Below are 144,179 nucleotides of genomic sequence, written 5' to 3'. Positions count from 1 at the left end.
TATTTGCACATGTTTTCTTAATGTTTGTTCGTTTTCCTTTTATACATTCAATGCAAACATTAAAGTCTGCAAAATCAAGAAATTCAAGAATTTCATTCGACATAAGCCTTTTGATCCTCTTTTCAAAGATATGTCCTAAGTACTTATGCCACAACATAGCAGAATTCTCATTTGCTAATTTTCTTTTAGTACCACTAGACGTAACATGCAAGGTTTCATGATATGAAGCAACAGTATCAAACAAATAGAAGTTATTGCTATTAGACAAAGAACCAGTGACAATCAAATTTGAGTGCAGAAACAACTTAAATTTACTACCTCCAAATGAACAATAATAACCAAATTTGTCCAATAAGAAAATAAAAATTAAGTTCTGTCTAAAAGACAGTACTACATAAGTTTCTGTCAAATTTAAATAACAATCAGTCTTTAACAATAACCGAAAATCTGCTATGGCTACAACTTTCGCCTTCTTGTCATCGCCCACATAGATGAATCTCTCAGCATTATTTGGCGTTCGACAATTTAGGCAGTCCTGCATAGATCACTTATGTGAGAAATGTATCTTTCCTTTCACGTCATGCGTGATACTTGGTACAATCCTTCTTCATATGACGTTCACTATTGCAAAAGAAGCAGCCTGATTTGCCCTCCTTATGCTTATTCTGTTTCTTAATGGATAAATGGTCAACTGCAACTTCTTTAATAGTCTTTCTTTTCTTACATGAGAATGTGAAACATTTTGAGGAAAACTAGAGTTGGGAAATCTTGTTAAATATCATTTGGAAAGCTTAGGAAATCAAGTCATTTTAGTGTTTTCTTAAAACTTTAAGTAGGTTTGAGGTTTTGCTCTAATTCGGTTACCACCTAATTATAGTTTCATCTCATATTGCTTAAGTTCTTTTAGCGATGTGATTGTGCTCATTTGTGATATTAAGTGGAGGTGAATGCAAGGATGCATTGATCCTATATGATTGGAAGAAAGCAAAACAATCCTATCACAATATATATCTAAAGACATTCCTACCACAACATACATCTAAGATTTTTGTTTTATAGTTAACATAATCATTTTTACAAAGAAAGAAAAGTTTTTGAAATTGGATTGAGATTGTAGACCATCAAGCGTGAATCCAATATTGGGTCATTACTTAAGTTGTGGTCTTAATGAAGTCAGTAAATGAAAATGATCTTGGAGAAAAAAAAATGCCCAAAAAAATGCAAAAGATGAGATACTTGATCATAAAAAATATGGAGAAGGAGAGAGAGAAAGATATCTTGAAAATCACAAAATCAAAGATTTAAAATATATATATATATATATATATATATATATATATAATAAAAATGATGTTTGAATTAAGGAGATAAAGAAAATGAAACTTTCAAAAGAAAGAGAGATAGAAAGAGATGCACATACATATGTATATACCATCACATATACACATATATGGAAGCTTGTAAAAATAACATTGACTTGAATAGAAAGAAAGATTTTAAAGAAAAAAAATGGAGAAATATATATATATATATATAAGAAATTTGTAGATGAAGGCATTTGACTTGAAAAGAGCAAAAGATTCTAGAGAGAGAAAGTAGGATATTCATATATATATATGCATTTATATTGATATGAAAATTTGTAAAATGAAATATGTAAACATAGAAAAAGAATGATAAAGAGAATCATCATGTGCACATATGCGTATATAATATGTATATACATGTATGTCTTTATGAGATTGAACATCCAAGAAATGACTTGAAAAAACTGACTTCAAATTTGATGCAGGCCGGAGGGGAGGGGAGCTTGGACTCATGTAAAAGCCTAAGCTAAGTCTCCAAAGCCACATTAGAAAGAGTTCTTTTGAAAATATTTTGGAAAACATGATTATAAACATAAAACATAGTTATTTCATTAGTTGTAAAGGAATATGTTTCTTCCACCTTTGGGTATGGAAGAGAACCAAACCACACGATAAGGCGCTCATTAGGGTTCCTAATCGGGTAATTAAAAGAAAACTAATACGAAATGACATGAAAATGCACTTTAACATGTACAAACTCGTGAAGGTTTTTCCCGGGTTAGACAAACCCCAACCTCAAAAATTAATCAACAGAATAATAAAGAGAGAATCTCAAACCACACTCTCATTCTCACCATGCATTCACATAGATGAAATATATAAAAATTAAGTCACTATGAACAATATTTCTAAAATAAAGTAACATTCAAGTATTAGAGAGAACATATTCAATCATAAAATGCAATATCATCTCATCTTCTCATGCTCTCGGTGTACTCGAGCATAGCTCTTTGAATTTGAAATAGAGGTTTGAGGGCTATCTCTTATGGCCATGGGGAGATAAGGAAGAGAGGAAATAAGGTAACAAGAATAAGACTATTCAAGAAAGAAAATAGCATCATTCAATCATGAAATTAAAGATAATATTATTTTCTCATGCTCTCGGTGCACTCAAGAATAGCCTCTTTACTCTAAAATAGAGATTTGAGAGCTATCTTTTATGGCCATAAGGAAATGAAGAAGAGAGAAAATAAAGGAGCAATAACAAGACTATATTCAAGAAAAGAATGAGCAACAACAAAAATATACTCAAGAAAAGAAAGAACATGATTTAATCATAAAATGAAATATCGTCTCATCTTCCCATGCTCCCAGTGCAGTCGAACATAGCTTCTCAACTCTAAAAGAGGTTGGATGACTATCTCGTACGGTCATGGGGAGATGAATAAGAGAGGAAATGAGGGAACCAAAACAAGTCTATATTTAAGAAAGGAAAGAGCAACAACAACAAGACTATATTTAAGAAAAGGAATAGTATGATTTAATCGTAAAATGAATGATTACTTCACCATCTCATGCTCCTGGTGCAGTCAAGGATAGCTTTTTAACTCCAAAATGAAGATTTTAAAGCAATCTTATATGGCCATGGGGAAATGAAGAAGGGAATAAACAAGAGAAAGAAAGGAGAGGGATGATGACTACATACCTCTAATGATAATAACTTTTCGAAAATAATGAACACCTTAACATAAATATCTCTTTGAGTAAAGCTCCAATATGATGCCTCCATGAGGGTTGTGACTTGATGAAGTTTGCTCCCAAGTATTGGAGAACGATAGAGTGAGGATTGAAGAGGAATAGGGAAATGGAAGAAGAGGACTAAAAATTCTAAGTCCTCAAGTGAAAATTTGCTAGAGCTTCTCCAAGGGTTAGCTCCTTGCTCAAGAGGGAGAAAATGGAAGGTATTTATAGAAGATTTTGGAGTCAAAACTTAAAGTAATGACCTAATATTGAATTCATGTTTGATGGTCTACAACCCCAATCCATTTTCAAAAATTTTTCCTTCTTATATATGATAATTATCAAAACAAGAATCTTAAATGTATGTTATGGTAGAAATGTATTTAGATGAATGTCATGGTAGGAATGTTTTATTATCTTTTAATCATATAGGATCAATGCATTCATACATTCACATTCACTTTATATCACTTATGATCACAAGCATCTTTCTAAAAGAATTTAAGCAAGATGAGATGGAGCTCTAAGTAGGTAGTAACCGAATTAGAGCAAAATCTCCAACCTACTTAAAATCTTAAGAGAACACTAAAGTGATTTTAAAATGATTTCTCAAACTTTCCAAATAGTCTTTACAAAGATTTTCCAATTCTAGTTTTTCCTAAAATGTTTCACATTCTCAAAATGATTCTTCAAGAACCTTTTCAAAAGTTTGAAACATCAAATTTTCAATATTTTTCTGCAGCGCATATAGAATGGAAAAGATGTTCAAGTCAAAGTGAAATGCATCAATAATAAACATAGCTTTTGGATTGATTACCCCCGGAAAAGGCGCCGGGAAGGGTCGATCATCATACTGACAGGTGAGTCCTTTTCTCTCTCATTTTCAAAACAAAACTCATAATGGGGATGCAAACAAGAGGTCTCTGCACTCGCGCGCAGTGCTTATATCACCCAATTTTGTCGTCTTGAACTCGATTTTGGATTTTATGTTTCAAATGCTCAATTCAGATCTAAATTTGAGTTTTGAATCTAATTTGGATCTAAAGTTGAATCTTGGATTTGAATGTTGCGTTTAAATTTGGGTTTCGCACTGGGATAAAAATAACAGTCTTTTAAAAAAATTTGGGGTGATTACATAGATCTAGTGTTGATTCTATTAGGAACTTTTTCCCTCCATATACTGGTGCATGTTGTCAGCGCCAAATTCGTGCTGTTATGACATCTAAAGATATGCTACTTCAGGCACAACTGATGATGGTTCTATGATGCATGTATTATCTTTAATGCAGTTAATTTTTTTCTGTGCCAAGCCATGGCAGATGCAATTGCTTCTATAGGCCCCGGATTCAAAATGTTATCATATCATTAGATGAGGGGCAAATTTTTTTATGCTACGGTGAAATAAGTATCAAAACATTGCGATCAGTTGCAATTATGCTGAATGGAAATAGGTTGCTCCCTTATGTCAGATGGATGGACTGATACACGGTCAAGAACACTTGTGAATTTTCTTGTTTATTGCCGTAAAGGTACAATGTTCTTGAAATCTCTTGATTTGTCTGATGTTCCTAAGACTGCTGAGATTTTGTTCAATGTTTTTTACATTGTCGTACAAGAAGTTAGACCTGAAAATATTGTACAGTTTATTACAGACAATGCTACAAATTATAGAGTTGCAGGTTTGATATGTTATTTCAAAAGTATAGAACATTTTATTGGAGTCCATGTGTCACTCATTGTGTTAGTCTAATGCTTCTAGTGACATGCATGATATGAAATCAGCTATTGACCAACGCTAAGAGAATATAAAACTTATCTAGATTTGCCACAAATGTATGGACTGTGCAAAGTATAGTGAAAAAAGAACTATGTTAAGGCAGATGTTCACTAGTGAAGAATGATCTGCATATCCATATGCTCATAAAAGAAATTCTTGTTTAGTTGTGGATATTATATTTAATAATGAATTTTGGAAATCATGTGTGAAGCTATTTTAGAACTATGTTCCATTAGTTAAAGTCCTCAGGTTAGCTGACAGCGAGAATAAGCCTTCCATAGGGTACTTACATGAGACTATGGATAAAGCAAAAGAGACAATTCGAGACAACTTGAAAGGGAAGAAAAAATTATGTATGCCTATATGGAAGATTATAGATAAAAGATGGACTGGACATCTTCATCAACCTCTTCACACAGAGGCTTACTATCTAAATCCTGCAATTAAATTTTCTACTACATTTAAGAAGGACAAAGAAGTTATGCATGGTTTGTTAAATTGTATTTCAGTGTTAATGATAGATTGTAGAGAAAAGATGTTGTGCACTCTGAGTTGGATCTATATGATAGTTGTTTTGGGGACATGGGACTACACAATGTCGTTCGAGCCAGGACAGCCATGTGTCCAAGTAAATATACATAGAAATTTTTATTTTACTTTGCATTTGTTACATTTCATTCTTTTATGTTCTTTTAAATTTTACCTGAGATTTGTTTCATTTTTGTTTTGACTTTTGGTAGAATAGGTTTGGGATTGATTGTCCAAACCTAACACGTTTTGCAATTAAAGTACTTAGCCAGACATGCAGTGCTAGTGGATGCGAAAGGAATTGGAGTGTTTTCCAATATATCCATAGCAAGAAAAGAAATAAGCTCGAACATAAAAGGTTGAATGACCTTGTATTTGTTCGATATAATATGAGGTCAAAACAAAGGTAATATAACTTAATATTTAAATTTGTTTTACAATATATTTATATGTAATTATATATTGACAAGCTTTCTTTTATTTAACATAGACAATTACAAACAGCATCAGTAAGAAAGCACAGATCTCAATTTGATCCTATCAGCTTAGGAAATTTTGAAAATCTAGAACCATGGAATGAGGAAGAACCAACTATAATATTTGATGATGAAGATCTTCAATGCTTCAACCTTGAAGCTAAAGAAACAGAAGAATTTGTTGATAAAGGAGAGCCTGTTGGATATGTTGGTGAGGATCTTCAAATTCATGAAGATGAAGATGAAGAAAAAGATGGAGATGAGAATGAAGATGATGAAGATTATGAATGAGAGTCAAGAGAGTACTTTCATTTTATATGTATTGGCATTGAACATTTTCACAATTTCATTATCAGCTTGTAAAGTAATGCATAACATTTAAAACTTGTTTTATAATGTGGAATCTCATAGACTTATGGATTTTATGTCTTATGAATCTATGGTTATGAAATTAAGTTGACTTTTTGTGCTTCCTAATTCCTACATTGATATTGTGATGAATTTTGACGTTTATGAATGATGAAGGTGTAATTTATAGCAATAATAAGTCTATCATTCTGTAAAAAATGTTTTTTATGAAGAACATATTATTCTTTATTTTACTGATTTTTTATGAATTTTTTGATTTTTTTATTTTTTCTAATTTAATTTTTTTTAATTACGTTACATTATGATACATTACAATACGACGTATCTTAAAGTTAAAACGATACAGCTTACGATACACTTTTTACAACATTGCTTGATGGTGAGTTAGGCGAGGCCGTGGGACCCAGCTAGCCTTTAGTCAACCATGATTACTGATGGATCTTGGTCTGCTACGATCCAACTTTGGTTAGACCACCTTGATTGTGCACAAGGTCGAGTTGGGCGGGCAATTGACCACATAGAATTTAGTTAAGATTCATTAATCATGATACATAATTAGATTATCACATGGTTTATAGATTGCTTAGACTAGTAAAGTTGAGATTTAACAACTTGAACTAATCCACGAATTTAAGCAAATGATTTAAGTTAATTGAGTTCAGTTTGATTCTTTGAATACATATTCATGCATATATGCATATTATTTAGTTGTATCTGATTTTAGAATTACGTGTCACACTCATATAGGAAACTCAAGTTGTGTTGATGATACAACTCGTAATTGAGTTTCAGAAGTGAGTTGTTTAATGATAAACATGTGCTTTAGCTCTGAGATGAGCGTAATTGAAAATGTAAGAAGAGTAGTGATGATAGATGTGAAAGTATGCTCATGCTTTGAATTGATTGAGCATGATGGTTGTTCATTTACTTTGTGTAAAGTTTGCTCATGGCCTAAGCTATCATCATATTGTGGGCAATGGCCTAGGGCCATTTTCATATTTTTGAGTTGACGGCATAAGGAAAAGTCCAACGGGAAATGAAAAGACCAAGATTAGCTCATGTTGTGACTATAAAGAGTCGAACCCAACTATAAAGCATAAAAGGGGCCAGGTTGGGTGGTGCAGGGGTTCAGGGACCCATGAGTGAAACCTTCCTTGAATGCAGAGACTGATAAAGTGGCTTATCCCCATCGTGAGGCTGTGAGTGTGGGATGCAGTTACGACAGTAATGCATTTGAGCTTAACAAATGTGGAGTCACGGCAATGTTTATCCCAAATTATGCCAATATTTCCAATGACTCAATGCTTGAAACCATAAGCTGCGCAACAATCCACCCTAAAAATACCGACCAAATGGGTGGCATCATATGATCTTACTCAAGTGGGTGTGTGTGTATGCATCATTAAAAATCATGCTATTGTAAATTGTTTGTCTATACTGTTATTACTAATATGATCAGTTAACTGTGTGACTCATATTGATTTTTTGGAATGCCAAATGAATCAGCAAACGAAACTTAGTGAACCTTTTAAAATACGATTCACCAAACAAGAATGAGCTTGCTTTCAGTAATGACTAATGATACTCACTCATTATCATTTTAACAATCAATACAATACATAAATTTTACACTCAAATGATATATTGAAGATCTTGTTGTGATTTTCATTGTACTTAGTGGTTATGCTGATGCAACGACTATCTACCGTCATTAGGTTCTTATTATGTAACGGATGATGCTTGTTGATCGGTTGGCTGAAAGGATGTGGGATTGTTGATAAGTAACACGACAATGTCATATACATTTCCCTTATGTCTTTTTGTTTGTACATACTTGTACAACTTTATGGTATTTGAAACTAAGGTTGAAGAGTCATGGCCTCCAACATATGTATAAAGTAATGTTTTTATTAATAGGTGTTTCTCATTAGCAACATTAAATGTTAGGATGGATCATGTTGTGCACTAATTACGCAGGCCAGTTATCTATATGCAATAGACAAATCAGGCGTATGCCAGCTACGTAGGTATGTGATTGTTTAGCTTCCGCGAACAAAAAAAAAAAAACTTTGTATCTATCTATTTCCTTTTCGTGTTTAGTTGTGTATGACATTGGTTGTTTTGAAAGGTTGTTTTGAAAGACCCAAACAGAAAAATGATGGGCCAAAGTTTAGTATTTTCTACGTACGGCTTAAACTGGAAGAGGAAAGGTCACCTAATGGAGGTGTTTGTTAAAAATATATTTTTCTGATGTTATGTACTTCACCCTAATTATACAGTACTCGAGACTTTTACTAGGGCCTGAGCAATCGCCAATAACATCATTGAAACGTCTCCTATAATACAATACACTAAAGAAAGGTGAGAAGCAAACGTTCCCAATAAAAACCCAAGAATGATATTTGTTGCTATGATACATACAACTTGATAAATAAAATTGTTCTAGCAGATATGAAAGAGTCAACTTGTTACAAGATCTATAGTGGCTAAATAATCTTAAACAATGGGAGCCCTGCACAGTTCTGCAATAGTGGTCCATGACCAAAGTCTTTATTTACAGCAGAATGAGTATATCAAATCCCTGAAGCTTCCCATGACTCCTTGCCATCATCAGATCAAAGTGCCCAATATGATATTGAAGCAAGGCATCATTGCACCAACAATCTAAATTAATGGGAAGAAATTATAAATCCTGATATTGAGAACTATTTGACATTCATATGACATGCAATATCCACCTATTGTATGTCTTAATTTCAATGCAAAAAATAAATCATAGAAAAGCAAATCGTACAAGTATATAGAACACAATAGAATATCAAAACAACAATTGACAGGTAATGCATATAAGTCAATTTGAGGACGAGGATTCTGGCTCTCATCCTCAAAGCCCATGGGTGTTTCAGGTGGTTTTCTTGATTCTCAAGATGAGAAAAATTCAGAGAAGAAGCCATAACAGAGATCCAGTTGGTTCATTGTTTATCCCAATGAGATCAGTGTTCAGCCAGCGATATGAGAATAAATTGCTAATCATATAATCAGCAAAAAATTTTGGGAAGCACAAGCAAGGCCTAATGACGCTCATGGAAGAAAAACGTCAACCCTGTCCTTTAGCATGAGACATGATCAAAAGATGGCGAAAAAAAAAACCTCCACCGGTAATCTCATGATATCATGAATTGAATTCCTAAGGTTTTGAAACAACAAAACCAAGATCTAAATTGATCAGTTAAGTCCAAGTTGATAACCAGATTTAGGATTCCAATTTTTTACCTCTATTGATATTACATAAGTTTCTCTAAAGGGGGGTAGACAACTTAGAGGTTCTATGTAGTTAGAAGGACTGCAACAACTGATATTATGAAGGTATCACATAACCAATTAACTTCCACCAGATACATTAGACAAATGAAATTGAATTTTGAGAACATAAAACAGTGAACAACATATTCAAATTGATGAGCTTCTGAATTATCATAACATCGATCTTACATGAGTCCATTATGGCAATTGCCAGTTAGGAAAAGAATTACCTTTGCTACATGTCCCAGACTGATTGCTTCAGGTATTATGGAAATTGTCAACTTGATCTCAACAAATCTACTGCTGCCAAATTAGGTTCAAACATCTCTTCTTCCCTTGGATGGATTCTACTGTTACCTTTAGACGCAAACCAATTCTTCAGCTTGACTGCATAATATGGGTTTCAATGACTAATAAGCATCCACCTCCAGAAGCCAATGCAAAATCCACTCTTCCAAGCCAATACGTAGCTCTTGGCCACCAATCTCCGAGTTTGCACTGTTTATATTACTGAGAACTTCAGTTTGTTTAAATTGAGAATTGTGCAACCTCATATTCAATCAAATGCAACCTAAACTTTACACATCTTTTGCGTTCATACAAGTCATAAAAATATGACTATTGATTCTTCATCTTTCCTACAAAATAAATAAATTTTATAAAGATAAATTCCATATTTTTAAAGCCGAACTAGTGGAGCTGTTTGATTGTTGAAAACATATCTTTATCTGATATTGTCTACTCAATTCATCCTAATAATACAGTAGTACTCACTTAACCTTTCATTATCATCACTAAAGTGTTTGATAATTATATGAACCAAGTGCTTATATAAACTATTTGAGATTCTTGGTTCTCTCCCCTAAAAAGCCAAATGTTTGATAAATCACAAGATTTTCGTTGAAAACAAAAATAAACTTTCACAAATCCGGATCTGTGCGTGCCACTCGGAGTTGAGAAAAAACACTAAGATCTTGTCGCTGCTCCCATGAAAGTTTATGCCTGAATGCATTTTTATGAGAAAAAATATTGATTTTCAAATTTAAATACAATGTACAAATTTATGATATTAATTTTACTCATAAATTGCAGTAAAGGAAATAGATAAGTAAAGATTTGGTCACACGGATTGGTCATCTACCAAATGGTTAGTTTGAACAAGTTTTATAAACAATCATAGTCTTTGGCGATTGAGTTTTCTGGTGATTGCCAAAAGAACTTATCTAAGAACAAACATGGTTGACTTATTTTTTTCTGTGCAATCAAGCACAAGATCGCATATAATATTAACATGTAAAACAGAATTTATATGTGTTTGGATCAATCTGGAACACAAAATAGGATACTGGTCAGTTCATTGATATAATGAAAAAAGAAATGCTAAAGAGCATGACTTCGTGACGAGATAATCTGATGCTTGGGTTTGTCTCATTTATAAATCAATTATAACCACATATATGTGCACGCGTATCCATAAGAAATTATGCATAGGAGACAACTTATAACAAAAGAGAAAGAACCCGGCAAACACAAGTTACTGTATGCTCCAATGCAATCCTGCAGGGGGTTAGGCCCCCGACAGTATTACTGATGAAATAATGTGTAATCTATTGCTAACCATGTAGGTTTCATATGAAAAATAATTTAGCAAGAGAGATATGCTAAATTTACCATTTTTCAGTACTAAATTTGGTTTTTGACAATAAAAAAATAACATAATTAATATTAGAAACGCTAGTAATAAAAATCAAGATTAAACAGACCCAGGCACACATGCATAGATATTTCCGAAACTTTCCCCAAATGCAATCATACAAATGAGTGTCAAATGTGCAAATTTATATGCTCAACACATCATTAATATCTATAAGTTAATGTCCAATCTTTATTTATTAATAAAATTATGATTGAGTGAACGATGACTCTGCTGAGTCACCTAAGCATCTAACCAAGGTCATCCATATAAGCTAGGCAGATAGATGATTGAAAGAAAAAGGAAAAAAAATATAAAATAATATTTGATGACAAAAAATGTCTGTTTTTTCTCTTAGCCGTATATCATGCTAAATCAAATGGTATAAATTAAACGACTAGGTGACTCTAAAAACTAGAGTTATAATTCAATTTTCTTATATATATATATATATATATATATATATATATATATATATATATATATATATATATATATATATATATATATATATATATATATATATATATATATATATATATATATAAAAGGTGGTGGGAGAAGAGAGTTGCATAGATTGATCTTAATCATCTGATAGATATGTAGATGGCAGACTCTTTAGGTAATTAGAAATGAATATTTCATTAAACCCTCCTCCTTTATCCAGGCTTGGGACTGGCAGTGGCCAAGTAAAACCTGAGCCAATGGCGGAGTTAAAAAAAAAAAAAATTCCTACTGTTGGGTGGCGTAGCGTATTGGATACCACCACTTACAAGAAGGATAGAAAAAGATCACCCCAAGTGTGGTTTATAAAGCCACCAACATGCATATAGAAAAGAGAACATGACATTGATCGACCAGCAACAACATTTTCTCATTTAAAAAGTATATCCATAACATACTGCTTTGTCAAAACAAAAGAAAAAAAATAGACGATGAAGTCATCCAGGATTTATTCTGGCCTTTCTTAGCAGGTTGATTGGCCACCTATGAGACAGTTCTGGGTATGAATTCGGATAAGCAGTTAAACACTTCAAATTATATGATGGTTTCAGGAACTGACCACATGCTACCAAGAACATCTTATGAAATGCACTTTTGAGTTTCATCCCAATATGAAGCAATAAAAGGATTTCACTTCACTGAGTCCAAAATTTGAAAAAGACTACTGCTGTAAGCCGACATAAGATAGAGAAGAAAGTGAATTTTCCATAGAAAAATCCAAGTAAAGCGGGCGATTTGATGCCTAATTTCGAATCCTAGATCTATATAATACGACTATGGATATGTATGAAACAAAAAATGGCATGAAAACCTCGTCAGCTCTCCGTAAAATTGGAACCAGACCACCGTCAGAACTGTTTTCACAGTTTTCAGGCGGAAAATGCTTGAAATCCAGTTGATTTCCAGCCAAAAAATCTGTCGAGAACTCATGCTAAACTGCTAAATCTATTCTATAAACGTTTAGGACAAGAAAACAAAGATAAAATTCTGATTTAAAATAATTAAACTTCACTTATTTCGAACAACCAAAACATGGAAAATATGAAGAAAAATTAGCAGGCAGGTCCTAAAATCTGATTTATCTGACGCCCTCTCTCGTTTTTCCTCACATGGTCATTTTACATCAGATTTTTCTCTTTGTTTTCTTATCCTAAACTTTTCTAGAATATATTTAGGAGTTTAACATCAGTTCTCGACGGTTTTTTGTACAGAAATCGATCAGATTTCCGGTAACTTCCTCCTGAAAACTGTGAAAACAGTTCGATGGTGGTCTTTTTTTTTTTAATTTCAGCAACTTAACAAGGTTTTCCTGCCATTGTTTGTTTGGAATGTGTCCATGGTTGTATTATAAGGATCAATGGGTCGAACTCGGGCATTAAATCAATCTCTTCTGTATTTTGTCAGTTCTTCAAATCACAACAAGAAGTTGTTTTCCGGTTCTTCGCACCCGGCGCATGGCCAGAAAGGAAAGATTCCTCCCTGCCGCACCGCTAGGTACATCGTACATGGCTACAATGCTACATCCAGCAAGAACCTAAGAAGCATAGCGCAAAATATACGGCAGTATACCTGCTACTCCGCCATTCTTGCTGCCTGCAAGAGAGGACCGATCCACCGGCGACAGATTCCGGTGGCCTCCTGTGATAGATAGCGCTTGACCCTTCACCCTCCTCTTTCTTCCTCTCTTTATGGTAAATGGCCCTGTACGCCGAAGCCAATAGGCGTCGTACTGAAAGAATGGCGGAATCCGGCCATTGTCGAAGACCCGTGCGCCATTGGAGCCTCTATGAACCTCGATCTGGAACCAACCATGGGTTTTCTACAGATGTCAAGATTCAGAACACATACCTTAGCTTTGCAGCGGAAGACAAGGTAAGGATCGATGCGGGCTCCATCGCGTTGTCTCTCTCACGGAAGGAGAGATTCAGCCTACCACAAACAATCCTAATCGCACCGTGAGACCAACATCTTTGAGAGGAGATATGGTAATCAATCTCCTTCTTAACCAAATGCCTCGATCAATTTCTCATCACCCAACCATCCGAAACATCTCCAATTTATAAGTCTGTTCATAAAAAGGATAAGCATGATCATTTGGATGATCATGAAGGAAGATAAGCATCCTCATTTGGATGTACTTAACCCCGCAACCGCCTGTTTCAGCTACCGCCCTTTCTCATTTGAAAGTTAACTCAGAAAATCAAATCAAGAATTGGATAACATCAACGTCTTCACAGAGGGAATGTGATCAGGATTTGGTTATAACAACAAGATAAGATGACAGTTAACCAGGATCTATTTGCTTGAAATAAATAGTCGATCAATGGCGCAACTGTTTCTCCAGTTGCTGACACACCTTCTCCATCTAGTGAAAAAAAATAAAAAATCCTCCTCAACATGGTATTCTACCCCTTGTGCAGTTACCCAAATTAAACCTGTGAACAAAGGAAACAACATAAAAACAATAAGATCTTAGACTTCTAAATTACTTGGATCTAACCCTATTCTAACTCAGCTGCATTTTGCATCCTTAGGAGTCGCTTCATCATAAAAAACTTATCTACCATTTGCGGTAGCAGATTCTTGGGGGTTTCGGCCCCAACCTTTATTAATCACAAAATATGTTCACAATATGTTGCGGCAGAGCGAGAAAATTTTGTTGAGAGGCACTAACCCGTCTCTAGTTTATTGTAATGAGTGTTTGTGGCTTAGATCGGGGTTGGACCTAGGTCGCTCAACAACAATAAAAGACTTCAAGAGCTGGTGTTGGAAGACACCCGCACCAATCAAACATAGGGCTGCACACGAGCCGAGTGGAGTCCGAGCTTGGCCAGCATGACTCGGCTCAAAAAAACTCGAGACTCGGCTACACAAAATCGAGCTCGAACTCGACTCATTTAACTCATTTAACTCGTTTAGACGTTAATTTGTTTAGCATTAACTCATGTAAGCATTTTTAACTCATGTAACCTATTGTCTTCACAGTATGGACCCGTCTTATATCCATAACTGCAGCTTATGCTCAAGGTCTCAATCTCTCAAGGTCTCAATCTCTCGCTATAGAAAAAATGTAACCTTTACTGACGTTGGTAAAAGAAAAACTAAACAGTCGGTTACAGTTTTGCTGACGGATGTGAACAGTCATCGTTATAGATGACGTCGATGAAGCTTTCACCGTCAGATGCATACCATCAGAAAGACGTAGCGATTTACCGATGGTCACAACTGTAAGTGAAAACCAAACCTTTACTGACAATACCATCCGTCAGTAAATATTAATATTTTCATTGACGGTCCTGCATATGTCGGTTTCGTCATGCATTATCATATATCTATGCCACCATAGTCTCCAAGACACCACTAGAAACTCCAATTTTCAGCATTTCCTTCTTCCTTTGCATCGGACCTTAACATCTATCCAACGTTTCAATTCAAAGGAGGTCTCTATACAAGGGATCCTTGAGATCCTAAACTTTGAGACAACCAAATGTCAGACTTTTTTTTTTTTAATTTTCTATAGCTTATAAAAATACGATCATTTGATTCTTCCACTTTCCTACAAAACAAACAAATGTTAGCAAGATAAATTCCATATTTTTGCTTTTCTATAGCTTATAAAAATATGATTATTTGATTCTTCCACTTTACTACAAAACAAACAAACGTTAGCAAGATAAAGTCCATATTTTTGAAGCCGCATCGAGAGTCAGCCAGCTGCCTGCCTTCGAACGCCATGTTGGTGCACCAATCTTCTTTAGTTTGTGCTTATCTTCCAATTGACTTTACCAGCTTGTTTGGATGGAGGGAAATGAATGAAAAAAAAAAAAAAGGCATTTCTTGTGTTTGGATGACTAATTAATATGGAGGAAAATAAAAGGGAAACTAATAACTATGTTTGGATGCAAGGAAACTGAAAGGAAATGGAGGAAAGGGAAATGAGTTTTTAATGTAATTTTAATCCCTCCGAAAATGGAGATATTAAAAGGAAAGGAATGGATGATCATTCCCATTCCTTTTTCCTCCCCATTCTCTTTGTTTCCTTTTCCCTTCCATCCATTTCTTTCCCTTTTTTTCCCTCCATCCATTTCTTTCCCTTTTTTTCCCTTCATCCAAACATAGCGTAGGGTTTCTCATGAAAAATGAAGACAGGTTATCGTCTCTACGTTCCAATAGTAAATGAGGAGGAGCTGTATACTTTCGCTGTTCTAAAAAGAAATGGAAGCAAAATATTTTATAAATCAAGTGACTTGACAAGGCCCTGAAGCCACTAAGTCTACCATTCATCGCTGGTGCTTTCTTGTGAGACCATCTTTCTTGCTGGTGGTCAATGTCACCTTGGGTAGCGAATCCTAACACATACGTCGTTGTTCTTATCCCAATTCAGGCAATGTCAATATTTCACGTCATATGGTTTTTTATGAACACAGTTTTCCGTATAAAGATCCTGCTGCTGTAGCTCTATCTACAGATTTGTCTATTTGAGATGATATTAATGGAAATCAGAAAGATCAAGGTAGGTTAAATCTGATCAAGCTCGGGTTAGTTCTCAAGATTTTGTTTTTGATGTCGAAGATCTTGGCGTCCACAACCCAGCTTTGGATCAGAATGTTGATCGTTCTATGATGAACATTACTCTTGAGTGTTGGAGACTTTCCTCTCAAAGTTTGGAGGCACCAAAATCGCGTCGTCCTCCGAACGAAGCTAGAAAGCAATGCTGCAAACTTTCAAGGACCACAAAACAATACCATGGAAAACCAAATAGAGATGTCAAAACAAGATGACATCAGGAACTAAAAATCTCCCAAGGATGAAGAAAGGAACACCTAAGATGAAACTAAACAACGGGCAACTATGAGTATTGTTACAACTTCTTGGAGAAAATCACCTCGTGAGTTGCCTTATTTTGTTATGGAAAGACAAATCCTAGAAGAACGTTAAAGAAAGGAACGTTGAAGAGATGAACGTTGCCTTCTTTCCTTCCTCTCATTGTTTCCGCTCTTAGTTTTTCAACCGTTGTAAACTCCAAATAAATTGTATCACTGCAACGAGCAAACTGATACAACAGAAATAAAAAAAATTGGTGACTTCTCCGTGGACGTAGGCGTTCAAGCCGAACCACGTAAATCCTACCCTTGTTTTTTTTTTTTTTTCTCTTGCTTGACACACCATTAGATTCATTTTCTTAACAAGTATGTGGAAGTACCGAAACTAATGATCTCCATCTTCTTGTTTGTGGCACTTTGACTAAATCTACACATGATTCATCCAAGTTAATAACCACCTTCCCTTCCCTTCGTTCATTCGAATTATCAATGCAGATGCCAACACCTGCAACAACTGCGTCTGACCTTTTACAATAGCTAAGGAAGCTAAAGAAAAGAAAAACAGACCTATAATTAGTTCAGACAACTAATTAGCCTACCATGGCTTTCAATATCCATAACTGAATCAAGCAAGTCCTCGTATACATTATGTCGTATTTACATTTTTGTTCAGTTCTTCAATCATAACCTTATAATTCCATAATATTTCATAATGAGAAGCAGTCTAATACCAAATGGTGTCCATTTGCAGATCTATACTGTTGGCAGGGGCACCCTTGAATGATTCACAAATTTCATCCGAAGTCCTGTAATTTACTAGATATTTTAAAAAGAAGGATCGTATTTTATCTAAGGGCATTTTGAGAGCCTATCTTTGCCAGGCCTGACTTCGACAATCAGGCAAACCGAGGCTGCTAAAGTTTTCAAACATAATAGTTTCTTTTCAGAGAAGGTTTGGGATTTAAATATTAAAATTTTAAGTTTCTAAATTCCGAAAACCCACAAAATTTTTAGGTTTTCAAACAATGGAGGCACTTACCTGCCTTCCCTTCCTGTATGGAGGAAAGAGAGTTGCATAGATTGATCTTAATCATCTGATAGATATGTAGATGGCAGACTCTTTAGGTAATTAGAAATGAATATTTCATTAAACCCTCCTCCTTTATCCAGGCTTGGGACTGGCAGTGGCCAAGTAAAACCTGAGCCAATGGCGGAGTTAAAAAAAAAAAAAATTCCTACTGTTGGGTGGCGTAGCGTATTGGATACCACCACTTACAAGAAGGATAGAAAAAGATCACCCCAAGTGTGGTTTATAAAGCCACCAACATGCATATAGAAAAGAGAACATGACATTGATCGACCAGCAACAACATTTTCTCATTTAAAAAGTATATCCATAACATACTGCTTTGTCAAAACAAAAGAAAAAAAATAGACGATGAAGTCATCCAGGATTTATTCTGGCCTTTCTTAGCAGGTTGATTGGCTACCTATGAGACAGTTCTGGGTATGAATGCGGATAAGCAGTTAAACACTTCAAATTATATGATGGTTTCTGGAACTGACCACATGCTACCAAGAACATCTTATGAAATGCACTTTTGAGTTTCATCCCAATATGAAGCAATAAAAGGATTTTCACTTCACTGAGTCCAAAATTTGAAAAAGACTACTGCTGTAAGCCGACATAAGATAGAGAAGAAAGTGAATTTTTCATAGAAAAATCCAAGTAAAGCGGGCGATTTGATGCCTAATTTCGAATCCTAGATCTATATAATACGACTATGGATATGTATGAAACAAAAAATGGCATGAAAACCTCGTCAGCTCTCCGTAAAATTGGAACCAGACCACCGTCAGAACTGTTTTCACAGTTTTCAGGCGGAAAATGCTTGAAATCCAGTTGATTTCCAGCCAAAAAATCTGTCGAGAACTCATGCTAAACTGCTAAATCTATTCTATAAACGTTTAGGACAAGAAAACAAAGATAAAATTCTGATTTAAAATAATTAAAACTTCACTTATTTCGAACAACCAAAACATGGAAAATATGAAGAAAAATTAGCAGGCAGGTCCTCAAATCTGATTTATCTGACGCCCTCTCTCGTTTTTCCTCACATGGTCATTTTACATCAGATTTTTCTCTTTGTTTTCTTATCCTAAACTTTTCTAGAATATATTTAGGAATTTAACATCAGTTCTCGACGGTTTTTTGTACAGAAATCGATCAGATTTCCGGTAACTTCCTCCTGAAAACTGTGAAAACAGTTCGATGGTGGTCTTTTTTTTTTTTTAATTTCAGCAACTTAACAAGGTTTTCCTGCCATTGTTTGTTTGGAATTTGTCCATGGTTGTATTATAAGGATCTATGGGTCGAACTCGGGCATTAAATCAATCTCTTCTGTATTTTGTCAGTTCTTCAAATCACAACAAGAAGTTGTTTTCCGGTTCTTCGCACCCGGCGCAAGGCCAGAAAGGAAAGATTCCTCCCTGCCGCACCGCTAGGTACGTCGTACATGGCTACAATGCTACATCCAGCAAGAACCTAAGAAGCATACCGCAAAATATACGGCAGTAAACCTGCTACTCCGCCATTCTTGCTGCCTGCAAGAGAGGACCGATCCACCGGCGACAGATTCCGGTGGCCTCCTGTGACAGATAGCGCTCACCCTCCTCTTTCTTTCTCTCTTTATGGTAAATGGCCCTGTACGCCGAAACCAATAGGCGTCGTACTGAAAGAATGGCGGAATCCGGCCATCGTCGCAGACCCATGCGCCATTGGAGCCTCTGTAAACCTCGATCTGGAACCAACCTTGGGTTTTCTATAGATGTCAAGATTCAGATCACATACCTTAGCTTTGCAGCGGAAGACAACTAGATGAGGATCGACGCGGCTTTGGACGGCTCCATCGCGTTGTCTCGCCCACGGAAGGAGAGATTCAGCCTACCACAAACAATCCTAATCGCACCGTGAGACAAACATCTTTGAGAGGAGATCTGGTAATTAATCTCCTTCTTAATCAAACGCCTCGATCAATTTCTCATCACCCAACCATCCGAAACATCTCAAATTTATAAGTTTGTTCCCAAAAGGATAAGCATGATCACTTGGATGATCATGAAGCTCATTTGGAAGATAAACATCCTCAATTGGATGTACTTAACCCCGCAACCGCCGCTTTCAACTACCGCCCTTTCTCATTTGAAAGTTAACTCAGAAAATGAAATCAACGTCTTCACAGAGGGAATGTGATCAGGATTTGGTTATAACAACAAGATAAGATGACAGTTAACCAGGATCTATTTGCTTGAAATAAATAGTCGATCAATGGCGCAACTGTTTCTCCAGTTGCTGACACATCTTCTCCATCTAGTGAAAAAAAATAAAAATTCCTCCTCAACGTGGTATTCTACCCCTTGTGCAGTTACCCAAATTAAACCTGTGCACAAAGGAAACAACACAAAACCAATAAGATGTTAGACTTCTAAATGCTAGTGATATACGTAACCCTATATGACTCTGATAAATTACTTGGATCTAACCGAGATAACCCTATTCTAACTCAGCTGCATTTTGCATGCTTAAAGAGTCGTTTCATCCTAAAAAAACTTATCTACCACTTGCGGTAGCAGCTTCTTGGGGGTTTAGGCCGGGACCTTTATTAATCACAAAATCTATATTCACAATATGTTGGGGGCAGACCGAGAGAAAATTTTGTTGAGGGGTCTCTAGTTTATTCGAATGAGTGCTTGTGGGGGACTAGTTTATTAGAATGGGTCATTAGATTGGTGTGGGCACCACATATGGCTGGAAGCTCAATAACAATAAAAGACTAGACACCCGCACCAATCAAACACAAGACTGCACACGAGCCGAGTGGTGCCCGAGCTTGGCCAGCATCACTCGGCTCAAAAAACTCGAGGCTCGACTACACAAAATCGAGCTCGAACTCAACTCGTTTAACCAATTTAACTCTTTTAAACGTTAATTCGTTTGGCATTAACTCATGTAAGCATTAACTCGTTTAACTCATGTAACCTATTGTCTTCATAGTATGGACCCGACTTAATCCATAACTGCAGCTTATGCTCAATCTCTCACTATAGAGAAAATGCAACCTTTACTGACGGTAGATAAACGTTGGTAAAAGGAAAACAAAAGAGCCAGACAGTTTGGTTAAGGGGCACTAACCGGTTTCTAGTTTATTGGAATGAGTGCTTGTGGGGCACAGACCAATCACACACACAGGAGCTCCGCTAGATAATATGGAGACACCAAGAATTGACTCAACCCTTCATAACCCAAAAAACCAAAAAGCTTGGGTACATGTTACCTCTTATCTTTTAAACCGCACAAAAGCATCATCAGAAACTGTTTGATGCTGTTCACCAGCCTTCAAGTTCACTAAGTTGAGAAAAAATCATCCCCCAGTACTGACGGTAGAGAAACGTCAGTAAATGTTTACAGTTTTACTGACGGATGTGAACATTCCTCCATATAGATGACATCGTTGAAGCTTTCACTGTCAGATGCATACCATCAGAAAGACTTACCTTTTTACTGATGGTCACAACCGTCAACTGGAAACCAAACCTTAACAGACAACACCATCCGTCAGTAAATGTTAGCATTTTCATTGACGGTGCAAAACATCAGTAAAATTTACAGCTAATGCCGCTAAAAACCTTTGAACAGGTCCTCCATATCTAGGTTTCGTCATGCATTATAAGTCCGTCAGTAAATGTTAACATTTTCATTGACGGTGCAAAACGTCAGTAAATTTTAAAGCTAATGCCACTAAAAACCTTTGAACAGGTCCTCCATATCTAGGTTTCGTCATGCATTATCTTGTCTCTATGCCGCCACCTAGTGTCCAACACACCACTAGAAACTCGAATTTTCAGTATTTCCTTTTTCATTTTGCATCGGACCTTAACATCTATCCAACGTTTCAATTCAAGGGATGTCTCTCTACCAGGGATCCTTGAGATCCCAAACTTTGAGACAACCAAAGGTCACATTTTTATTTTATTTTTTATATAGCTTATAAAAGTATGATTATTTGGTTCTTTCACTTTCCTACAAAACAAACAAACGTTGGCAAGATAAATTCCATATTTTTTGCTTTTGTATAGCTTATAAAAATGTGATTACTTGATTCTTCCACTTTCCTACAAAACAAACAAATGTTAGCAAGATAAATTCCATATTTTTGAAGCCGATCGAGAGTCAGCCAGCAGCCTGCCTTGCACGCCATGTTGGTGCACCTAAGTCTGTGCTTACGTACCAACTGACTTATGAGGAGAGGTTATCGACCACGACGTTTCATCTCTAAGTTCCAATAGGAAATGAGGAGGAGCTGTTGGAAAAGGAAATGGAAGCAAAATATTTTATAAAGCAAGTGACTTGACAAGGCCCTGGAACAACTAAGTCTACCATTCATTCGCTGGCGCTTTCTTGTGTGACCTTCTTTGTTGCTGGTGGTCAACGTCACCTTGGGTGGCGAAACTTATCAAATAGGTCAATTGACCATCACCGAACGGGTTAAAGCTAAGCCTGTGCATCAGGTCGGCCCGACACCCGAAACTTGACAGCTCCTCCAACACAAAATTTTTAGCTCTACCCCTGCTGTTTGAGTTTGAATGGAGACATCATCTAGCCTCTCATAACACACTATCTCATGAATTACATCAGGCGACGACGTGCTTAATCACATCCACTTGATGCATTGCATCTCATGCCTGTCATTGGTCCCCCACCTTTAACAACTTTATCCTTAGGTTCCAAATATGCTTTGACTTTGACAAACCCAATACCTAGTTGTTGGGTTTGCTTAGTTAGATGTACCTAGCCATCTTAGGTGTTATTATTCATTTGAATTGCACTTCTTTAGGTTAAGTACCGTAGAGTTCGAAGTTGGGTTGAGGTTCTTGGCATCATTTAGGTTGTTTACCGTTTGTTTGGAAAGCAGAGACAAGTTGTGAATGTCCCATGAATCTACCTTGAATATTGAGGTAGATTCATGAAATACTAGAGTTATTGTTTCTTGAACGTGCCTCAATCTCTTGTACAAATTCATGGTACACTGACAAAGTGTTCTTGCTGCCAAACAACCCATTAGGTTTTACTTTATTGTAGCCTAAAATCAACCTTTATCATGGGATTTTCTTTTGCGGCCTTTTTAAATTTTCGCTTTATTTTCAAATTGAGGTGTTCATAGGAGAGGTTTTCAAAGGAATTAAGCTTTGGTGAATGCATTATAACTGTCAAGTGCCTACGAATGAAAAATTATGTTTTAGAATTATTTTACGTGTTAGATTCGCTTCTTCTGCATTTTTTTTTTCATTGAAGTTCATTAGAGGCTAAGCTTCATTCTAGTAATAAAGCAACCTTTGTAGTTCCTTCTTAGTTTTTGTTCTCTCAAACTTACCACTTAGTGGAGACTGGCTTTGTAAAGTTTAGAAAATTACAAATGACTTACTAACGTTTGGATGACCAACAAATCACCTCCCAACTTATTTTATACTCTCCACAAATCACCCCATAGTCATTTGAATTTTCCGGTACAAGTAGGTGAAGGGGCTGCTTAAGAGTTTTAGTTAAAGGTTATGGGGTGGTTTGTAGAACGTGATAAGTTGGGTGGTGATTTGTTGATTGCCTAAAAGTTGGGTGTTGATTTGTAATTTTTTTAATTTTACTATTTGATGCATGGTTTATGCATAAAAGCACCAACCCTAAATTTTGGCTTGACATTTTTTTTTATTCGAGTTGGTTGGCACAATAGATGGGGTGGTGTTGGTAGATGGTCCATTTTCGTTTTGAATTCCCGAAGCGTCGATTTTCTATGCAACAAAAGGAAAGACAATAATATGCAAGTTAAAATATAGTGAGAGCATCATCTTAAGACACTGAATGCAAACTTGGTATCCTGCGAGGATGGAAAAGAAGGGTGGAGCTTCACCCCTTTCTTAGGTGATAATAGGTGAGAGATGGTTGATGGCAGGGGAGGAGTCAAGGGGAGCCTCATTGGCCACCTCAAATATGTTTTTTTTTTTTTAATTTATACGTAAATTTTAAAAAATTTTACTTGTTTTATATAAAAATTTAAAAAAATAATATTTTAGCTCTTGTCAAAATTTAGAAACTTTAATTCGACCCCTTCATGAAAAATTTCTAATTCTGCCCCTATTGAAAGGTGAAGTCTATTAAGAGGAACTAAAAAAGGGGAAACATATGGATCAGTTTAAGTTTAAGTTAGATGATGATAAATGTTCACTAGTGAAACTTATGTTGGATGATGATAAATGTTTCTATTGTTGACTCTTCATGACACCATGAGAATAAAATGATCGAGTTCCATAATGGCAAGATACATTTGCTTTCCTCATCCATTATCCCCAAGCCACCTTGCTCTACTGTTGACAATAAATTATGGACTTAGTTGTATGGTTAATGATAAAAAATACCATAGTGTTGATAGAGAAAGAAAATTTTTTATAAAGATAAAAACAGAAACAAAAACAGAAAAAAATTAAAAAAATTAAAAAAAAAATATTTTTTAAAATAATTACGAAAATGTCCCCCCCTTTCTTTTGGTGTATATGGGTTGCGTGCGCCATCAACTCACTATCAAATAAGTGTGAATCATGTACCGCAATTATACGAAGGAAAAGTATCAAAATCTTTGGCTTCACATGTAAGCCCCAGGATTTGCCCATTGAAGGGAGTAAAGTTCAATTCATCCACAACTTTATCCTGTGGTTGCAGCTTTCCAAGCCACTTTGTGACAAGTTTAGGACATGTGAGATCAGATCGGTGTCGGTGGGCCTATGACATTCATAATTCCATGAGATGGTGTTTAATAGTTTTCAAATTTGAAATCTATGAATCCGATGTGGATTTGATGTGATATGCTGACATGATAAAAAAATATATAATATAATCTATGGTTCACATAACTAAGGTTCTTCAATCGAGTTTCATAATACAATCTATGATTTGATTTGCTTGGAATCAATAGAATCTTAGAATCATTATTTTCAACCTCTTTAAGAAAGGGAATTGCATATTATATATATATATATGATCTCACCCAAAGGGGTGGAATTATGTATGGTACCAGAATTCTAAAACTTTTTTCTTCTCTCTTTGGGGCACATGGGAGAAAGGTTTAACTTATAAATCTAAAGTTTGAATTTATTTTTCGTCAAATAAGTTGTTTTTAATTTTAGAATGAAAATTCTATACTAGAAAACGGGAACCAAATTTTCAATCTATTTCAAGTCGAGGTGGAATTTTGATTAGGGATGTCAAAATATCCGATTTGAATCAAATATTTAACTGATCCATTTAAAAAATAATACTGATTAAGAAATCGGATCGCATTCGATTTAGAAAATGACATCCGATGATATTCGAATTTGGATACGTATAAATATATGATAGGATTCCAATCAGATTAATTTTGACTAAATATTCTATATTCAATGCTCTTACACCTTCAAAATCAGCCCAAAATTCGGATTCATATTCAAATATAAATGTAAAAATTGGATTTGGATTGTAAATCAGATTTTGGATTGAAATTCGAATATGATTTTTTTATTTTAAATTCGAATATGTGAATATCTGAAAAAATAGATACAGTTAAAAAGTATATTATTGATTCAAATCCAATCTATTGACATCCATAATTTTGATTTTACAATCAAAATTAATATAAGTCATATCTTGACCACGAGGCCCCAAGCATTAATTTATTCAAGACGTGTTTATGCAAGTAAATCAATTCCTCCTTCAAAGGGATTGATTATTATTAAAATTTTGATTCCAGCCTCCCGGTCGAATTTTGTCATTGTCGGGTTCTTTTTCCCGTCATGCTGATCTCCGGCCGCCTCTTCGGGCCATATGAAAAGATCCCAGATGCCTCTTCCGTTTGCATTCCTCCATGCGACGCCAGATTCCGGATGCTGATCTCCGACCAACGTTTCAGGCCATGCGATGAACAAAAAATACCTCTTCTGCCTGAATTCCTGCGTGCGCCGCATCTTATTAATGGCGCTACCTTTCACTTGTGTTGCCTGGCTTTTACAATTGCCCCTATTACTATGCTCTTGGCGGACATGGTCCGCATGTAATTTGGCCTTCATATCTTATCTTATTACTGAATCTTATCTTGTTACTGAATGCACTGATGTGATAATCTGGTAACCATGTGCTGTGTGGGGCATGGCTAATCATTCGTTGGCTGCGTCGTTGGTAATATATTATTCAGATATTTCCTCTCTCTCTTGTACCTTTTTGGGTAATTAAATCTCCATTTCCTCGTCTCTCTTCCTCGTTCAGTGGCAGAGGCTCGAGACAGGTTTGCCCTCGATAAAGGTTTGGCCCCTGCTAATCAATGGCCATTTAAGTTGTCTGGCCATCAGGTGGGAGTTTCTTGTTAATAAGAAACAAAATAAAGAAGGAAATGCTGACTTAACAAAGCATTTCCTTCTTGTATCATGTCTGCGGCAAACTTATGATGTAATCATCTTGTAAGCAAACTCTTTTTGTGGTAATCTTCTTACCATTTCTTTTAAGAATTACTAATGATGAAACCCCGATGCCAAGATCTTCCAAGGCTGATGTTTACGGCGATTGCGGCAGAGTTAATCGGTCTTTATCTTTGCAAAAAACAGAGTCCTTTTTTTTTCTCACGGACTGACGTCGTTGGGCAAAAAATTGCGGGCAAACGATCAGCCCGTGACCTCTTTTCTCTTCGTAATTACTCGCTGCACCTGGTTCTGTGGGGTTAGCCTTTCTTCTGCCGTGAAGAAATAGATCACCAGCAGCACGAAATACTAATCTCTTCGACCCATTATTGGGCATTTGCTAAAGTGCAGGTAGTCCCAATGGGACCTGGGGGACCGCCCAACGGTCGGTGTCTCGCTTCCACAAACTGCCAAGACCAATGAGGAAGAATGGAAAGGCCCAGAAGGCAAGCCATACATTTCTCATTTTTCAGTTCTCTCTCTCTCTCTCTCTTGCTCTCTCTGTGTCTCTCTCTCTCTCTCTCTCTTGCTCTCTCTGTCTCTCTCTCTCTCTCTCTCTCTCTCTCTCTCTGTGAAGGATCGTCTTGCTCTCGCATATTTATATCTGAGATTGTTTTCCCCGTGATTCGTCCAGAAGGGAGATACTGGATTTCCGATAATCATTAGACCAAGCAATCCAGGTAACTGTGTGTGTATTTTCTTCGGCGTCTCGCTGCTGAGACGTTAATCTAGTTTGTAGCTCGATATTCTTCATGGATACCGCGAGGATTATGCTAAATTCCACTGCACACCTGCTTTCAATAACGAAGGTTGTGCGTATATTCGCACCTGCTTTTAACATGCGACCAGGCTTTTTTTTTTCTGGTAGAATTGCGAGTTCTGAGCTCATTTTGGGTATTTCTGGAAGTGGGTCGCCTGTGAATCCCTATTTTGAGCTGTAGATGATGCTGAATTTGACTAAAGATCCTTCAGCTTCTTTGCAGGTTTATGATTCCCTGCTTGTGTGCCAGTGTACGTGTAAACTATAAACCCTACCTTATGACATACCTTGCCATGTTCGTATATATATATTAACCAAGCACAACTATAATGGAATTACTTTTGATGTGGCAGATTTTGTTTCATATGGTTAGATTCCTTGGATGATATATTATATATATAGGAAATTGAATGGTACCCGGTTCACTCATGAGGAGAAAAACGAAGGAAAAAAGGTGATGCACATTTTGGTCATCTAATATTAGTTCACACGTTTCTCTCATTGTTTTTCTCTCAACCGTCTGCCAGGATGGACTAGACAGCCCCTAGTAAGGTGGGTGACTTTGGATAGCTAGTCACCATTCACTCAATATATATATATATATATATATATATATATATATATATATATATATATATATATATATATATATATATATATATATATATATATATAGCATGGTTTAGCAACATTTTCTCATATTTGCATCTTCTTGGGCAGTGTAGACAGCTTGACAAGGTCTGTACTTTTCTCAATTGTTGGAGCTGCAGTAGATAAAATGTCTGCAAAGAACAGAAAACAATAGGACAACAGGGAAAAATAAGATGAAAAATATCCTGAAAGTGTTGGAAAGAACCACATAAAATGATCATTCAGACAATTCCACTCCAATGTGTCTGATATAGGCAAATGAAAAGCATAAGGCTCTTTACCCTCATTCAGCTGTTCACATGGTTTACCACTTTCAGAACCTTTCATGTCATTGTGCCAATCTGCTAAATTGATTTGCATTCTACTATGTTACCTCATTTGATCTATCTGTATCGATATCTGGCTCATGATCCACATTTTTCTATCCTCTTTTATCACGATATCTCATATTTGCCATCTTCATACCCCTTTAATATGTGATTCTTTTAGAATTTTTGTTTAGGATCTTATTTCAAAGATATATCCTGAAACAGGCAAAGTACGATGAGACTTGGGACTGATTTTACCACACTAAACGGGGATTGCATCAGATTCTTTTTTCAAAAATGAGTTTGTCTTTCTAGTGGTGTACTTTGACATTGACGGCTCCAACTAACAGATTTTTTATTCAAAGATGACCAGTGAGAAAATATATTCTATCTTTCTCATTTAACTATTGAAGTAGAACAAAGTCTTTGGGAATGATGTGTTAATTTTTTCTAGCAGGAAAAATAAGATGTGAGACTGTATTTCAATGGCGTCAAGCATCAATTAAAAGAAATGTATTGGTCAATAGAAGACTCAGAAATCTCAGACAAATTTTGGGGCTTCTTGTAAATAAAACATTTAGTTGGTTTTGAGAAAAGTATCATTAGTGACAAAGGATACCCTACTGAATGAATCAATAGATTTTCACTCATTCCCAAATGTAGTTATTAACACTTAGTGGCATCATTTTCTTTTTTGTCCTTATAATTTATTGATCATTATGAATAATTTATTTGGTTGCAGATGAGGGGTGATGCATCATATACAGTGGATGATGCACTTGTGTCCTTGGGCTTTGGAAAGTTCCAGATGCTTCTGCTTGCTTACGCTGGGATGGGCTGGGCAGCAGAGGCTATGGAAATGATGCTTCTTTCTTTTGTAGGTCCAGCTGTTCAATCAGAGTGGGGCTTGACATCTAGCCAGGAGAGCATGATCTCCACTGCTGTTTTTGCTGGAACGCTTGTTGGGGCTTATTCTTGGGGGATCATTTCTGACAACTATGGGAGAAAGTAATAACTTTTAGCCTAACTTGTTTAGTTCTTACTTGTCTATCTGCTTTCATTATACTAATTTGTCTTTCTCTACTGACTTCTGATCATCCAAATAAAATTTTCTTCAGGCAAACTAGCACCAACATGCAGGCATGTAAGCATTGCGCTGTTGTACTGAAAAGCTATACTGTAGAATTAACAGAAGTATGCAGCTTGACAAGTGACAACTAAAAATGTCATGAAGGGCTTTAAGAAATTTAACTTCTCTTTTTGATGTTTCATGACATTGGCTACTAATTTGCTGCATCTTCCTCTCAGCTGTAAAAGGTCCAAAGATACCAAAAGGCTTCCAGCAGAAGATTATCGTTTATGTCCTTGTATGCTTTGCGATCTCAGATTTTAGGAAATAATTCTACAGATAGTCTTACAACTTGGATAAACTCTTTTGTGTAATGCCACCCTAAGGGTAATGAAGCATTGTTGTAACAGATAACTACTTGTTACTATGTTGAGAATTTGTAATCAAATCAAAATTTAAATAAATTGCAATATGGAACCATGCCGCAGGGTGATAGCACAGCAATTACAAAGAAGATCAAATGGAGAAAAGGTCTTCATTACATCTAATGAAAATCCACCACTTCAATATCAGCTATTGGCAATTTTGAACCTCAGACTTGGATGATTCCTGTTCTGACTTTTGGTCATGACCTGTAAGAGATTGTTTCAGAGGTGGAATTAACCTTATGATGCACTGGACACTTTTGGTGCATGGGGAGTGCATGTAAAAAACGCTATCGTAAACTATGAACAAAAATGAAGGTGGCTTTTGATTGAACCTGCCTCAATTTTATATTTGACAACAGATAATGAACAGAACCTTCCTTTTCTTTTTCTCAATGTGACTACGAGATTAGCAAATTACTTCCAAAATTAGAATATTACCTTATTTTTCCTTTTTATTGTTAATACAAAACTATTCTGGTCGTTGTACTAAACTGAGCAGAAAATATTGTTGCTTACATTATTAGGCTTCCTGATGGCATGTTAATAGAGCCTTTTCTTTCATGACTGGGTACTTACATGTTAGGAATGGATTTCTGGCCACGGCTATGATCACTGGTGTAGCTGGTTGTCTCTGTGCTCTCTCTCCAAATTATGCATCACTGGTTAGCTTCCGTTGTTTGGTTGGGGTAGGTTTGGGAGGAGGTCCTACACTCAGTTCTTGGTTCTTGGAATTTGTGCCTGCTCCGAATAGGGGCACTTGGATGATGGTTTTTTCCTGTTTCTGGACATTTGGGACAGTCCTGGAGGCTTCTTTAGCATGGGTATGATTTGAAATCTTTGGATTCCATTTCAATATGTAATTACTGTAATGTGCATACATCATTAGTTGTTCTTCAGAATAGCTTGATTACTACTTAATTTTTTTCTTCTATTTAATATTTTTTTTATACACCTAATAGGTGGAAGAAAGAAAAATGTAGCCTTCAAAGACAAGATTTGAAATGACAGAGTTTCCATTCCATTTGCATTTGTTAAAAAATAGCAAAAAAAATTGGTGTTATATTCATCTTACATTTTCTCCTCGTCTTTTCCTCCTGAATCTGTGTTTTGCCTTTCTACTTGCCTCTGTATTTTTTCCTGGAGGTAACACATACATACACTGAGAATTCCCTCTCAAAATTGTCTTCTTAAATTCTCATGGCCCTACTGAGTAAAGGGAAATAATGACATGAAAATTTTCATCGATAACATCCAATTAACCAATACTAAATTATTAAGTCTTGATTAACATTAAGTACAGACCAGCTTATTGACAGTAAGAGTGCATGGACTCGTTATGTTTAGCAGATAGTCTTCTGTAGCAAAATAAGCATAATGTCCTTGTGAAGGTAATGCCTCCAGAACCAAGGATAAAATCTAGTCCATGGAGATCATTTATCTTCATTGAGAATGAAATCCATGATATATTAAGAACAATACGAATCTTAACTAACCTTTCATATTTCTAAATGCCAATGGCAAACTGTCCTTATCTGAGATTCATTGGACCAGTAAATTTTGCTCTTTTTTAGAGAGATTGCCATTGAGCCACATTTTTTTTGGCGATATCATTAAGGGGAACCCATCTAAACTTAAAATCCTCTGGAAACGTTTTACTTGTCTCTATCTAAATTTTTGTTATTGATAATTTTCAAATTTTCATGATTTTTAAGGTCAAACATTTCATGTTTTATATGTCTCAGAACTGACTAGAAACTCTTTCTCTCTCAGATTGTCATGCCAGCATTTGGGTGGAGGTGGCTGCTTGCACTATCTTCTTTGCCCTCATTGGTTCTGCTTTTATTCTATGTTGTGGTTCCAGAATCACCAAGGTATCTCTGTATGAGAGGCCAAACAAATGATTCACTACGAATCTTAGAGAAAATTGCAGCTATAAACAAGAGGAAACTTCCATCTGGTACTCTCGTGTCCAGCCATGCTAGTGAGAATGATTTAGAAGATTGCCCATCCAAAAGCTTGCCTTTGCTGCCAGAAAGAAAGCTAGATGATGAAGCTATTGAGAAAATAGAAAGGAAACCAGATGTTTTAACATCAATATATCTGCTTTTCTCACGAAGCTTGATCAAGACAACTCTTCTGCTATGGGTTGTCTTCTTCGGAAACTCATTTTCATATTATGGTCTTGTCCTACTTACATCTGAGTTGAGCAACACCAAAAACATTTGCATAACACAAAGATTCTATTTAATTGGTTCAAAACATGACAGTCTTTATCGAGATGTTTTCATCACAAGCTTGTCAGGTGAAACTTTTCTTCCCTTTTCTTCATGGGTTCAGTCTTACAAATGTCCAACTACAGTGGCCTTTAAAAATGCCAATCCTAAAATTAGAACAAATTGCTGCAGAGTTTCCTGGCCTTCTATTAGCAGCCGTGATGGTGGACAGGGTTGGCCGCAGGATTTCGATGTCAGCTTTGCTTTTCATGGGTTGTTTTTTACTCATCCCATTGCTATATCATCAGTCTGAGGCTTTGACAACAATTTTATTATTCGGAGCTCGCATGTTTATCGAGGGGAGCTTCACTATTATTTATTTTTATGCTCCAGAGGTTCGTATTTTTGCACTTGTTTTTGCCTGTGTTCTGGCCTTAAGTTTCCCTTTATCTTTATCCCATTGTGATGTACAAGAGGAAACATCTTTCCATCTGATGTTTCAGACAGAAGCTCTAACATTATGCTTTCATAGTGGACATGGAAATTAATCTCCTCCTACAAAGTTGTAGCGCACAGCCCTGCTGCTCTTGTTGTCATTTGTTCATGTGTTTACTCACCCTTTTGCTGACCTTTTAGTTGCTATTTAGGTAAAGATGTTTATTTCCTAACTCATGAAATATGTATTTCATTTCTGCAGGTATACCCAACTATAGTTAGAACAACTGGCCTAGGAGCTGCTAGCTCAATCGGGAGAATTGGCGGGATGTTATGCCCCCTTGTGGCAGTTGCACTCCTACAATCTTGCCACCAATTTTTATCAGTTATTTTTTTTGAGATTGCAATAGCTTTTTCAGGTCTCGCCGTGTTATATTTACCAAAGGAAACCAAGGGACGTCCATTGAATGACACTCTGTAGCTTCATGGCTAGTCCTCAGATATGACTTCTGACCACTCGCAGAGTGGAGCATTCTCGTGCTTGCCTGACACCTCAAAATTTACAGTCAAGGTGGCAACCATAAGTATGATGGGTTAATCCAGCAGTGCCAGATATGCGTGATACACAGCAGTTATTTAGATAGATCATCTCTGTTATTTAGATACATATTTCTTTACTTCAAATTTTTTCTTTAATGGAGTATCAGAAGAACAAAATTATGAAAATGATTTGAGAAAGATCTCATATTATGATGTTGAGAGTATATATTCTAGGCACCTGAAAATTGAAATGGCCAAATTATCAACCAGTTAGGTCGGCTGGCTGTGTCCGAGATGTAGCTGAGCTCGAACCCTGCGATCCGATGGCCTAACTGAGTGGATTGCATGCAGCCAACAAGCACCAAGCCAAACAAGTCACTGTGCTTGAGAACCGTCGGCGACTTTCGCAGGACTGTAACTTCCGGCAGAACACTCCGATGGGTTTGAGCTTGTGCTTATTGGAAAGACAATTGAAAGACCTCTCCAATGAGCACAAGCAAGCTCGAACCCAAGCTCCATTGCCCCCCAACAAAATGGAACTGCCGTAAAAAGAAAATCAAAAAGAGAAAAGAGGTAAGGTATTTTAGTCATCTACATTAATCCAACAACTTTTTCCTTAATTTCTCTCAACCATCTATCTTAAAAACATCAACCACCAATATGATTCTTAATCGATCTAGCACCCAAGGGTCTCTTACCTACCCTACCACACTCTCTCTCTCTCTCTCTCTCTCTCGCTATATATATATATATATATATATTAGTGCTATAGACTAGAGGGGGAGAAATCATATTGGTGCCATCCACTCGAATCAACAACCAGCTGCCTATTAGTTACTAACTCAAACTCGTCACCCTATTGGTACTTCATCCCATATCTTTTTATTAAATAAATTTAGATTAATTAACAATTGGACTATTGAGTGGCCTAAAAAATTGAGGGACCTTATGTATATGAATGCATGCTCACTTTGACAAACTTTATCAGCTGAGGATGCCGATCGTTTGTCACATCCCATTGTCCTATGTGGTTGTCGATGAGTGTAAGTCATGATACCACTTCTCCGTCGGCAGAAGAGGAATCTCAATGATTTTTCAGATCCGTAACTTTAACATATTTTTATATAATTATATATATATATATATAGATATATATATATATGCACACCAAACTATTCAGGTGAAGACAAAAATCAGACTTCCTAAAAAAAATTATTGAAATGTTTATTATATAGTTTAACCTTATGGATATGATCTAAAAGTGATTTGATGAGCAACATGCATTAAGTTTATCATAATATAAAAATCAATCATTCTAAAAAATAACTGGGTTTAAAAAATAAGTTATATTAAGTTACTGTTTATGAACATGTTTGATATTTTATTAACAATAATTTTTTAACAAAAAACTAAAAGGTCTGATTTTTTGTCTCCCACCTTAGTAGTCGGGTATTTATCAATTATATAGATGGTTAAAATTTAAAAATTCGTCATTAAAGGAACCTTATATCATTACTAAAGCCAGCATAAACCATTTTCATACCATAAATCATAATCAATGCCAATATAGGGATTTTTTTTCAATAAAAAAAATAAAACTTTAACGATTTGCCAACATATGACATCCAACATCATTGAATTCCCCATGTATTACAAAAAGAAAGAAAAAATCAATGTTGCTAGATACCAGATAGTAGTTGGATAAATAAAATTTAAAAATTTATCACTGAAAAGGTTATAAAATGTCATTAAAGACAAACGAACCATTGTTAATATCAATATAGTGATGATCTGTAGGCAATAAATTTTAAAATTTTGACGATTCAACAACATCCAACATCCAAAAGGATTGAATTGCCACATATGGTTCCACATTGTTATGCACGTGTTAGGTGACTAAAAAATAAAAATTTTATTATTAAAAAAAAAGTTGTCAAATAAATATCAACGATAGTCTATAATGCAGCAATAATTTGTGATAAGAGTTTGACAAGCATAATGCAACTAGTGGAGTCAATGGCTGGCGGCCGGTCACGTAGTCATCAGTCACTACTGCTTTGAAAGGAGCGACTTGCGCAGGGAATCGGGATGAGCGCCAGCCAAAACCAAAAATGCTAAACCTCTCCCTTTCTCACGCATGGATCCTTTCTTTTCTTGGGAAACTTGCGAGGGCGACAGGCGACTCGTTCTCTTGGGCATTATATCCCCGTTAACAAGCCATCATTATCGCGTTAAACAGAAAAGCGGCAGCCGTTGCCACGTGTATACACAACGGCTTCCTCCTCCAAAACCAGAGAGCGAGGAAGGGAGCAGAACTTCCGCCGCAGAGACGGTGGAACGGAATCTCATAGGCAAAACCTCTCTCTCTCACTCACTGGATTGTTAACTAGAAAGACATTCCCTCCCTCTCTCTCTCTCTCTCTCTCCTACTTCTTTTCTCTCTATCTCTCTGGATTACTGAGCTCTCTCTGTCTGTCTCTTTCTTTCTCTTCCTCTTCTCTCTCTCTGTCTCTTTCTCTCTCTGTCATTAGTCTAGTATCTGTTTCGATGTTTTCATATCCTTTAACATTATGTTTGACTGTTTGTGTTACGTTTATTGAGACGAAGAAGAGCAAACGAGCCATGTCTGTGCATGGTTTTGAGTATCACAGTTGAATGCTTTCGACCCGCCCTCAGTTCTGAGCTCATTGTGTAGAATTTCTTCAAGTGGGCAGCCTGTGAAACTCTGTTTTGGTTTCTGGGTATTTCCCTTTGGGTTCTTTTCTTTCTAGTGCATTTTTTTGGTTTCCAAGAAAGCGACTGCATCGTCTGTCTTTACGTGCCGAATTGCAAATTTGTTAGTCAAATGTTTGGATCAAGGTTTACGGAATGTTGACCGGTCGTTTTGCTGAAGCTAGCTGACATATACTAGATGGCATGTAAACTTGAAGCTTTTTGTGACTGGCATTTACATCCACAGATTTTTGGTGATAAGATCCTGCCTTGCTTTTCTCGCTGCTCTGGAATAATAAACAAAGCCAATGAAATCCCATCCAACGAAAACTTACTATTAGTGTTTTGTTGATGTTATAATTTCAATCGGACTTTGGAATAAGTTCAAAAATTGGTGATTATTTTTGTTCACATGACAGTTTCACACAGGACATCTGTGCATCTATAACAATACGAAGCTTGGCGTGGGCAAGTAATATTTTTATTTACTGGCCTGTATAATATTAGTATTAGATGCCCAATGATGCACCATTCACTGCCTTCATAGGCTTTTTCCATAAGTTGCTTTATGTTGTAGAAGTTTGTAGGCTGGCTCTTTTATTGTCGCGCATAAGAAAGAGCAAGCCTCATCTTGGTTCTGATGACAGATTGTTCTTGTTTATGCGATAGGCAGTTACTTCTTTATGCCGTCATATTGTGATCCAGAAAGAGAATTGTAAGAAGGCTAGCTGATTACTGGTAATTGAGATAATGTCTGAAGGAAGAGACACAAACCATGGAGAACCACAGGTATGTCATCCCTTCATCTTGCCACTTCTGCCGTAGATGAAGACCGGTTTTCATGCATGAAATGGACAGAACCTGAAAAATGAGGACTTGAGCATATTTCACTCCTCTCTCCCCCTTTTAGTCTTAAACTATAAGACACTGTTGGCAATGCACAAGGTGCATGTGAACGACTTTCGAGGATGGAAAGGAATGAGTTGCTTTTGCTTATCATGATTTACCCCCTTCTCACGGAGACATAGCAAGACCTGCAGAAGAGCCCTTGTTAAGGCATACCTGTAACTCATATATTATTTTTTGAATCATCGTTAGCAAAAACCAAGCTGAAAAGAGGCTAGAATTCACCATCATTTTTCTTAATTGAATTTTTTTTTATTTTTATGTGAGAGTTTGTTTGCTTTTGTCAATTACGAGAACTTCTATTAGCCTTAATTTCTGCAAACGAGAAAGACACAGATAAAATAGAGAATAGAGAAATGAAAAGGAAACTGTCTTCAGATAAAATCTGAAAGTGAGTCCACAGAGAAGATCATGAAGAGAATCAGATTCTTCTAGCTGATCAATGATGATTACAATATTACAATTATGATTGGTTCAGATAACTTGTACACCTAGGACTTCGTGCCACTTTACATGTTTTTCATGTGATCGTGTTCTCTGGTTGTTGGTAATAAAGACAAATCTCGTTAATTTGTCTTCTGCGTTTATTTCATTTTACTTGAATATGCTGACTTAGCCAATATCTAGGCCTTAAATTCCATCACTCGCTTCCATCAGGCTATCACACTTTTGCCTTCTTCTTCACCTGTGACATTTTAAGAACAACTTTTTAGGAAGTTATTCATGGATAGAAAGACACTGTGGAACTTGGACTAGCTGTACCATACTGGATCGTGTAAATGAGGTTCCTACTTTTCATTTCCACCACATAAACATGCTTGTTTATCTTTTTCTTTTAAACGAATATATCTTACTAAGATTCACTCAAAAAATGGCGAATGAAAAAAAAAAGTTTTTTTTATTTTGTTAAACATGTGCATTAGAAAAATTGTTAATTTCAACTAGATGGAGAAATGCCAAGTAATGGACCACGTGTTATGCTGCTAGGAAAGCTGGACTTTGCATTCTTGACTTACATAGGATGGCTTGACAATCAACCCTCCATTAAGGAAACACAAACATGCTTTTGGAGGTGACAAAATTTGTGTAAAATGCATGAAAAGACAATCTGACAGAATTCATAAATTTCTGTGTCATTCTCGACGTTTGATACTCTGTCACATCTGGAACCTCAATAGAATTTGGGAAATGGATGAGTTCCTTCTCAAGCATATCCTACTGAATGACATAAGATGTTTATTACAGGACATCGATTTGCTAGTACATTTATAAAGCTTAGCAAGTTGAATCCGCTATGCTCTTGTTCTCTTCTTCATGATGTGCTCAGCATTGTTCCTTTTTCATTTATTTGTTGTAGATGGTGGGTGAGGCTTCCACATATACAGTTGACGATGCACTCTTGGTTCTGGGATTTGGAAAGTTCCAATGGTTCCTTCTTGCTTATGCTGGAATGGGCTGGGCTGCAGATGCAATGGAAATGATGCTTCTTTCCTTTGTGGGTCCAGCTGTGCAATCAGAATGGGGATTGTCACCTCGCCAAGAGAGTGCAATCACCAGTGTTGTCTTTGCTGGAATGCTTTTTGGAGCATACACGTGGGGAACAATTTCTGATAACTATGGAAGAAGGCAAGAACTTGTACTTACATCTTTAGATATTGGGACTGAATGGCTGATAAACTGATCATTTTTCCTCTCATATTTCTGGATCCACCTTCATGCAAATTTACTAGTATGTGAATGAAAAATATTTACTGTTGTACTGGAAAAGGTAGTAGCATCAACAAAAGTATAATCTGATTTCTAAACATCCCCAAACATGTATGTACAGGTTATTAAACTGTTTCTCAGTCTAGGTTCTATGACATACCGAATTAAACATTATGTAGAAACTAGTGAACTGCTCTTCAATCAATTTTCCATGGACTCAGAAAATGTAGGTGGGGCATGTGAGATGCATGCTCTTAAACACACCTACCTTCTTGTTTGCTGCTTTAACATGTGCATCTTTGAATGAGGAATGTGGAAAACAGTTTTTAGGCGAAAGATTCTTTCTAATTTTATGGGATATCCAAGGTGGGAGAAATGATGTTTGTTACACATGCAACTTTTATCACTACGAAACTTGCAGTTTCTTAAATTGTTTTCTACCTTTGCATGTAAAATATACTAAGCATGAGTGTTAGCATCTGCTAACACTCACGCGCACTAATTGAAGCCCAGCTTCCCGAACCGGTGATTTCATTAACATTAGGGTTTAATTCCAAACTAGACATGTATATAGTATTTCATCAACCTAATGGATCGGGTTTATTAAGCCTAACTGATCCACCCTTTCCACCGCAGGCCTGTCTACTAACTGAAACGTCAAACACTGAAAGTAAAACAGGAAGATGAAGTAAGACATTAAAAGGCCCTTAATCCCAACCTGATGGCATCGGGTCTGCCTAACAAAGAGACTCTGCCTTAGTGCTATTGATGTCTTTTGAACATCATGTTTTTTGTTTCTACATCCTAATTTCTTCTGCCCTGTACATGTATATGAACCAACTATTTGCTCTAATCATGTTGTGTGGTGAACAAGTCATTTTCATGTTGAGCCTTCTCATGTAACAAAATTTATGCCATAGATGCATTACAGTTTCCAAATGGACGATTAGGTCTCCTTGATGCTTTTGAACCTCCGGGACACTGCTATATCAAGTGTACCTGCATATGTCTCACACAATTAATCGTTTTGGTGATGCCAAATGGCATCTTGCTTTCTTTTCTAAAATGTGCTACTGTGTTTTAGCCTCTATGCTTTGTAAAACAACAGTTATAACCTTACAACTCGTACATACCTTTTTTTTTTTCATTCATTGCCAAGGTTAATCTGGCAACTGAAAAAAGACAGCTGTGGGAATTTATTTAAACATTTTTAATCAAGTAATTTATAAATAAGGGGCATATGCATGAATACTGTGTAGAGACAACAAGGCAATCAGTGAAAACAAATTGGGTAAGGTATTTTGTGTTTGACCATCACAATTAACAGAGGTGCTTAAGTGGTGCTTCTGTGGACTTTTTTGCTCATGAACTGTATGTGCATGGAGTCCACGTCTTCCTTTCCTTCGTAAATGGTGCTTAATGCTTAGTATACTTTTTGGTAAACAGAAAGGCACTGTTTGCAGAACCATTCTTCTGGATTCTTTATTAATTGAGCCTTTTCCATTATCACTGGCTTGACATGTCAGGATTGGCTTTCTTGCCACTGCTGTGGTCACTTTTGTAGCTGGTCTTTTAAGTGCTTTCTCCCCAAACTATGCATCACTGGTCAGCTTCCGTTGTTTGGTTGGAGTAGGGTTGGGAGGAGGTCCAGTGCTCAATTCTTGGTTCTTGGAATTTGTTCCTGCTCCAAAAAGAGGAGCGTGGATGATTGTTTTTGCTAGCTTCTGGACACTTGGAACAATTTTAGAGGCTTCATTGGCATGGGTATGGTTGAAATCCTTCAATTTTTATCTTCTCATATCTGATTCTTGTATGATGTACTCATGATTGGTGACAGTTTTTGTGAAATAACTGTGTTGATATTTACTCTTTTTCTTCTAAAAGTGTTTCAAATACTACCACTGCTTACAGTGGAGAATCTAGAGATCACATAACCTTTTCCAAATTTAATGCTGATTTTTGGGCAGTTGAAAGACCCATCCCTACGTTATAGCTGTTGACAAGTACATCCTTCCCATTTGCATCTTCAAATACAAATCCACTTTTTATTCTTTTACCTACAGGTAATCTTATTTAAGTACTTAACAAAATTGTGTCTACGTCATATAGAAAGTTATTGCACACCATTCTATTAAGCCATTACTTCTTGGAGTACTTGTGTCATTTAATTGAACAGAAACAATTTTTTTTTGAAATTGTAGATCATGGACCAATAGAAACACCCAAGTAAAAGGGCAGGAATAGATTTTCCAGCACTTGGCAGTAACCAGTCATGGATGAATTTTTCAATTTCCTTTAGTCAAGGTTGAATATGGAAGGAAACGAAGATGGCAACAGCATTATCTTTTGTAAAAATTTAAGCTTTCCCAAATAGCACAAAAGAAGAAGTCAAGTAGACATTTTCTATATGACCACATTGTACTCAATCAAATAGCACAAAAGAAGAAGGCTTCAAATGTACATTTTTTATGTGAAGACATTGTACTCAACTAATCTTTGCTCAATACACATTAAGCGATACTTGAAACTTTAAAGCAATATGATCGTCAGAAAGTAGTAAGAGAGACTTTATTATCCCTGTACTAAAATATGCATGCCTAATATAAGGACAGATCCCACTACTTATACGTTAAGGGAAGCTTATGCAGCCTTTAGGAGTGCCTACACTCCCAGCAGCCATTTACCTCATTACTGAGATGCCCTTAGGAGCAGGCAATATATCAAATGGGCCTTTGACAGAGCCAGGCTGGACAGCGACCTGGCCAATAGACTCGAACAGCAGGGCCCAGGCCCGATCTGTGTAGGGCCACTACTGTGTGGTCAGTACATGGTCCACCATTATGCCCCAGGCCTAGGGGGGTTGGATCTGGCTGGGTAGCCGGCAATGCAATATGGAATTCTCATCTTATTTTGTCTAATTGTCTTAATTATCATTCTTATTAATCTGAAGTTTTAGTCTTAAATTTTGAAAATTGTTCATGATTTTTAGTTATGGCTTGCATTCTTTTATAACTAATGAAACCTTTGTAATTTTTCATGATTTTTAGTTTGGGCTTCCATTTATTCTGTCACTAAGAAAACCCCGTTCTCTCTCTCTCTCTCTCTCTCTCTCTCTCTCTCTCTCTCTCTCAGATTGTCATGCCTACATTGGGATGGAGATGGCTGCTTGCACTATCTTCTTTGCCCTCAATGATTCTGCTTTTGTTCTATATTTTCGTGCCAGAATCACCAAGGTATCTCTGTATGAAAGGGAGAACAAATGATTCACTGCATGTCTTGGAAAGAATTGCTGCTGTAAACAAGAAGAGAATTCCATCTGGTGTTCTGGTGTCTAGTCATGCCATTGTAAATGATTCACAGGAGCCCTGTCCAGAAAATTCTCGTTTGCCATCAGAAAGACAATTAGATGCCAAACCTGTTGAGAATAATGAAAACAAAGCAGGAATTTTAGCTTCAATTGTCCTGCTACTTTCTCAAAAACTAATCAGGACAACTCTTTTCATATGGGTGGTCTTTTTTGGAAATGCATTTTCTTACTATGGCATTGTATTGCTTACATCTGAATTGAGCATCGCAAACAAGAAATGCGAATCAAAAAACTTCAAGTCAAATGACTCAAAGCATGGCAGTCTTTACAGAGACGTCTTCATCACAAGTCTTGCAGGTGAGCTTTTCTGTCCTTCAGTATGTTCCTTTCCTTTCTTCTCATGATCATATATTGTAGATCTCTAACCACATCATAAATACATTAAATTTCTAAGAATATTAATCCAAGATGAGATGTTATTGCAGAGCTTCCAGGGCTTCTGCTATCAGCGGCAGTGGTGGATAGGATTGGCCGCAAGTTTTCGATGTCTGCTATGCTTTTCATGTGTTGCATTTTACTCATGCCACTGCTAGTTCATCAGTCCGAGATTGTGACAACATGTATACTTTTTGGAGCCCGATTGTTCATAGTTGGAAGCTTCACAATCCTCTTTATTTATGCTCCAGAGGTTGGTACTTGAGATCTTGTATTTACGTATACAATGTCTAAATCTTGTCTCTTCACGCATGTATACAACGGCCGAGTAAAACTAGGAAGTTTTTCACATTCAGGAATTTGAGTGTAATGAGTTTTTAAGAACAGAAAAGGCAAACAGTCCAACTACAATGTGGGTTTCATGTTGTATTGTTTGACATTGTCATTATGTTTAAATATTCTTTACAACTTGTGCTTTTCTTGTAGATTATAGTACATTTCAGCCTCTATTCTAGTCTGTCAATTGGCATTTGCATATGGAGTTATTTGGCTAAATTGAGCTTCTCTCTAGGCAAGGATATTTTTCATCTGCTTCACTGATAATTCACGTATCTGTATTTCCATCTCTGTAGGTATATCCAACTAGGGTCAGGACAACAGGCTTCGGAGCTGCTAGTTCAGTGGCAAGAATTGGTGGGATCTTATGCCCACTTGTGGCTGTTGCGCTGTTAAATGCTTGTCACCAGACTCTGTCGATTGTTTTATTTGAGATTGTAATAATTTTTGCAGCTGTCGCTGTTCTTTGTTTACCTGTTGAGACCAAGGCTCGTGCATTGAATGACAATGTATAATTCAGATATAAAACTGTTATGTATTTGATGAAAATGTAAGGATATTAGTATCAGTTATATTTTAAATATAATTTTCTGATGTCATCTTCTACATTGTTCTTGTTGTTGGAAATCCATATGGCAAGCCTACATGTATCAATAGTCATTCATTACATGCTATCTAATTGGATTGATACACGTATAGTTATCTTACATGGTTGGACTTTATATCACATGAACTCGTGTTGACCTAATATATGCAGAAATTGAAGGTCTATATCAAGTTTATAATGAGGAAAACCACAAATTGGACTCTTAGTGTCACACCCTCAAATTTTTCACTATTTTGTTTTTTTAAATATGCTAAACACGAGACACAAAGTTTGGGGATGTGACATACACTTGATTAATTCACATAAAACAGAAGATGCTATAAATTATAAAACACACACCGGGTCGTTTATGCTCATTATATACAAAACATATATGTATAAACTCATCCATGCAAAAGATTAATATGACCCACATACACTTTTCAGAAAGATCCAAGTACTAACAAAAGAAAGGGCCAACACAGCAAATGATGTGCCAGTATAAAAATAAAAACCTGTGGGATGAGAGTTATGCGCTCCGTTCTACCTGCTGTCTGGGTCTATTGGGATCTGAAAATAAAATAACCAACTAAAGGTTGAGTCGTTCAATCATTCGTTCGGTCATACACTCAAACATTCATTTGTTTGATCATGATACGCTCACAATGCATTCGATCGATCATACAATTGTTTATAATACACTCGATCACTATACATTCCTCCAAGCAATTATTGATCTGTCTGTTACAGAGACATGATATAGATTCTAGTGTTAGTATCTATCAACTGAATCAAGAAAATAACCATATGATTAGGGTACATATTTCTATACGAGTCATTTAATCAAGCATAACTACCATTTCAAATACCTTGGACTACTAATAAAATACACTCATCTTGTATCACAGAAACGTCACTCATTCAGCTAAGTGCTTAACATCCACCCCTTAAATTAAACACTCTTGTTGTGGTGCATTTTACTTTTAAGATTCTAAAACTTTTTAATCTACATGATCTTCTCGATATTTAATCATCCTATGTTATGATCCTTTCACGTTTCTACTTTCTGATTGTAGCCCTTCTAAATGCAAAACACAAGCGCATGCACACCATGGATAAACTCTAAACAGGAAAAAACCCTCGTGATGACCTAAAACACTACAGACCCAAGCATTGCCGCAGTGGTAGAGTAGCTGGAAACTTGTCTATAATTAAAGTTTTTCGGTCTTCGCTTGGGCACCTTGGTTCCAAAAATGGAAGCCTACACTTAAAATACACACAATCAGGGTCAGAGCTAAGGTAGGCCCCTATGGGCCTTGGCCCCACTTGAAAAAAAAAATTAAAAATTTACATGTAAATTTTAAAAAATTTGACTTGCTCTATATAAAAATTTTGAAAAATGATATTTCGGCTCTAGTCAAAATTTTAAAACTTTAATTCTGCTCACCTCATGAAAAATTTTCGGTTTTGACCCTGCACAACAATAAAATATGTACCCTGAGGCCTTGTACCGCCTGTTTTCCGAGCAAACTAGCTAGTTGGATAGGTATGGCACATCCAAGTGAATTGTCTCATCCAACTCGTCAAACACATATTTAGTACAGTATTAAATTTAGGAGTTGGACCAAGAATTAAAAGCATTTTTGTTATCATTCAAGCAAGGATAACACATCACAGGGGCTCAAAACATCAACTTCATTCATACTCGGCTCAAAACTCAATTACGATCAATTGGGGACTGCAGAAGTTAGACATCCATGCCAGCATCCTTTACAGTTAGGTAGGGAACTCAATTACCATTCTAAAAAATTCAGAATCAATTACTAATCTGATTCTTCAGTTCCGTAAATCCGGATTCAGTTACTAGTCAGATTTTATAGTTTTCTAACCGAACTTCAATCTCAATCTAAGTCTAGCGTCCGATTGGATCATATAGAAAAATATGACCTGATTACACATGAATGTCTGATCCGATCTTCAGATCTACTTTCAGTTTTAAAAAATGAAATCGAAAAGATATCCTATTACATAATTGAGTCAAATTTAATAAAAATCTAGTATGGAAACCACTTACATCCATAAGTACACGTATAAATTTGTGGATCCACGTTTCTCTTTCTAAAGTCTTCCACGTAAATGGCTGTAAATGGATTCATGTCACGTCAATAGAATGGTTTCCACTTACTTTTTATCTACATTTTCTAGATTCAGGTAGCTAACCCCATCGCTTGGGTGAGATGCTCAAGCCCCCACAAATTTTTTATGAGGAGGCCGAATTAAAGTTTGTAAATTTTAACATGGGCCGAAATATCATTTTTTAAAATTTTTATTTAGGACAAACAAAATTTTCTAAAATTTAGATGTAATTTTTTTTTAAAATTGAGGTGGAGCAAGGGCCCATGAGGGTTCCCCTTCCCTCTGCCCTATGGTTAATCATTCAACTTGAAAGTAGAAAGTAGTGATGGAAGCATATTTTTACACTACTCCTTCACAAAATCCCAAGATGTCAAGGGGACAATTTTTCATTACTTGTCAGTAAGGTGGCTCTTCAGACAGAAATATGAGTATCTTTTTGAAATTAATCAATTATTATTAAAAGGTGGACCTTTGAATAGATATTTTCCTATCAGATATTATCTGTTGGAACATCACTAAAATTTCCTCCATCCAAGTGTGAAGCAGGAGATCGGAGGAAAAGTTGTGGCAGAGAGAATTGAAGGAAGCATCATCAAGTATGGGCGTCTTGTGCCATGTTGCCGATAGCTATTAATAATGGGCTCCTATTTTATTGTTTCATCTACTGGTACGATGTAAGGGTCGCTATGGGTTTATATTTTTATATTATATTTTTTAAATTTAATTTATATATTTTATATTATTTTAAAATTTTCAGGTGACCTGGTGGGATCCGGACAGAAAGCCAAAGCTCCCACCTACCCCATGTCCTCCTAAAATATAACTTTTGCTACCTCGAAATACCACCCTTATCGTGTTTCAACTTGCGCATTGGCAACCCCTTTTTTCAGCACTGGGCAATATGGAGCCACAAAAAATTTATGAAAGCTCACTTTAGGCCTATCAAAGGCAAAAGCAGGTGTGGATAACATGTGGGCAATATACTCCGAGAGATTTTTGTGCACTAGGCGGCAAAGTCCTCCACTTCAAATAAGCATGAGGTTTAAATCATGTAGTCGTTGTCATGACTTAATGTGCTTATGTTGTAGACTGTAATATGTCCTGATGCAAACTCTGTGAACCCTAGAAGTGATGGGCAAAGGAGGAGGCAGTTGTGTCTCTTGGTAGCAATGAAGATGAACCACTCAACTTGAAAAAAAAATGTGGGTAATATGAAGCCGAAGTAATTATTCTTATATTGACATATTAAGATAATTCTTTTCATTTATATGTTGGTGCTTCTTAAAATTTTAAAAATTTATTACTAATGCTCCTTAGCCAAAATTTCCGACTCCCCCTTTCACCTGCATTGTAGGTGCATGCCTTTGAGTTTCTTAATGGCTCCTCACTTAAGGACCTGGACCTCAAGTTAAACCGAGACAACTTGAGATAAGTAAGAAAATTCTGTTTTCCAACACTTTCCTTTCTAAGAAAAAATTGTTTTTCTCATTGAAATGAATCTAATTGGCCTCAAGAAGCATACCGCAACTGGACGGTAAGGCGGCGCAGACTCAAGATCCTAGATTCGGATCCCACCGTCATTGTTCATGGATTTTAATCCAATTCCATCACACACGGTGGACAATATTTTAGGGATTTGAATTTTCTGCTCATCATACGCTAGACAAATATCTTGTCTATGAAAAATTATGTCTTGGTAATTTATCCATGAATTAAAATCTATAGATTTTTATATGTCCGTGGCAATCAAAGAGAAGCTAAGGGAACATTTGATGGTTTGGAATTTGGATTTAAGAACGAAAAAAGTTGTGCTTGTTTTACCATGGATCTGATACTTTCCGTGATGTCTCAGATCCATGGATTTAAGGTCGGACTTCTCCATCTCACATTAAATCTATGGTTTTTAACATGTAGCATGGATTTAAAATAAGTGGGTTCGAGTTCCCCGTATTTAAGTATGCAACCGTGCTGCCGGGTCAGCTCAATGTCAAGATGATCTTATACGGATACTTAAGTGAGTGTGGGTTTCTCTTTTGGACTCCCTTTTTCTGGACTTGAGACAATTTGGATCTGAAGCCCCATTATTCAGCGGGGTCCAGAATGAATCGGATATCAGATCTATTGCTGTATCTCTTTTGTTATAGTAGTCCTCGGGATGTACAACGAGCAAACTGAGATTGAGCTTGGCTCGAGTTCAAGTCGAGATTTATGAGGTAAGTTCCAGAAATGAACTCAAGCTCGACATGTTTAAGCTCATGCTCATGTTACTTAATTCATATATATTTTTTTAAATGATAATGAAAACTACAAACAAGTATTAAGATTCATTAAAATTTACCATCATAAGCCTTAATATTAAGGGACATGAAAAAAAAGTCGAGCTCGTGTAATTCAAATTTGAGTTCAAGTGTTCAACTCGTTTATTAAGTGAGATGAGATTACATAAGCAAATTGAAGTGGAGACTGAGCTGGCTCGACTCATTATACATCCCTACGTAAACCAAGCCAAGCAAGCTTTTTCTGTTCAGATAAAAAAACAAGCAGGATCCAAAACTAATTTCGTTTGTAGTTATGCTATCGACAGTAGGAGAACCAGATCCATTAATAGGTACAAAGTAATCCAAAATCCATACCCGAAGTGTATGGAAGTGTAACTTCAGCATTCATGGGCCGTTGGCAGCGGATGACGTAAATCCGTAATCTTCCTCTCTCTCTCTCTCTCTCTCTCTCTCTCTCTCTCTCTCTCGCTCGCTCGATTCGATTCAGAAAGCGAGGTTCTATCCGCAACCATCATCGTCCTTCTTCACGATCATTACGCATGATTCTTGTGAACGAGTTTAGGAGATTGCCCATTTGCCAGTCTTGTGAGTATTGCTACTTTTTCCAGCTGGTTAGCTCCGTATCTTTAAGAGATATCCAGTAAAATCGGTTCTTCGTTGTGGCTCAAGGGTGTGGAAGTTACCGCGACCATTTTCTTGCTTCCATGTTTAGAACCTCTCTGCATAGTTGCAGAATCAATAACAGCAGCCTCTACTGTTGTAGCCTAAGATTTAGTGGGCAATTTATTGTACGGTTCCCGGAAGCACTTCACACATTTTGGGTGTCTCAGTTCGTAATTGAGAGACCAAGCGAGTGAAAGGGTTGGCTTCTACGTCTTTCCTCTTTTCTCTTTAATTAATCCTTTTAGAATTTTTTCCAGATTGCAGTGTCTTCTTGTCCTCTTGGCTTTAGAAGCTTCATTATTTTTTTTTTCCCTAATAAGCTCGTTAACAAAATGGTAAGTATCAAAAGCTTGGGCTACTTTTTGGTGAAATTGAACCTTTTCAGCTTGTCCGGTTTTAATGCAAATACTGCTTCTAATATCCATTTTTGTCATCACTAAGATCATTACTATTTCCGAAGTTTTTCTCCTTCCTCTGAAGCCCACAGAGCTTCCCTATCCACTGAAGCTTTGACATTATGCAGGAGAGGCCCCATATTATTATTATTATATTATTGTCCCTGTTTTGTACCTTTCTTCCGAAGGTTGACATTTAACCGTATTATTTTTCTTTCAGAAGATATATTTAATTGGTTGCAGTTTTTCAGTTAACTCCTGTTTCCTGTTTGTATTTCTAGTAGCTATAACTGATGTCGTTTGAACAGGACTGAAGATATTTTCTGTACTATACAGAAATGCACCAGATATGCGGTCTGCAGTGCACAACTCAAGCGAGCGTACCATTTGGATGTCGCTTCTCTCGTAGCAAATGGTTTGCTCGCAGCCTCGTATTCTATCTTTCTGGACATAAAATCATACGAATTGTGTCTCGTTTTGACATCTTCATGAAGAAGATTGGTTGTTTGTGCCTTCTTGTAAAGCTAGGAACTGTGAGATGTTTTTGCTTGACCTCCTTTGTTTTGTGGTCCATTTGGCAAACTAAGTAGAATCTCAAGTACTGCCATGCCTTCGCATGTGGTTTTGGAGGTGTAGTTTGTGGTATGCGAACCAATTGGTTCCTTGGAACTGCTACAACCATGGTCGGTTACCACAGTTATTTAATGCTGATTCCTACAGATTCTACTACCTTGTGTGCTACAAGAATTTTCTGCTCTGCAGTATACTTGTGTGTATTTGTTGTTTTTCATTTCCCTGCAAATAGATATTACTTTATAAATATTGGATCTAATTTACACACTTTACAAGAATGACTAATGAGCCATGTTTTCTGTGTGCATTTTAACCACGAATATTACCATAGGAAGAGGACCAAAGTCATACAAGGTCCAAAAGCAGAGTCATCAGAGACAAAGAAAGCTAAATTGCTAGCCAGGAAAAAGGAACGAATCAGTTTGTCAAGTTACAGTGACCAATTTGGTGTATCTTATCCAATTGCGGACTTTCTTAACCATCGAATGGGGATTGAATCGATGCTGAATACTAGAGCATTGCAAAGATTTGAGCAACTGACTCCCAGCACATACAGGTCTTTCTTCTCTCTTTTTGGTTTCCATGATGAGCATCATGCTATGCAGATAACTACCGTACTCTACCCATTTTTCCTATGTCTGGATCTAGCCTTCCTTGCTTTGGTTTTCATCATGTCATTTACATAGCATTTCTACAATTTCTCATACTGTTGTTGTTCCACTAAAACTGACTACAGAAATAAGTGACATCTTTAGTGGATTATGTGTTTTTTTTGGTGTTATGGCCTATGGGATCTTCATGAACAGCAAGTGAAAATTTTATGCTGCAATGTAATTTGCACATTGATAATTGTGATAACCTGTAAACTGCTCTTTGTGAAACAGTAAAAGTAGGTAGAATTTAACAATTTGTGCCAGTTGATGTTTCTAACCAGTAGAACTGAGGATTGAAGTTGTTATAAGGATCTCTCTCTCTCTCTCACATACTGACATACATACATACATGACATTTCTTGCTATACTTGCTCTGAGGGGCTGTTGTGCCTGGAGTTGAGAAGTAACTTGTAGTAGTTATGTTATGAGTAGTAGGGTAATACACTCTTCGTCACTAGCCTTTGGAGCTTGGGTGGAATTCATCAGCATGTAAATGTGCAGAAGTAACTGTTCAATAGCCTATAGTAGGTCAGGATAGACAATGTGCCAGCTTTCTTAAAATCTCACTACTTGGACATGATTTTCCTTTTTCTATAATTTTCCTTTGTTAAGGAAAGTACATTATTGTCTCTCTCCTCAGGTGTTATTTACAGAAAATTCAGCTTCTGAATTTTGAAGTGGCCCCTATATTGGATTTGTCTGTCACGCCAACAAGTGATGCTTGCATTGTTGAAATGTTGTCTTGTAAAGTAAGTTTCAGAATTTCTGTCCTTGAGGCTAATTCTCATACTTGTTTCATGCAAGTATAAAGAAACTTGAATACATAAGTTCAAGTCATTTATAATTGATTCCTGTATGAGGCAATTCTTTTTTCACCTGAGTATCCACTGTTCAGTGTTCATACATGCCTGCAGTTTTTTTTTTACGAAAATCTTCGTCTTTAAGTACAAAGTTGACTGTCTCCTAATGGTTCTATAAAGCTCACAGGGTGCATATTCTGGATATTTTTTTGTCTCTTGATAAGATCTAAAGTGCAGAGTTCAAATTATACACTACTAATATTCGTGTGAGGAAGGACCTTTACTGGAAAGAACTTAATATCCATGAAAGGTGTTCATGCATAATTTTGAGGTGTTCTCGTAAGAAATTATATATTAATTTCTCGTGAAATTAACGTCTGCCAAGCAAGCTACTTGTATTTCAAAATGCATGTGTTTCCTATATGTGACCATGCATGAATATCCATAATTAGTAGGCAATGTTCAGAGCCTTGACCTACTAAGGAACAGGTCAAACGTGATCCCTACTGGCATTCATGGATATTATAAATTGCTGGCAACGTAAAGCCTAGGAACTTATGTGAATTACCAAGCAATGCTTATTGAAAGATGTAGGTGAATGAAGGTATGATTTTGACACATATCGGTGTATGATATGGTGTTGGAACCCTACTGGCATTCACGGCAGTTCACTGGGTGTCATGCTCAAGACATATGAGCAAGTAATGACCAGTGGTGCTGAGACAATTATTCCCTATGTTTAGATTTCATTCTTTCCCCTCAAATATGAGCTTTTGTGATGCTTCTAAGTCCTAGCAGAAGGTGAGTTCCTAAGATGATGTAGCTATAAAATTTCAAGCATTTTATTCTCAGTTATGCACTCAATGGTGCACTTTTGAGTAGATAGCTTTAGATTTGGTGAAGTATATCATAGTTTCTGCATTGCAGTTTGAGGGTTCAAAAATCTTGGAAGAACAGAACAAGCATTTTTCAGGTGTGTTTATTTGTTTGCTGTGCTTATCTTAATGTTCACATAATAATGTCTGAAATTCATGACCTCTATTCTGGTGGAAAACAAGTCAAGATTCATTTTATGTTTCCTGCATTATATGGATTATTCTAATTTTTGTTTGACACTGTGCTATCCACACTTTTGCAGAAATTCTCATGTCATTCAAGTCCTTGTTACTTTTCTTAGAAACTAGAACCTTTAAAAAATTTTGTTTTTCTAAACATTGCTGCTACAGTGGAAAATCTGCTTATCTGGATAACTGCTTTGAGCCTTTACACAAAGGAGGTTTTCTATTCCCTGTGATGGGTCAGTTGTATGCATTTGCATCTAGGATGTTTTTCTTAGTTATTTAAATTTTTAATTTATACATATATTTGTGAAAGTAATTTTCTGATGTTTGACAACTTTGGAATTGCACTTCTTGTTTCGACAACCTTAGAGGAGTGTATTGTTTTCATGCTGAAGGTGAACAATAAGAAATATATGAACGTTGTCAAATTTCAACTTTCCACATTTCATAAATGAGAAGGCACTTTTTACAGAAAGGATTTTCTTATTAATGCATTACTTGCTGTTTTATCAAGAAAATTATCTGACACTCATTTTTGGAGAGGACAGTCTTCAATTTATGTTATTTTTTTCCAACTCTTTCTTTTGTACTTTCGTCAGACTTTGGTTATGAGTGCTGTCACTAGTTTCTCCTCTTTTTGTGTTTCTTCCCCACAGATGTGCCTGCTATATCATCAAATTTAGGGAAAAAATTCTGAATACTTTTCAATTCAAAAAAATATGGGTTTGTTTGTGTCATATTCTTCTAATGGTTTCATTGTCTCTCTTGCAGCTTTTATGAGGAACCACATAAGGTGGAATGAGAACTGTCCTGAACCATTTCTTGATGTTGATGTGGAAGTGACTATTCTTCTCCAGGTCCTTTCCTTTTGTTTTTACCAAATTAAGGATAAGCTTGTTTAAGTTCAAATTAATTTTACCACTAATAAAACTGGTTGAAATTTGACATGCTTTTACTTCCCACCGAGTATCTTCATCTGGTACACCCTTTTGTTATTGTTTTTTGTGCACCTTTTTTTTTTTGTGCACTTGTATCGGGCTTGTTACTTGCCATTATTCGTATTCAGGATATCACTATTTGGTGCAAAGCCTTAGGCTGCAATCCTTAGTCCCAACACTCAAATCACCTCTTCCACCTCAAAAAGAAACAGAAAATAAAATAAAAAAATTGTAAATTAAACTATATTCTCTTTTAGCTTCCTCGTTATTAGAACACATTTTTGGTGCAGAAAATGAGAGTGATGAATGCACACAAATACATAACAAAAATTTGAATGTACTAAATTTGATCAGGGTAGTAATAACTCCATGGTTAACATGTATTTTTGAAAACATCTAATGCTGCTTATTCCAATAGTATGACTATAAATATCCTTAACTGTTCCTGCTTTTTTCTGGACCATTCAGTTTTTATTTTTTTACTTTTGCAGGTGTACACTATGCCTTTTGTTATGCTTCCGATTTCAGCAGTTGAAACTCCTGGGAATTTGTAGGTTACCTCTGATTAGCAGCTTATATTTCAGATAGTTGTTTCTTTGCCTAACAAAATGTCTAATTATACAACCTTTTCCGATGGTTCAACTAATCATTTAATAGTAATGTACTTTTCTTCTGCAGTAATAATGTGATATACTTCTTTCTTCTTTTCGCATTGCACAGGATCATGCAAGCTTTGGTTGACAGACTGGTTCCACTACTCTTCCAACAACTCATTCAAGATTATCAGACTTGGGCAGAAGCACAATCTCGACTTCCTCAAAAGGCTTCTTCCCTCTCTCAATACAAGGTTAGTTCTATTCAGCAAGCCCTCAAATTAGGCTTGTGCAAATTGCTAGTCACTTATAGGTATTGCTGATCAGCCACCTTACTCTTAAACATGCAACAGTCCAGCCAGCCAATGGGCTGAACCCCTGAATTGAGTTCCGATTGCAGATATGGGTTCTCAGTGCAAGACCCAACAAGATTACAACTCTATAGTCCATCCCCAACCTGACCTACCTGAAAGGGCTGTAAATCGCCCAGAACTGTTTTGAGCTTTTTTGCCATTTCCTCGTCACAGAGCCAATTCTGGCCCGACCTTAATGCACTTTCCATATGCTAGTCCATTTGCAACCCTACCTACGTTTTCCATTTATTATTCTCCATCCACTAAGTAGTAGTCTGTGAGGAAGCAGCCATCTAAGAACCAATCAGCCTTCAAATTTCAGGCAGATATATATTTTTGCTGGAAATATCCTTGATCACATTGACAATGTGTAGAACCAAGTTACCCAATGGAAGTAGTTGAGGAACACTTGTTTCTTACTCTTATTGTCATTTTATGTGGACAAACTAGGCTCGTTTGGCAAGGTCTTTTGTCTTTGTCCAGATTCTCGTGGAGTAATGCTCTCATCAATACACATCAATGGAACAGCTACATTTGTTATTTTGGAACTTAGGCCTTGGATGGCTTTACAGTATACCATTTCTCTTTGCCATTTTACGAGGCTGGCAGCATGTTTCTCTTTCAGAATGGCGGTTAACGGGCTTTTAGAACCCAGCGCAGAGCATGCTGTAGATGTAGATGGAGGAGAAGGTGAGGGTATTGGTGATCATGTATCTAGAAGATTAACAATTTGCATACACCTAGCAGTAAAAGCTTCTGATGGTCCACACACTGTGCGAACGGATAATGCAGCAGAAACTTTATATAAGACGCGAGCTCCCAAGGCCAACTATTTCCTGATTCGTTACGTCGTAATGACAACTTACCAAAAGTATGTTAATCTGCAGAGCCTGTAACCAATTCATGATTTTCTGTTCATAGTTCCTGTAAAGTTTCATGGTCCTTCTCAATTGCTCCGCTTTAAATAAACTATAGAATGCCTTTCCTGTGATGACTTCCAGGAATCAGTTCGACTCTATGCTGACGTGATGCTTTTATGGCGCCTCTATAGGTTCTGAAGAATTGGTTGTTGATGAGATGATGCATAGAGTACAGTCATCTTTCAATTTGCTAAATAATTAAACTGTCCTACAAATATTCTGGATTTTTTAAGCTTAGCCAGTTAAAAAATCAAGGGACGTCGTGCCAAATTGAAAATGTAACATAGCAAGTTTATGCAGATCAGGTTAGATGATGCCTTCGACCGTCGCATTTGGGGATTCCCTCCGCCCATGAACTATGAAACAGAGCAGTGCCGTCAATGCCATCCTTGAAAACCTTGCTTTCTAGCACATCGGGTTGATGCTTTGGTTGCATGGTATTCAAAGTTGGTGGTGATGGAAGCAGGCGCTTTTCTTGTCATCTAATTTTGAATTTCCCGACTTCGTAAAACAATAAATGGACACGCCTACATGAATGTAAAAGAGAAAGAATGATGGTGGCCAGAAAGAAGGTGTTTCTTTTTTTTCCCTCGTGTTATTGAACCCTGTATCTCTTATTTTGGGGGCCAACGCTGCGGTTGTTTCTTGTTCCCTCGTCCCCTTCGACCTTCTTTAGAATCTCGAACTTCGTGCAACCCGTTTTAATTATTTAGCAGGGTTTAATATAACGTACATGGTCTTTTGAATATTACATCGCTGTGTGGTTAGATTGAATATTATTTACGAACCATAATACATTGTTGATTTTTTACAAGCACAATACGTTTAATTTGTGAACCATAAATGTCATTGTTCTATAGAAATTGCAGAAAGCGACATCATATGTCGCTATTAGACATTATCAATAATATGATAAAATGTGAAGTGCGATAATTTGTCGCACAGTTACCTGATCGAATCGTAGTTTTCTCTCTAAAGGAGACTTCATGTATTTGTATTTGCGTGTCAATTATTACAGATCATGTGATATATTCTTAAATCTCCAATGCTGATGTGCCTCTGACGAAAGATATTGTGTTGTTCGCGCACATAAATGATTAGCTCGTACGCATATTCAGTGTATTGAGTATATAATGTATACTCATATTATAAACACTATCATTAAGATGGGCATGCAGCACATGAGAGAACGTCGATAGACCAGTAAAGAGAACTAGTGAACAGGTTCAACAGGTCAACTACTAGATAGCCCCATACTACCGACATCAAATATGTTTATCGTCAATAAATTGCCTTTGCAATTGTCAATGCAATTTATGCTTCAGGGCCACCTTCCAATAGGAGGGGAAACCTAAGGAACCTGACAGAGGGGATGGAAGCACAAGAAAAACAAGGGAAAGATAGGGAACGGAGGGAGTTGCAGAGCACGACAGACGTGGGATATGGAATGCCCAAGGCCAGGTTTTGCTAATAGGCAAACAGAATAATGCAGAACAAGTCCTGGAGAATTGGAGGAACAGCAAGCGAATAGTATCCAAATTGTCCCAATACGGGAGGCCAGCACCGGAGGACGTTAGAAGGATATGGTGTAATCAATCTCTTTGCGATGTATCCTTCCTCAGTGACGACGAGATCTCAACGACCAGGTACTACAGGAGACACATAGCGCACCACCAACACCCACCACCCTCGAGAAGGAATTGAAAACCTGTGGCAAGTCAGAGCTGAAGGAGGATAACCATTAAAACCAAGCGTCATCACGACAATTCCTGGGACTGCACCGGAAGAGAAATGAAGGGCTGGCTTGACCTTGTTTCACCAGGTGATAAAAAATAAAAATCTTATCCTTTTAACGAATGGGGGGGTATCAGAGACCCGCCGAGAAACCCAACAAAGCACTACGCATTAAATCTTGGAAGCCATATTACACGATGGCACATCGTTGTGCCAAGGATTTGAGGGCTGGGACATGGACCAGATTCTGTCATGGCGATTTGATCTGCGATGAAAGATAGACCATGGTAACCATTAGCGAGTATGGATTAAGAATTTTCCTTTTCCCAGAGAGGTTGAAGAGACCCCAATCTCAGGAGATGCACCATTTCGAACAGCCTATCAAATTCTTGTAATGCTTTGAAATACCAGGAAGTTTTTATATAGCCTTTTTGGTGGTACAGGAAGGGTGAAGCGTCCAAAATTCAATTAATTTATCCACGTAGGGAAATGACTAGAATATGAAACACTACGACAGTACTACACAACTTCCAAAAACATGGAACCTTTAAAATTTTACCTAGCAGCGTGCCTGTTCCTCGGACGTGAAAAGCTTTTCCAATTTGTTTCCGAACCCCTCAGTCTTTCGCCTACCAATTTCCCACTTCCAAACGTCCACTATAATTCCAGCAAGGAGAACAAATAATTTACACCAAATAACATACAGAACGCACGGCCCCTCCTCTTGTCTGCTTGTGGGGGTACAAGAAGCTTCCTCATCAGCGGTCTTCATCAATTTCAGATCTGTACTAACCAACACTCGAATCAAGCGCGACTCATAAGCCAACCCAATACGACCGCCCATTGCTGTTGTGCAAAGGTGTTGGTGTTGGAGCAGAAACACACCACTCGTACCAGACCTGCATGTTTAAAGAAATCAGCTCGAGATAAGTTTGTTTCTAGCTAAATAAAGAAATGTAGCCATACAATCAAATAAAACTGTCGAGCAATGCAAATCACGGTTTATTTAACCAAATACCTTGCTCGCATCACAGCAACGCCAGAAATTAACCTCGAGTAGAGAGCCTGATGGCACATATACGGGCATGCGCAATGGGAAGAAAATTGCAAACCTGGCAAGGTGAGTATTTCACTTGTCAATATCAAGGAACTAAAAATCTGCATCACGTAGAAATTCCTTTATACAACTAAAAGCACATCTTGTACAATGCTAAGATTTACCAGCTAAACATGTTTGGTGTTGCCATTGTGGGTTCAATACCCAGATGAACATCCTTATAAAGTGTAGCATCAAAGTAGCCAGCAAATCCTACAGATAAAATCAGACGTGATATACTATATAAAATAGATATTACAAACACTATCTTTCTCAACAAGTTATCTGTATGAGACAGATGCAAGCTACATCACTACATGCATCAAACAAAGCATGATCCGAATTGAAAAGAAAAAACAAACCACAAACTCAAGATATATTTAGTACTTGGATAGGGTCAGCTGAGTGGTTGAGTTTGACTACAACCAAGTATACCGAAGGCCCTTAAACTTAAGTGCCCGGTTTACTTGTGCAAGGTTTTTGAAACCATTCAATTTCCCAAACTACTATAACTTTTCTACCAGTATTAGACTATTAGTAACAAAAACGTTTATTAAAAAGCTAAAAGCCCCAGGTTGGTCTTGTCATGGATATGGACTACATCCAGATCTATTCTAGCACTTAATATGAGAGTCGATGAGGCGACGGCACATTGTAATTTTTCTATTGTTGCTTGCATTGCTTAGTCATGTAATTTTTCTATTGTTGCTTCTCCACACCCTCGCCCTTTTTTCATAAAATAGCTTTGGACTTCTAACACAGAACTAGTCTGAGTAGCTTATTGACGTTTCAAAATTTCTAAGCCATAATTTTTCCCGTTCCAAAAGGTGAAGCAAGCAGAAACATAAAATGAAAAAGTGACTTTTCTTATGTTTTCTTACTAGATGTGTTGTGTTCATAAAAATAGAGTTTCTTGACTACTCCTGCTGACAAATATGTAAATTTAACATTCAAAGATGGACAAAACAGGCACATAGTAAATTCATGAACCCTAGGAAGCTCCGATAAAACTTGGAATGCCAGTAAAGATAGGTTGACACAAACAGGTCCACACAGGACCATGTCAACACCAAACATGTATCCACAACTTCTTCTGCATGTACAATGCTAAAATGAACTATTTTCTCCAACTTCTTCTGCATGTACAGATTTTTTAAAATTTTAAGTGATTACTGCCAAAAGGACCATATTAATTGTTTCTATCGTCCCCACAAACTTCAAATATTCACAACTTGTTCTTCCCTTGAATCCTGGAAAGTGGTAATACATGCAGAAGAAGTTGGAGAAAATAGTTCATTATTGTGCAGATAAAAATAAGTTCCCCCGACTGACACAATAGCAGACCATCAAACAAATTCAGCAGGTAAAACATAGAGGAAAAATTTGGGTTGGACCAATTGAGAAAGAAAAATCAAGTCATACCATGAACTAATGCAGAACCTGTCTCAGTGGATATGTCAAACCGCAATTTCTTGTACCTATTATTGCTGTTTTTAGACGAACAATTTGGATGATTAAATGTGAAAACCTGAAAAACATCAAAACATTGAACCAAAGGCTCTTAGCAACATTTCAAATAATAAGAATGTATAAAGCTGACAAATTGAAAAACAAACTACTGCTTCCTGCACAAACCAACCATAAGAAAATTAAACAACTAGTATACATGCCAAGGAGTTTCCGAGCACACAAATAACATTTGGTTAAATGAAAACTGATCTTCAGGCACAGAAGGTAGAAGATCTTACTGGTTGAGAAGGAGTAAGCCTGGCGACCTTGTGCAATTTCACAACATAAGCTGTCTCAAAGTGCGACAAATCTTTGTATGATTTAACCTGCATATTTAAAAAAGTAAGAATAAGTCCAATAGAACCTCTACCTCATCAAACCAAAAAAGTTCCTGAAACCATCCAGCCAGCCGTTACACATGAAAATTTGAAGACTGTTGGTAAATACTTTACTAGCAATCACCTTGAATAAATGAGTACGACTGAAGGCATACTTTTAAAAACAGCAAAAAAATAACAAATATAAAGTTTAGATGTTTAGGTAATCCTTCTGTATTTTAAATCAAAAAGCAGGGCAACAGAGAGGATCACATCATTCCTCATGCTACTGGTTTGCTGCTGCATTTTAAATTCAATAGCAGAACAACAGGAAGCATCACAACGTTTCTTATACTACTGATCTGCTGCTGCATTTCAAACTAAAAGGACAGCAGAAGGCATAAAAACATTACTCATACTATTGATGGGACATTGAACAAACTAAAGTTGAACATACGTCATTGTACAACTTTGTTGCTGTCACAGGCTGAAGAAAACTTGTATACCTGCAACCAAATCGATCGCATAGTATATATGAATATCAAAGTACCCCGCAATCCAGAAGTGACCAAAAATAAGAAGCAGCTTCAAAAAACAGAAAAACTAGACCAGCAAAAAGGTAGAGGGGTTTGCATACGATGAAGGAATTGAAATGCCGTCTTCTTTGAGGAATCTTTGTGCTCCATCAAGGCACTCTGGAGACAGTTCATTGTCACCAAAAGATCCCAGCAACTCACTCACCTACACAATTTTCAGTTAAAAAAATTACTAAAAGATAACAAAGGAGACGTATTATAGAGATTAAAGTCCATCCTCTTACAGATATGAAACCAAAATGATCGACAATTTAAGCATAAAGAGCAGTTTTGGCAGAGATGTATGATTAGTTAGGGCATGAAGCATAACACCTTTAAACTGAAGCATTTTCTGAAATCAATTTAAGGAGAGTCCATGTTGCTATCTTAAGCAACATATTGAGACTTAAAAAAAATATATTCAACAAGCAACCAAGCTTTTGTTTGGTATAAAGTTATCAACCAATTTTTACCAGGATATCAGCTTTCTCTGGAGCATTCCAAGACCTCATGTCGCAGGCAACTACAGTCACAATTGTCTCCCAACCCTCAAGTTTGATTAAACTCTGTTCCAGTATAGCAATTCAAATTGTTAAAAATATAAATAATTATTCACATAAACATAATGAACACAAAAAAAATGTTGTGCAAGGATGCTCATTCAGACATGAAGATGAAACCATTCCCAAAATAGAAAATTCCAGGTATCAGCTGTTCTAGATCAACTTTTCCTTAGTTGCAGTTTTACTCCTATCATCCTATGAATTGAAAAATGCAAGCACAATGAAGAGGCCAGTGACATGATAATGGTGACGACAAGTTGTTGATTTTTTCTACAAACACTCCTTAAGCTCTTCTTAAAACTCGGAATAGATAGAAACCACTGATCAGTAGTTTCTCAGGAAAGAGAACCTGAAAATTGACATACTTAGGCGTGCACCTTTGAAAATGAACAACTTAGTATCCAGGAAAAGTTGACGTCTGATGGAGCAAAATTCAATTATCTTCAGCTTCAGATCAAAAACACAGTAATCCCTATATATGGAAGTTGACATAATTAACATAACTCACATGGAGAGTCACAACGGCATTGGGATTTTTTTCCACAGCATAAACCCTCAATTTTCGCCCAGCTTCTTCAGCTGCCTGCACATATTTTACAAAGTTGGGCATGAAAGAATATTTAGAAATAAAAACCAACACTAACAACCAGAAAACAGAATAAAACCTGTAATGATGCTCTAACAAGAGGACCTCGCCCTGCACCCACAACCATTAATACCTAGGTTGATAAAACCAGAGAATAATGTCATACACCACAACTTAGAACAAAACAGTCAAAAGCAAGGAACAAGCAAATGATTATTCAATATACAAGAAAAAAACATGGAAAACCATTTAATTGTGTATCTTTTTACATCTTACAGTTGTCATTGTGGAAGCATTTTCATCAGGAACTCTATCAAGCAGTGCTTTGTACACTGCCATTTCATACTGTTCAAAAGAGAAAAAAATATGTACAAGTCAAACTTCAAAGAAAGGAACCACTAGAATTGTTGGAAGGACAATAAACTAAAAAGAAAATATCAGAGGCACTCAAAACATTAACTAGCTAAAAAAGAATAAGGGAAACAAAAATGCATAAAAGGACTATGAGCGCAAATTAGAAACCCAAAAAGGCTAAGATAAACGCATGTCAAACTTAAGACTAATTTGCTGAATGGGTCACCTAGAAAAAGACCCACGACATTGACAGCTTCCAAAGAAGAATAAGAAAGGTCTTCAAGAAAACCAAATCTTGACATGCAATGAGAACTTACACAAACATGATCTAATTATCAAACACAAACCTAAAGTGGACGTAGTTCACTGTGTCTACAAACATGAACCAACACAAACTTGTCAAAAAGACAAAGCTAACCTGGCTGTATTTAACTGTGTCCTTCTCAAAGGTTTCATAGGTTTGAGCTTCAAGATTATCCATCAAAGGCTGCACAAAGAAAAAACGGATGAAAAAAACCAAAACCAGAAATAAACAGCAACTCTACCACCAATGGAAGTAAACCCCCTTCCACCACCCAAAAAAAAAAACATGCACAAACCAAAATAAATAAATAAAAGAACTGCAGAACATGCTTTATTGTACCTGCAGAGGTGATTGCAGGAAATCTCTGTAACCAATCTGGGATAAAAGAGTTTAACATCAATCAATAATCACAATTTACCAAATACTACTACCATAAAGCTCCACACCCCCAAACGAAAACTCCATCACACCTCAAATTGTTCCTGCTCAGGAAGTGGATCCATTCTTCGATAAAGAAATGCAACATACTCCAAGTATGGTCGCATCGGATGCCTGATTACACCTGAGGGAGAAATAGGAACATAAGTAATATCTAAAAAATATCTCAATCTATAAAAACGAGACAATACAACTTCATGTAGTGTTTGAATACCCATAAAGAACTGAACAATTAATTGCTTCAACAGAGAAAAATTTCATGAACTTGAAAAACATGCATATAGGGCCAAAGTCACAGCTGCAAAAACAGCATTTCACTTCGAAATAAGAAGTGTCTTAGATTAGAATGTTTTTTATTAGCTCTACTTGCTTTGTTTAAAAATTACATATCCACCTTTAAATTATACAAACTTACTGGACAGCTTTTCCTACGCTGCTCACAAGAACCAAGAAACATGATAATTTTGTTAACATAAGAGAGTCGGTGATATTCTAGAGAGAACATTTGATCAATTGAAATTAGAAGCCATTGATATTTCTGAAATGCCCTCTATGTTATGGTTTTCAAAAATTTGTGACAATATGATGGCAGATCTGAAAAAATGAGGAGCATTTATGTTAGCAGAGACCATTCAAAGCCTGTTAATTCATAATGCGTTAAATCCAAACAGTAGCACTGACGGGGAAAGAAATTCCTCGGGATATACCTTCGACATGATTTTCACTGCCATTAATTAACACACATCCAGAGCTTTCAGCAGAAATATTATGAAGCAGCCTTCCAGACAAGACAATCTGTCAATGCCCAAAATACATAGAAAGTGTCAATCATATCACAGAAATATGGCAACAAATGTTCCTCCCAATATTTAGATAGGAACAGTGCAAATTAACAATGAATCTGAACATTGGTTTCTAATTGAGATAGAAGATAACAGCAGAAAATGAGTGCAGAAGGGTCACTCATGGAGTGCACCTTCAACTTTCTTATATCTAGAACATCGCTATGAATCATTACTTTACATGCCTTCAGTACTCTAATTCGAAGATAAGTGAATCCTTTTTTTTTCATAACATAGCCCAATCACAGGAACTGTCACAGGTGCGCCAGTATGCACGCCCATATAGTTATGGCAATGCTGGTACAGGCACAGCATATTTTAAAAATATGGGTATGGACAGAGTGTGTATATATAGAAAACGCTGATTTTGATGTTGCTTTTGCTTATAATTTGACATACATGCTCTTTTGAATGTGAGCTATATTTTGAAGGTGTTTGTATGTTTAAACTTTAAAGACTTGGTCTTTCCTTGAAACAAGGACAATAAACAAGGGCTCTCTCTCTCTCTCTTTCTCACTGTCATCATAAGTGGAGCATGCTTCTCTCTCTCTCTTTTTCTCGTTCACCCTTATGCACAGGTGCACACGTCTCTCTCACCTCCACAAAGCTATCACTCCCTCCCTCCTTCTCTCTCTCCCCAGGTCAAAATCCAGTCCCCCCCCCCCAACCCAGCAAAAGCCGAAAACACAAACACAAGGCCATTGCTTTCCTTTTTCTTAAACGTACAGGTCGAATCCGACCAAACAGGTACCCAATAGCCTCAACATTCCTATGTCGGACAACCCCTGTACTGACAAGGGTTCCCCAGGCTTAATCAAGTATCTGAGTGAAAGATGAACAAACAACATCACTATCTCCATTGGTTCAAAAAAAAATCATAAGCTCAATTTTTAAGGTAGCCTTTGGATGGTACCATGAAAAAGTGGATTTTGAGAAAACTTCAATTTGTAAAACCAATTTTTTTAATGTGTTTTGAAAACTTGGTTTGCATGTTTGGGTACCATGACAAAAACCAGGTTTTTACTTATCCAAACCTAGTTTTTGTTTGGATGACAAAAAAATTAGTTTTCAAAAGTGTCATTTAAAATTGATTTCAATTGAATGTTAGGTTAATAACTAGTTAAGCAAAATGCACAGCTACTTATCTTTTTCAAATAACCAAATAAATGACATTTACATAAAAGAAATGTGGTTCTCTTATTTTTAGCAGGGTTTGGCATCTTGAAATTTTGATATAGAACCAAAATGTTAAAAGCAAAATTCCACCTCAAAATGGAATGGCAATGAAATTTCAATTGCAATTTCCTTATGTGTTTCACAATATAGAATTTTAATTTCAAAATCAAAATGACTTGGTTGATGAAAACAACAAAAAATTCATAGAATTTTAATAAACAATCCCTCTATATTTTAAATCTTTTAATATGTTACAAATAAGACAGATAACACATGTTTAAACACAAAACGTCAATAGACCTCAATAACATTAAAATGCAAGCTACATGCATATAGATCTTATTTCAGTCAAAAGAGAAAATATTGAATGTAATTCATTTTATGAACCTTCATTAACAATTTATTACCAAGGTTAAGTTACTTCTCCCATAAAGCCGATTAATTACAAATTGGACTAGAATGTAAAAATGTGGGAGAGTTGAAAACCAGTTTTTGAGTGAAAAACTGCCCCCCCAAGGTTTTTCACTCAAATGTAAAAATGACGTTTTCAGAAAACAGCTTTTTCTAAAAACGTTGTCTACTACCCATCCAAACGCACCCAAAAAGGCATTTGGCAGGCCCTAAAAGATTGACTATATTACCAGTAAAGATCCATTGTAAAAAGATTAGAAAGGTAAAATCAATGTTGTAAAAGGTGTATCATAACCAGCCATAAGCATATTGTAAACATATCGTTAATTTTTAATTTATAAAAACTAAGAATAAATCAAGAAAATTTAGAAAAATCTTGAAAAATCAAGAAAAAAATGTTATATACAAAAAATTATTACACATAATTAACATTCATGATTTATCGTTCATAAGTAACGACACATTACCAAAATAAAGTCTAACTTTAAAGTATTTGACATCACATCAAAACGTATAATTTTTAGTGGTTCACTGTCAAATGGGCATTGAAATAATGTTTATGACTAAATAAGATCATGATTAATATCAAATGATACAATAATCATTATCTTCTTCATCTTCATGCACATCCCTTCAAGCTGGTGATTCAGCCTTAAGACAATGATTTCTCAGCTATTTCTTTTTAAAATGTTGAAACTCACCCTCCCACAACTCTTACGATAGATATCATATGATATGGATCCATATGGTAAGATACGGATTAAATAGGTAAAATGTCACGATCAATAGTTGTAGATGACAACATTAATACAAGAAAACTCACCATCGGAATTACTATAGCTCACCTGGACAGAATGGTCAAAGAAGCTGGTAATCAACCTCTGGTGACGCTTTGACAGACAAGGGTACCCTCTTGAATTAGTGAGGAATGACTGGTAAATGAAAAATTGTATCACACTTCCACAGAAAGAGCCATATAGCAGATTCCCGAAGAACAGAATCCAAAAAAATAACATGCAAACCTTAGGAAATATTTACATTGGTATGTAAAATAGCTGCTCTCACAGGCTCCCCGAACCACCGACCAATAGAGGGAATTGATGGCAATGAACCACTAGCAGGCAATAGTAAGATTGCAATTCAATACAATTTTAGACAGTGAGATTTTTTTTTCCCTCAAAAGCATGTGTGCAAACTAAGTATTAAGAATCAGGGAAAAAAAGCACAAAAGTATGATAAGGTAGAACCCTGAAGCTTGAAGAATAGAAAAGCATAAAAAGATAAAAAAAGGTAAATTAAATGGTACAACAATGAGGAAAATGGTTGTCGTTCTCCCCCTACATCAAGGTGGCTGAAGGCCATTTATCAAGGAAAACATAGGACAGTTATTAAAAAACAACAGATAACGTAATAAGTAATAACACATTTTTACCATATTTCAAACACAAAAGAAACCGAGAGGAAGCCTTATAATAAAAAATCATGCACTTTCATCACAAAAAAATTAATGAAATGTAAAAATTACCACATTGCATATAAAATCATGAATTTTAAAATCATTATAAACATACACTCTGGTTCACAGATGAAAGTAAAAAAGAAAATGTACACAGATCAAAAGGTTCACATGCCATAGAAATTATAAGCTCTTCTGTCAGTATAAGGAGGAAATTTCATATTACTCTAGCCCTAATATATGCATTTTGAGCTGTCATATATGTACATGGATTTGGGTCCAGCACCTATGTAGACATGCCCGCGTTTGTGCACTTAATACATACCAGATCAGATTTGAGTCAGATCCCGGCCCGATCAATTTTCTTTTAAATGACATTTCAACTACTTACACCCTAAAGTGATTTATACACTTAAGTTCATTCATTTATCCTTTTCACTGTTATGCTGCACACAGGATTTTTCTACTAACGGCTTTCTCTTGATGAGAGAAAGCCCCTTTATTTCTCTTTTGTTTTCATTTTCTTAGGAAATATTGCTGTGTTCTACAACCTTTAGGGTTAAGGATTAGTTTCCCTTTTTTCTCCTATTCAACAACATTTTTTCTTTTTATTTTGAGATCTTTTGTTGTTTTTAGTTCATATATGAACTTCCATATTATTTTGTTTGAATCTTGTGGATCATGATCTATATGACGGATGGGTCTAGCACGTAAGCTGCCACACCCAAGTCAGATGTGCGCCAGGAGCATTGTTTGGGGACCTGGGGTTGCATAATTTAAATGCACATATTTCCCTTGCACGTATGAGAGTTCAAATGGCTAGGCTCTCGCTCTCTCTCTCTCTCTTTCTCTCGCGTTTAAAATTGAACACTAAATAAGAGCACAACAGTACACCACTATCAAAAGTCCGGACAAGCTCGCAATGGCTGACAGCTAACAAGATAACTGCCACTAAAACTACTGGACGCATGTCTGCTTGTGAGCCATCCAATCATGTTCAGAGGCAAATGATGGTAGTACGCATATTTCTGAGTGCTTATTTTTTGAAAAATAAATAAGCTACATATATAGGTGAGGTTCATGGATTTGGCCGCCTGGACTCTTGGCCAGATCCCAGTCATGTTTCACTATCTAACGGCATGGATATGTTCAAATGTCCACAGTATATGCTTAAAAGAAAATCAAGATCCAATGTAAAAAACAGACTTGTTAAAATCACTAAAACCAACAGCTTAAGTTGATTGTTTCATCAAATCTGAACTAGACACCTGATTTCCTGATTTTCAGCTAACAATATAACCAGCATTATAACTACTTGACATTAGTGCACTAGGAAGCCATCTGATCGTGATGACAGGCAACTCGGGGTGGTGCACACTAGCATTCATATTACTTGATACTTGTAGTTAAAAAATAAATAACCAAATAAATAAACTATACAAAATTACAAACATATATATATAGGTGCCTGGATTCTTGGTGGATTCCAGTGTTGTTTCACTCATCTAACCGCATGTATATGTTAGTTCATCGAAAAAACTGTTTGGATATGTGCAGATTGTTCAAAGTTATGTATTAAAAGAAAGTGCTCAAATTCAATGTGTAGACTAGATTTGGTAAAAATTAAAATCAACAAAAACAACTGCCTAAGTTAATTGTTTCATCAATTTTGAATGCCAGAACTGATTTCCATTTTTTTTTTAAGAATATAGATTTGTAGACTATTCAACCACATCCATTTGGTCAGGTTTGTGAAGAAATGAGGAATCTGCCCAGAAGTTACGTCAAATAGGTGAGTGGTGTGTGTGTCGGTTCGAGCGGAGGTGCAGGTGCGGCATTTTTCAGGAACAAATGGGCATGGATGCAGGAAGGATAGCAAAATTTATGTATCTATGTCTATAAGTAATAAAAATAACAATTAACAACTATGATTTTATAAATGATTCAATAGAAAAGAAAGCAATATGTTTGTTTCCGTACGCAAGCGGCATCAACATCTGAGATGTACTCCGTACGCAACAGATTTGGGGCTCTCAATATGGCTCAAATATTCACAAACACACTTGCAAGCAAATGCCACCTATAAACCAAGCTCTATCAAGTCTACTTGGCCCCGTGAGGTAAAAATTCTAAAAAAGAAAACACAGGAACTTATCAGAAATCACAAAATAAAGGAAAACTTCAAACAGAATTAATAATTAATGAAAGAAATCTAGTGATTAATACACTTCAGTGGCTTCCAAGAATCCAAATAAAAGCCACAAAGCAAATATATGTTAATTGGCATAAACACAAAAGGCACGAACCAGGAACAGGCAGACATGTTTTCATACTTTCCACGGTTAATATAGATGTGTTCACAATAGGTTGGAAGATGATTACATCCTTTAGTCTGTATTATCTATTCAACCACTTTTTCACAACACAAATGGTATGCAAACATATGTCATTTTCGCACCAAGCATTAAAATCTACCACTCTCTGGTGGGAAGATTTGCTTAACATGACTTACAATATATCAAGAGCGACGGACAACTGACTATGATGTTCACATAGGAGACGGAATGAGTTCCACCATTCCCAGCTGTCGACCACATGTTCTCTGCCCTGCAGAGAAAGGAATAACAAAAAAAACCAAGATAAATGTTAAAAAAATAATCCAAAAGGGAAACTGTTTTTGGTAACCAATCATGGTATCTCACAATTTGGAGATAAACACAAGAACATATGACATATGATAGTATATCCCAATCATGCAGCTCTCTCAGCCAACTCCAACCAAATCATCTAGTTATCATGCAAATTAGTCAATGCAGTAATTGCTATGGCATGGAATAACAAGTCAATAGCCCAAAGTCAGTAAGCAAACACATTTTCTGTGAAAAGTTACTAGGATGACTTTGACTAGTGAAGGAACTAATAGCAGATTTTTCTTCATTCAAGAAGAAAAATCTGCTATTAGTTCCTTCGCTAGTCAAAGTCATCCAAGAAGAAAAATAAGTTGAACCACAATTCCCATGGTTGAAAACTCACATATTTGGAGTTTCAGACCAACTGGAACAGTTAAGTACCAAACTTTAATTCTTAAAATTATAAGAACTCACTGTCATAAATATTTATCATGGGTTTTTATCAGTGAAATTCTGTTTTGTATTGAATAAGGAAATTTGTTTTCCTTGGGAATCCAAAAAAACTCATGAAATCTCGTAAAAAATTATGAGGGTATGACAACTTAAATAAAAAATTATAAACAGTTAGTAAAATGTTAAAATAAGCAAACATGGTAAAAAGAAAATTAAAAATCCAGTGAAAATATCACAATGCTTTTGTTTTGACAGTATTTTTTAAATATTGCGAAAAGTTATTCTTTTCCTGTATAGTAGCTTGTAAAAGTTATTCTTTTTCCTGTATAGTAGCTTGTTTTGGCAATAACTACCGACAACAAGAAGGGAGGGATAGAGCTTGGGAAGCCAATGTTGCCGGGGAAGAAATATATATACATCTATGTGTGGTATCAAAAAACTAAAAAAAAATAGAAAAAGTTTAAAACAAACATGCCTTTTAATTGCTGGAGTAACTGTTGACACTGGACCAGACATCAGAAGTCCCCAGGAAAAAAAGAATGTTGAGCACCAGAAACGATGAGAGAAAGAAAGGATGAGAGAAATTAAGCAAAGAGAGCAACCCTAATTGGTTTGGTCTTCTCCTCTTAAAGCCAGTTTTTTTTATCTAAAAAGAAAATATTAATCATTTAAGATTTACAAATCCTATATCACATGAATCACCCATCTCTGTAACTTATGATTTGGCTCAAGAACAAAAATCAATGTTTTGCCAAAAAAAAGAAAACCCACCTAAGTGTCAGACAACTCATGATCCTAATGTGTCAAATGAGTCTGACGAGTCAGAACAAGTTCTTAAACCATTCAGAGTCGACCTATGGGGGTTGACCATCTAGCCATTAACTTGCCGAACCTTTTAAACACTACCATAAATAAGCCTGCGCATCGGGCCAGCACTGCCTAATAAGGAGTCGAACTCGGGCAGGCCGAACACCCGAAACCCCAACCCTCGCCCGACCCAACACCCGAGCCCCAAACCGGTTAAAATTAAAAAATATATATTTTTAATATAAAATAATATATAAATATAATTAATTAATTATATATAAAAATCAATAAAAATAATATTATCAAACCGAACCAGGCTTAATCGGGCCAGATACAAGTACAGTACAGAATTAATCCAAAGCGAACTGAAACTGGAACAGAACCACTCTGGGCCAGATAAGTAGATGCAGAGTGGACACAGAAGTCAGAAATATAGGAGAAACAAGGCTATTGCGCAACAAAAGGAAAAAAGGGAAAGCAACAGAGACATAAGGAGAGAAGAACCAAGCTAACCATATGTTCAGCATCATTCAGCATGGCGTTTGTATCATCAATGTCTACTTTCTCAAGAGGCACTCTCAGCCACAACTTATATCAACAAAAGGTAGGGTAGGCGTTAGAAGGAATTTTGTAAATAAGCTCATGCAGGCCCCCTGTGAATTAAAAAAAAAACCACTCAATGAAAGAAAAGGACTATTATTAAAGTCACCTGCATATTACTATTCAAGCTTTGCAAAATCTGATTGACACATCTGGCGTAGTTACTACAAGATGGTCCTCGCGGGCAAGGAAGCAAGCAAGCCTACAAAACCAGATAAATAAATTTTGTGGAACCCAACAAAGAACACGTAGATAGATGACTACAAATTAATCAAAATCTCTTCAGACCACTTACAAGAAAAAATAAGACAAAAGAAATGGAATTTACAGCATTTATACTTCCAACATGAAAACAGAATAGTCCATTAGAGAATGTTTTCACAATTTTGGCACTTGTATAAGAGTTAAGCACTACAGTTCTTACGTTAAGAAATGACAAATGTTCCAAACACTACAAAGGAATTCCAAACAAATATCAGTCCTTCTTTTGCAAAGTTCACATGGTCTCACTGTGGAGTAAGAGGCAAACAGACAATTTGTACAGAAATAGTTTAGGTTCCGTCATTCGTCAGAACTAGAAACAGTTGCTACATGCATTTCGTATCCAGCCAACAGCACTTACCAACAACTGTATGACAACACGTATTTAGATCTTAAAGAAATGTAACTTATAAACAGTCAACCTGCAGAGAGAGGTGGGAAGCCCATGAGATTTCCTGCTTCAATGTTTTCTCTGAGTCAGCCCTAAGAACTTCATCTTCAGAATCCAAGTCAATCCAAGAACTGATTTTGCCTGAAAACCATAAGATATTGCAACACATGAATCAGAAGAACGCCTTCATGATCCTGAATTTACCATTAGAAACGTAATGGTCCAGAGGACCATATAGCAAGAAACCAATATACAAATTATATTTAGGAAAAGAAGAACAATCAACTGGTTATTGAGACTATTGTTTCTTTAGGTACAGGAGCATCCACACCTTATTCAGGCATATAAATAAGGTAAAATGGGACACAGTTACTCAGCATGTGGAATGGCATAAATGCTATATGCTCTGCCTCAAGGGAGGTAGTGCAACTGGGCGGTAAGGCGGTTCACATCCAAAGCATTCAACGTTTGAATCTCGTAGCCTTTGTCATGTTCCAATGTGTTAATCGTCTGGGCTGCAAATAGTGGCAAGTGCAACACTCGAGTTGAAGGGTGAATTGTAGGTCCACCCATCACCTCAAGCAAGCCAGAACCGGAGACACAAGGGTATATAGCCTTGGGGGTTTTACACTGAAGGAGGTCCCCTTTAAGTAAACATTAAAAAGAATGTTTTCTGCTTTTCATACTTCCACTACAAACAGAAGGAACAAGAGAGGACTTTTCATTTCTCCACCATTCTTGAAAGAGTAAAAGACAAGCTTAAGTTACCAAGCACTTGCATGATAGTACATACTTCGACCCCACAACAAGACAAAAATCTCAAAGTCAATTTGTCGACTCAGCACGATACACCCCCTTACTAGGCCAACCTATTAGGGTACTCAATACTTGGGGAAGACTCGCTTTACTTGGTTGAGTCACAAGTCAAAGAAGACTCAATCAAGTTATGTGTGGTTTTATACATCAAAAACCCCAGCAAGCTTCAAGTGAGAGTTCAAAGACTTGCAACGAGTCATAGGTACACTTAAATTCAACAAAATTATGTGTGGAAAGGTTTTGTAACAAACTAACAATGAAATCTTTTAAGGTTATCTGGTAATTTTTAAACAGATTATAAGAGAAACCTAACTACTAGGTTTTTCTTGTTCTTCTACAGTGGCTTCCATTCTCAAAGAAAAAAAGGGCATCAAAACCTTCATCAATCAACTGGTTTCCAAGATGCACAGTGGGAACAGTGAATATGGCAGCCACACTAGTCCCAACAACTACGTACATGGACTCTTCAAAAAAGGGGACGTACCCGTGTCGACACGACCCTGGTGCTGATGTTGATACGGGTGTGGCTCTGACACGCATCCCAACTGCATCCTTTTTGTGCATGTTCAAAATATTTTCTATTCTTTCTTTCTTCTCTCTGTCCCGTTTTTTCTTTATGTACAGTAATAAAAGTAAAAAAGGACAGATTAAGCCAATGTTATCAAAGGCATAGTGTATCACGTATCGGTCGGGCCGACCTATACACCGTATCGTAATGTATCGTAACGTATCGTAAAATTAATTTTTTAATAAAAATATTAAAAATTTATAAAAAATAGAAAAAAGTCATAAAAAATCCAAAAAAACCGAAAAAACAAGCAAAAATCAGAAAAAATCAAGAAAAATGTATTTAAAGGAACATTCATGTATATGAAGTACGAAGTATGAACAACACATTCCAAAATAAGAAATCATACATTCAAATAACATAATAAGCAGCCGAAGAGAATTCGATTACATCACAATTCATAAGTTCAAAAGTCAAAACATATATTGATTAGACTATATGTAGTGTTTAGAAACAAGAAAAGAGAGAGAGAGAAGCGTAGGTTTTAGAAGAACACTCAAAAAAGGGGGCGGTCGGGCCCCTTTTTAATTTTACTCACGTATCGTACGATACGGGGATGTATCGCACGTATCGTGCGATACCACGTATCGTGCGATACCACGTATCGTGCGATACGGCTACGGCCCCCATATCACACGATACGGGTGATATGCGTACGATATGCACGCGTATTGCATATCGAACGCATATCGTGTAGGTTTCTTCGACCTATACGATACGTATCGTACGATACGCGTGCCTATCGTATGATACGGATAACATTCACCGCACCCTCGCACCCAAATTTTGTGGGATACGCCGCGCTGGCACCCGCATCCGCACTCGCACCTGCACCCGCACCCTGCACTCATGTGACATAGATCAACAAGGTATCTGGTAATATCTGAGATTCTGAAGTTTCCTTTGTTTTCCTACAACTTTCACTATTCACCACTTCCCCCTTTTATTTTGTTTACCAACCATATGTCTGGCATCTATCTCCTTCTCTCCCTCTTACATCCTTGTCTTTCCTTTTTCCGGTATCTCTCTCTCTTTTTCCAGTGCCTCTTTCTCCACATCCTTTTCCAGCGTCTTACTGTCACTTGTCCAGTCATGTCTCCTCTCTTGTCCAACAAATTATTTGTTTTCTATGTTTTTTTCTTTACCAGTTTCACCATTCCAGCATCAGGGTTTTAAAACATTGGGTCGACCTTATCAGTTCAAGTTACTAATGGTAGCTATCTGATTCTGTGCAAGTGTTGGCTCTATTGATCCATATTCCCTACCATATTTAACTTGTACATCACTAGTAATGATCTCATAAAGACTAAATATTGGTCTGGACATAAAAATGCAATATAAAGATGCGGATTAAGTACATGTAATATCCAGATGTTGATTACTTGATTCTGTTGAATGACTGAATCATTTTGATCCATATTAAATACTAACTGCCAAACTTTAAATCACTACTGATGATATCATATGTTTCTCCAGGAATCATAACCACAAGTATCATACTTCTCTCAAAAAGAAAGATATCAAGCTGTTAAAAAAAGAAGCATAAAGTATGTGAAAACAAATAATTTGAAAATTGAAAAAGCATGAAAATAAATGTAACACATTAGTATCACATTTTTTCCTTTTTATTGTTTTTCTCTGTTTTAACATTGACATCACCATGGATTAAATTTTAACTTAAAATTCAATTATTTATCATCATTCAAACATTAATATCATTTTATCTAGTTATTTTTACGTCTCACTAGATTCTCTTCTACTTTACTTTTACCTAATTTTTAAGGTTTTTGTCATTTAAAATTGCCAAAATTTTCTCAAAAAAAAAAAAACATCTTTGCCAAACAATACTAGGCATAAACCTTGGTGTTAAAAACAAGAGCATGATGCTTATGGCTACACTATGAATGCATAACGACGGAGGTATTTGGTATGGCGATGAAAAATGCAATAGAAAATGCATAGCTATTAATCTGACCATGAAAATGCATAATTCTCTAGAATGGTTGAGAGTCTTGAGGTACTATATTTTGCAACATTGGTCGTTTGAAATTTGATTTGCATATCAATCTGGTGATAGACATTTTATTTTGTAATAAAATGTCATGATTGGCTACTAACCACTGTTTCATGTGAATCTTTTATTTATTGGAAGACAATTTTAAAAATGTTCTTCACTTATTAAATTTGCATTTTGGAAATGAAAAGTTAAAGCTGATCAGGGCCATTAGGCTCAAGTTTGGGTATGCTTATCTCCTTCTTTCAATTCTTACAGCCTTTTGGTTTATCATTCCTTAGAGCATTTTATTTCAATTCTTTGAGTTTTTAAACAAGAAACATTAAAATGGGACGCACCAACATAGAGATAATTTAACTCTTCAAACATGTAAGGGATATGAATAAACAACGAGGGAAAAGAAAAAAACAAAAATCCAGCATTATTACCTACCAACAACATGACCACTCCATTCTGCAGGACTGAGAACTAGGTCAGACCCCGAAAATGGAAGCGGCCGGGATTCATTACTAACATCACTTGCAAACAGGCTAGGTCTGTAGCTAGGGTCAATCTGCAAAGCATCATATACATCTAGTTAATGAAAAGGAAAAGGAAGTCAGATTGATCACAAAGCAACTTAAAAGGCTATATACATCAGTCCACCAACAAAAGCTCAAACCACATTGACCTTGCAATAGTGTCAAACCACATCTACTAAGGTGCAAATCAAAAGAAAAAGGCGAAACTATACTGAATAATTTCACCCTTCTATGCTCTCCTTGTACAGCAACCATAATACTCATCCAAAGTACATTTTTTCAGGTACCAAAAACGCTTTTATTAATTAATAACTTGTTTGATTCAATATAAGCCACCATGGATTTTATATACAATAAGCACATACCAGCATTCAGTATACAACAACAAGAGAAACAGCAAGTACATTAACTCAGTTTCTGAAAAAGCTTCCTATTGGAGAAAATTTAAATCTGAATGCATGTGTTGTCAGAAGTTGCAGCCTTTGAAGCATTATATTCAAAGAATCAACAAAACAGTTCTGTTGTTAAAGGTGTTAGGTAGAGCCTAGAACCTACGGACGCCTAAGCAGAACTAGGTATTTCAAGCAGTAAATAAGAAAAAAAAACAGAAAAACAACAAATTTCAATAAAAAATGCTACATTTCATTCTCTTGGTTTTTTATTCTCACAAATGAACTGGGAGTAGGTTTTGGCAAAGTCCTTTTATTCACACAATGACCATTTATTTCATCTTTTTCAAAAACAGGTTTCTCACTTGAAAAAGCCAAGATGAGAGTCTGGATGTTGAATTTAGACTCATTGCTCGCCACTTCAGCCTAGGTGATGAGGACCATCCGGCATGTCATTTACAAAGTACGGCAAAAGTAGCAAGTTCAATGAAAATCTCATTTTATTCAACAAATTGATGATCAAGCCTGGCACAAGTTGTTCCATTTTGACATGCCTGAACAAGTGATATTACTAGCCTTATTGCTATCTCATCAACACAAAATGATGCTGCAAATGTGAACAATCTAACTCAAATCCAATTCAATGAATATGTGAAAGGAAATATGAAACTAAGCACTAACAGTAATAGATACAAAGACCCCAAACGGATGAAGAATCCAGGAAAAGGGCAAACATAGAATTGCATGCGTACAAATAGTAAGATGGAAAAAAAGCATGAAATTTGGTCCCTTAAATTTTTCACAAAGTTTTCTGACATCTAATTTAAACATGATGCTCTTCTACCACTAAGCATGCCAAGTGGCTATACTATGGTTGCTCCAAGACTTGGCAACAAAACAAAATTGAGGTATCAGCAAAATCCCATTCACTTGAACCAGGTCCCATTCACTTGAACCAGGTACCAAGAATAAGCTTGGCATAAAAGTAAGCAGCCACTCTTCTTTTGTATACTACTCAAACCATGAGAATAAGCCAATTTATCAAAATTAAAGGTCGCAATAACTTCATGACAGTACAGCAACAGATTCATGTGCAGTTTCACTAACTAAATTGCACATGCAATATTAGCAATATAACTAGGAGAAAAACAACTTTATCCTCTGTCATATGGGAAATTTGTTTGGGTGAGGTACATGGGTACAACACAGGTAGGGCCATTGGTACACCCTTAGGCACGGCCCAGACACGGCTCAAACCAGTGTTGGGTGCGTCAACACATCTTGGCTGTATCCATCCTTTTCTGGACTCAATCCAAGTTGACCATATCTGTTTTTGTCCACTAATTAGGTTTTATTTTAAACCATCATATCTATACAATGGAATGAAGAGCGCTTGATAGACATTAAAGGGTTGTACATGTTCTCTGCGGTCTAACTCTACCTGTTTAGCTTAGTTGTCACGATGTTGCCTAGGCGACTCCTAGGCGTAAGTCCACACCCATCGCCTAAGACCATCACTTAGGCGACGGTTTTAGACTGGCACCTAGGCGTAAGTCCACACCCGTCGCCTAAGACCATCACTTAGGCGACGGTGTTAGACTGGCGCCTAGGCGCACAAACGCTGGACTAGGCACGCCTAGTCAATGGGAAGGTTAAATGTCACCTTCCCTTCAAATTAAATTCATGTATTTTATACACTGCTATGTCGTACAAATTTATATTATGTATAGTTATATTATATAACTTCTGTTCTCTAAGTACAGTTTGCCATGTGTTAATTACAGATTCTATATCAACTCATCAAGTGAAAGTTTCAGCCATAAATTAAGTACACAATCTATAAAAGCATGAATTTCTGTATGTATCTTATGTGCTTTAAAACATATTTTATGGAACCTATGCCAGCCTTCTAACCCATGTTAAAACCATTGTCACAAAAGACGTGTATGGGTATTATCGGCGAGTAATTTCTTAGGTATAATACGGCAAAGTTGTATATCTCGGGAATTTCTCGAGAAAACCTCGGCAAATTTTAAAAAAAATCAAAACATTTAATAAATCCTGAAAATTATATAAAAATAAAAAATCATTAAAAAAATGCAAAAAATGCGTATAATATGTGTTTTTTTCACATTCTTTATTTTCTGGCGTTTTAAAGAAAACACCTTTTTTGACGTTTTATACAGCTGATTGTGTTTTGGCGTATTATACGCGTTTTTGTCCAATAGGACACGTTTTCTGTGACAATGGTTAAAACCTAGGTTTGTGGTAAAAAGACCGCCACTTTCTCCTGTTTAGTGCATATCTAGCAATCAAAGAGACGTGCAGACCTCACTTCAACATAGTCTGATGTTAGAGCTACAAAGAAATAATATGAACTATGTACACGATAGTCCACAAATGAATCGTAAAACATTTCCAAAATAACTATGTGGTAAAATTCCTCTTTGATGCATACACTTATCAATTCATGGTCATCAAATATTCAGTAGACAAGTAACATAATAAAAGTTTGTTAAATATTGGTAAATTTCTTCATCTTCATTTACAGACTAAATGCAATTCTTGATTATGGATTTAACATTTAAATAGATATGACTTAATTTCAGAAGTAATCTCAAAGCACTGAAGAGTTAGTAACACAAGCAACCAGGCATTGGCTGGCGCTTAGGCAGCGCCTAGACGCATTGACAACTAAGCTGTCCAGCAGTATTTTTTGGCGGCCAGCAATTTTCTGGCAACTTAGTTTTCGTTAATAGAACTTCCTATATTCTCTGTTTGTTTAAAATCTTATTTTTGTTATATACATATATATATATATATATATGTGTGTGTGTGTGTGTGTGTCTCCATACCCAAACTTTTTGGAAGTGCTCCGCACCGGTACCTAAGTGACGTAAACTTTAACCAAGTTCAGTGTGGCATTTCTAAAACAACAGTTCCAGCAATTTTTTCTATCACAGTGTTAAGTGTTAACAACTAATATCCTCCACCTGCCCATTCTGTCACATGTAGGTAACTGCAATTGAGTAGGATATATGCATCTGCATGATTTTTCCACCACAATTAACGGATACCACAATACTGTAGGTGAGCTTACTGACCATTCACACAAATAGAGCTAACCAGGGCTCAGATGTGATTGGCTAATTAGCCACCAACATAACAGACAGTTTTACCTACACATTTCACCCAGTATATACATGCCAAAGAAATAAAGTCCTTAAATTAGAAGACCTCATTAAGTCTGTTCTTGCAGAGATGCAATAAATTTTCATGGTTCAGACATTTGAATAATAACCTGGAAAAGTTTCAATATAGGGCACAAATTTTTTTTGGAATTTGCAACACAATTTTAGGAAATCCTGCATTAATATAACCAACAAAGGACAATGTGGGGGTTATAAAGCCCCTCCAACTTAATCAACATATTCTAACTTCTAAGATAGAACAAGCAAAGCAAATTAAATATTTTTAAAGTTAAAATTAAAAAATATATATTTGTGCCACATGGGTGCCTCAGCGTAGGCGTTTGAGCACCCCAAGTCTAGGTGCACTTTGACCACAAAAGTGAAAGCACAAATTGGCCAGCCCATCAATAGTACAGGAGAACAAGAGATTGCTAAGAGTGCACCATAAGCAAAAAGCTCCTCCCACATGTGCACACTATGCAGATTTCTCTACCGCTCTTCTTCTCTACCCTATGATTTGGACCAATTTTTCAACTTAACTACTATACATCAAGTAAAAGCTGGTTTTTTTTTCCAGTAACAGATTTTCAAAATGCCCACCGACTATTTGCAGCACATTGTCATGAAGGTGACTAGAAATTTACCAAATAATGACCAAAAAGTGCTAATTTCAATAACATTTTTTATGCAAAATTCTCTAAAAATATTTTTGAAAGCATCTACTTTCATCACTTATAGGTAAATGTAATTGAATGGAAGATATATGCAGCAAGTCTATCTTTCCACTACAATCACCAAACACCACGATACTATAGGTGAGCTTACTGACCGTTCACACAAATGGAGCTCACAAGAACTCAGGTGTGACTGGCTAATTAGCCACCAATATACCAGAGACAGTATTCCCTCCTGTACGCATTTTAGGTATGGGCTTAGAACAACTCATTTCATTGCATGAACCCACTAACCCCATTGAATTTACAAATCGGCCCATTTAAACCATGATCTAAGACACTTCGTCGCATAAAACAAAAGTTCAATCTCCACCAATTAGAAAGAAAGCCTAAATAGACAACCGGCATTAATACATACGATCTCCTTCCCCCAAAACCTCACGCACAGACACTCACATTCACCCCTTCTTCCTTCACTGGCTCATCAGAAAAGTCTTCCTCCTGAACCATTTGCTGCGTAATGTGTATGTTATCAACTCCGAGAAAAGTTCACGGTTTACATACATGCACCAATACTCGACATGTATGACCGCAATATTTTCCAAGCAAAAAAGGAAAATCACGTGAAAGCGTAAGAATTCGTGGAAAACTGGAAGCAAGCAAAACTCTCATGTGAAATTACGTAGTTCATGTGTTATGGCCAGCAAAAACATGAAACCAAGAGATGGCAGCACAGTCTAGTACAAACCAGGGGAGCCAGGACGAAATCGAACCCTCCCGATTTATTGTGCGCGAGAACTTGAGGCATGTCATCACTGAACTCCGTCTCGATACCGCAGTATCGAGAGTCGCTCTTATCACCCACCCTTTGTCCGAGCGGCATCCTTCGAATCCGATATAGAGCACTCTTTTTCTTCAACAGAAAACGATAACCACCAAAAACAACCCCAATAAAATGGTATCTAAAATCTCCTTCTCCAATATAGGCGAGATCCCACAATCTCGTCAAGCAGATGAAAACACGAAAATCCCGTACATAAAGAAAATGAGCCCTAAGTTCTGCAGGATGGAGCACTGCCTTGAACTCTTACAACAGCGCCAACCCAAGTTGGGGGCTGAGAGGGACGAAGAGCTCTAGAAATGGAGAAGTAAGGGGTGGGAGAATCGGAGTGTGTCTACTTGGAGAAGGGGTTTATGTATACGACGAGGGAAAGAGGGACCGCGGGTCGATCTCGATGTGTAGGGTTTAGGGTTTTAGATTTAACAAAAAGGGAAGATGAACGAGATGAGACGACGGCGGCACAGCTCATGAGCGACGACTCGGGGGCGTCTCGCTCGGACTTGGTTGTGGGAGTGGAAGGTGGACGCGTGAGTCCGCCATATGCAACTGTCAACCCTCTAAACACGAGTAACTTGGCAGCAGGAATATTTTGTCTTCCGAATTTATTTCAAACCAATTTGGCAGCAGGAATATTTTGTCTTTCGAATTTATTTCAAAGGCAGCAGGAATATTTTGTGTCTTATAAACTTGTTTCAAGAAGCATAGTTCTGATGTCTAATCAATTTTGTCTTCAAGATTAGTGTCTAATAAATTGTGCCCAAAGATTAAAACTATTCACAAAGTGTTCCTGCCAAATGACCTTTGACGTAGTATTTAAACGTCTATTTTAAAATGTCTGAATGGTATTTTAATATCAAGTATTTAATACCAAACTTGTGTTAAATGAAAAAAAAAAAATCACGTTCCACATTGTCATGGTGTCAAAATACTTTGTGTACATTGGGCAATAGGTTCAGGTCCCAACCAGTACCCGATACCCCAACTCGATCGAGCCTATGCCCGGAAAAACCAGCTCGTGTCTGCTCGATGGGAACCAATTCGACTTGATTATTTTTTAACTTTTTATTATTTTTATTTAATAATAATAATATATATTTTATTGTTAAAATATATATTATATTCAAAAAAAATTATTTCATATTAAAAAATAAGTTTCATTTTAATAGAGCCAGACCAAAATGGGCCTAGGCTCAGGTATCGAGTATATGGTCTGAGCTTGGATATCGAGTCACTCAGGCCAACCCGGACCTGACTCTTATTGGGTCGGCCCGGCTGGATGCCTAGGTCTAATTTGGATACATCCTCAAAGCGTCTTTGCTTCTCAAACGATGTTTTGAGGGACGTTTAGATAACCTCCAAATTGAGTTTTTGGAAACCCGTTTTTTTTTAAAGACGTTGTTTTCTTTCATGTTTTCAATAACCTGCTAGTATAGGTCATTTTATCTGATAAAAGGGCATAGTTCATTTATTTTGCTTATTATTATACATATTTCAACAACCTTGGTTGCAAATCATATTCTGAGCAAACATTGCGTTTTGATTATTAAATTAATTTACATGTGTGATTCATTATCAAATTAATTCAAATATGTGGTTCTTAATTTTTCTTGTAACCATTGAATACTTCATATGGTTTTCATATGTGTTTCACATCATCAGCTTGTATTGAAATTCAAGTGTTCTTCAAATGTTCATCAACTTCGATGAATAAAGTGCAAATCTAGACTCAAGGCTTCAAAAGTGATGACATTTTTCTCTAGCACTTCTTAGCTCATTTCCATCTCTTTCTTTTTTAAACAACAACAACAACAACAATAATAATACTTATAGATAATGTTAAAGAAAGCTTGGTGTAGTTTCCAAAAGCATGACGTAAAACTTCTTCTTTTTTTTTTTTTGGTCACCCAAACAAAAACCAGGTTTCAAAAAGAGAAAATCAGGTTTTCCACAGGTCAGCCAAACACATAAACTTGGTTTGTAAATCTCATTAAAAAATAGGATTTCACAATGCCAGGATTTCAAAAAACCCATTTTTTCAAGGTGTCATCCAAACGCAACCTTTGAATTTTTGTTCCAAGAACTTTAATAACTCGTTTGAAGAGATGGTATTAAAATGACATGAGTTGGGGCGTCAACTCTTGCTGCTCATTCACCATCTTCATCTAAGCTCTGAATTACCAGTTGCTTGTTCTTGAAGTTGGAGTAGAGATTGGTTTTCAGGAGGTGGTGATGAAACTCGAGGTGTAGGTGTGGAGAAACACTCAAGACAAGCAAGCCATCATGCCAATGAATGAAGTAAAGGAAAAAAGAAAACTTTAGTAAGATGACTACATGACTTCTATGTCACAATGGTACGAATACTAGTGCGGGTATGGGTATTGGTACGGTGTTTTTGTAAATGTTGGTATGATGGTACGATGAATATTATATATTATTATATATTTTTAATTAAAAAAAAAAAACAAATGATATCATCACATTAAATTAAGACAATGTTCCTTTCATAAATCCATAGATAATCTCATAAATAAAAAAAAAAAAACAAATCTTTTTAGGTTATAATATAGTTTGGATCTAGTTCCGACCCAAATCCAGATCCAAACTTACCGGGCCGTACTGGCGTACCAGTACGGGTACTTCACCAAAAGTGGCATACCACTGCATGACCTCCTTTGGTCATTATAAAGCTTCCGTCTTGGTAGGGAAGGAGACAAAAAAATTTCATGAGGCGGACCAAATTAAAGTTCCTAAATTTTGACTAGAGCCGAAATATCATTCTTCAAAACTTTTATATACAATAAATGAAATTTTTTAAATTTTACACATAATTTTTTTTTGAAAAATTGAGGTAACTTTTATATACAATAAGTGAAATTTTTTAAATTTTACACATAATTTTTTTTTGAAAAATTGAGGTGGGGCCAAGGCTCATGCTGGCCCTACCTTGGCTCCGTCCCCCTGCTTCTTGGACTATCAAAGTTAAATTGGCAACTTTAGTAAAAGAAAACTTTGATACTCATACACAACAAGCTATATTCCAAGCTTTTGTATTTGTAGAAAGCCCATGCACAAATGAAGTGAAGCCGCCGGACAAGTACAAAGCACACACTCGCAAAGTGAATCGTTTGAGTCGCTGTGATCAAATGAGTAATAAATTTCTCAATTTTCTTTATTTTGTGTCTCCAAAAACAATTTATGTCTCATATAAGCTAAGGATAAAGGGAAAGGGAATGTGTTTGAGTTACACATAGATCATCCCAAGACTCTAATAAGAAAAGAAGATTCAATGAAATAAAACTTTGATGATTAGACACAGACAGCAAGCTAGATTTCAAGCTTCGTCGGCTCCTAAGCTGCCTTTCTTTTATGGGACGCCCATGCATGAGTGAAATGAGTTTACGATAATACATATATATATATATATATATATATATATATATATATATATATATATATATATGTGTGTGTGTGTGTGTGAGAGAGAGAGAGAGAAAGAGAGAGAGATTCAAATCTACCATGTGCAAATACATCAAAAAAATTATACATATTATCCAAATTTGTGAGTGCAATATGTTGCTATATGGTTAAAAATTAAAAATATGTTATTGCAGGCACAAGCAAAACATGTTAAAAATACTACAAACCATTCTGCAACCCCAATAATTTAAAAATCTGGAGCACTCATATACATAGCAGACCAAATATTTAAAAATACTAATTCAAAATAAAGACAAATTGAAGGGCAACACACCAGCTCATATGTGGCTATGCCACTTATTCAAGTTAGAGCCAAGCTTAGATGAGTCAGCTCGAGGAGCTTGACTCATTGTGCAACCCATGGTGATCAGTTTGATTTTCATGAGTACTATTTTTCTATACTGTCAATGGTGGAAATATTGCATTCAAGTTGATAGATGTACCATGAGCCCACCCATATCCAAAAATATCATCGAACCCCAAGAGCAGAAGGAGAAAAGGCTTCAGCCCTTTTTAATTTAGCCACTTCCGCTCACCCAAAAAGTCTTAGGCTTAATTCAAACTCACCATGTCTGCGTAAAGCTAAGTTCAGGGATAAAAAACAAACCAAACACCATGTGTATGTGTGAGCTCAGAGGCAAGGGAAGAGCCGCATGGGTCCTGGGCCCACATCAAATATGTTTAAATTTTTACTTGTCTTATATAAAAACTTTGAAAAATAATATTTTAACCTGTGCCAAAATTTAAAAACTTTAATTCGCTCTCCTTCTTGAAAAAATGTGGGCTCACAAGAGAGAGAGTGGACTCATGAGAGAGAGAGAAGGAAAGAGGCAGGGAGAATTGTGACATTACTAAATGTTAAAAGCCAACGGTGATTGTGCCCTACTCGAACAAAATCAGCAACAACATAATTTCAGCAATCTGATTTATGTACACACTATTTGCTTCAAAAATATTGTCTTTTTATAAAAGCCTATGTTTTTCCTAAATGTGCGAAGAAAGTGATAGATTTTTCAGACAACTATATGTTTTCTGGAGTATTCCGTGCAACTAAAAGTGGGTTTGAGGAAAACACGGTTTTGATAAAACCTGGTTCTGTAAAAAAAGAATGCAGAACCAAATCTTCCTTAAGGTTATTGAAAAAACAGCTATAAGTGTGTGCCCCCGAAAAAAAAAAAGAAAAAAAGAAAAAAACATGGGCTTTAGAACACAACTATAATTGAGTCGGCCCTTTTTTAAATTCATATAGAGGCCAAACCGGGGATCCTGAAAATATGGCAAATTTTTTGTGTTGATTTGGATATTAATCGGCTGATTCAGCTCCGAAGGTTAAAATGCGTGTCAAAATCTATTATTGGTATGTTAACAATGAATGTGAAATCCTACAAGGGTTAAAGTTTATGTTAAAATAATGCTTAAAAAAAAATAATTGTCTTTGTAAGTAAGGCTTTTATGAAATTTCATTGTTTTTTTGAGTTTTCTTATTTTTATTTTTTTAACAAAAAATACATGTTAAAAACGAATTTCATTCATAATTAATTTTGATTTATTTGAGGCCGTAGCATAACCTGTGGTTGTAGGACTAACTGACCAACTCCGAAAGAAAACGAAGTTAAAAATAAGAAGAACCCATTTGAAGATGGAGCTTGACTGTTAGTTCTTTATCTCACTAAAACGATATTGATAGCATATTTGGACTTAGATTATTTAACAAAGGAAAAAGCGAACAAAATATTGATTATTGTTACTCCTTTTTAGAGAGCTTATATAATCAACTGTTCAAATCAATGTGGATCATTTGAGTTTCGGCTTCAGCTCCCAAATTCCCGCTTCATATATATATATATATATATATATATAGAGAGAGAGAGAGAGAGAGAGAGAGAGAGAGAGAGAGATTTAATACCTGTGTATAAAACATTAAACATGCATGCAACATTAATAAACAAAACTGATGGCTATCAGTGACCACCTAAGAGAATGTATAAACTGTAATTGTGCCATCTTGATTCATTTATTAGATTATCATTTTGTAAGTATGATACTACTATAAAAACATAAAATTCTATGGTACTACGTATACGCATTCTTATAAATACAAGCAAACTTTTCGTTAAGTATGTACATCTATATGCTCATGTTCTATTTTCAAAAATCGCATATTTTTATAGACATCCTTCGATGCCACGCAGCATGTAAACCGAATATCATATAATAAAAACCATCTCATACTGAATTTAAAGCACATGCTTTAAGGCATTAACGCACAATTCAAGATAATTTCCGATTTATCATTACTTCAAAAGCATGACATTATACTGTCCAAGACAACAAGCTACAGAAAACAAAAGAATAAAAATAAAATGCTACTTCTTATTCAAAAAGTATATAAAATATCAGGGCTAACGAGGTCCAATTGTTATGAATTTGGTAGGAATATTATCAGCATACAGAGAAAGTAAACCAAAGTTACAGAATTCAAAAACCCATGCAAAAAATTTCCAAGCTATTGAAATGCGAAAAGACAAAACTTTTAAATTGTTTATATAGAGAAAACCGTTTTCAGCCTAAAACTCCCAATGTCATATCTTCACATATACCTCTAAGGTTCTAACTTGCTTCTGAGTCTGAGTAGACTTATAGTACATCCTCCAACTCAATGTCGTGTTTACCATCATTTGTAGCCCACCTCAGATAAATATAAAACTGATTACATGCATAAAATTATATTTCAAAAATTAGGGGCAGGAACCTGGTAAATGAGTCTCAATTTTGTGAAAATCATGCCAAATAATTAGTAGAAACTATTGTCAAGATTTCGGATCAAAACTCAAGAAAAATCCACATTTGAGAACACCAAATATCGGAATTTTCTGCGATTTCAATTTCTAAACTTAACGACACTTATTCTAAACTAATTCTAACACCAATTTAGCTAAATGGCGATTTAAGCTGACTCAAAGCTCCAATACATTGAAAAACCAGAAAGTTAATCGTACAAGAATTCTTTGCAGCTCTGATGCGTATAAGGCAGTGGCGTAATTTAGCGACTGACATTGTTCCTGCGCAGAGTTGCCTTGTTTTTGTTGTAGTGGCACTACAACTAAAATAAGGAATAATGATGTGGCAACAAACATGACAAAACGTCAACCATAAGGGTGAGTAGTTCATTCCATCACCCCTAAGAGCGGCCATGGCATTCCCCTTACCCTCCAGTCCCACAAGAAGGTGAAGAAAAAAAAAGAATAAACACAGCAAGAACAAGAAACAACATCTAACTTACCTTAGCCAACTCCACTAATTACTACTATGTAGGAACTAAATAAAGCAGTGAAAAATGGTAGACCATATAAAAATCTACTTAACTAAATTTTAAAAGCTAAATAACTTAAAATAAAGCTATAACTAATTCAAAGCAAGTTACAAGGAGACAAAGGACTAACTCTAGGACATCTCAATGTGGAGCCTACTGCCTACCTAGGGAGCGTTCTTAGAGATGGCCTCTAATAAGGCTATGTTGCCCTAAGTGGATCTATCTTGTTAAATTACCCTAATATAACGCCTACTTAAATTACCCTAATATAACGCCTAACTTAACTAAACTATCATATGAAAAAATCTAATTACCTTAAGTAAAACAATTACTTCAAGTAAAACTAATGGTAAACAAACAAAACTTTAAGATGGCTATCCGAATGTGTTTTAACTAATGTCAACTAATAATGAAAAAGAAAGTTCCTAAGGGGCCATTTGATTAGTCAGGATTTGAAATCCATAGATATGATGTGAACCCAATGTGGCATGCTTTTGCTGATGTAACAAATTATCCTTGATAAAATTCATGGTTAGTCAAACTAATGATCTTCGGTCAGACTTAAGATCATCATTTAAAATCCTTATTTTACCTTTTTGCATTGGAAAAAGGTCGGGAAGGATCGGATCTGATCTTAAATCAACTATTCTCAAAACAAGAGGATCTCAAATCCGAATTTATCAAACGCCCCATCGAGTAATCAACACGGCTCAAAACATTTGGTGATTGGAGTATGCTAGAAATTAAGGGGGGTATGGGAGAAAGCATCCATGTTGAGGCCCACTTCCTAATCCTAATGCTTATATCTTACCAAATTAAATCAAATCACAAAGTGACTTTAATTATCTCTACAACTATGGAAACCTATCCTAATTTATAGGCGATGAATAAAATTAAATATTGGAAAAAAAAAAACGCATAAGGAGCCAAATGCAAATGCCTAATGTTGTTATTGCCTAAGAACTCAAACTACACAATACCTTTCACAATCTGGCGAAGTTCCTAAATCAATAAAAAAGCTAAATTTGGTAATTAGCCCAAGAACAAGAAGAACAATAAAAGCTCAACTCAACTAACCTAATAGGCTAAGGAAGAGGAAGAAGCCATATCTAAATTATAGAGCTAGCTGGCATTTTTTCAGGAAGCACTACTCCATCAACCCTGTGAATCCCAATTCTAGGCCCTAATTTCGTATGCCGCATGAGTGAAGGCTGAAGCTTGCCTCTCCTCCCTTCCCTCTCCCCCTCTCTCTTTCTTTTTCCCTATCTCCTTAGGGTCCATGGCTGCTTTTGGCGTCTTGAATGATGCATTTATTATGCTTCAACTTACATATTGGTGTCCCTCCCTTCCCCCCTCTCTTTTTTTTTCTCATCCCCCTAAGGTCCAGTGTTGCTTTTGGTGCCTTGGATGGTGCACTCATTATACTTCAACTTACATATCGATGCCCCCTTTTCCGTCTTGTCTTCTTTTGCAGCATCGAGAATTTGACGACATGGAAGTTTGAAACGAAAATTGGCAGCCTACCACCTCTGGCAATTGCACTAACCCCCTCGAAAAAATGCCAATAGTTATAGTTAAAGCTAATTAACTACATATAACAGTATAAAAAAAGAACTATTTTACTTATAACTGTTAAGAAATAACCTAAGATTAACATGCATGCCCGCTACACTAAGATAGGAAGAGTACTTAAAGTACAAAAATTAAAGCTCGCAGCAATGAATGAAACCACATATACACTCTAATACCGTAGTGTCCCAAAGCGGCCTTGGACTCTAGGGGCAGGGGGAGGAGAAGGGGAGGAGGCTGTTGGTTGTTAGGCACTCTAATATAGTCTCCTCAAACTAGTTTAGTTAACAGATATTCTTAAAAACTAATTCAAATCCTACTTGGGTTTCTAATATGCAATTAATAGCACAACAAACTAGAAAACATAGAATAATCTATCTCAATTCTACCTTATTTAGGACTGCTACAGCCCTAAAATCACAAAAAAAGAATGATTGAATCAAATGGGAAGTAATGCTACTTACTAACTTGGCTAAAATATTGTACATTCATATTTTATGAACAATAGCGAGCGACTACGGTTGGAAAATCGCATTATGAATAGAACCAACAATTCGAACAAAGTAACAAGCATCCGTTATAGGAAAAAAATCTATAAAACAAAAGTCGCGCCTATTATATGACAAAACAACTTAATTACCCTAAGTGGTTATTTGGCAGCAAGAAAACTCACGGAGTGTCGAATGAATCTGTCGCAAATATTGGGGTAGGTTCATGGAACCATACTTCTAGTGTTCCGCCCTAGTTTTTGGAGCAGATTCATTGGACACTTCCCAAGTGTTCGTCTATTGAAGGAGGCCTACTCAAGTAGAGGAAGTCAGCCTCACAAGGAGATGCACTCCAGTGTTGGGCATCTCTTCCTTTGGAGAAAAGTATTATTAATGGTATGGCTAATAATTAATACGCTAATTCCTAACATGGTCCTAAGTAGCAACCAGGCGCCAAGTCTAGAGGGGCCTCTTCTGAGATATAATAAAATGCGAATTAGATTTTGGATATGGAGTTTGAGTTAGTGATAAGTCTGGTCCAAAAAACTCGATCTTGGCTTATCTGGGGCATATCTAGATTTGGATCTTCTTGCGATTTGCTCCAAATCATGAAACTACCTCTAACCTCACCAATGTAAGTCCAAATTGATCGACATTCAAACTAAGGTGCTTTAGCATCCTAGAACAACATATACATGGGTTTTAAGCCAACAAGGCATGAATAAATGGATGAAATAGACATATAAAACCTAATGTATTTCATGCATTATGGCTTACTTTTAACTTATGAAACATTACTCTTATGAATAAGGTATCCAAACTACAACTTAAGTTTCTTTGTAAAGAAGTAAAATAAAGTCAGCACCCGTTCATTTATTACTATCATAAAGTATCATTAAAGCATCAAAACATTCTTCAAATCATATATCTATAAGGTCGGTTTGCAAAAGAACATATTTTGACAATCAATTTTAAAGGATTTTTTATTGCCCTTAATTTTATCGACATAGCTCATACGTGGTTCGTTTTTCATATGATAAAGTAGGTCCCTTCACTTTAGCATTTAAAATGGGAAAAATATTCCGTAATAACTAAACCATTATCGGCAAGTAGTATATTTTTATGGCATCGAGGACTCGAAAAAGATTGGAACTTATTCACCGAAACAAAACCATCCAAACATAAATAACTAAACAGTAGAATCAACAATGACATATACCATTTTCAAACAAAGTCAATTATTACAAAAAAAAAACAGCCGAAAATATAAAAAAAGAAAAATAAGGAATGAAAGTCCATTACATGCATGCTCACATAAAGGGTCGACCTAGAGTGGTAAAGTTGGGTTTCAAATGGATGATTGGGTATATATATAGTCCGGGTTAGCCCCTATATTCATCCAGTTGATGCGAGTAGTCGGCTCACTTAAAAACTCTTGTTGCATCAACAATGTTTTCCTTATAAACTCTTCATGTGTCATCGATAACTCTCTTCAAAACTCTTGGTACGTCGCCGAGAGCTTTTGAGATATTAAAATATAAAAAGTTAAGGGTTTCAAATATGAGTCAATGTCCAACTCGGTATCCAACCAGTATAAAGTTGATGGTCAGACCTTGCCCAATTAGTAAGCGGGCTCAGCTTGAGCTGCCATCAAGGATCCTGGGCCAGCTCGAGCTCGATTTAACCGGCCAAGCCTGAGCCGACACGCAGCTTTATAGAGTGGGAGCGCAACCATAACTCTTGTACTGAAAGTCCACAGAAGTCCAACTCTTGAAGGGCATTCAAACACATCCGATCGAATGGTCGGCGTTTTGTTTTTATGTACGAAGTCCAACTCTTGCTCGTGGAATCGTGGTGGGCTCAGCTTGGCTGTCCATGCATGACCCCAAGTCTAAAACCTCGGGCAGAATCGGCGTGGGAACACAAGACCTCTGCTGGGTCAACGGTCCACGTTGTGAGGAAGACCTCATTCGGATCTGGACTTCACCAAGTCATTAATTTGTGCTTATCCGTTTGATCGACTTGGATAGTATTATCTCCATGGACCCGGATCCGTGCTTAATGTGGGACAAAATCCGATCTATTTGACTTCTTAAAAGATCTTTTGTTTTTTTTTTTTCATTTTCTCCTTTTCTGGAGTCCTATATGGATTTGAAATCCTAGGGATTACAAATCACTCGAATCTCATATCCGCGGTGAAACAAAAACACCATAAGAGAAGAGAATGCTTAGTTACTCTAGATTTGAAATCCAGGTATTTCACGTGACATCAATAACTTTTATTGATGTGAGAAAAGATTCACGGCAAAATCTATGGTTCATCTCTTACGTCATACCTAATATTTATTTATTTTATTTATTTGCCTCGAGAAATGATCAAATCTAAGATCGAAAGAGAAGATCGGATCTTAACTGAACTCCACAGTTTTCAAATCCTGAAGATTTCAAATCTGAGACCATCTAACGTGCCTGCCCCTTGGGCCCTGAATTGAATCCGGACCCGATACAACTTCAAATTAGGAAAAATTACTCAAATGGAAACAAAACAACCTGGGTTAAACGTTTCTGCAAAAATAGCCCTTGAGTATTTCCAAATTGCAAAACAGCCACCCGAATGAAATCTTTTATGCCAAATAGTGAAAATAAAGAAGTGTGGGGCCCACAGGTAGACGGTTGCCTCACTCCATTGCAATGATCTAGGGATCCTTATGAGGTCGAAGAAACGAAGAAAAGACCGCTTGCCAACGGGTCGGATCTCAGGTTAAGTTAAAACCGGATCTTGTGGAATCGAAAATGTTGAAAAATCAATTAAATATATTGAAAAAATAAAAAAAAATTAGTTGCATAATATAATGTATTGTTTCGATTCGGGTTCAGTTTGACTCCACCCAAATCTAAAGGTTGACTGTTTGACCCGCCCTTGAAAAAAATTCTAGCTCTATCTCTAATTGAACACTCGTTTGTGTTTTGAGCCCTAACTTAATTATTTGATTGCTCCTCGGATCTTAGATCTGAGGATGCATTAAAAATGTGCTTCTCAAGATTCTAAATTTAAATAAACCGATGATCTCTGTAACTTGGATTTTAAATCGATCGTACATGTTAAAAATCATGGATTTAAGGTCGGATGAAAGTGTGGTCCGATTTTAGGTTCATAGAGTTGAGATCTTAGAATCTCAAATCAACGGGGATCTAAAATCCAGACCAAAGCAAACGCACCCTTTGGATGTCTTAAATGCAGATTCTAATAAACAGCATCAACTTAAGGATTTAAGAAAGGAAGGGGAATAGAAACTAATCAATTTAAAGGAAGGGGAATAGAAACTAATCAATTTATTTTGACGAAAAGGGAAGGTCAGACACATGATCACCGGAAAAATCACTGGTTATTCACCGCAATTATGGAAAACAAATTTACAACTATGTGAATGACAAGACTTTTTATTAGAGGGATCACACAATTATATGGCAAAGTCATGCACTTAAACCTTATAATTATAAATGGGTTTTTGGGTGTACTTTTTCTTAAAAAGTTATTCAAAAAACAAGTAAAATTTAAATATTTTTCTTTTTAAATGCTTGATGTGTGAAAATAAATAACTGCTTGATTTTTACTATCAGAACCAGAAGTTAACTTTAAAAAAAAACTGTTAAAGTAAGATTTGCTTCCTTCCCAGATTTAATTTTAAATATGGATAATAAGAAAGAATATGGTATCAATGTTTCATGAACCTACCTCAAAATTGAATAAATTTTCATAAATTGTCATACAAATCTACCTTAATTTTAAGGTAAAATTATCCGAACAACCTTAAACCTTAAAATTTTTACTTTGATAAACCCTAAACTTTATTGTGAATCTTTTGCTACATTAATAAAAACATGTCACATGTGATCCACATCGGATCTATGAGTATCGGATCCATAAATTTTATATCCAAATAATCAAGCGTCACTTTTGGATATCTGTCCATGTATAAAAAATGCAGGCAAATGTGTGGAAAATTTATCGGTCTCAAATTAAAAAATGACTCTCTAAAATTACGAAATAAAAAAATACTAAGGAATCGTAGGGGTTTTATGGTCATTTAGCGGATGGAGAATATTCACAAGGAAAGCAGGCAGGCGTTACCGAATGGGAAACCGCATGCCCAGATCCCACCCGATTCTCTCTCTCTCTCTCTATCTATCTACAAGTATCTTGGGAATTCAATTGGGTTCCTGCATCCTGCTGAAGGCGTGGGAGTACAGAGAGAAGGGTGGGAGGGCGTCTACCGTCTCATTAATCAGGAGGAGAGGTAGGATATTTCCTTTTTGTCTTTTTGGTATTACATTTTTGGATGATTTTGATTTTTTCTCTGAATTATTCTCCTCCCTCGTTCTTCTGAGGGAATTTTTTTCATCCTGTTGTTCTCATCTTTCACTTCGATTTCCTTATTTCTTCTTCATTGGGATTTCCTTTGGTGGGTAGGTCTCCTCTGAGTGTTCTACCCTTAGTTTTGTGATTCTGGCTGCTTGATCTCTTTCTCTTTTCTGATGTTTTTCCTTTTTTGCTTTCTTTCTCTACGTCATATACGTTGCAATGATTTATGGGCTATGCAATTGTTCCTCGCTTTTGTGTTGTTTTTACAAGTTGATGTTTTTTCCAATCGATGGGCGACTGGCTCTTATCATCAAAGGAAAAGTGTAATTCGTAGGCCAAAACCAAACTAAATCTGTTTTCTTTTAATATTTTATTTTGTTGAACCAATGGATGACCTGTCCTTATGATCGAAGGAAAAGTATACTGCGTAGGTCAAACCCATACTCATTATTTTCCTATGATTGCTTTGTGGTGAATAATGTCAATTTTATGGCTTATTGGATTTCCTTTTTCTCTTTTTAAGCATGCACATTGAAACTGTTCTCTATTGTAGACTTTCTGTGTCTTTTCGTCCGAAATGGTCCTTCTTTGAGACTAGGTTTCTTTTTTTACCTAGTCTAAACAAATTGAACAATCTAATCCATGGTATTATCCGAAAAACTTTTGACATTTGAAAACTCTCTTACAATGAGACGTTGAGGAACTTTATGCGGCATAATTATTTAAAGCGCCTTGGAATGTACTTTAAGGTGAGATCAAAGGTTTCGATGTTGAATGTTTTTGCCAAACATTATTTTGTTGTAAACTCTTTGTGTACAGTCCTGGAAAAGTATTTAACATATTATTATTTTTTTGCCGTTAGTTTCTTTGTTTTATTATCTTGTGCTTGTCCTGTTAGACTTGGGTCTTTGTAATACCGCTGGTTCCTGAAGATACTTGATGAAAAGGGTTTCTATTTTAGAATATTAAACGTCGATGTTTTTTGTTTTTGTATTCGTAAGTCACATAGCCTGGTACTTATTGTAACCTTGTGCCTCTTATTCATCTGCACCTAGCTTTGTGTGAATTTGACATGTTTCTTGTCCACAATTTGTTGGTGGTACTTCTTTTGTAATATCACCCATACACATTTTTTTCATTTCTAATCCAAAAAATTTAATGTTTATAAGTAATAGCGAAATGCACCTTCTTGTTTGGTATTGATGTCACATATATGGGTGGTACATGGGAAGACAAAGTGGTAAACATTTCTATTCTTATTGATTTGTATGGATGTGGATTACTGTTTCTTCAATAATTCAGTACCGATAGAGTGATTTCTGAAGTTGATCACCAAACCAATACTAAGAAGCTCATATTCATATCGAATGGGATGCTTTATGTGGATTTTTTTATCCCAAAATCGACAGCTAGTGAAGTACATAATCTCTTTCAACATCTTTCCAAGTGTTCAGAAACATACTGTAAATATCTTGGATGTGCCAATAGTTTGCATGTGATGGCCTTCTAACTGGTCTAAATAAAAAAGTTGCAGATGAAAGTGTTAAGTCCTTTTTTCTCTTTATGTTGCAACTAGTGCAATCACTCGTTACGTTTCTCTTTGGCTAAGGGTGTTTTTCATTTGTTCTTTTTTGCCATCGTGTCCATCTCATTGTCTTGTAAAGCTGTTGGAGATTGCTGATGGACTAATCTTGTTTTTTATTCTTTTCTGCCTTTATTTTTAAGAAATAGACTTCTCTTGGAATAGAATATTAACTTCAAGAGTATTTCTTGTTTGAATACCTTTCGGTACCTTCATATGAATATGATGATCATTTTTCTACTTTATCTTGCTTGCAGGCCGTGGTCCCACATTTTCTAGCCAACATGGCTCTAGGTCAAGCTGGACATATTGCCATTTCAATGGCATTAGTTGGCAGTATTGCATTCATACTTGGAGTAATTGCTGAAAACAAGAAGGTTTTTCTTTTTCTGGACTTGTCAGATAATGGTTCTCAAGCACATGTTCAAAACACATTTTTTTCCTTCTAGCATAACAGTTTCTATGTTTTGCTTGTACACATGTGCCAATGGTTTCTGTTGTGGTCTCAGGTTTAATGACTTGAAGTAAATGAGGCTCATGATATAACAGAAGCTATTTAAACTTTCTGTTTTGTGGTTCACCCTACATGTGCTCTATTTCGATTGTCTGATGTTTGCATGATTGTTTGAAAAATAGGCTTTAATATATTTTATGAAATAAAACATTCTATTGAATAAAAGTCGAGAAGATATTGGCATTTACATGGTTCTTGGTTGTATGGTATTCAAGAATCTAGTTGCTACAGAGTTGTACAATATGAAGGATTGGTTCCAATGGTTCAAACTTTTCCAATCAGCTATATATTTTTCTAATTTTCACCAGCAATACTAGTTAGGTAATCCTGTAAAACCATAATTTGGCAGGATGTGGTTGTGTTTATACTTTATATCTGTGGGACAATTGGTTGCATTTGATGCCGTTGTGTCGCATGGATGGTAGTGCTAGGTTTTGCTTTGTCTTTGCACATGATAATCATCTTTTTTTTGCATAACGTTGCTGATTTTTGCAGCCAAGTGCAGGAGAAATAATCACATTAAAGGATGCTGTGATATGCAAGTTTCCCAATGATCCTACGGTTGCTTTAGGGAGCTTGTCATTTGTCTTCCTGTTGTTCTCAACTGCTTGTGGTTTAGCAGCTGTCTTCTTCCCTTACAAAGGGAAATCAATTCCAGCAGAGGGCTTGTTCAGAAGCACAAGTCTGGCCGTTTTCTTTGCAATTGCAACGTGGGTGACCATATTTTTTTGGGTTATGCTGCTCTACTACTATAATTTTTGCAATTACTCGTGCATACCAATTTATTGGTACTTGAATTTGAGCAGGTGTACATACAATCGCTCATGCCCACAGATAGGACATCTCTTATTTTGTATATGAACTCACACACATGCACAGACACACCACTCCAATACACTTCTAGATTTGTCAACAAACATGTGAATGGCAGAGGATGCTTTTCTCGGTATTGCTCTACCTCAATTTGAAACCTCAATGCAATGGTTGATGTTGGCAAGGGATTTGCAACATCTGAAGTTTTTCTTTGGCATGATCTTATTTATTGATGATTTGGCTAAACATGAGCTCTTTTCTGTTTGTTTTGCCAGGCTCGTTTCTGTCCTTGCTGGGATTCTTATGTTGTGGGCTACAACCTCTGAGAGCCTTCATATTAAGCATAAATTCCACAAGGACTTGAACTATGCATGCCCAACCGCTAAGACTGGACTTTTTGGTGGCGCTGCATTTCTGGCTCTTGATTCAACTCTCCTTTGGTTGGTCTGTCAGATGTTGACACTGAACTCCAGAGCAGACTACGAAGAAGAGGAAGACTCCAGCGGCGACTATGGCCAAGTTCTGACAACAGATCTGCCAATAGAGACCGGGCACCAATTTCCAAAGGCTTAGGTTGTTGGACATGAAGTTTGTTCATTGGGTAGTAGTTACCGTGGTAGATGTGTCGATAGTTATGGGAATTTGAAAAAAATATTGTTATTGAATGATATTTCTGCCTGAATGGTCCTTGTTTCTTTGTTTCCCAAATTTCCAACATCATCTAGGTTCTTAATATACTCTCACGTATCAGTTTGTCCATTTACTGCCTTATGAATGTGAATAACTTTCTCTCTTTCTCTCTCTCTCTCTCTCTCTCCACCCTGTTGATTATTCATCTAACTCAATTGATTCTTACCTGAAGCAGGAACTGAACCTGGCCTGAGGGCCTATCCGTTTCCTGTCGTCGGAGGGGACTGGAAACAATGTAACCTTCCATTAGATAGGACATATCTTTCTAAATAGTTGAGCATGTGGATGAGCAGTATCAAAGCTTTATCGGACTCATCTTTCCTTTTGTTATATGTAGCGGTCCACCCTTGACTCCTGGTTTTGTCTTACTGCAGCATAAAAAGTATGGAACACCAAAACAGCTCCTTGATGTTACATGGTACAATTGACCATGCCACTCTAGCCAAAGAATCGGAAGTCTCTCTGTGGGCCTATATTAATGTCTGATGCATTTCTTTTAGTAGGATTGGACGTTTTACTTTACAGGTTTGTCGGACCTCTTGGATGTAAGTTTCAGTAGGATGGGATGTTTTACTTTAAAATTTCACCGACTTCTGTGACATGGGACGGCCCTCTTGTATGTTTTGAAACTTCCTGGCCATTCCCGGGACGAAGTGGCCAGAAGCTCTACAATTAGTTCTAGAGAGATCTTTTCAAGTTTCAAAGATACATACATGGGGTGCTAAAAAAGAAAAAACAAAACCAAACTTGAGAGTCAATCATGCTTTGATATTCAAATCTCATGTTGACGTGGCTTTCCGGACATAAATGCCAATATTCAGCAATACTTAACGACCTGTGTTGCTGCAACAATATATAGACACATTTTCCGGAGACGAATGCCAATATTCAGCAATATTCAATGCTGCAGCATGCGGTTTGATGATGCCTCCTTTTAGAGAGAAATCCAGCCGCCTCTTCCAACTGAGGCTGTTGGAGATGATCTTCCTTCCACCATGCTAGTGAGGCCTACTTTGCATGAGCTGATCCATCTCATCTGCATCTTGACTGCCGCCTGCAGGGCGAATATGCCACTTTCCATCGTGATCTTCTTCAAACCACACTGCAAGCGACAACATGACACCTTTGTCTTTGAGGTTGTGTTATGATCCGACGCTGCATTAAAAGGTGCACTTTAGTGAGGATCCCAGTAACACATGGATTTAAGATCAGACCACCCCCTCATCCCACTTTAACTCTATAGTTTTTAACATACAGCATAGATTTAAGGTCAGGAGGAGGGTGGTCTGATTTTAAATCCATGAATTTGAGATCTTAGGATCTCAGATGATCTGAAGTCCGCAATGAAACAAACACAACTTGAGAGTTAGGATTTGGACAACATTGGTATCTTTGTCTAAATCATCATTGGGGTTACAAACCAGCCCAATTGCAATGGAGACATTAACGTGAAGCAAATCCTCTTCACTCCATTTCATACTTTTGAAGGTAATCTACACAACTCTGCCAAGTCGCTACCTTTACGCTATCGCTAGTGACAGCCTCGATGGCCCAATGAAAAACTTTGTTCTTAAACACTGGAGCCTCCAGTTAAGCCTGGGTACTGGGTCGGGTACCTGACGAGTTCCTCATATCCAGCCTGACTTGGGCCTTTGGCCTAAAAATTGAGCATTGAGCATGTTTAATAAGTTGTCGGGCTGGCCCGACTCAGCCTAATAATTTATATTTAATATTATTTTATTATATATAAATAATATATATATATTATTTTATATTAAAAATACATTTTTTAATGTTAATGGGGCTAGGCCGGGCCCAAACCCGACTCCTTATCGAGCCAGGCCAACTCGATGCTAAGGCTTGCTTCCGGCACACTGTAAAAGCATACCAACCATCAACTTTTGAGCCAGCTACGGGAAACTTTACAGTTATTCCATAGCCGGATTTCATGCTTGATCAAGGACCATGGGATCCTATGTTTGCCAAATTTAGACGAAGCTCATGTCCAAACGGCATAAGCAGCCTTGCACTCAAGAAAATGTGCCGGTTCGTCTCCTTCTTCATACGCAACAGACATCTTTTGGCGAAGTGGGTTTCCCATTTTTTCATGCACTCCTGAGTCATGAGTCTTCCATGGCAAGCCACATAAAAGGAAGCAACAAGCTCTCTGCGGAGCTCGACTCCTTCATAGATGACTCAACCAGATCTCCTTCCTGCTTCTTCTTCTACTCCAATTCCAGATTTGGCTACTCTTCAAAGATCTGACTCCTCCTGCAAAGCCAAGGTAGGCTCGCATGGGCCCTGCCCCCACCTCAATTTTTTTTTTTTTGAAATTTACATGTAAACTTTAAAAAATTTCACTTGTTTTATATAAAAATTTTGAAAAATCATATTTCGGCCCTAGTCAAAATTTTGAAACTTTAAGTACGCCCATTTCATGAAATTTTTTTGGCTCTGCTCCTGTTTCTCTGATGCCCAAACCATTTCATCTCGGTTACCATTGAGCCTTACAGAAATCTTATTTGGCACCTCAAACTCGTCTGAGCCTTGGAGTTTTGGTTGCCGCCCACTTTGTAACGAAACTAGTTATATGCACAGGCTCCTATAAATACCAAGTACCTTTAAAAGTGGGTCAGTTGGTAGTTTTGAATAGGCTGTGCACTGCCTAACCCCACTTTCCATTTCATGCGACTCTCAATGCATTGCCAGCCCCATCCTAGGCTAGTCCAGCACCAAGAACCCTCCCACTGTTTCTTAATAGTCCAGAACATAGTTGGCTGACTCACCTGAGTTGGCTCGGGAATCATCGAGTCAGCTCGGATCGCTAAAAAACCTACTCATGAATCAATATTGGCCTGGCTAATATCATGGAGACACAAAAAAGGTAAGGATGGAGTCAGAAATTTTTTATGAAGGGACGGAATTATAGTTTTAAAATTTTAACAGGAGCTAAAATATAATTTTCAAAATTGTTATGTAGAATAAATAAAATTTTGTAAAATTTATATGTAAATTAAAAAGTGCAAGTTGGTGCTCAAGTGCCTCAAATAAAAGGGAGTTTCTTTCATGGAGTGAAAAGCAAGTAATCTCAGAAAAACATAAACTAATTTTTAATTGTAATCATTTGCGTTATATTGTTTGAATTTTTGTTTTTCTATCGAAAGTATTTATAAATCATATAACAACACACACTAAATAACAAATAAAACATGTATTCTTTATGAAAAATTAGTTTTTATGGACAAAGAGTGGTTGTAGGCCACATGAGAAACATTTTTTTGCATTATTAGTGTTGCTTTCATATTTTTTTCCCCAATTGACATCAATTGTTAGCTTAATCAGGACGACTGGTAGTTGTGATTAAAGGCATTTAAGTTATTGAGAATGTAGAGCACATAAAGTAAATATAAGATTACTCAAAGATATTGACGTTTTATTTTTTTATTTTTTGTAAAGATTAAACCCTATTTTAAAATATTCTGTCACAATCTTTCTTTGTCTTGATTAGTACTTGAGTTCAACATTTAATGGTTTGTCATAAACGCTAGTTTTTTCTACAAGGTAATTTAAAGACAGAACGAGAGTTTAAATGGCCACACCATTTATTTCTTATTTCACGGTTTAAAGTTTTATTTATAGGAAATTTAATTTATGTCCAGTATTACATTTTTTTAATAATTTAGTAGCTTTGCTATTCGTGCACTAATAGAAATTTCAATTGCAGATGGGGTACGTCTAATTATATTGTGGCTACTACACGATAATGTCATTATAATAATAAAACTATGAAGGGAAGTACGTTCGTTTCATTTAATCATATTTCTAAAGAAACTTATATGATCAAGTTTAACATGAGTTGCCATATAATTTATGATTTATTAAAACATGCAAAGCTAGTTATCTATAAATTTGTGCGTATAAGTAGCATATAAATTATCTAGATATACATATATTTTTCTTTTTTAAACAGATTAAGTAACATTTATCAATTTTTGTAGCATTAATGAAGAATAAATCTGTAAATCATTTTGGGGGCGTTTGGATGGCACAACCTATTATTGTGAAAACTAAGTGTAAAAATCAAGCTTTTTAATGAGTTTTGAAAACCTAGTTTATAGGTTTGAGCGACATACCTAAAACTAAGCCTGGGCATCGGGCCTGGGTACCTGAGCCCGGGCCAATTTGGCCCCGGCCGACCAAATAATGTATTGGGCTGGTTCAGGTAGGCCCACAGGTCCGATTCTACTTGATTTATTTTTTACATTATTATTTTAATAATAATATATAATTTTTTATTAATTTTATATTCAATTATTTTATTTTATATTTAATTTTTTTATTTTAACGGAGCTGGGCCGGGCCAGCCCGATGCCCAAACCTACCTAAAACCCATTTCTTTTTTTTTGCAAATAAGAGGGTTTAAATTTTCTCTCCACTTCAAAATACCATGTTTTGTCAAAATTGGTTTTATCAAAACCATGTTCAAACATTAAAAAAACTCAGTTTTAAATAATACAAACTCCAAAAGAAACACTAATTTGAAGGGAAACCTGGTTTTACCTCTACAGACATTTCAAAATGTCATACAAACGGCTCCTTAGGATCGTTTACTTACTTGGTCACGAGCCGGGTTTCGTTGAATCAGCTGGGATTGCCAATTATATATATATATATATATATATATATATATATATATATATATATATATATATTATCATGCATTGCTAAATATTAAAGTTTGTTATATTTTTGAATCGTCAAATATAAAAAATTTTACCAAGAAAGCACTTGATCATATTACAGTTGATAAAAAAAATAAAACATTAAGTCCCCATAGATTTAACTTCTTTCTTTATTTAAAAAAAAATGTACTATAACATTTATTACATAAAGCCAATCCGAATCCGAGCTACAAATTTACGAACTATAGTTTTTATTCCAAAGGTTTCTTAGACCTCCTCCTCGCCGCTCCGACCGTCAATTCAGATTGATTTTGCCATCGAGCGATTGTTGCTTTCTGCAATTTCCTTGAGAGACCAACATGTTCCAGCAGTTCCCTGCTTTTGAGCGTCGCTTTTTAAGAATCCATGCCTCAAAAAGAGTCAAACCTACTCGAGCATGGCTGCCGTCTTCAAATTTCAAAAATCGGTAATCAGACCAATTTGCGTCAACTAATTTATTTCTGCTCCCCCACTCCATGCTCATCCATACAAGAAATGAAAATGGCGATAGCAAGTTTCAAGCCGTCACCATAGTTGGTGGACTAATCGTCAACGAAAGTATAGTATGCAATAAATACGCAAATAACTCAGATATACATTTAAATATTAATTTCTCGTGGAAAAAACTAAATTGTTCAAATTTGGAAAAGCTTCTACGAGCCACTTTCTCTTGCTACTTGACGTTGAATGATAGAACAGTTTCATCATGGAGCCAAGTGCCAACGATTTGTGGGCGGCAACTGCTTCTGGTTTTACTCCCCAACAAGGAAAAGGAAGAGCATAAAGCAGCATTTGCGAGAAACACTTGTGGCCGTCAATCTTTCTTTCTCTAGATTCAGCCAAGTGTACAAAAGAGAAACAGTGGGATGGCAAGCTCCGGGAGATCCTTGCAGGCATCTGCAATTAATAACGAGTAATTTACCGAGCTCTTTAAAACGATGTGAGGCCCTTGTGCTCTGCTGATAGTTCAGACGTATCGTTCACCTTTAGCGTAAGAATTATTCCACAATCCGCCCGAGTTCTTTTTCTTTTTCTTTTATAATAGAGACAGCCTTTTGATCCTCTCCATCTCTCTCTCTCTCTCTCTCTCTCTCTCTCTCTCTGTGGAAAGCGGATGGACTGATTGCACGGACTTTAACATGGGTGTTCCTGCATAACTCCAAGGAAGATAGAGAGGAATAAGAGGAAAAGGGGACGAAGACCAAAAGAAAGAAAGATCCTTGCCTTCTTCTCCTCATTGTTCTTTGCATCAAAGCCGAAAGCCATCTTGTTCTTGAAGATATGTTTTTTTGATATTTATGCTTCTGTCTTTAGCTGTATTGTTCTGCCAAAAAAATCCTGGTTTTAGTTCTTAACACAGAGGAAAGTATTCTTTCCAGCTTCAATATTCCGACTTTAGACTGTTCTTGACTTTTGAGAGATACCCACTTCCTTCTTGCCACTTGCTGAAACTTTGGCTTCTACTTGAGGTCTTTTTCCTTATAGAAAGCATTGCCTTAGATGGTTATCACAAACCTTTGTATGAGCTTGAGTCTGGAAGAAGAGTGTTTGAGGTGTTAACTTTCATTGCAGAGCAATCTAAACAATGGATGAGGCGATAAGAGAATTTTGAAACTTTGGTCTGCCTTGTTTTCACCTCTCTTGTTTTAATTTGTCGCTTTCCTTTATGTTACTGCCGAAGTCCAAGAAAGCGATTGAGTGAAACGTGGGTTATGATTCGCTCTTCTTTTTTCCATGTCATCCGAGTCATAAAGTTTTCTTCTTTGTCTTCTGTCGAACCATTAAGAGATGCTTTCACTGCTTTGAGTAATCATAACAACAATCACTTTTCTCGTTTTATCTATATGGAAAGCTTCTGAGTCGGTTTCAATTCTCCGTTCGATAACGTTGTTTTTAGAAGTTGGTGTTATGCGGTTGAATTCCTTGCCTGCGATGAGGCTGGCCTCCCTGTTTCTGGGCTTGTTTTTGGGTTCTGTTTTGGTGGTGATCGTTGATGGAATTGGTGTTAATTGGGGAACGCAGTCTTCCCATGCTCTGGAGCCTCAAATTGTGGTTGGAATGTTGAGAGACAATGGGTTCAAGAATGTCAAGCTTTTCGAGGCAGACTCTAAAATCATGACTGCATTGGGTAACACCGGGATTGATGTCATGGTTGGTATTCCAAATGACATGTTGTCAACTCTGGCGCGCAGTACAAGTGCTGCTGAAGAATGGGTTTCCAAGAATGTTACTGCCTTCGTTTCCAAAAACGGAGTGAACGTCAAGTAAGTATTGATAATCAAGTTATACTTCTTTTGCTGTTCCTTTCTGTTGTATATGAGAACTTCTGCTCTCACATTGTCTATGAAACTGGTTTCCATTTCCCCATTTTGTTCTCTGTTGGTTGGATGGCTCTGTGGTTGAGGTTTATGTGGTCAGACTCTCCACTATGCTGATTTTCAACATTATGATCTTAAGTTAGAAGTATATGCTAACCTTTTTCGTCAGTTAGTTTTCTTATTGTGCGCCAGGTGAGAAACAGTACTAATAATAACAATGAAGGAAAAAATGTTAGTCTAAACAAACTGCTAACTATTGCTTTGTGAAAGCATCTTTATGAAATTGTTACTTTATCTTAATGCCGCTTCCTGTTGCTGCATGCCTGTCTGTCCTTGCAAAATTTCATTCTTCTTTGAGTTTGAGGCTTTGCTCTGTGAATTTGCCTGCTTGCATTTCATGCAAATGGAATTGGTGGTGGTGTTGTTCACCTGTTTGCTAAGATCATGGAAAGGTTATTGGTTCAAAGTTTTTGGACCTGGATGGGCTTCTTTCATTCCTTTTTTTTTTATTCCTCTGCTCGAGGCAACTGACAATTTCTAGTTCAATGAAAAGGCCTTCTGTGGTGCTGTCATCATTAGTCCTTGCTCAACCGAAAGTGTATCCATCAAATTGAGGAAGGTTGCTGGGTGAAATTTTCTTGTTGAAGATTCTGTGGCATTTGAATTTCCATGTCTTCTGAAAGTCATGTTTATGGGGGTTTGATTAAAATAACCTCAATGAACTTTCTGCAGGGGAACTAAAAGTCTTCATTGTTTAAAGCACATGCTTTTTTCAATTACTAATTCTTTCTATTCTCCTTGAAATTTTTATGCCTTGTGTGAACTCTATTAGTTTCGTGATTAATTTCTCAGATAGTCATTTTTTCTCTTTTGTATATGTTTAGCTTCTTACAGATGTTACTTGATTTGCTTAAGAAGATCTTCTTGGGTTGGATAATGAGAATCTTTGACTTTATAGCCTCTTCAGAACTCAGCTTGTACACTTCTATTTTTGGATCTTGCTTTCATGGGCTTCTGCCAGTTCATCTTTTTCTCAGGTCTTTGTAGAACTTCTCTACATTCTTGTGTAGCTGAAATTCCAAATTTCTGTATGAAACTGAAAATCATGTTTGCTGTTGGAAGACTTAGATTTCTTCTTCGAATTCGTAAGATTCCAATCCCTGAAAGTTTGATAAAATGTCCCTCTACTGCATAATGCATTAGTTGTCAAAGATTGCTGTACTGTCAACTTTTGTTGTTTTTGTTTCTGGTCCTATTCTTGTTTTTGGAAGATATAGATATTCTCTTCAAAACCCTTACTAGCTTTTGGAATATGCCCCCATAGAAATCATTTAAACTTAACTTGTGGAGTTTGCTTCTTCTGTTACCAGTTTACCTCCTGGAGTGCTGCAACCCTTGTTTCTGAAGATCTGCAGCAGTTGTCAAATTACATTCATATGCAATACCCTCTTTAGTCAACAGAAATGCTATTGCCCAGGAAGCTTGATTCTTTATGTAGGTGGGGTTGTGAACTGTCCAGTTATTTTAGGCTTGACTGGGGTTTCAGCTGTGTTTGAAAACTGTGAATTAAGATTCACGTTGTAGTTTCCATTTATGAAATGGGTGTCCGTTGTTGACAGACATATTATTTGGAGTGTCAGCTCCCTTTCCAATGTGGCAGTCTTGTGAAACCACATGATGGCCTTCCTGAGCACCATCTTAACTAACGCAAAGAGTTTGACACATTTGCTGGCGGCTTTATTCAGTATACAATTTCTAAGATAGGTATAGGCTCAAAGGCCGCTGCATTCCATACAAAACTGTCCTATTCAAGGTCGGTCAATCAATCCTTCAAAAGCATCTGGTGCTAACCACCTTTATACTGTAACAGAGTCATATGAATCGCTGGTAACTTGAACCATAATCTAAACTTGAAGTCCTTTATAGAATGGTCCAGGCTAACCTAGTCCAGTGCATCCCTTTTTCTACAATATTATTAATTGATTCCTAGTTTTGGCTGGATGCACTTTCCCTTCAAAGTTCAGGAATTATGGTTACTCTTCAATCTTCATCAACACCAATAGGAACTCATAGCATTTAGATGACTCCATTTCCCCTGCGAAATTGTAAACTTTCTGCTTAACATCATCTCCGGTGTCTGTGTTTAGATATGGATGTAGCTGGATAGAGCTACTGGATTGCAGATTCATTTTACTTTGAAAAAAAAAATTCTTTTGGTCATAATACTTTCACTAATTTTAATGCGCTTGACAATACTTTATATGCTCAAAGAATTCCTAACGTGATTCCTTCCATGGAAACTGAATAATCCATGATGATTGGTTATTCTTCATTGTTTATCTGCTCACTTTTTTATGGCCTTTCAGAAAGGAACCTAGTTGGTGCTTCTGAAACTTTGAAAAATTCAATGGGAGTAGGAAGGAAGAAAGAGAGAAATGCTGCAGAACCAAAAACTTATGGTTCATTCAGTTCTTAGTTCGTTATGGTTAATGAAACAAAACAACCTCAGAAGCCTTTTGTCACCTTGATTTTCTTTTTCTATCTTGGTGATCTTTTGTTCACTTCTCTTGCTCAGCTTACATGTGGTTGGTGTATTTGGCTGTGGATGTCATTTATGTTGTTGAAACTGGTAAAATTTGCTATACATTATTTTTGACGGGAGGCATTAGTCTTTCAGTTATCGATATATGGCTTTTTATGTTCTATTTTGTGACTAAAACTATGTTGTCTAACCAGATATGTAGCTGTTGGAAATGAACCTTTCTTACTTACTCTCAATGGAACCTTCCTCGGGGTCACTTTCCCTGCTCTTCAAAATGTTCAGAATGCTCTTGTTAAGGCTGGTTTAGCAAACAGAGTGAAGGTTACAGTACCCTTCAATGCTGCTGTTTATCAATCTTCAACTCAGTACCCTTCCGGGGGTGACTTCCGGTCAGACATTCGTGATCTCATGCTGTCCATTGTGAAATTTCTTAGTGACAATGGATCCCCATTTACTGTTAACATCTATCCATTTATTAGCTTATATAGTGACCCAAACTTCCCAGTTGATTTTGCATTCTTTGATGGCACTGCACAACCACTGGATGACAATGGAAGGACGTACTCAAACGTCTTTGATGCCAATCATGATACATTGATTTGGGCACTCCAGAAGAATGGATTTGGCAACATGTCAGTGATTGTTGGGGAAATTGGCTGGCCGACTGATGGTGATAAGAATGCAAATCCCCAATATGCTCAAAGATTCAATCAAGGTTTCATGAAACACATCTCCCAGGGGCAGGGCACGCCCATGAGAAGTGGACCTGTTGATGCTTATTTGTTCAGTCTCATAGATGAGGATGATAAGAGTATTCAGCCAGGAAACTTTGAGAGGCACTGGGGCATCTTCAACTATGATGGAACTGCAAAGTATGTTCTGAATTTGGGTCAAGGAACTAGCAGCCAGCTGATCCCAGCAAAAGGTGCCAAGTATATGGCCAGGAAGTGGTGTGTATTTAAACCAGGAGCTAATCTGACGGACTCTCACGTCGCTGATAGCGTGAGCTATGCATGCGCCCTATCGGACTGCACGAGTCTTGTATATGGTGCATCTTGCAACAATCTGGATAGCCGTGGGAACATATCATATGCATTTAACATGTACTATCAGAAGAACAACCAGGTTCCAATTGCTTGTGATTTCAACAACCTTGCTACAGTGACAACCACGGATCCATCAACAGGAAACTGCAAGTTCGAGATCATGATTGATCAGAGTGTGACACTTACTGGTGGGTGCAATTGCAGGCAGGTGACATTTGCAGAAGTTCTGTGTTTATCGATATTTGTGTTCTCAGTTTTGGCATTCCTGTGATTTAATTTGTTTCTTCATTTTACATGAAATATTTATTCTGGGCTTTTTCCTTCTTCCTGCTACTGGTTATGTATGATCTCTGGGATCCAAACCCGGCATGGAAACTGAGCTACTCAGTTCACAATGGCAGGATATTTTGTACAAAATTGTGTGGTGTGTGCATGTGTATAGCAGGCCAATTAAGCTACATGGGGTTCAGGGTGGACGCACTTCTTGTCCCAAATATCCAACAGCAACCACTTAATTTTACACGTTTTCTGCTCCCCATTCTCCTGCGATCTGTATAGTTTTATCTGTGAGGTCTTTTGTTTCGTTTTCTGTTGTCGTTTTTCTTCGTTTCCTTCTTTGTTTTATATATGAATAAGTGGAAGGGCCTTGACCCCTGCAAGCTGATCATATGAACATATGACTTGGGGGTTAAGAGAATACGCTCGAAAGGGTTTTACCAGTGGGATGTCAAGTGTTCGGCTTTTGTTTTTATTTGATCTTTTGTGAAAATGACAAAAAGTTGCTTAAGGGGCATAACATGAGCTTATGCTAGTTGGACTAGAACTGGATTTCCATGGGTGTTATTTCTTGTAAAAAGTGGATTACGGCACTCTAAATGACAGGTGTATTATACCACATCCAGGTCTCAATGCAACCCAGGGGTTGGGTTGTGATCTGTTAACCTCTTACACACCTCTTACACACCCAGGAAATTACAGAAACAATTACAGAAAGTACCTAATATTCTGTCCTCAGATGTCATGATAGCACATCTTTTCTAAGTGATTCCTTATCGTTTGCAAACCTTTATCTCGTATAAGTTTGTTTTTAATCAGCTCTGTCACAGGGTTCTAATCTGCAGTGGACCTTGGAATTTAGGCAACAGTTGCTGAGTAAAATTGCTTATAAATCGTTCAAGAGAAGCCAAAATAGTATCTTTCATACTTTTTTCCGGAATTCCTAAGACTTTTATTGGATTGTGACCTAATTGCAAGGGCATGTCCAACATTTCAGAATTTTCAAGTGCATGGATGGGTTAGTGTAATTAGTTCCGGAGGCCTGCTTTTTGTTGGTGCCACGAGGATTCACATTTTGTTATCCTTCAAGATGTCTCCACTCCTGCGCATGAAAACTGAAAACAAGTAGCTAGCTGCCACCGGGAAAGTGTACCTGTAGGCAAGCTGCAAACTAGTCGAGCTTTTTTCTGGAGGTTCCTCTGTGGCTCAAGGTGGGCTTCCCTTGCTTAGGGTTTACCATGTCTTCTAGAGCTTACGACCCAAGAGTTAAAGAATCAAAATTTCTATGTATAAAAACTTGAAAACAACTTTAATTCGGCGGTCTAAGAAAAATATGCTTTAAAGCATTTACCTAAAAGAAAGAAATTTAAAGATGGCTGTGCTTTTCTTACATGAGCACTGAACAGTGAGCTTGTTTTGGAATTCAAGAGTTACAACAGGTGGGTTTTGCCTCTGCCCAACTGAAGTTTTTACTTTTTCCCCAAAAAAGAGATCACTTATAGTCAGAAGAAGGATACAAAATTAATGTGATGGCAAGAAATATCTATACAAAAGCCATGCTAGAGGGCAATTATTCCACAGACTCCCTAACTGACTCAAGTAAGCATTTGTATTAGACAAGCTGCGAATTACCAATGGTTTCTTTTATTGAAAAAAAAGGTAAGGAAAACTTAGGGAGCTAGGTAAATGTGAATCAGTCAGGAATGCAGTACTTGTTTATATTTCTCCCTTATACCACCTTAGGGTACTCTCCAATGCAATCTATCCAAGGGTTATTTTCATTCTTCCTTGCATTTCTCAGTGCTACCCAGACCACACTATTGCACTTGAAGCCTGAGCCAAATGAAATTTGCCACACTCTGTCTCCCTTCTTTATCCTTCCCTTAGCCTCTAAATAAGCTAACTCATACCACACACTACTGCTTGATGTGTTGCCAAACTTATGCAATGTCATCTTGGATGCCTCCATGTACTCCTCAGTGAGCTCCAAGTTCTTCTGTATCTTATCCAGCACTACCTTGCTACATGCTAGGACACAGACATGCTCAAAAGCTTGCTTGAAGTCTGGAATGTATGGCTTAGACTTCCCCTTCCTTAAGACCAGTGCAGAGAAGAAGTGTATCTGCTCAGAGATGGGGAGAACAAGCGGCCCAAGTGTCGTGATGTGGTCCTTGAGAACTTGTCCACCTACCTCCAGTATGTCTCTAGCAACAAGAAGGCCTTTCTTCTTCTCGTCGTCCTCCTTTTGCATGACACAATGGAAGGCTTGGTCATTAGCTGCCTTATGGTTGCGGACGAGTTGCTTGAGCTCATACTTGGCTCGCCAACGGTCGAGCCGGCGGTTTGTTAGGAGGACAGCAGTGGCACCCATGCGAAGGAAGCAGTTGGGTAGGAGCATTGCAATATCTTTACCAGCATACCTGATGTCAAACAGAGGAATCGATCCAACTAGTTAGGAACTTCAAGTTCCAAAAAAGACATTGAATGTTAACGTTGTCACTTGAAATGGTGAACATTCAAATTTGTTATTTCTGATCTTCCTTGTAATGTTGGTGACTTCAGTTTGGGGTTGGGCATGCATATCCCATGCAAGCATGGGTAAATTCAACTAGTTGAAATAGAGAATCCCCTCCTCCAACATCACAACATGTATCTAGTAGTCCTCTAAAATCATTAAGGATCTCAAACCCGAGGACTTAAGCTCAGATGCACTCTCATCCAACCCCAAATCTAAGGTTTTTGGGTCTGTACTGAGAATCTCAAATCTCATTTTTCTATAGATCTTAAATCCAGGGTTTGCTTACTTCGTGCACTGCAAATAAATTTAAGTTGAGTTTGATTTCTCACGGATCTCAGGTCCGAAAAGGTCTGAAATCCACAGTTTTATCAAACTGTGGATTTCAGCATCCACCCACACGTGGATCTCAAATCCATGCTATAGTATAGAAGGCGTGGATTTGAGATTTGATGAAGGAGGGGGGTGGGGTTTGGACCTCAAAATCACTGTAATCAAACGAGATTCTGAGATCACTGTGGATCTCAGACACACTGTAATCAAACGCAACCTTAAGGCCCTGTTTGATGCAAGAAGGAAGAATTTTTCAATGTACAGAAGGAAAAGTTTTTCGTGGAAAAAAGTCGGACCTTCTAGGTCGGACTTTTTTGAGGGGGAAGTTTTTCTGATTTGAATGAAAAAAGCAGGGTAAAATTCCTTATGTTTGATGCTGCAAGGAAAAACGGTACAAAGTTGAAAAAAAATCCACATTGCACAGTGTTTTTCTTGTGTATCAAACAGAGCCTAAAGAATTTCAGATCAGCCTCGGATCTGAGACACATCTCAGTTGTTGAACTCATGGAGGAGGGAGGGAAATGTATACCAAGTGGCAGTGATGATCTCAGTGCTAACTACAAGAGCGTAGGTGCCGGGGCGTGAATCGAGGAGGGCGCGAGCAAGGTCGATGGCAATGGCACCAGCAGCACACCCCATGCCGCCCAGGTTGTAGGTCTGAATGTCTGATCTCATCTTATAGTGGTTGACCAGCATGGCTGAGAGGGAAGGTACAACATTGAAGATGCCACAATTCACAACTAGGATGGTGATGTCCCTTGGGTGGATTTTGGTGCTGAAGAGAACGCTGTCGACGGCTCCAAACATGAGAACAGCCGCTTCTTCCCGACCCTGAGCGATAGTCACGGACCTCGAAGGCGAAGAAATAACATGCCTTGGAAGGTAGGACTCATCGCCGATGCCAGATTTCTTGAGGGTGCGCTGGAGGAATTCAAGGTTGGTGTCATCAAAGTTGCCTGACTTCTTAGCGAGCTCAATAAATTCTTGCCTGGACACCTGAAGATGTGTTCATTGTGTTAAACCTGGAAATATGTTCGTTATGTTAATTGGGAATATAATTGACTAGTGAAGTTCTTAGGATATGTGTGTGTGTGTGTGTGTGTTAGAATTGGTTATCAAGAGTATTAATCTTCTATAGATAATGCACCATCACTTTTTCTCAATAGTTGAACAATTATTCTCTAAGTGAAGGACATGCTAAAACCCTAAAGACTTCTACAAAGATACATGGTGCCAATGGATCTCCTTGCCCTAGTCATCGATCAGTTGAATTAAAAAAGCTGTGTACGCCACCATTGATCATGGTGTGTATATATATATATATATAGAGAGAGAGAGAGAGAGAGAGAGTCATTATAGCCACTTGATCCAATGCATTGATGGCTGTGATTGGACAGAGCTCAAGATGGTAGAGGCTGAATTCTCTGAAATTGTCTACCATCTCTAGTTCTATCCAATCACTGCACCCAATGCATTGTAGTGGAGTGGGTATAACTAAACATACAACATGATAATGTATGACATAATATGTTGTGAGAGGCCGAAGGATTTCTTTGTTCAAAACCTATATGGGTGTGACTAAATATGTTCGGGCTGGATTTGTCTTGGATCATAAATGATCTTTCCTATTCCTACTTCAGATATGTATACAATATTAACATGAGACACACATATATATATATATATATATATATATATAAAGAGAGAGAGAGAACCTTGTACTCATCCGGTAGACTGCAACAAGCATAGTCGACTAGATAAATTGACCTAGGGCACAGCTCAAGATACACAAAAGTAAGTAGGCCCACCAACAGTAGCGCAAGGAAAAGGACCTCCTTGTCGAGCACACCCTGTGCACCATCCTTGGTCAGCTTCACAACCTCTGCGCTCAACAAGACGACGGCGAGAACGACGACACTCCAAAGATACATCAATCCATGCTTTATGATATAGTGGTAACCAAGTTTAACATACTTCAGGTCAATCGACTGCAAGAAATCAGGCAGCCGCCGGCGCACCCTGACGGAAAAGCTCAGGGAGCCGGCATCCGGGCCGGTGGCCTGGACACCTTGCTCTGTGATTTCAGGAGAGAGTAGGGCTTCTTCTCTCGCCATCTGTCAAGTACTGATATCTAACTTCTATTGCTAGAGAGAAGCATCAAGTAGCTTGGAAGTAAGACCATTGGAAGTGCAACATGATCAAGAAATCGGACATCAATGAAGGGTGGTGCATCTAGCCGATGCAGTACATTTTATAATTCTACAAAGCTTGTTATATATAATGTTACATCGAGAAAGTATTACTAACTGAACATGAGGTGTCTCAAGTGTGAACCGTCTGGTACGCTTGTTTTAAGTGGTGTAGAAGGTGCAATATGCGTGTTTACAAACTCAATTGTTTTGAAATAATTTATTCTAACGCCCCCGGCCGTCTAGGCATGTGTGATGAAGATACTTGGTATTTTTATGTGGCACTAGGCATGTGTGATGAGATACTTGGTTATTTTTATGTGGCACCTGCCTTGATGGCGTGGATGATGTGACACGATTGAACACATTTTTTAAAGAAAAAAATTGAGATATAAACAATGACATCCTATACATAAATATCCAATCAAATTCCGATTTGAATCAAATTTAGTTTTACATAATTATCTTATATCAATGCCCTTACGTTTTGAAAATTGGCCAGATTTAGTTTAAAATTCAGATTCAAATTCAGATGTGAATATAAAAATAGGATGCAGATCAGATTCAAAGTGAAATTCAGATTCATCCATATTCGAATTTGAATATGTAAATACCTGAAAAAACAAATATGATTGAGAGTATATTTCTATTCGAATCCAATCCATTGACATTTCTAATGCCATCCCAACATACTAATCATTTTTAAAAAATGATATTAAAACCATTTTTTTACAACCAATTTTAAAAAAAAAATATTAAAACCATTTTTTCACAAAACCGATCTTTTAAAAACAACTTCGTCCAAACACGTGTTCACCATTCATCCTTCAAGCTTCATATTGACATGTCAATGTTTCGTGTATATTGTGTACATAAGCTTCTACTGGATCCGTCTCGACAGTAATTTCAGGCCTGTAACTAGAGATTAGGCATCAAAGATAAACTAATAAATTAGAAAATAAAACTTAAAATAAGAATACGTATTAGAATTTGGGTGCGAGCATAAAAGTGTAAAAATCAAAGAAATTTGCTCATAATTTTACTACACATAGTACGTCGGCCTTGTTTCAAAGTCTTTCAAGTTATTGTCTAATGAAATAAATAAAATATGCACGACTTTTTCAACATTTCGGCACCATCATTTTGCAGGTTGGGGCATTATTAAATCATACGGAAGCAGCCAGAGTAGGTAAATAGATCCTAATCAAGCCAGTGATCATGAGATCTGATAGTAAGTTGCATAGTTGTAGTTCACAAATACTCCTGGAAGTTGTATGTTCACCAGGAAGTAAAGCTTTTAAAGTTGTTCCATATTGAATCTATATATCTTAATCTTTGGGTCATATTTATCTCGAACAGTTAAATACTGTTCCATTTTTGTTTGAAACAGGTCTCAAGGAAATATAAGACTTGGGAGATAAAAGCTTTACTTCAAAGAAAAATAGATGATAAGATAAAGATGGGCCTTCAAAGGAAAAGAAAAAGAAAAAACATGGAACTTTGGAAATATTAAAAGCTAGACAAAAGGATACCCGCAAGTTTATATAACCATTTTTAAGAAGCTTTCGTGGTCACAGCCCATATGACATCTTTATGACAATAATTGTGGTGGCCTTTATTACAAAGTGGCGTCTATATCATATACATGGATGTGAAAAGTCTCTTTCAATACAGACATGAAGGAAAAAGTTTGTATGGAACGTCATTTTAAGCTGATAGTATTGTCATGTTATACTACGATTGCCTTATCTATTAAGAAAACTTCAGTTGATAGTATTGTCTTATTGTTGCATGTTGATGATATAATCATTACAAATAAAGAAGTAACAAAACAAACTAAAAGATTTCTTAATGACAATTGAAGTGTCTGGCTTGCTTCAAAATTTAGTTTGTGTATTGTCTAAGATGGTATGTTCAATCGCAAGCTAAATTTGTTGTTGAAAGGTTTTGTAGCAACCTAACCCACTCTTACCATGGGCTATGGCCTCCGGTCCAATGAATTCCAACTTGTTTCATAGCAGTTTCAGTTCCAGTCCTGAAAAGGATAGACGCCTGGACAACTAATTATTTAACAACTACCCCTACTAAACTTTTCAAAGTAGGTATTACATGTTTGGAATTGGATATAAGAAAGTGGCGGATATACAATAAGTTCTTAGAATGAATATGAGAAGTGATTACGGAAAGCCACTAGAAAAACTTGCTTTTTATAAAGGAACAGTATCTTACTTCTCTGTTATTCATCCTTATATTAGATCACCCAATCAATATTAACATACTCTAACCTCCAACCACATGAAAAGTGCGTTAAGAATTGTTCAATATATTAAAAGGACTGCTAAAGAAATATTTTTCTCATCATCATTATCCTCTTCTTCTTCTTTACATTTAATTTCTTATACTGTTTTTGATTGGGAAGCAACTTTAGTAACAGTCATTCTACCATTGATTTTGCATATTCTATAAGCAAATCTCTTTTATCACAAAGATACAAAAAACAGGAAAAAAAATCACTTTCATCTGCAAAGTATGAATGCAAAAATAAAATCTACAATTATGTATGAAAATTGCTTGGAGGAAGTCTGCCTAGAGACACGAGAGTTCATATGATCATCCAAAAAAGTTGTACGTGTTATATATTGCTAGCTAGTAATTATAATCTGCTTGCGTGATTGAACATAGCATAAAAAATGGATTATCACTTTGTTCGAAAGGAATATTTTAGATATGAATTTTGATCTAGAATATGTCATATTTGAATTTCAGTTAAAGGATGACTTCACAAACGGCAAACCTATTGCATTTCTGCACACACACATATATATATATATATATATATATATATATATATATATATATATGTGTGTGTGTATAATGCTCAGCTGAGCTAGCTTTTAACTTGTAGAGGTAAATCACGATTAGTTGCCTCCTTCCCTCTGCGTTTCAACTCTTTTTTATAGGTGTGGGACTTTTGACAGACTAATTTACTGTTACTGAAATGTACTTTAATATGTGAAAAAAGGTGTTTGTGATATTAAGATATGCTGAAGGCTCATTATTACGTGTTTGTGAGTGGTGTTGACTCAGTGTAGGTGCCATATTTGAGCTTCAGTCTGGTCAAGTTGACAATGCGCCGTCAGTCTGATTCCCATGGGGATTATTCATCTGTGCTAGAATTGGTGGCATGCATGATACTCGAGTTGAAGAATGTACTGTACATTCTGATCTCAAAATAGTCTTTCTTCCTATAGCATTCTCGTCATCTGGTCTAGTTTCAATATTTTGAAATGGTTTATAGAGGTTGCCTAATTAAATCAACTCCCTTGGGACTTGAGGCTGAACTCACAAATTCTTTTTTCATTTTCCCATGTACCCCATGTTAACGTTGCTCAAGCGGCTTGGAAATTATATGGGTGAATTGGTGCTATGATTTCTGGACACTCTATGCGGGAGGAGCTATGCCTTCTTCATGTGCACTCGACCCTTCTTTAATATATATATATATATATATATATATATTCTAACAAATATCGTCAACGTGTAAAATCATCAAGATGAATTAGAAATCATGACTGAACATCATTCTGACAGATCAAATCGTTGGGAACAATGTTTTACATCCCGACGCTTACGACTTTCGGGAATAATATTATACCCTGTTGACGCTCTTTAACGTCGCAAACCATGTGCCAATGAGACTTTTGCCGACGGTCACGAGCAGTTGTAGATGTTTTACCAACGGTTAAGGGGCACGGTTGCCGACGGGTAAGGCCGTCGGCACTGATATATGTGCTGAGATTGCGTGGGAATCTGGTTAACTTTTCTACGAACAATGGAGCCTTTGACCTCCTGGTGCTAATTGGGAGCTTGATCGGCACCATCACGTGTGGGCTAGCTCCTTCACCAATGTCGGTGAAAGTTTTGAATAGTGTTATAAAAATCGCCATACGAACTGAATCAGCATGGCAAGGCTGCCAATTCAGTGAATTATCTTGTGAATCAACAAAATATATTATTTTTTTGAAACAAATAAATGAGAAAAGCATAAAAATAACAAAAATAAAAAATTTAAAAATATGTTAAAGCATTGGTGAAAGCTTAACATGTGGCGATCTAGAGTCGGTCATGCAACCCAATCAATTTGCCTCGTGTTTGATTCAAATCAACCACTAGCAGCATTGACTTTGGATGTTGAGATTTAAAACATAACTAAGACAAAATTATTGTTTAATAACCACTTGTCATACTTTGGGGTCCTTAAAAGTATTCTCACTCTCTCGCTATATATATATATATATATATATATATTATATATATATATATATAGAGAGAGAGAGAGAGAGAGAAAGAGAGAGAGAGAGGAAAATAGAATGATGACTCTAGCTTTAAGAGTGACCCAGCCATCTAACTCCAACATGATGGACAGAGATTTGAGAATTGTTTGTAAGCTTCACTCGCACCTGGTCAAGTCAGTTTCTTCTGTTGATCCTTCATAGCAATGGTAATAAGAGGAGCATAACTCAGAATTCTAACCAACAAAAAAAGGGAAAGAAAAAAAAATAATCAAGCTCACAGTGAGCATCGATCAGCTCATTAACCAAGAATTCTCACCTTACATGGTTTATCCAGTCACATGTACAGCATATTTATATCCTGTAGGTTTTTTTTTTTTTTTTTTGGTAATTTGGATTATTGCATCCAATCCCTATGCTTCGGTTGGTAAAAAATGCACTGCTTAGTCTACATGATCTGGCAAAGGAGTTTTTAAACAAATTTGGTAGCAAGATTGGGCTACTTGTCATTTTCACATCCTTGCATCTATATGCATTCTCTGGCAAGTCTTAACCTGGAGCTCTGATGCATGGTAATGCACTTTATTCTAAGTCACCCGTTCTACGTAATAGTTGTACTTTGCACAATCAGTCTCATGCAAAAAATAGGGTAGACAAGAGATCCCATTTTCAAACTACTGAACCTCCAACCCCAAGAACAAGAAAATTCTTTATGTAGGATTGATCAAAAGCATAATATATATCACTGATATGGATACTCTGACTGATCTGCATCTGATGTTTTACGTGAAGCATCTAGTTCGTCTGCAGGAGTTCTCTTCATGCTAGAGCGCTGGACCAACCGAACGAGATTTTGGACAACCTCCGACATGGGTGGACGAAATTCTGGCTCCGACTGTACCAAGAAAGTAGAGAGATGTACCTCAATTGAAAACAAAGCAAATTAACCAAAAAAGTGCATGTGGACTTGAAAAAATTGAATCTTCATCTATGACTCTAACAAGCCATTTCATTGGACCGAAGCCCAACCGAACAGTACATCACTGAGCTAGGAACAATCTCTACCTGAACACAGAGGGCAATGACATCAGCAAATCGTGACAGAGACTTTGCAGGGTAAAGACCCCGCAGTGCAGGATCCACCATCTTTGTCAGCGCATCAATGTCATGAAGCTGAGGCGTTGCCCATCTCACCAATGACTGCTCAGATCTCGATTTTGAACTGCAAAAGGATATTCTTTAGAGAAATCTCACAAAGAAAATCAAGACAATTTGGATAGGCATTCCCAGATTTGCAAGATAAGAAAAACATGAGTGATTATGATGAACAGGAAAAAGAAATGATAGTTGTTAACGTCATTTCAAAGTTCAAACACTCAGGTTGCAAGTCATTAACCTGTCAAAAGACTTCCGGCCTGTTAAAAGTTCCAACATCACCACTCCAAAACTGTACACGTCACTCTTCAATGTGTATCCTGCTGCCGTAGTGCACTCAGGTGCCATATATCCAACTCCCAGATTGTGACTCAAATCCTAAGCAAAGAAATCATAGAGTTAGAACATAAACTTGCTTGATACCATAACAATTCGTAAATTTTTCTGACCTCATAAAATGCAGAAAGGCCACAATCAGAGATATGGGGATTCAACTCGTTGTCCAATAAAATATTAGCAGACTTGATGTTTTTGTGGATGACGGATGGGGAACACACTTCATGCAAGTACCTATAACAAAATTATCAACTAAAGGAGTTCTAAGATAACCGAAATCCAATTTGTAATATGATTATCACTCATCAGACAATCAAGCTGTGAGCATATGAGCATATGTACTACTAGTACAGTATTTCCTGCATCAGTCTAACCATGTCAACGTACAAAAACTTTTATTACATTACATCAAATATGCATTTCAAAATTGGTATCAGTTGGAATCATGGAATCATGGTGGTAAACTTACTCTAGTGCTCGAGCTGTGCCGAGAGCAATCTTAATTCGAGTATTCCAAGTCAACGGTTTGCCATAGTCATCTGATAGATGCAAAAATTGATGAAGTGATCCATTTCTCAGGTACTCATAAACAAGTAGGTTTTGATCACGCTCTGAACAGTAACCAAGAAACTCTGTAATGTTCTGATGATGCAGCCGAGAAATTTCCGAGACGGCCTCCATGAAAACTTCAGAATTGTCCCCACGGAGAACTGGAAGGTCCAACACTTTTACAGCAAAAACCTGGAAAATTATATTTATATTTAATAGGCAAGAACATCAAACATAAGGGCTCACTCACATACATAAAAAGATCCATAATCTTCTATATAAAATACAAACTCTCAGCCTCTCCTTTGGACTGAAATTTACAAATAGGTAACAATGACCTTGCCTCGCTCAAATCACAGTATTACAAGGGATATGTCCTTAGTTGCAACTTCGCAATTTTTTTGCTTAAAAGAACTTCAGAAACATAGTTACATATAACCAAGTTATCGATATGAATCTACAAACACGTATGAACCTCCGGAAACTCATGGGAAGGGCAAATCTACTGAATCTTTGCAAATACAAAAAGCTTTTCCAACTGCATAGCTAATTGAACTAAATATGGGATGCAGTGATTATAAATCCTCACTCTAATCCCCACAGAAGGCATGAATCAGACAAAAAATAAAACACAAATTGAATGAAAGAAAAGTAGGGGAATAAGAAATTAACAAAAGGCAATTAGCATTTCCTTAATCAACTTCAAACTAATCCCCAAATGAACCACTCATCCCCTTAAATAGGTTTTCTAACTGCATTAGATCTTGGATCCAATATTGAGATAAAAAGTCCAAGTTCAACTTAAAAAATGTAAACAAATAAGGATCCAAACAACTAAATCAAATAATATGGATCCAAACTAAGTCCAACCCAAATGAATAAACCTATTAGACAAAGGTAGTGGAGTTTCAAAACATTTGAGGACCAAAAACCCAGGAAGTACGCTAAAGAAACCAATTTTGATGTCATACTACTTCCATTTCTTATTATCCTCAAACAGTAGCTGACCTACGTTTAGGCAATTTGTGAGTATTATGCCTACACCAGGAAGTTATAGGAGGTTCCATTTTTCTCTTAATGGGAGTTCTAGGTATGCGTTTATATGGTTCCAATGAACCAACATAGTACCAAAATCCTAAATCCTTGAATAGTAGCTGAACCCCATGTAAGCAATTCATGAATATTAAGCCCACACCAGGCAGTTATAGTACCAAAAATAAGCACTAGAAAAGACAATCCTAAGGCAATTAACTCTTTAAGATTGCATACCTTCCCATCAACATATTTTGCCTTGAAGACTCGGCCAAGTGTCCCCTCACCTACAAGGTGATCTCTACCAAAATTTCCTGAAGCCATCTGAAGTTCTGCCAATGAGTACTTTGTTGCATTTACAGGACCTGGAGCTCTAGTTATTCTAGAATTTATTTTGTTTAAAAAATCACTCTCGTTAAAGGACTTGTATCGATCTGAAGGTGGCGGCTTGAGCCCCAAGGAAGGAGACACATGCAAAGTCTTCACATGGATGGAAGAGGAAGATTCCATTGTCTTAAACTCTGGGTGAAATTCAGATAAAGAATCAATGGAGGAGATGTAACAAATCACTTCATTATCAATATCCACATTAAATACAAACTTAATAACTCTTAACTGAAGCATCCATAACGAAATTTAAAGACAGCAAAACTATATATTGATAGTTTCTGAAAGACAGGCCACAATTCCTAGAACTGTCATTAGCACACAGAAGGTAACCAGAAGTTCATGAACAAATTCATTAACAGAAAAAAAAGCACCATAAGTTTGAAACTTTTTCTGAAGCCAATGAATTTCATATTCTCGAAGCAATAGTTGGGCAGACAAGAATCTATATGATCTAATCATAGTCACAAATAACGTCTCAAAGTTTTAAACGGCGAGGTTTTTCTTGGGTATAATACGGCGGGCTTGAAAAATATGGGAAAAAGGGGGGAAAATGGTATTTTTAAAATAAAAAAAAAAACTAAAAATGGGGGAAAAATAAAATAAGTAAAAAGATGATTTACACAAACATCAAAGATAAGTAGATTTGCAACAAATGAAAAATATAAAATGAAAAAAAACTGTTTGGCATTAAAAAAACTGAAAAAAATGAAAAAAGGGAAAAAATGCATTAAAAATGCGTTTTTTTCGTTTTTAACGTTTTTTTTCAAAAAAATGACTTTTTTAAAGTTTTAAACGGCATTTCATTTTCTCGCATTTTTTTCAAAAATAACTCGTTTTTTGTGACTATAGTTTTTTAATTCATCTAATCTAGTTGTCCCTCCCTAAGATGATGATTACTTCTAAATCAGCTCAACCCTATTTAATAGAAAGCAAAGAAAATAAAGGGTATCAGAAGCACAAAATTGCGTTCAGAAAATGGACGCCTTCAAACATCACTTGTGTAACACCTAGCCCGTGACCTTGAAGACTGATGCTTGGTGTTACATTAAGCCTGTTAACAACCCAAGGGTTTATTACAACGGGGAGGGATACTAATGGCCAGTGACCGGTTGTGGGTTCTACGTTTCTAACCTTATTATGGCCTCTTGCAGGGCTCGCTCTGCTTTCCAAGGTAAAAGGTTCTTGGGGTTGAAAGGGATTTCACCTCAGAGTTCTATACTATTTGGGAGGTGACCGCAGGTGTGGCAGATTACACCAGTGCAGCCTGTTCTCCACCCCCAGAGCGGTTTCTCCGCTGCTCAAAAGAAAAAGGCGATTAGTTAACTGCTCAATTTACTAGAAATCAAGCTGCTGATTTTAACAGTCAAAGTGTTCAAAGGACAGGCCTGTCCAGGCTATCCAAATATGTTTTTCTATCTGCTTTAGCCTTTGTGTTGACCTCAGTACTTCAGACAAGCATTGGAGACCTTAAATTAGTGTCTAATCTGGCTGGACACTGATATGTCCAGATTCATAACCAGTATTGCTCTACACAATTCCATGGAAAGGAAAAGAAAAGGTTACCATTAATCTCCTGAGAAGCCAAAGGAGTAAATTGTCTGGTGTTCATTGTTCCTTCATCCAAACGGTGCCGATGCGATGAACCACGTGAAAATAATGCTGCCAAAATTCCAATAGTTAATGCTACTCCTATTACCACTGTGATGGTAACTACCATGACTAGCATGTTCTTTTTTTCTGTTCCACTCTTGCGATAGCCACGGGAAGAAGCACTGGTATTGTGGCGTCTTATTGGCTTGCTTGGAGGAGCACTTTGCGAAGCATGTGGTGGAGGAGGAGCTGGGGTTGATGACCATGAATTTCCACTTATCCTAACAGAAAAGTAAAATATGCACTGATAAATGGTCGAAGACTCTATTAACTGATTACTCTTCGTGACATTGACTAAGAGTATCGTACTTGACATCTTTAATCTTCTTTAACTCATCTGGGACCCATCCACTGAAATGGTTATTTTCAAGGTTCCTAGCAGCAAATACAAAGTATTAGATTAACTAGATGACTTCAGCTTGTAACATAAAAGCAAACAACAATTTGTGCATATCTTTCTCTTTGTCAAACAAACACACATATGCACCTGTATAAACTATAAACATACATATACACATGCACCTGCAAATACATATATACAAAAGTTGCTGTTTGAATCTGCATCCTATGCCACATAGTTACTATTGGCAATTGTTCATCCCAAAATATGACTCGCAAGCATGACCCCCCATTGTTTCGAACTTTTATAATAAATCTAATCCTAAAATGGATGCAAAATAAAAATAAATTACCAACCTTACTAATCGACTATGTCAAACAGACATGCTTGGAAGGGCACCATAACCATGTCAACACGGTTGAACACATGCAGATGCAATACATAGCAAAATGTTGTGTTGTATTTGTTAGGTCTATTTTGGTATGTGTTTTGTTTAGTAATTTATATTTTAAAAATAGAAACAATGAATAATACATGTACTTATTTGTTTTATATATATATACACACACACACAGAGGGAGAGAGAGAGAGAGAGAGAGAGAGAGAGAGCCTGACTTCTAAAAAAAATGCAACCCTGGCCAGATACTGCATCATGTTGCTTTTCTACCAAATGTTAAAGAGGGTACATATTCTATGAAGAAAGAGGTAGACAATGTGGTCAGGATCACTGCTTATTAAAGCTGAACAAGGGGTACACTGTGAAATCCAAGAATACCACTTTTTGAGTTTCTGGAAATTATATTAACTTCCAATCTATTTTCTATGATGTTTAACCACTTAAACAGGGCAAACCCAAAGTGTGACATGCCACTAAACAAAATTGGAAATAGATAGTTGACTTTGGAAATATTAGTAAAGTTAATTTACAAAGCTTAATTACTTTGCAAACCTACTGCATGGTCTATCCATCTCCTACGTAATTTCCTATTTAATAGCTTCATTTTCTCTCACTCTTTCTCTCTGGAGATGATGAAGGAGCCAAACCACTCTCCACCAAAAAGTCTAGGGCTGCTGCACCAGCAAGTATATGAATGGGGCAATGCCAACATAAATAGAACCAACAACTGGCCACCTAACAGTATTGCTGGTCAGACCAACTGTGCCCAACCACTTGAAGCTCTCTCTCTCTCACAGAGCGAAGCTACACCAGGTTTCATCAGCACGCTTATGCACAATGCTATGCGGGGGGAAAATATCAACAGAAATAGAACCAACAGCTAGCCACCTACAGTAGCATTGGTCTGACCAGCTAAACTGAACCTTTTTGCTCTCTCTATCCATATCTCACACATGTACACATGCAAAAAAGTTAATAAGAGACAATTATAATTAACTTCCATTTATTTTAGGTTCTTTTTCTCGATACACATTCTTCTAAAATTTTTATCTAATGTACTATGCAAAAATTAATTATTAAACGACAGAAATTTTAAGGAGAACTGGCATTATGATGGTGATATGATTGATTTTATTTTTGGAGGATGATCACATAATAAAGGCTCTAAATTTAAGTATTTTAGCAATTGTATATTACAATACAAGAAAAATTACATAAATTGGCAGATAAAATAATGGATTTAAATATATTTGCACCTTTTATTCCTATCACATATATTTATAAGATTTCTGTCCTCCACCAGATATTGTTGTCAAGTCCAACTTTTGAAGATGATTTTCTTGTTCTGCAGTATGTATATGCACATATATACAGATAGACGTAAGCTGCTTTTGAGTTTGTCCCCTTAATGAGATATTGTTCCTAATTCCAATCCTGGAATATGATTTTCTCTTCTATTAATAAGCATTTATCCTCTATAAGAAGTGATTTGAACATGAACTCTGTTTCATACGGCAGAATATGATTTTCTATTTTATTAATAAGCATTTACTCTCTAGCAAAATGCATGAAGCGATTTGAACATGAATTCTTCTTTACAGAAGGTTATGTTGTTATCAAGAAATTAAAGCAAATAGCGAAACCAATCCCTTTAAATATATCAGGGTCAATAAGTATGTTACTGATAAAAAGCACTCCAGCAAAATTCACTTTTCAAGATCACTTTCTTTTTATTAATAATCATTTACCATTTAGCAAAATCACTCACATTAAACAGCATATGCATGAAATGAACCAGGAGAAATAGGAGACAAAAATGAGATGCATGATTATATATACACATAGGAATAATTAAAATTGGATGAGGGTACTTTGTGCGTCACTGAAGTTCCTTTGTAAGTTTCAGGAAGACATCTTCTTTTCTATTTTGTCTATGACTCTCAACAATTTCTGAGAACTTCAGTAGTCCTGTTTATTCAACAAAAAGGTGCAATTGTGCCTAATAATAGAAGGCTAGAATATGCACCATAGATTAACAACATTATCAAGCTGGATTCCAGTTGTTCTTTATTAAGCATCCTAAAGTGTCAATGGTTCATGCAATCCATATAAAATAGGTTTTGCTGCAAATTGAAAAACAGTGCTCCCATATCATACTTACAGATGATCAAGTGGAAGACTTGTAAGGACATCAACTGGACCTGTAATTTGATTGCTTTGCAGATATCTGTAAATCAACATATATATGCACCATTAGCTCAAAGGAACTACATAATAGCTACTTTCCTGTATTTGTAAGTGCCATACAATGTGTCAAGCATTGAAAGGGATCCAAAACTGTGAGGCAAACCACCAGATAAGCCATTGAACGAGAGATCCCTGTATGAAATTCCAAAAGCAAATAAATTAAGAGATTCATGCACACGTTCAATGAATAAATGCTACTGACAAACTTTACAGAGAAGTAAAATGATGAGACTGGTGGACAATAATTTCTAATGCTTAGAGCTCCAGGTAGAAAATAAACTTTTTATTCATCAAGCATTTACAATTCAGCATTCGTGTCTCATATTTGTGTGCCCATGTGCATGGACTGCGTAAACAGTAAATACCAAACCCCACTCTCCAGCACTTAAGGCAAAGACATGCCATGAGACAATAGCTCAAAAACGACACTTATTCATGTTGACAAATAGAACAGCCAGTGCTGTTCTAGGGGTGAAAATAGTTCAGATTTGGGATGTATCTGGTTGGATCTGAATCCAAATTGACACAAATAAAATCAAAATAGAAAAAGTTCAAACTGAAACATAAACATACGGAGTAATCTATGTCAGAAGGCAATCTTTTTTAGCTCTCATTGAGTAACCCCATTTACGAAACTATAGTGGAAACTTAGGTGCATCTTGTATCTTCAGTTGGAAATATGTAATGCAGGAGGCAGTACTGCATTCCCTGTAACAATTTCCAAAAAATGTATCTGGGGTTGGATTCAATATGGGTCTCAATTTTAATCCAAATCAAATCTGGTTTAGCAAATCCAACTTTGTTCTAGTTACATCACATGCTAACAAAATCCAAAAAAAAAAAACAGCTTCAATCTGAACCAAATATATCCAGTCCATTTGCAGGCCTAAATCAGAAGCCACGTTGCTTTATTGATCTTATGTGTAGGTTACAATGTATAAAATAGATCAATGTGCAAACTTCTATGACATAGAAGCAAAAACTATACCAAAAAGGCAAGAAACCCAGGAATCATGAAAAAAATTCTCAAAGACACTATAAACACAGCACAAAATTAGTGTACTAAGGTACTAGAGCAAGACTGAAAAAGCTTCACAAGAACCATAGTAAGGACAGTGGCAAGACCCTTTATATACACATACAAAGAGAGGTGTTGGGCTTTCAATGACAAGTGTTCTATCCATTGGAGGGCCCAATGGCTATAACAGCTGAGCACTCGCTGAAACAAAAAGAACAATAAAAAACAGAAAATGTGGAGAAATACAAGAGGAAAAGTGAAAAGAATGCAAATAAATCCTATGTGCTATATACATACATACATACATACATACATACATATATATATATGTGTGTGTATAGACTTGTATATACCTGGCTAATTATAGATCCATCATCTAGAGCTGACCTTCATAAATAACTAATCTTTTACAACTTACTTAAATCCAAGGTGCCAAACAGTTCATATACCAATTACAAACCCAAGGAGATTCCTGACCCATATATCTGTAGCTTCCAGGAATTACTCAAAACTTAAAAACAGGTTTCCTTTTAAAGAGTTTTGCTTAGGAAGTTTGAAAAGATGGGCTCCATTTGTGTTTTCTCATTTATACATCATCTTAATTTTTTATTTTACATGTTCATATTCAAGTTTACTAGTGTATCATTTTATTAAAGTTAGAGGTTACAGTGTACTTAGCTAATGGATCATTATGTTACTGAACTATATTCTATCACAAATAGCTCTTTAACCAATTCACCCATTCACATCTAACACCTTGACCATTTTATACCTGAGCTGATCTGCATATGGGTACATAATTATCCAAGCTATATTTGATTTTGAGCTTGAACCCAATGAAAACCCAACCAACAAAATGAGATGAGACCAATCATTTAGCCCCAACCATAAGATGGGTCCAGTCGAAACCAACTCATTCACCCATACCAATTTGTGATCACCTGTAGCAGGACTCGCTTCAGACTGGCCTTCGAATCTCATCTCCAGATTCAGCTTGAACACAATCCTGATAAGACCCATCATGAACGCAAACCCGAATTGACCCTCTTGGGATCCATAACTTATTAGGTTACTCAATTTTAAGCATCTTCCCTGGATGCATTAGATCTTGTGGTGAATTTTAATGCAGCTGCAATACTTGAAAGGTATAGTAGAAAGACATAAATGCTTTCACAGTATAGATTTTCGCTTTTACCCCATTCGAACAATTTTGTGAAATCACAATGTGTTTTGCCTTGCTCTCAACCTCAAGTAACCTTGGCATGATCAAACACCAACCTTTCGAAGAAATTAGTTATGATTGGATTAAGTAAGTCAACCCCTGCCAGTAGCAAATTATAATATCTTACTGTAAGATATGAAAAAGAAAAGATCACGTGAATTTTACAGTGTCTTGAGTTTCTGAAGTTGACCAAACATATCACTTAGCTGACCATTGAGGTGATTATGAGCAAGATCTCTGCAAGTATTTTAAAAAAAATTATCAGCATATAAAAACAAGTGCACCACAGGAAACTCAACATGAACTTGTGCTTCCAACATTTGATGCTTACAGGTACTTAAGATCAACCATTTGAGAGATAGAATAAGGTACAGCGCCAGAGAAGGAATTGCGAGACAAATTACTGCAACTCAAATCCAAATACCAGTAAGAGAAGCTGATTTAATCTTTAATGGAGATGCTGCCATACCACTAGAAATAGTTTCAGATGCTTCAGAAACAAAGCTGCTGCATCAGAAGCTCATAACTAAACAATGTTCTCCATGTAAAATTAAGCAATTCAGTACTCAAAACTTTAGGTAGATAGTCACAGAAAACGCGTGTTTTCGAAAAAAAACGTGAAAAAAAACGCAATAAATTAACTGGCCGTTTAAAACTTTAAAAAAATGTGCTTTTTTAAAAAAACGTTAAAAACGAAAAAACACGTTTTTTTCAAATTTTTCAGTTTTTTTCATTTTTTCAGTTTTTTTAATGTCCAACAGTTTTTTTTTCATTTTCTATTTTTTATTTGTTGCAAATCTACTTATCTTTTGATGTTTGTGTTATTAGTTTCTCACTTATTTTATTTTCCCTTATTTTTAGTTTTTTTTTTTAAAAAAAAAAATTTACCATATTTTTCCCCTTTTTTCAAGCTCTCTGTATTAAGCCTGAGAAAAACCTCGCAGTTTAAAACTCTGAAACGTTATTTGAGATTATGTCTAAAACTGAAAGACGAACAAGTTGGTCAAGCCCCTAAGAACTTGGGACTATTTAATCTAAGTCAATCCAAGTTGTTCTCCAAAAATAATATCTATAATATAGCAACAAAATAATCAAAGTGCCAATATAAATAGGAGACATAGTATATCTTTATGACCTAAAGACGGTATCATATATAGGTTTGCTACTGATGCTCGTTAACATAAACATGCACAAGTTAAATAGAAAGACATTATAAATTACCTACACAATCAAACATGCTAAACAACACTGTCACATATATCGTGTACAGGTATTATACGCTGAGGGATTTCTTGAGTATAATACGGAAGTTGTATATCTCGGAAATATTTAGGAAAAAACTCGGCAAATTTTTAAAAAATTTAAAACATTTAATAAATCTTAAAAATTATAAAAAATGAAAAATATGCAAAAAATGCAAAAAAAAACTCATATAATACGCCTTTTTCGCATTTTTTATTTTCTGGCATTTTTTTAAAAAAGACGCGTCTAATTGCCATTTACAGTTGACTTATTTTTCATGTATTTAACACGTTTTTTCGATTAATACACGTTTTCTGTGACAATGCTAAACAGTAAAAAAAGAAGAAAAAAACTATCTAAGCAAAACCAGAACAAAGCACATTAAATGGAAAAAAACCAGTGTGCAAACGAAACGTGTTAAATATGTCAAACAACACTGAATTTGCTATGAAACAGTTACACATACTGCTGCACAAACAGGAAAGGTCACTATGTTAAACAAAAAAGGGGATGGGTATTTGGGTATGACACCTGACTTTACCAAATTTTTTTTTATGTGGCTTGCCTGGTTGGATGCCACATAACTCAACAAAACTGGGGAGGGAAAACCAGGTTTTTAGTCAATTTGCTTTGCTAAAACCGGGCTTTAGAGGGAAAACTCTTCATCCAAAAACTACCCAAAACAGAGACAGTTTGGCGGGGGGTACTCTTTCTAAAATATTTTCTGAAAGAAGGCAAAAACAACTAATTCATGACTAGTGGACCACGTCAATTCCATAAACCTGTTTATTTTTAAGTCCATTGAGTAGTTGACTGAATGCTGACTTGGTTGATCGAACTGTCAACTGCCTGACTAGTCTGGGTTGGCAGCAAATAAAAAATGAAAAATAGTCTCCATGCAACCTAAGTGAGCTAAGCCTGAGATTTAATGCAAGTGATCAAGTCCCTTTGAACACAGTAATCTCCAGAAGACACATGTATATCAACTTTGTCAAATTCATGTAATTAGGAAGGAACACTCAAAGAGGAAAGTGGACAGAATTTCTGATGGCTTACTCCTGTCATGTGGCATTTTTCCTTTCAAAAACTTTTAGCAGCGAGACACATTGGTAATTTCATATTCTTTCATAATAACCTAATGACGGAAACTTACATGTGTTGTGAATTTGGCGGAAGCTGGTATGGTATATCTCCTTGAAGTTTGTTGTTGCTCAAATCACTGTACTATGACAAACCAAACATTTGACTGAGATTTTCTACAGGAAAAATATATCAAATGCAAAGAAAAAGATGCTTCTTTATAAGCTTCAGGCCTCACAAGTAAATTACGGAAATCAAGCTGGATAGTTGGTTTCCCATTGAACCAGTCAACTCAAGACCTGATAATTGTCTGCCAAGAAAAATTCTGTTAGTATAAATGAAACCTCAGCAAGAATGACACAATAGTTCAGGGAAGTATGATAACATTTGGGTAACAGATGAACCAGAACATTTGATTCCTTTCCATGAATGATCACAAGGGTCACCACCAGATGCACTCCAACCAGTCAATTGAGGAGCTGAGTTCAAGCTAGTGTACATTGCTTTGAGGGCAAAAACTGCAGGAAAGTAAGATAGTAAATGCATTCACAAAGGCCAAAAAAGGAATGTTTGTAAAAAATACTTCTCATTTCTAACAGAATTGCAAAGTATTAAACATAACAGTGTGCTTCATCTATGGCATACATGCAGCTGGTGAAAACAAATTGAAGATGCAGTTTCAGTAGATCGATAAAATGAAGAAACAAGTAAGACTGCCATTTTTCACGTTCTAAGAAATTAGCAAACGCAGATGACACTTGGTTCAAATAATGACAAAGAATATTGTGGCTTTAATTCACTTTACCTTTTCTAAAATAATGACTAATAGGCTTGACTCTCAACCATCAAGAATAAAAATGACATTATTACAAAGAAAAGGAGCACCTTGATCCCACAGTCGTGATCAATAAGGTTTTAGATTCCTTTTACTACTTATCAGACGGTGGCTAGAAAAATAATTTATGAAAACACACCTAACCCATCAATTACTAACGAAAGCCACTAATATGTTTTAGATGTTAGACTGGACCACTTAGTTGGTGTACTGGAACAAGCTTTGGCCTTCATACAGGCAGTTAAGGTTTGATTCTCATGCACATTGCCTCTTGCAAAAGCCAAAGCTGGATGTAGCCCCTGCTGTCAGGGAGGACTTCTAGCATTTTTTACTGCTATTCCCAGAGGGTCTGAAATAGAATTTTCCGTACACCATTTTAGAAAGTCACTCTGTTCACCTTAAAGCATTGTTTGTAAAGTTTCACAATTAGATTTAAAGCTAAAACATGACATCACAAATAACTATGGTTAAGCTCTCCTATTAAACTATTCTGAAATCTTCAAGTTATAATTGATGTTTTAACTTGGTAACTTGACAAATTTAAAATGTCATACAATTTTAATTTAGTATGCTCACTAAGTGGATTTTTGAAATTAAAATTAAGTCTAGTAAATTTTTTATTTGTTGTTTCTGTCTTAGTCCAACATGAGATGAAATATGTCACCTTCAGGTAGCTCAAGGAGAAAAAACTGTTCTTGGTCATCATTTGCCCTTCACATCCTGAGGCATCAATGAGGGACTTTCCTCATTACCAATCAAGGGATGACAATAGACAGGACAAACAAAAACAGAACATCAAAAACATGCATGGAAAATCCAACACATCCAAAAGAATAGGTGGTATGATAAGATTTGCATGACAAACGCATTTCTTTTCCCACTAGATCTTCAAAAGAGTTGTCTTCAGATGAAAATGACCACAAAAACCAACAAACTGGACAGTTCCTAATGCATGCCAAAGTTGGACAATAATAGACCTTTCTTTTTTTTTTTTTCTCATTGACATTCTTTTCTCCATTGGTATTTAACGGACATTTAAAAAGTAACTCTCAACAAAAACTAAGGTGCTTAAGCAAAAAAGGGATCTTATCTAAACCTAGATTAGCATTATCACCTATGTTGTCAGCAGCTTGCTTAGGCTTGCACCTAGGCTCTTAGGCTTGGATGATCTTGCCTAGGCTCAATAGCCTAGGCCTATTCTCATTGTCAACCTAAATTTTTGTTCTTCTTTTTTCTTATTCTTTTTTTCTTCTTTTGAGTTTTTTTCATTTAGCAGTTTCAAGCTTTCTTTTAAGATTTTAATTTTAGAAACTAGAATTAGAGATTTAACAGCTGGCTTTTCGGACTCATGCTCTATAACATTGAAAAGTAATATTATTTACTTATTTTTTTTGTTGCATAACTTTTAATTCATCTTCATTAAACCTATTTTTTCAAGCTCTTACTCATGTTTTCTATCATATTATAAAATGTTTGAAATTGTTTTCAATGTTTATAAGTTGATAGTTATAGGATTTTCATTAAAAATACTTTAATTTCGTCGTTGTTCTTTACAATAGCATGGCATCTTATGGCATTCCCTTTTTGAGGTGGCCCGCTTAATGTACTTAATCCTGCCTAGGGTCTAGGCTTATATAACCGACTAATGTGCCTATTGCTTTTGATAACATTGTCTCTGCGTGTGGCAACAATATATATATATATATATATATATATATATATATATATATATATATACTTAATGTGATTGTGCGTGTTATTTCTATTATTTTAACAACTTATGTAATTGTATGCAACATCTAGCATCAGCCAATACAATAGTAATGTGCCTAGACCAACTCCACTCTTCAATACACTATGAACACTAATCCATATTTTTTGTAAATTTCAAAATTCAAGAGAGAAAACAATCTGAAAGTCAGCAAGTTTTTATTTAGTTGATGGTTATTTGAGAAATAGACAGTAGTTATTCAACCGAAGTCAACTTAAAGGTTGAAAAATATCCATGAATATTGCTAACATCGTTTATGACCCAATAGCCAAAAGGACATGACAAGCTAGAGGAAGAGGCATAGTCACAGGACCGGGAAAGGTGTTACTGTTTACTAGGCCATAGTCACTCGCACGTTCTCTTTGGGAGCATGATTCCGTGTTTTAATGCATTATACACCGGTTAGTTCAACCACTTATCAAAACATAAATTGACATTATGAAAAGACAAAAGAAAAACATTCAATTGATAACTTTAGAAAGGGCCCATTAAAAGTTTAAAACATAATAAAATTTGTAAAACATTCATTCATATTAGTTACTCCCATTTTTCCTTATGAAATTATTGGAAAACGTGATCTTAAAAACTTGAAAAAGAAAAAACAGATCAATCCATACTCTCATCAGATTATATTTCAAGACTAAATTGATCAAACGCTAGAAATCTACAAGGGCATTCTTCCTATAATATCTAAGGATTAAAAGAAGAAGAAAAGGATCAAAGAGCACAAAGAAATACAATCTAATTACCATCTTTGGCGTCTGTTGTTCCAATGACAGGGTCAAGAAGGAGAAAGATCGTTCCCATCACGTAGACCCAATACTTACAGTCGCCAACCATCACCGACCAAACCAAACCGCCAACTTCATCGGCCATTTTAGACCTCCTTCAAGAAAATGAAGGTACCCAGAAACCAAAAGGATGTGGAGAGAGGAGTTCTTCCATGAATTTGGCGAAAAAATGAGAAAGAGGGGAAGGCAGACAACAAAACAAGCACTTCCCATTGCATCTCGTTCTTGATCCTCTAAATTTAGCATTACGATAGTTAAATTTGGCCGTCTCTAAGCCAAGGCTCGTCGAGAGAGAGAGAGAGAGGAGAGAGGGGGTGTCAAAAAAACATTCTGCGAGACCACTGACCAGGGCGGAAAAGGAGGGGCGTTTCGTATTCAAAGGTGGGAATGAGACCTTTTAGCCTTTTTCTTCTTCATTGCATAAAAATGTGAGTTAACTGAACAATGTGAACGAACAAAATAAATAGTATATGAAGTCATCGTGTTCTCTCGCATAAAACGTAAATGAAGGGAAAAAAAATAGCATATGATGTAACTTTTGTCTTCAAACATATAGTCTTTCCTGGCCATTTCTGTATTAAACTAGATTTTTCGAGATTGAAATTAGCTTGTTCTCATCATATCTTGTCCACTAACTTATGAAGCTTTTTGATCTTCACTTACATGAATGGAAGCATCGGGTCCCCTTTTAAGATTGCATTTAACTCATTAATTTAGTATTCATTTATTCTACATTGTCTCCAACATTTCTTTCTGTGTTACAGACAAGATCCATGGACGAAAAGCTATGGACATTTTGTCCATGGATGGTGATCCATGGACGAAGCAGCCATGACACCGCCACAACAAGCCAGTCTACATAAAATCAACGTTTTCATATTCATCAAATATACACCATAAAACGTGTACATTCCATATGAAATGCTGACGAAAATCCAACCATATGAATTTCCATATGTGAACCATCGCATATCAAATGCTTACGAAGCACAAACTAAAAAAAAAAAAACTGCATATAATAGAAACGACAAATCACGCAAAAGTCTGATAGTCATAGTAACATGCAACCCTATATCATTTTTCCCATGTATCCTATTAAAAATTTCAGTAAAAATCACCCACTACCTTTTAATGCCTATAGCAACTTGAGTTATATACGTGTCCTTATTTAAAAAAAAAAACGCTTTTTATTTGTGTTTTTTCGTTTGGCATTTTCTTTAAAAAGAGTTTTTTAAAGAAAATGACAAAACGAAAAAACACAAATAAAAAGAATTTTTTCATTTTTTTAATGTCAAACTAATTGGTTTCATTTTCTAATTTTTATTTGTTGCACATCTACTTACTTTTTTATGTTTGTATTATTAGCTTCTCACTTCTTTTATTCTTTCCCTAATTTTTATTTTTTTGTTTCTTAAAAAGTTGGCATGCTTTTCCTTTTTTTCAAGCTCACCGTACTATACTGAAAAAGTTGTTTGAAATTGTTAGGTGTAAGGGTAAGAGAGTGACAGCCAACATATGCAAGACCTCTCACATTCATCATCATGAATGGTTTTGAAAATTTCTCCATATATGTCTTTGAGCATAATGCTTCATACTTCTACTCTGGCCTTTGACTTTGATGATGGGTCTTACATTCAGGAGCGAAGCTAGGAATTTTTCATAAAGGAGACCAAACATCCACCACCCCTGATTCTGCCCCTGCTTGCGTGGACCGGACATCCACAACGTTAGATGTTCCAGGTATCCTCACTCCTCAGGCGTCACTACAAGGAACAAGGTTATCACTAATGTTTGCATGTTCATAATAGGGAAAGTTTGGCGCTGATAGTAATTAAACAGATGGATGGGTTGCAAAGAAATACACACAACTCCTCAAAAATTGGAGATACGAGTTGGCCAAAACTGTTAAGATGTTTGACAACAATGATGAGCATTAGAGAGCGTGCTCGTATGAAACTGTAGATGGTTACAGGAAATCAAATTATGAATTTTTTTTCTTTTTACGAAAACAAGTCTAAGGTAATCTTCTTTTTTTCTTTTTTTGTATTTTGTCAAATTCATTGACATCATGGAGCAGTCGATGATATACATTGTCCCTAATGACATATGGTGTTGTAGGAAATGAATAAAAAGAAGCATCATAACACGACGGGTACTCAAAGTTTTGCACCATTAAGGTGGGAAAAATAAATGATTATTCAAATTGTTACATTCATGTGATTCTCATTGTGTATCTCATGTTGTGAATGAATGGCATATTGATAGTTTATTTTATGTCACAGTTTGGAGAAGGTGGATCAGAACCACCATGTGTTGAAGTTTTCATTGCAACCCCAGGTATAAGCAATGCAAACTATTATAACGACCAATATTTGCAATTGCAAGTATTGTACATAATTTATCTTTACGTTCACATGTACATATCTGAAGTCAATATATTCATTTTGTATATATATGATTGTTAGGAAAGTTGAAAGAAAAGGTCGTCTTACCTGAAGGATCATCCAATAGACCTGCAAATGGCAATTTGTTCTAACAGGTGATTGGAGAAGATGAATATGATTGGGTACACACAATGGAAATAGGCGTCAAAGCTTCATTCTTTAATGTAGTCAGTCCAAGCAAGAGTGAACTGCTTAAAGAGAATCAACTTTACAGCAAGCTTCATATATTCAACTCAAGTAAAGCCATGATATCATTTACAAGGAGCTACACAACACAGAGCAAAGACAGAAGCCCAGCTGCCGATGTCAACCACCATAAATCAGGAACTGCCCTGCCTCTGCCTCGTTTGAGTCCACACATCCAGCAACCAACATAATGACACAAAAACTTGAAGAATACTCTAGAGGAGATATATTTACAATTCCATTGGCTGCCAGTGTCATGCTTGAGTTAATTAGCAGACGATACTAATAGTTCCTTTAGGCATCTATTGCTGCACATTATTTGTCAGGCCACTGAGGGATGCTTGACCTGATTCGAGATGCTCGACTTGGCCCGGTTTGGTTTGTCTCAACTCTACTTGCAGCAGTCCGGCCCTTAACCAGATTGTTCACTATGCAGAACATAGCAAGCTTGGCACCAAGGGAAGAATGACTTCTTGCTAAAACAACGGCACTGCCAACTAACATCAACCCCTTTGTAATTGTCTTCTTTGAAGGCTTTTGAAGAAGTTTTCCCCGTGCTGCTTCTTTTCTTGAAAGCTCGGGGGCAGGTGCACGTGAGATTTCACTCTGGGTTTCTAGGTAAGGAGGAACCTGATATAAACAAAAAAAAAGAGACCTGATGAGTACTGCTGACATGCAAAAATCATGTATTTGAGGACATGAGTGATGACCAGTCCCAAGGACCCAACATAAATCGCATAGCATTGAAGACTTGCAAGTGGTGGAAAAACATATAAACACAAAAGAAAGCAAAAAGGAAGATTAGGTACCATGACAGCACACCATGAGCTTTCTGTGGTGCACAAGAACAATCAGCCACCACTTAAGGTATCCATCTGGTTATTTCTTACCTAGTCACCTACCAGCTACAAGTTGCTAGAATGATCATGTACAATGCATGTGGCTGAAACTATGTGTATGCGTGTGCGTGTGTGCCACGGGGGGGGGGGGGGGGGGGGGGGGAGGAGAGAGAGAGAGAGAGAGCTCAGGAGTTCAGGTTTTGTGATCAAGTTTTGGTTTCCTGAACTAGAAGAGAGACAAGAAGACAAAAAACTGATTACGGCAAATCTCCATCAAGACATGGAAGAATATCTAGATAAATTCTGAAAAACATATAATAAAAACAAGTATTAAGAAGGAACAAACATAAGAAAAGACACACCTTCTGCATAAACCTGATAGCACTCAATTCTGATCTTGAGCTAACTACATTGGTCGACGGATACTTGCGAAGAGCAGAATCCATCTTACAGATGTAACTCCAGATGCCCTTCGCAAAAACAAGCTTCGCAACCTCAGAATTCATACCAGCATCCTCAACATAAGCAATTTTGATTTCACAGGCCTCTCTATCAGGAACTGTAGGACAAGTGCCAAACAAGGAAAAAGAAAGAAACAAAAGAAAATTAGCAACAGAAAAAGGCATTGCACATCTAGTACGATTACAGTACACAAATTTTGAACGATGTAAAATGAGAAAATTATTAATATGGCAAACAATCCCCACAGGTCCCCACCTTCCTAGTTAGAACCAAACATGGGTTTTCACTATAGTCACAACTAAAGTTTCGGAGTTTTAAATGGCAAGGTTTTTCTCGGGTATAATACGGCGAGCTTGAAAAAAAAAATACGGTAGTATTTTAAAAATTAAAAAAAACTAAAAATGGGTGAAAAATAAAATAAGTGAGAAACTAATAACACAAACATCAAAAAATAAGTAGATTTGCAACAAATGCAAAATAGAAAATAAAAAAAAACTTTTTGGCATTAAAAAACATGAAAAAATAAAACCAAAAACCAAAAAAGCGAAAAAAACGTGTTTTTTCTTTTTAAATGTTTAAAAAAAAACATGTTCTTTTAGTTTTAAATGGCAATTTAATTTATCGCATTTTTTCGAAAACAAAACACATTTTTTGTGACACTGGTTTTCAGCGAACATGGGTGGCACCGAACCATTCAAAAGCATCTCCTGCTGAGAAGTTAAGGCTGTATTCTCCCTGAAGGACAAGGAGAACTCCAAGGGTTTTACCATCAAGACCTACCACTCAGCAGTTTGTGAAAGCGGCAATTGCCATGATTCCTAAGGCTTTTGGAAGAACTGAAAAAGGATAGCACAAATGTTATTGCCTTCCTTCCTGTTCAAAAGAAAGTGACCCTGATCTGATGATAACTTGGTTGAAACTTCTATTCTTTAAGTGGCTGTCTGATGAGAGAAATTCAAACATTATGTTTCTATCCCCTTTTCCAGCATTAAGTGAACTACTTAAAAGCCGTCCGTTTATGGAATCTCTCCACGTCATTTCTTAGCTCAACACAACAAACTGACGGGTCTGAGAAATTTTACCAAAAACTACATATACATATTAAAACATGTGATAGAAGAAACAAATAAACAAACTATATCATCACTACAAACTGGACAGAAAGAATCCCTAAAACTACATTCATCAAAAGAACAAAGGATTTCAGTAATCAAGAGAACAAGAAGGAAAAGTTGTAGATGTGCAAAAATTCAAGAAGTAAACTTTCTTGCAGTCAAAGTCTAAAACTAATTCCAAAAGACTTCTACCAAAATCAACATCTGTTTTACCTTTTCTAATCCTCCAACCAGAAAAGAAAGATTTCACGCGAACATATTTCTTTTGTTGTGGTGCCAAAGAGTGATTGCAATCCTGGCCATAAGGTAGAATCCTTAGCATACAATCAACAAAGGAGGAGGTCATATTTATGTGTAATATGTAAGATGATGCTTGCAGTCCACGCCACAAAAATAGAACTCCTAGAAGACAATTGACAAAGGAGAAGGCTACACCATACTGATAAATAAGATGATCAAATGGTCCAAGAGGGAAAAAAAAAAAAGCAAGAGCTCGAATTTATTAATTAAATATGACAAAAATTTGGTTTAGTTCAGGTTAGGTCAATATATAACATGGTTGTGATGAAAAGCAACTAATAAAAAGGAGTATTGTATCAGGAGTATCAGCTTCTTCAACAGGTGGATGAAAGGGAGTCTTTATATGATTGATTGATAGAACAAGATAGCAATAGACATGCTTCAACCCCTCAATCAATCAACCAACAACAAGTATCTGAGAAGCGAGAAGGAGGTGTGAATTATACATTTCGTGACAGGTAGTTGATCGGGATTCTGTCCACCTGACTAGGGGCCAGAGCATTGGCCTTAACATCACGAAGTCAAGAGTTCAGTGCCCATGGAGCAAGTGTACAGATCTGCCTAACCCAACTTGCTCATAAAAAAAATGGTCTGGATATAAGTCAAAGGAATTTGATAGTTACCTTAGTAATACAATAGAATTCTTGATCTTTCCCTTCCCATATACGCCATGCCAATACATATTCTCTTGGTGAAAGAAGAGGGAACTTCTTGACCATGCGTCCTATCTCAACACCAGTATCTTCATTGATCTCCAACTGCTCGTATTCAACAACTGTCTTATCCCAAACTTTTCTATACTCATTGTCCATGTAGAAATCTCTCAACAGACTTGAAGAGCATTTTTCAAATGTTGTCTCACTCACATATTTCAAAGGACCACCCTGCATAGGGTTGTGTACATGGGAAATTAGATATAGAAGCGAGTCTAACATTTTATTAGCAGTCATTTGTTCAAAACAATTGAAGAAAGTAAAACACTTAAGCATCTATAAAATCATGATATTTGTTTTGACATCAGGAATTACCACTCGTAACATTAAAAAGTTTAGGAGCCGAGGTATAGGAAGTTATGCTGTAAGTTGGGTCACGCTTTCATTGTCCTAAGTCCTAACCAGCTCAAACATGGAGAAACCATAATGAGATGAATGTCTAGTTTGAAATATTTCACCAACAGATGACTGAACTCAGCTTACCCAAGTATTGCATTAGAGCATATGAACTGTCAAAATATGCCTAGATAACCTATAAGTTAATAGATTGGCCATGCATTAGTTTTCTCGTACATAAAAATCCACATACCATAACCTGACTAGCTGCTAAAGTGTCACTTATATAGTTATGTAGGTTCAGAACCCTAATGCCTCAAATGTCTGAATCACTAGCAACTGGCAGATCCAAAGCTTGAACATCAGATAGGATAACTAATGCTGTTCACTACAAGCAGAAGGAAGACCAAAATCAAATGAGATATGAACAAAAAAATAGGCATGACTTATCCAAAAATTACAACTCTATGAACATATAACAGGCAAATGGATTCTTGAAGATATCCAGGAAACTTTTCACAGAATTTCAATGAATTTTCATTCACGTGATGACTAAGAATAATGAGTACCGAGGATACGAAGCAAGCAATGCATGTCTGTACAAGAGTGGAGGCAGGCAAATATGACTGAATGCATAACTTGCAGACTTACTGCTGTGAAAGACCTGGAATTCTAGACACCAAAAAAGAAAAGGCAGGCATAAAATGCACAAACCTCCGCCTTAAAGCACTTTGCATTGTAGGAAACCAGATTGTTCCTTTTGTCTATGACAGGTTCCCAGTTGTCCCTACTGGAATCATCTTCCAAATCAGTCATTAAATTTCGCAAATCCACATCCGAGACAATAGACAGCCTGCACAATAAGTGAATTTGTCACACAGCTGCATGCTGAACATAAAATTTATAGAATTGCAAGGGAAGCAAGAACTAGGAGTACACAAAGAGACTAAAAAAAAGAAAGGAAACACCATTAGAACATATGATAAACTGCCCCAAGTTGGTTGGCAGCTGCAAACTACATCTTTTCCCTTTTCCATCGTGTTATGCCAGTAGTTGGCTGAGGACCAAGGCAGCTACAACAGGAAACATGTGGGGGCCGTTTGGCAACAATAACAAACTGTTCCTACTGCCAAATAGCCTCGTAGGATCTGACTGCTGGTAACCCTATTTATTGTCCATGTACATAGATTCCACGTCACAAGTCTCGAATGCACCTCGTCCACCTGAAATATCTTCACTTAACTGCATATGTGCCCCACAGCAGAAACTTTCACATTATCACTCTTAGAAATTAAAAACCAGTTTGAGTCATTCAGCAACCTTCTACAGATGCTAACATGCAGCAGCAATCCATAGCAACTTGTACTTCATGCCAAAATTGCTCATGACCAGCCATTTAATGGAACACAAGCCACTACTATAAAAAGAAATACCTGTGCTAAGATCTCTACGAGTGCAAACCTCAAGCGCATTACATATTCTTTGCTAAGATATTCAGTGTAAGAAACACAAGGATAGGGTCGTTAACCCTTATCTTCATTAAGATTAGCCTTGGCATGTTGATCATGTAGCAAATTTTTTAGATTCCCCATTTCCGATACTTCTGTACGGACAGTTACTCTATTTCCTTATGGATGGTAGGTTCGCAGTTACAATCAAAGGCTCTACTGCCTATACCATACGTCACACAATAATTGTCAAAATTTTCGGTTATGTCTAATATAAAACAAAAATTAAAAAAAAAAACTCGATCCCCAAAATTTCGCGGCTCTTTTCTCATATAAATCTAACCATGCATCAAATTTCGTGATCAAAACCCAACTTGGAGTGATCACCAAATTCTTCCGACTCGAGAAGTTCTAATTTCAATCGGTTCAACGCCCATATTTTCATATCCAGAAACTACGAGCATTAACCACATATTCTATAAGAAGTCAAACGAAAAACAATCAACTCTCCCACACAAACCACCCCCCCCCCCCCACCCCGCAAACACTCCGCCGGATGCCTCGGCAGAGCTTTTTCCATTCGCATCTCAGATTAAAAAACTAGGAAACTCATTTAGCCCCAAGTATCATCATCGTCATCTCTTTTCTTTTCACGCAGTAATTCGTGCTCAACAAGCAAACACCACAAGCTCAGCCAAAAGGGACGATGACCAACCGTAAAGAAGAGCTTTCGCTTTGAGTAACCATTCTTGGTGCCTCTCCAACATGGTGATCTCGACGGCCAACGCTTCTTCTCCCAAGAGCTCGCCAAAAAGAGTGGTAGACGAAGACGAAGAGAAGGGCGAAGCTGGTGAAGATGAAGACGAACCACCTTCCGTGTTCCGTCCCCCGCCATAATTCCTGCAACCCCATGGAATCAGGGCTCAGAGTCGCAGCTGAGGAGCTGTGTTTCACCATCTCCGACGCTCGCGCTATGCGTTGCTTGGCGGTAAATCAATGCTCTCCCCGTGGATATAAACGCTGTCTCCTCCTCCTCTCTCTCCTCTCTCTCTTTCTCTCTCCCCACACAAATGCAAATTTTTAGTTAATTTTATTGTTTTGAAATAACTTTTCATTTCGTCAAGAGGCAAGACTGCATCTGAAGATATTAACGATCGGGTCTATCCGAACTTGATTTGGATCCGATTACTCCGCTCTCATACTTAAGATGATCACGGCAAGTTCTTTATGGATTGAGATATGAACCGCTCGGATACAGAGTTCGGATCCAGTGCTCGAGCCGGCTTATATGAAGCCTGGACTTGTTTCGAGTTGACTCATTTACATCGAGGGGGTGAACAACGGCTTGAGTGAGTTACCGAGCTCGACTTGTTAAAGCTTCGCTCGTAAACGAGTTCGAACCGAGTCATTTTCTTAACGAGTCGAGCTCGAGTTCACGAGTCGACTCGTTCAAATAATCGAGTTGAGTTCGAGTTCATTGAACTTGAACGGTTAAAGTTGGACTTGGTTCGAAGATGATGTGTAGTCGATTTCTTAAATATCTGACTCACTTTTTAAATTTAAAAACCAGTATATTAACTTTAATTATCTATGTAAGTTTTTACAAAAGCTCATTTAAGTTTGTCGAGTCTTAATCGAGTTGAACACAATTATGGCAAAATAATAGTTCATATATTCAAATGAATTTGTCCAAGTCTTGATGGAATCGAGTTCGATCTCAACACGTAATTGTCGAATTGAACTCAAGCTTCTTCGAGCTCGAAGTTTCATTAGTTGAGCCGAGCTCGAGCTAACTAAACTTGAACTCGACTCGTATTCACCCCTATTTTTCATTCCATCTATGTGTATGTGTGGAATAGTATATCTATAATCTACTCAATAGGATGTGGTGCATCGACGATCTACAATAACACAAAAAAAAACAAATAACATCAACAAGAATCAAACTAACAATTTCAATTTGCCAACCCGACTAGCTAAACTGGGTGGCGGAGCCACATGGTGGTGACAGTTGCCCACATCGGTTTCTTAAAATTTATTTATTTTTAAATAAACATCTTTAAACATTGATCTTTATTTATATAAGTGTCTGGTCAAATATAAATATTTTTAAACGAGTGCTATTTCAACCAATTCCGCCACCGCCTAAACTACTTCCCTCACAACTTAGAATAATGTGAAATTTCTTTCCTGAAAAGATAATGGCCTTCAGGTGAGATGTGTGAGGATAGGATTGGGCGCATGCATGCAGGACGAGCATCCAACATGGTCCATCGTTAAGATGAACGGCTTCGATTCACCATTTCATTTGTTTTTGTCTCTTGGCAAACACGGACCCCACCGAAAATTTGGAGCTGCTCGGCGAATGGCACCAAATGAATAGTCTGCACAAACGGCTAAGAAAAAGCAGAAAATAAATCAGCTAAATCAAATAATTTAAAATTTTACACACCGTCCATTCTTAAAAAGTATTTTCACATTTTTTTTTACTCATCTTACATATAAAGTGGAAAAAACATACATGCTGTATTCTAAAACATAATATCACATGTAAAACTGATTAATTATAATAAAAACATACTTTTTTTAAATAAAATAATATTTTAAATAAGTTATAGGGCCAACTCAGGCGAGGCCAGCCCGATAACTTATCAGGTTCGCATGACACGCAAATTTAAAACCTAGGCCCGAGTCGGCGCCGAATACTGGGTACCACCATTCGCTATAACCTTTTTGATAGCTTTTCGTGACAAAAAAATAAGCAATCACATATTTGAGGGGTCTAAAATATTTCTGAATCAGTATCATCAACAAAAAAATTCTGGCTAAGAATCCAAATTTGATGTACATTTCTGGATAAGAATCCAGATTTGATATACATCAAGGGAAAAAACTGGCCATGTATATATTTGGATAATCCAAATTCGTGAGGTCATATTAACGAATGGGACATGAGCGGTCTGAAGAAATTATGTGCCTAAGACTCCAAACTTGGCTGTGGGCCAAATGATATCAACTCATGCAGCCAAATCCCACACTGCACACATTTATTGGCGGATCAAATCATGTCGAGAAGAACTTGTCTCGTCAACGAGCGATTGTTTACCAAGTAAAAAATGTGGTCATGCTCATCTCCAACAATTATTCATACAAAAAATTGCATTCAAAGAAGTCGCCACACAAACAATATAGGGGTTATAATATATATATATATATATATATATATAGGTTATCCTCAACAATTATTGTGAAAAATAAATAAAAAGATGAAAAAATTGCATACATGGAGTGGTCACTATCACGTTTCAGTGCACGTGCTATATGACCCGAGAAGAGAGACACAAGAAGGCAGTAGCCTTTCTTAGAAGCGATAGAATGAACAACTCACCCTTAAAAAAAAAAAAAACTCAAATTTCAAGTAGGAGAAAGACAGGAGGGTTTCGCGTAAATATATGCAAAACTTTTAACGACACTTATGAAGTGCCGCTGTTAACGACACTTATGAAGTGCCGCTGGTAATTCATATGTCGCTCTAGCAACTACAACTGGAGCTTTCTCTAGAATGCTATAAAATTTTAAACAACAAAACAGAAATAACAAAGAAATAGAAAACTCATGGAAAACTCAAGTTGGGACCTCATATACGTTTTGTTTAAATCTAATAAAAATGACATAACCACGTTCAAAACTATGGTTCCAGACCAGGCAATTAAGAGGTGAAAGTTGAAACAGAAAAAGCCTTTATGATTCAAACTATATTAAAATTTATGACATTATAGCATCCTGCAAATTGTATGCCAACAATAAGAAAAGTAATATATTTCAGTAACTTGCATGCACAAAATACATAATTCTCGTTTTCACAAAACTTATTGGCTATAAGTCACTCTTAACAAAAAAGTATGATAGTAA

General features: G+C 36.5%; 9 protein-coding genes and 1 long non-coding RNA gene across 18 annotated transcripts; 5 read left to right on the top strand and 5 right to left on the bottom strand.

Annotated features, from left to right (window-relative positions):
- Positions 1–8,571: 8,571 nt before the first annotated feature.
- On the bottom strand, positions 8,572–14,270 carry LOC116266949 (uncharacterized). The gene is made up of 3 exons (XR_004175488.2): positions 13,267–14,270; positions 9,731–9,998; positions 8,572–8,861 (listed from the first exon to the last, which is right to left on the bottom strand). It is a non-coding gene; the product is annotated as an uncharacterized LOC116266949 (long non-coding RNA).
- Positions 14,271–26,095: 11,825 nt separating this feature from the next.
- Positions 26,096–32,684, top strand: LOC116266945 (organic cation/carnitine transporter 7-like). Of its 3 annotated transcripts, XM_050081086.1 has the most exons (7): positions 26,096–26,500; positions 26,689–26,734; positions 28,516–28,781; positions 29,854–30,091; positions 31,041–31,572; positions 31,676–31,878; positions 32,181–32,684. In XM_050081086.1, the coding sequence occupies exons 3-7, from the start codon at positions 28,516–28,518 to the stop codon at positions 32,397–32,399; spliced, it is 1,458 nt and encodes a 485-aa protein (XP_049937043.1). In that variant the 5' UTR covers positions 26,096–26,500; positions 26,689–26,734; the 3' UTR covers positions 32,400–32,684. The 3 variants fall into 3 exon arrangements, with proteins under 3 accessions (XP_049937043.1, XP_031504326.1, XP_031504325.1); XM_031648466.2 differs by lacking the exon at positions 26,096–26,500 and having other exon boundaries at positions 26,533–26,734; XM_031648465.2 differs by lacking the exons at positions 26,096–26,500; positions 26,689–26,734 and adding an exon at positions 27,038–27,065.
- A 1,939-nt stretch (positions 32,685–34,623) lies between these two features.
- LOC116266944 (organic cation/carnitine transporter 7-like) lies at positions 34,624–42,455 on the top strand. Of its 5 annotated transcripts, none has more exons than XM_031648464.2 (7): positions 34,624–34,809; positions 35,844–35,959; positions 37,434–37,702; positions 39,310–39,547; positions 40,916–41,447; positions 41,576–41,778; positions 42,158–42,455. In XM_031648464.2, the coding sequence occupies exons 2-7, from the start codon at positions 35,921–35,923 to the stop codon at positions 42,374–42,376; spliced, it is 1,500 nt and encodes a 499-aa protein (XP_031504324.1). In that variant the 5' UTR covers positions 34,624–34,809; positions 35,844–35,920; the 3' UTR covers positions 42,377–42,455. The 5 variants fall into 5 exon arrangements, with proteins under 5 accessions (XP_031504324.1, XP_031504322.1, XP_049937042.1 ...); XM_031648462.2 differs by having other exon boundaries at positions 35,840–35,959; XM_050081085.1 differs by lacking the exon at positions 34,624–34,809 and adding an exon at positions 34,918–35,199.
- A 4,809-nt stretch (positions 42,456–47,264) lies between these two features.
- LOC116266946 (uncharacterized) lies at positions 47,265–53,882 on the top strand. 3 transcript variants are annotated; one of them, XM_031648469.2, is made up of 9 exons: positions 47,265–47,447; positions 48,257–48,335; positions 48,825–49,049; positions 49,787–49,895; positions 50,874–50,919; positions 51,779–51,864; positions 52,437–52,495; positions 52,666–52,792; positions 53,517–53,882. In XM_031648469.2, the coding sequence occupies exons 2-9, from the start codon at positions 48,259–48,261 to the stop codon at positions 53,526–53,528; spliced, it is 741 nt and encodes a 246-aa protein (XP_031504329.1). In that variant the 5' UTR covers positions 47,265–47,447; positions 48,257–48,258; the 3' UTR covers positions 53,529–53,882. The 3 variants fall into 3 exon arrangements, with proteins under 3 accessions (XP_031504329.1, XP_031504327.1, XP_031504328.1); XM_031648467.2 differs by having other exon boundaries at positions 48,229–48,335; XM_031648468.2 differs by lacking the exon at positions 47,265–47,447 and adding an exon at positions 47,511–47,723 and having other exon boundaries at positions 48,229–48,335.
- A 2,058-nt stretch (positions 53,883–55,940) lies between these two features.
- On the bottom strand, positions 55,941–79,742 carry LOC116266943 (protein arginine N-methyltransferase 5). The gene is made up of 23 exons (XM_031648459.2): positions 79,236–79,742; positions 74,145–74,265; positions 70,346–70,455; positions 69,772–69,864; positions 69,576–69,650; positions 67,685–67,779; positions 64,755–64,830; positions 64,562–64,648; positions 61,995–62,082; positions 61,320–61,411; positions 61,189–61,224; positions 60,964–61,032; positions 60,468–60,536; positions 60,271–60,324; positions 60,114–60,188; positions 59,516–59,608; positions 59,105–59,208; positions 58,925–58,973; positions 58,390–58,476; positions 58,064–58,169; positions 56,767–56,854; positions 56,564–56,657; positions 55,941–56,444 (listed from the first exon to the last, which is right to left on the bottom strand). Exons 1-23 carry the CDS (start codon positions 79,368–79,370, stop codon positions 56,361–56,363), a joined length of 1,980 nt encoding a protein of 659 aa, XP_031504319.1. The 5' UTR covers positions 79,371–79,742; the 3' UTR covers positions 55,941–56,360.
- A 12,568-nt stretch (positions 79,743–92,310) lies between these two features.
- Positions 92,311–96,240, top strand: LOC116266761 (uncharacterized). Its single transcript, XM_031648094.2, has 4 exons — positions 92,311–92,473; positions 94,378–94,497; positions 95,130–95,344; positions 95,723–96,240. The coding sequence occupies exons 2-4, from the start codon at positions 94,405–94,407 to the stop codon at positions 96,018–96,020; spliced, it is 606 nt and encodes a 201-aa protein (XP_031503954.1). The 5' UTR covers positions 92,311–92,473; positions 94,378–94,404; the 3' UTR covers positions 96,021–96,240.
- Positions 96,241–101,579: 5,339 nt separating this feature from the next.
- LOC116266760 (glucan endo-1,3-beta-glucosidase 5-like) lies at positions 101,580–107,181 on the top strand. The gene is made up of 3 exons (XM_050081226.1): positions 101,580–101,849; positions 101,970–103,122; positions 105,913–107,181. The coding sequence occupies exons 2-3, from the start codon at positions 102,767–102,769 to the stop codon at positions 107,033–107,035; spliced, it is 1,479 nt and encodes a 492-aa protein (XP_049937183.1). The 5' UTR covers positions 101,580–101,849; positions 101,970–102,766; the 3' UTR covers positions 107,036–107,181.
- Positions 107,182–108,536: 1,355 nt separating this feature from the next.
- LOC116267054 (3-ketoacyl-CoA synthase 10-like) lies at positions 108,537–112,114 on the bottom strand. The gene is made up of 3 exons (XM_031648603.2): positions 111,604–112,114; positions 110,418–110,884; positions 108,537–109,460 (listed from the first exon to the last, which is right to left on the bottom strand). Exons 1-3 carry the CDS (start codon positions 112,000–112,002, stop codon positions 108,770–108,772), a joined length of 1,557 nt encoding a protein of 518 aa, XP_031504463.1. The 5' UTR covers positions 112,003–112,114; the 3' UTR covers positions 108,537–108,769.
- Positions 112,115–116,632: 4,518 nt separating this feature from the next.
- On the bottom strand, positions 116,633–132,788 carry LOC116267134 (protein STRUBBELIG-RECEPTOR FAMILY 5-like). Its single transcript, XM_031648719.2, has 16 exons — positions 132,383–132,788; positions 129,413–129,545; positions 129,266–129,337; positions 129,101–129,166; positions 127,037–127,108; positions 126,871–126,942; positions 124,526–124,597; positions 124,380–124,445; positions 121,791–121,856; positions 121,395–121,702; positions 119,679–119,962; positions 118,330–118,601; positions 117,974–118,094; positions 117,766–117,902; positions 117,435–117,591; positions 116,633–117,264 (listed from the first exon to the last, which is right to left on the bottom strand). The coding sequence occupies exons 1-16, from the start codon at positions 132,507–132,509 to the stop codon at positions 117,112–117,114; spliced, it is 2,178 nt and encodes a 725-aa protein (XP_031504579.1). The 5' UTR covers positions 132,510–132,788; the 3' UTR covers positions 116,633–117,111.
- A 2,218-nt stretch (positions 132,789–135,006) lies between these two features.
- LOC116267299 (uncharacterized) lies at positions 135,007–141,326 on the bottom strand. Its single transcript, XM_031648972.1, has 6 exons — positions 140,983–141,326; positions 139,534–139,672; positions 138,394–138,654; positions 137,684–137,765; positions 136,256–136,452; positions 135,007–135,684 (listed from the first exon to the last, which is right to left on the bottom strand). Exons 1-6 carry the CDS (start codon positions 141,222–141,224, stop codon positions 135,370–135,372), a joined length of 1,236 nt encoding a protein of 411 aa, XP_031504832.1. The 5' UTR covers positions 141,225–141,326; the 3' UTR covers positions 135,007–135,369.
- Between the last annotated feature and the right edge of the window lie 2,853 nt (positions 141,327–144,179).

The sequence above is a fragment of the Nymphaea colorata genome, chromosome 13 (assembly GCF_008831285.2).
Source record: "Nymphaea colorata isolate Beijing-Zhang1983 chromosome 13, ASM883128v2, whole genome shotgun sequence".
NCBI lineage: Eukaryota > Viridiplantae > Streptophyta > Magnoliopsida > Nymphaeales > Nymphaeaceae > Nymphaea > Nymphaea colorata.
This window is presented reverse-complemented; position numbering and strand designations above follow the sequence as displayed.

Coding starts and splice junctions, on each gene's coding strand:
- LOC116266945 (XM_031648465.2), top strand. CDS start 27,042: ATGATTCCCTGCTTGTGTGCCAGT. Junction 30,092..31,040: donor TGGAGGCTTCTTTAGCATGG/GTATGATTTGAA, acceptor TTTCTCTCTCAG/ATTGTCATGCCAGCATTTGG. Junction 31,879..32,180: donor TTTATTTTTATGCTCCAGAG/GTTCGTATTTTT, acceptor TCATTTCTGCAG/GTATACCCAACTATAGTTAG.
- LOC116266944 (XM_031648464.2), top strand. CDS start 35,921: ATGTCTGAAGGAAGAGACACAAACCATGGAGAACCACAG. Junction 35,960..37,433: donor CAAACCATGGAGAACCACAG/GTATGTCATCCC, acceptor TATTTGTTGTAG/ATGGTGGGTGAGGCTTCCAC. Junction 41,448..41,575: donor CTTCATCACAAGTCTTGCAG/GTGAGCTTTTCT, acceptor ATGTTATTGCAG/AGCTTCCAGGGCTTCTGCTA.
- LOC116266946 (XM_031648469.2), top strand. CDS start 48,259: ATGCACCAGATATGCGGTCTGCAGTGCACAACTCAAGCGAGCGTACCA. Junction 49,896..50,873: donor TTGAAATGTTGTCTTGTAAA/GTAAGTTTCAGA, acceptor TCTGCATTGCAG/TTTGAGGGTTCAAAAATCTT. Junction 50,920..51,778: donor ACAGAACAAGCATTTTTCAG/GTGTGTTTATTT, acceptor TCTCTCTTGCAG/CTTTTATGAGGAACCACATA.
- LOC116266943 (XM_031648459.2), bottom strand. CDS start 79,370: ATGCCGCTCGGACAAAGGGTGGGTGATAAGAGCGACTCTCGATACTGC. Junction 69,865..70,345: donor CTTCCCACCTCTCTCTGCAG/GTTGACTGTTTA, acceptor CTGGTTTTGTAG/GCTTGCTTGCTTCCTTGCCC. Junction 61,412..61,994: donor CAGTGAAAATCATGTCGAAG/GTATATCCCGAG, acceptor TTTCTCCCTCAG/GTGTAATCAGGCATCCGATG.
- LOC116266761 (XM_031648094.2), top strand. CDS start 94,405: ATGGCTCTAGGTCAAGCTGGACATATTGCCATTTCAATGGCATTAGTT. Junction 94,498..95,129: donor TAATTGCTGAAAACAAGAAG/GTTTTTCTTTTT, acceptor TGATTTTTGCAG/CCAAGTGCAGGAGAAATAAT. Junction 95,345..95,722: donor GTTTTCTTTGCAATTGCAAC/GTGGGTGACCAT, acceptor TTGTTTTGCCAG/GCTCGTTTCTGTCCTTGCTG.
- LOC116266760 (XM_050081226.1), top strand. CDS start 102,767: ATGCGGTTGAATTCCTTGCCTGCGATGAGGCTGGCCTCCCTGTTTCTG. Junction 103,123..105,912: donor AAAAACGGAGTGAACGTCAA/GTAAGTATTGAT, acceptor TTGTCTAACCAG/ATATGTAGCTGTTGGAAATG.
- LOC116267054 (XM_031648603.2), bottom strand. CDS start 112,002: ATGGCGAGAGAAGAAGCCCTACTCTCTCCTGAAATCACAGAGCAAGGT. Junction 110,885..111,603: donor GTCTACCGGATGAGTACAAG/GTTCTCTCTCTC, acceptor ACACATCTTCAG/GTGTCCAGGCAAGAATTTAT. Junction 109,461..110,417: donor GAGATCATCACTGCCACTTG/GTATACATTTCC, acceptor GTTTGACATCAG/GTATGCTGGTAAAGATATTG.
- LOC116267134 (XM_031648719.2), bottom strand. CDS start 132,509: ATGGCCGATGAAGTTGGCGGTTTGGTTTGGTCGGTGATGGTTGGCGAC. Junction 124,598..126,870: donor CTTCAGAAACTCAAGACACT/GTAAAATTCACG, acceptor AATTTCATACAG/GGATCTCTCGTTCAATGGCT. Junction 118,602..119,678: donor CAAAATATGTTGATGGGAAG/GTATGCAATCTT, acceptor ATAATTTTCCAG/GTTTTTGCTGTAAAAGTGTT.
- LOC116267299 (XM_031648972.1), bottom strand. CDS start 141,224: ATGGTGAAACACAGCTCCTCAGCTGCGACTCTGAGCCCTGATTCCATG. Junction 137,766..138,393: donor AATTCTATTGTATTACTAAG/GTAACTATCAAA, acceptor CCTTATGGCCAG/GATTGCAATCACTCTTTGGC. Junction 135,685..136,255: donor CTATCAGGTTTATGCAGAAG/GTGTGTCTTTTC, acceptor TGTTTATATCAG/GTTCCTCCTTACCTAGAAAC.